The sequence below is a fragment of the Ammospiza caudacuta genome, chromosome 13, assembly GCF_027887145.1.
Source record: "Ammospiza caudacuta isolate bAmmCau1 chromosome 13, bAmmCau1.pri, whole genome shotgun sequence".
Taxonomy (NCBI): Eukaryota; Metazoa; Chordata; class Aves; order Passeriformes; family Passerellidae; genus Ammospiza; species Ammospiza caudacuta.
In genome coordinates this window covers 6,205,299-6,349,477 of record NC_080605.1, presented here as the reverse complement: position 1 = coordinate 6,349,477, position 144,179 = coordinate 6,205,299, and the positions used below count along the sequence as shown (strand labels likewise).

Sequence of the window (144,179 nt, the reverse complement as noted above, 5' to 3'; positions counted from 1 at the left end):
ATTTTTTGCCTTGCTAACAAAACCAGAAAGAACTAGCCAAAAATTATGTGATTGTTGTCCCTGTGGTGTCTGTGGCCATGACCAAGATCACCCATATTTGTCTTGCAGGGTAATTTAGAAGCAGAGCCCACCAGACTGTGGTTTAGAACAGAAGAATGGGTTTGCTATTCTGCTTGCCCTACTAATTTAAGGCCTTGAGAATGCCACTTACTGCCAGCTCGAAGGTCACCAGCAATATTGCTCACTTTGGCGTCAAATCAAAATTCCTAGTTATGTTAAGGTCTGTTGCAGGACAACATCATTACACTAGCTGCAAAACAAAATTGGGCATGTTTCCTACTGCTGTCAGCTGATGAGTCATGAAAACCTAATGGCCCTTCTTAAAAGTCCAACTGGCAAGCCAAATAAATGGAAAACTCTCACTGAATATGTATTTTCTTCTGTGGATAAAGTCCCTGTTTGGGCCCAAAATGGCACTGGAAGTAGAGGAAAGTCCAGCTTGAAAATAAACTGAACTATAATGAAGTGAAGAGAAAAATGAAGTTCTGGTTGGATCAATAGTTCAACAGCTTTTTGGCATTTTTCCCCACAGTTATTTCTTGCTGTTATTTTTGAATTTGTTTGACCCAAGGGGAACTCCTTCAGAATGAACCATCTGCACAATTATCTGACAGCGACTTCATGAGCACAGTGTAAAGAGATGGACATTAATACTCAGGCAGCAAAACCAAACAAACAGAAAAAACCTAATGAGAATCTTCTAAAACCACACATAAAAGTCATCCAGACCCAGAAGTCCTCTCACACTGAGAAAACCCTGAGAAGCCCCCACTTTTTATTTTTCTGTATTAAGTTTTAACTTCTATCGTAACATGCTACTAGTAGATTTGGGCTAACAGCTAATCATGTCTGGGTAAATACCTTCTTTTGAAAAAATAAATATTTATTTGAAGCTGTAGGCATTATGCAAGGTCTCTGCTAGTCCTTCAGCACTTCTACTGTACGTGATCACAGTAATTTTAAAATAACTGTTTTAACAAGACAGTTGAGGACCTGAGTAGCTGCTGTTTGGATAGGGGAAGGACGTGGCAAAAATATTAACTTTTTTCTTGTTTAGATATAGTTTCCACTAGTGGGAGGTAGATAAGACTAGCTGGTCTTTGAATACTTTATCCTGTAAATAATTATAAATGTAACTGTACATAAGGAGCAGAGCTTTTGATAGAACAATTCACTTAGATAGAAGTTATCCCTGTATATGATTTGTGGTGGGATTAAGGCCTAAACCTCATTTTTTACAGGGTTAACTTCTGCAGGAGTTCAGCTCCAGCCTGACAGTTGACTACACATTAGCAATTTCAGAGCAATAAACTCCATCACCAAATTTCTTTCCACATCCTGATAAGTGATCCTTACCAATGCAATTTAAAAATGAAATTTAAAATTGGTTTGAATTTGACATATGAGTCAGTATGTCCTTACCAAAAGATGTTGATCAAAGCCTCTCAATCAATGATTTCTTGCACAATTTCAGATTCCATGATTCTAGATGAGGTACTTTTGAAAATGAAGATAAGATTGCTTGTGAAAAGATGAAGTATGACTGAAGAAAATAAAAAGTAATCTTTGTTGCAACTTTTATTTGTGGTTCATTAAAGGAAAACCATTTTAACACTGAAAGTCCAGAAATAGAAAATTGTCCCTCCAGTAGTTACTAGAATCTTTCAGACAGCAAGTAGGGATTTTTTTTTTATTTTTACTGTTTCCAACTTGCAAAAAAAAAAGCCCAAACCTCCCAATTAACTTTATGCAAGATGTCGGAATTTGCATGAGAAAGATGCCCATCTAAAATTACACAGTAAGTTAATAAGGCTTTCAAACAAGAACAGAAAAATCCATGGGACTCCTACAGGGAAACCGGGCATTACACAGAAACGTCGTAATACTGCACTGGATGAGAATGGCACTTGAGTTCAAAACAACAATGATCAACAGCTCATAGCTCAGCTGACTGCAAACAAATACAACACACACTGTACTACAGCATTTGTTCACTGATGCACAGAAGAGATTTCCCAGCCTCGTCCCCTTCTCCTCTCGGCTCCTGCTGCCTGCCCAGCTCTGGCTGCTACTGGATGAAGGGCATGCGCTCCTTGTTCTCGTTGTCGCCCTCGTGGTCCTCCTCCTCCTCGCCAGCCTCGCTCGTCTCCGTGCTGTCGTTGGCCATCTGCACCGTGAAACATCAAAGACATCACTGCACCTTGCTCACCCCTTGGCTCCTCCTCATTTCACCTGGATTCACTGCACAAAGCGACTTTGGAAACTCAAGGAGAGAGGGCTGCCACAGGAGAATGAGCGTTCTGTCTGTGCACAGCCTCTGCACACTTCCAGCCAAGCCTGCAAGCTGCTCCCCCACGGCTCACAGCTCCATTTCCTAACAGAAGGCTGTCTGGAGGATAGCTGCACACGAGGACTCTGCTCTGTGCTCTTGTAGTAAACTGATAGTAAGGGCCTTGGGTAGGAAACACAGCTGTGTAGGAAGTTCACAGAATGTGGCACCTCTGGGTTACAACTCCTGTACCTGCTCTAATGGATGGCCCCATCTGAGACAGTGTGTAAACTCAGGGGGCAATTTCCTTTCTTTTGTACGTTAAAAACCAATGAAACTTTCCAGATCTAGATGCTGGCAGGATACACCCACGACAGAGTGCAGATCCCAGATCATACAGGAGTGGGAAGAAACTGCATTTTCATATTTTCATATTTTACTAAAGATGCCTGCACAGGCAGTAGGCAATTGCAGGAATCTGTAGCTCAGAACAGCATTTAAGGAGTACACAGTGTTTTTTCATGTGTAAATATTTATTACAAGCTGTGTAAAGGTGCAGGACCCTCCAGCACTTCACCCTGACAGTGTGACAGGTCTGTGGAGGCACAAGAGTCTGGTTCACTGGATGGGGGTAATGTTTAACAGCACACATTGGTGTGACTGGATTCTCTTATACACCCATGTTACATCTCTTAGGACACAAGAGGATTCTTGCATTAGCTTATAACTACTTCAAACCATAAGCAAGGGACCCATTTCCTTCTAAAGAGAAATGCAATGATGTTTCTTCCCTGACTGATTATATTATTATTATTATTATTAGTCCTCTCTTAGGACACAAAAAGATTCTTGTATTAGCTCATAACTACTTCAAAACCAAGTAAGCAAGGGACCCATTTACTTTTTAAAGAGAAATGCAATGATGTTCCTTCCCTGATTGATTATTAGCCTCTGTGGAAATAAAAATCTCAAACACAGCCTGATTTCAATGCAGAAAAACCATTGCTCTGAAGTTACCCATATTTTTGAGTTAACAGCCTTTGATGAAAGTGTATTGTTCCACATGTGAGGTCCTCAAAGCCTTCCTTTTCCTTGCAGGGAGTTTGTATGAGACTGGGGGGCAATTTTAGAGTGAGTAAGAGCTTAACTCTAGGTCTAGGTTCTTTCTTTTCTTTTGAAACAGGAGGTTTCTCAGGTCTGAAAGCAAACTTCACATATCAGTATTGATTTAAAGTCAGGTTTGCATTACCTTCTTTAGTGCTCTTTCCTCCACCATCAGTGAATGCTCAGGAGAGCCTGGCTTTCATTTAGCACTGCTCTCTGAAAGGTTTCTGGACCATCCTAAGTGCTCCAAATCTAGCGAATCAGAGCTCCATCACTACTATCTTCCTTCAGGATATTTCTGGACATATTTACATGTCATACTTCATGTATTACACAAATTAAATTCCTACCAAAAGTATACTCTAACTTTACTATGGGCATCAGATAACACTTTTATGTTTTCCCACTGCAGCAATATTGAATGTTTTTTTTCCTGTTCAACCCACCTATTAATAGAGGAATTTTTTAGTTTGAGAAAAGTCTGTTTTCCTCACAAGGGCAGAAAGAGACGTGGCAGTTTTACCCTAATCCAACACTTGCTGGCACGTTTTTGGAGAAGCAGAGAATGATTCTGTAGAGAGAAGTAACTGCTGGCACTTCAGCCAGTACATTTCACTGGGGTTAAATGCAGAATTTATGGTTACTGGTGGTATCTGGATGCTACAGGTTTAGAAGAAATCAGTGTCAAAGAAGCATGACAAGGGACATGTGTCCAGCAGTCACTGCCAGGCTGTACCATGCCTGGCTGTACACCATGTCTGTGCTTGGCACTCACCAGGGGAGTGGGTGCCTTCTCCACATCCAGAATGAGTTTTCCTATATTTCCTCGGTCATGGATTCTCTGCATGGCCTCCTTCACCTGAAAGAAAGATTACTGTTGATCACCTTCAGTCACACCCTGGGAGAACCCTGAGTCCCTCCCTTCCAAAACCAGTGAAACATTTAGGGTGTGCTCTGTGCACGGTCACTCAAAGAGCTGCTTAAGAAAAGACCAAGAGTGAGTTTGTAAGGCCTGGCTTTTGCATTGTTTTTGCCAAAATAGGATGTGAGTCCTGAGGACAGCCTCTGAATAGCAGAACACATCCGTAAGTTTAATGCAGAACCAAAGTGATGGATAGCTGAGGTGCAGGGAGAAACACAGGCTCGGGGAGGTAATTCTAAAGGGTTGTTCATTGCACTCCAGCTTTGCAGATTATTTATCAAGACATCCTACTTTCACTGAAAATATGAAACATTTTTCTAATTGACCTATGATGTTTTTCAATTTCTTACGGGTTACCACAGAGGAAATGCCCTGCCCAGGCTATGGCTGGGATTAATGCAATACTGTGGGTCTTGCTGCCTAGGAAAACATTTATTTCCTTTTCTTTTGTCACTTTTTTTCCTTATTTTTTAAATAAAAATGTTAAATAACTGTTGTCCTACCACATCACCAAACCCATCTGTTTAACAGCTGGCTGCAATTAGTGCCTGTGAGAAAGGCACAAGAACCTCTTCTTACAAGTGCACTGGAGAGAAGCTTGTTGTGATGTATGAACTTTCCCAACTCAGGAGAGCTCATTGTTGGTAAATTGAATTTGTGTGTGAGTGTGGTGCACTGAATGTTTAATGTGCAGCACACAGACCACTGCTGGGTCACAGGGTGCCCAGAGCAGCTGGGGCTGCCCCTGCATCCCTGGCAGTGCCCAAGGCCAGGCTGGACACTGGGGCTGGAGCAGCCTGGGACAGTGGAAGGTGTCCCTGCCATGGCAGGGGGTTGGAATGAGATGAGCTTTAAGGTCTCTTCCAATCTGTGGTGCTATAAATCACTAAAAATTGGAAGATGTCAAGAGTTTCCTCACTTTCACCATGGGAAACTTCAGGAACTGAAAATGTGCCCATAAAGGGTCTCCCATATCCTCATCATGCTGCTCTTTGCCAGAATAACAGGGTCAGTTGAGACAAAAATGAGTTTTATGTTAATAGGATTTAGCACCTGTGACACAGTTCTATTGAATATTTTAAGAATAATGGCATTTATGTTTGAAAGAAAATGCTGAGCTGGGACCTGATGGGTCTCACAGTACATTTAAAAGCCTGAATTGGGGTCCAGGCCCCCAGAATATTCCCTGAATGTCTAATACAGAAGGAGGTATGTGATTTTTAAAGATTATACAGCATTCAACTTCCAATTAAATTGAATGGATGTTGGGCACAGCACAAAATGTCTTTCCCATCTGTCTGCCTTACTTGGGAAGCTGACTGCAGTGAACTCAGAATTACCCCCTGAATTTTAGAGGCGTTCCCTCAATTATTAAATACCAGACTTAAGAAAAATTCTATTAGAACAAAAGAAAAATTGCACTGCAAAAGCAATGGCTTTCTAATTTAGGGCATTATTGTAAATTCACCTCAGAAAACACAAACACAATCTTATGCATCCCACTGGATAGCAGGCTGACCTCAAGGGTGGTCCAAAAAATCACAATACCTTTTATGAAGCTATCTTAGAGCATAAACAACACTCAACTATCCTGTCAGACTAGCTCTGCACTGTGGATAATATTCCTTTATCCAACCCTGATGCTGGAGAAGCAGCAGCCGTATAATTTTTATGTCTGTTATTACCCAAATCAAGCTTTTAGGAGGTTACAGCACAGAATAAACAACAGAATTGGAGAAATCAGCAAACACACTTGCCTGTCCACTGAAATTTATAACCAGAACATCATGTGGAAAGCAGGGCATGCAACATTTATTTTAATTTGTACCACATCGTATTTAGCAAGGCAAATTTGAGAAAATGTGCTTTCCCTGCTTTTTTCACAATATCAAATTGAAGCCCCTGGAGAAAGGTTCAGGAGTTGTTTCCAAGACACTTGTAAGGAACTTGCAAATGCAAACAGCAGGCAGAGGCACAGGGAACAATAAAACTTGTAACAATAATAGTGGCTATGGAATCCAGATGGAGCTATTAAAATATATAAAAACATTGAGAAGAATTTGAAAAGCTGATACAACATCTGCGCCTTTTAGCGCTATTTGCAACTTACCTAGCCAGGCAGTCCAGCTCTGTCCTAGTGCAATGCCATTCAGCACATGATGTCTGAGTTAGGAGACCATGAGCTATTTTAGAAATGAGTAATTTTATGTTTATGGCTGCTAGCAGTCCACTTGTTCAACCAAGACTGCATCTACTTGTTTCCCAAGGTGCCTATTAAAACCATTCCCTCTTCTCCTATAGGGGACAGAGAGGACTGAAAACCTTCTTTGCTGTGCAAGTATGGTTCAATTGTTCTGCACAGACTAAGGGGAAACTTTTAGGTTTTTTCTGTGCCTTTCACAGAGGGAGGAGCTTCTGTGAGTTTGTGCCTCAGTGTTTGCATATTCCTAATGAAGACAGTGCAGCCCTCTGTGCTTGGTTAAAACCAGACTCAGGCTTAATTGGTTTTACAGGGAGGCATGTAGAAATTCTGGAATTTTCTGGAGGTTCCCTGAAGTGGCTGAAGTTTAATTCAAAATAAACATCCCTTCCAGCAGAAAGAATCACAAGGGTTTCCCTCTTCTTACAGCATTCTGTAAGAAGAATCCCTGACTCTCTTTTCACCAATTATTCCACATTGGTTGCTATATTGTTTGCATTTGTCAGCTCAAGGCCAAGTAAATGGAATTTACTTTTGTTCATATGGATGAGTTAATTTAAATTATTCTTGTGCAGTATCATCCTCAGAGGGGTCTTGTATTAGAAACAGTGCAAAGAGGTGTTTACTGATATGAAGAGTTTCCACTGGAATAAAGGACAGAATTCCATTGTCCTGTGCTTGCTTTCAGGATGGCTCAGCCCTGAGAGGTCTGTGTCTGACCTAGTGCCAAAATACAGATTTTAGCCTAGAGAGCCCCCAGACTGACACAGTTTCTATCAAGCTCTGCAATGGAACCACAACTATTGCACATTAGTGGACCACTGGTCCTGGCAATGATACCCTGAATTAATATATATTGATATATGTATTGATACATCTCTCAAGAAAACCCATATTTCAATTTCTTTTCAGTTAATGATTTGCAAAGTTTTTATTTCATGGAAAGCAAAAGGGGATCCTCTACAGTAACAGTCATAAACTATCTCCCACTCCTGAACACAGCACCTGTGAATGCACTGGGAGCATGCCATGATTTTATTGCAGTTATTCTGTCTTTAGTGAGCTGACAGCAATTTTCCTTCTAAGTAAAATACAAGCTTGCATAGAAAAAAGAGAATAATAATTATGTCAGTTTCTTCCTTCTACATAGTAAAGTACTAATAATAGCAGATAGTGAAGCACTACCACAGCAAGTAAGAAACCAGCTTTCAGGAATCACAATATACCCACAAATGACTTAGAGAAGTTTAATGAAATCTCTGTCAGTGTTCCTGGCTAATTTGCAATAATTTCTCTTTGAGAAATATAGGTTACAAATCTCCAAATTAAGCATGTGTTACCTGTAACCACTCTGACCAGACAAAAAAAGGTTTTCCTATTGAAATTAAAAATAGCAGGCACTACACAATTTTTACTTAAACATTACCTGCAATGCTTAAACAATGAAAACCAAGGTCTATTTATAACAGAACTAATATAACATCTGGATATTTGCAGCCAGCTTCTGATTACTCTGCTTTTCCACAGCTTTTGATGTCAGGGTGTAAAACCAGTCCATTTAAAATCAACTAAAAGCCTCTTTTTTCCCCCTGAAATACATACTGTACATCTGCCTTAATTCTCCTTTTTTCCCCTATGTTCTCCTTGGATTTCTCTTGTTTGTTTTTAGTTTTCCCAGGTGGAATCAGTAACTGGGACAGATTTCTTGTCTGTTTTTTCATTTTAAGTCTTTCATTTCAGGTCTCCACCTCTGCTGCCCTGCTTCCTTTTCCTTTGGAAAGTTCCTGAATAGAGACACTTTCCTGAGTGCAAGTCTGATCCTCTATAAATAATACACGCCTGAAACAAGCAATTATGCTCCAACTTTGTATTGCTATAGTCAGGCCCCCACTTACTTACCCATTTTACTACCAAACTAATTTTGTTGTCTGCTTGCATTCAAAATCAAGAGCCAACAGTAATCTCTACTGACGTATTCATAAATTCTTGCTGACATTCAGTTGGCTCTGGAACTTCATTTTGCTGTTAGAACATAGCAAGAGCAGTCTACTGCTTTATAAATACAGGGAAATTTAAGTGGAAAATGTATTACTAATTATCTGCAGCACCATTTCTCAGTGTGAAAGAGAAATGCAGCCTACCTAAGAAATGGATGCTATTTTCAAGCCTTCGGATGTTATTTTAAACATAATGATCCATTTCTGTATTTGGCTCTTACAAGGAACCAGTCTCAGGAGTAAAATGCAAGAGACTGGGAATCTGGATCATGAAACCATTGGCTCTGCCAGCATAACACACTGGGGGCTCCAGGCCCACAAAAGTAATGTGGATTTTAGGAGGGAGAAACAATGAGGGCAACATGCCATGGAAAAGCTTCCTAGTGGAAATGTCACAACACAATGTTTTCATCATCCTACATGAAGCTGTTCAGCTCAGTAATTTTATTTATTTTTTTATATTAATTATATTAATTTTATTGATTTTTTTTAGTGAAGTTCTACATTAACTTCAGGAAAAAAAAAAAGCCCTTGAAAGACACTGGTGCAGGAGAAGAGTGGATTTTCTTTAGCTGCATGAGGCTGGAGGCAGTCTGTTGCACAAACTCCCATCTACAGATTACAATTCCATTTTTGCAGGCAGCTTCTTTACCTCTCACTGTCAGCTAAGGCAGGTTTATTGGCAGAGGGCTTTGCCCTTTCTTTTCTTGAGGCCCTCTGATGACAATGTTATTCCCTGAGGTATTGGAAAGGATTTCTACCCACAATAAAGGAATCTTTCACTCCCCTTTTGATAAATCAGGTCATGATATGAAAGGCTAAAGAATCTTATGGTAAGATTACAAATTTAATCCAAACCAGGAGTGATATTAATTCAATTATCTCAGTGTAATCTGTAAAACTCCCCAGTCATTCCAACACTGTATCATGAGCTGTCAGAAAGGTTATCAGCACCCAAAGGAAACATCCCTCAGTACCAGATGGGCACAGTGAAGCAGAGCATCAGCTCAGCTTATGATCTACAATTGCAATTTTCCCTCTCATTAGTTCCACACCTTTAGGTTCAAGATTACTGTTTATTTTTATATATCATCTCAAAGAATCACCTTTCATCCTCTGCTTACACACTGAAAACGTCCAAGCCTTCCAGCATGTCATGACCACTCCCTTGTAGCCATGAAATAATCCCCTCATAAATTTTAAGCTGTGCTGCACACATCAGCCTAAAGCCCTGCTTTTCCAGCTACACCCCCCCCCCCCTCTTTAATCCTCCAGCTGATTCTTCAGACCAAAAGCAAAAACAAAAGGAGCAACATTCACTCCCTGCATCTGGCCACCAACCCAAGTCCCTTCTGCCTACACCCCCTCCTGTGGGCACTTCTGCCCAGTATTATTTTTAAACATCCATTTTTGGGTGGTTTTTTTTTTTCACATAAGAGAGTGCCCAACACAGACATCTCCAAAGCTGGTGCTCCAGGGATTCTTTACAGCAGTTCCCCAATGTCAATGTCACTGCGTGCCCCAAACCCAGTGACACTGCTCTCCTGCTGGCTCACCCATTCAATCCTGGCTCTTGGGCAGTTTCTGAAGCCTGGCCTGTGTGTCATTGAGGGGTGTGTGTTGTGTCACAGAACCCCCACCTGCTCCTGCTGCAGCCTGCTCACCACAGCTGCAGCACCCAGAAATAGCAGCAGCGCCTTCTGACCTGCTGTCGTCATCCAGCACATTCATAATTGAGTAAAAGAGGTGGAACAAAGCATTTCACCTCAGCAAAATGACTTAATCTTCAGCCTGGCTGACTTCTGTTCTCCAGAGAATATGGGGAGGAAGGAGGGAGCACCCTTTAGCCTGCTTAACCATCAGAAACAGAACCATATCTCTTATCAAAATGCTTGTGTGGTCTTTGGTTTGGTGTTGTGCAAAACAGATCCAAAATCCACTTCACAGTCCCATTGTGAGGTTCATCAGAGGTCAGAATGGAATGCACAGCATGACAGCTACTTTTGGAGGAGAATTTTTAATATCCTGTGTATACAGACAGATTTCAGCCCTTGCTCTACTGCTGTAATTTCCCTGACATCACCAGGTCACACATGAATGAGGGAGAGCAGGTACTGGGAGGAGAAAAAGGAAACCTGGAGTGTTCCATAGCCTTCAATCACTCAAACAAATGTTCTGTAAATGAATATTATCATTCAAGCATGGCTTTTACACAGATCAGCACTCTCTGACCACTCCTCCCACTCTGAGCATGAACTTTCCATCAGGAGAACTCAGTGTTTGCCTTAGGGCAGCCCAGGGAGCTCCCTCCTGTAACCCCTGCCCTGCTCCTCTCTGTGCAGCTAAAACACAAAAGAAAGATTGAGCTGGTGTTTGAGTGCAGGCTCTGTCTGCAGGGCAGGGCTGTCTGCACGAGCATTGCTCACCAACAATTAATTCCTCTCTGAGACGCCTGCAACTGCATCATCCTGCAAAATCACATGGACAGGTCTCCATGGTGACAGTGCCATGAGCTGTGCAAACATCAGCTGGCTAGGCAAGGTTACTTTGGCAACCCAAGTGTCACAGGTAATGATCCAAATCTCCTTCACATTTATGAAAAAATAATCTGAATTAAAAACATGCCCATTTTTCATTCCAGGGCTGACTCTGTTCTGCTGCTGCTCATAACTGGCACTACTGCACTGAGCCCAGAGCTACCTCCATTAGAATTACAAACAATAATATCAAGAATAATTATTTAAGCATTATTTCTAGACAGTAATGAAGAAAAAAAAGAGGCATACTGAAGTTGATTCTAGCTGAGATCCCACATAAGCCAAGTTTTAATACTATAGCTTTCATTAGTGCTATAGAGCAGAATAATTTTTATCAGGCTCACTGCTGTGTTCTATTACAAAGCTATGCTGTCTTTAATATGCTTTGTGAGCTGCATTCTAATTGCAGATGCACTTCTCAGACCAGGAGAAGAGTTTCCTTTCATGTTTTTGGTATATATGGCTTTTAAAACTAACAGTGCAAAGAAAAACCCCATCATCTGACTTGTGGGTTTTGTCTGTCTGGTCTGTGGCAGGGAAGAGGCTGCAGGAACCAAGGGCAGCAGCTCCTGAACCTGCTGGCAGCTCTGAGGGAGCCTGTGGTGCTCCACTCCCTGCAGCCCCTGCCAGGCTGGCAGGGCAGGGGAGCTCTGGGCAGAGGGAAATGGAAATGGAAATGGAAATGGAAATGGAAATGGAAATGGAAATGGAAATGGAAATGGAAATGTCCCTGTGCAGCCGAGGGAAACGGAAATGGAAATGTCCCTGTGCAGCAGAGAGAAAGGGAAATGTCCCTGGGAAATGGAAATGTCCCTGTGTAGCAGAGGGAAAGGGAAATGTCCCTGTGCAGCCAGCCAGCCCTGCTGGGTGCCCGGGGCTCAGTGAGGGGACAGCCATGGTGTGTGATTAGTGCAGCACAGCACCTCAGCTCCCTGGGCAGCCAGGACACACACATGTCAGCAGCCCCTGGCTCCTCTGCTCACAACTCCCTTCTCCTCCCAAAACAGGCATCTGTCAAAATTTAACCCTGTTGTTTTCTCCTTGATAATCTTGAAATGTCTCTCTCATGTTTGTACAGTATGATGTTGTGTGGTAATATTTCAGTGGGAAACATGCTGGTTTTTTTCAAAGCCTTTTTGTTTTTATTTTTTTTAAGTGAGTTTGAAATACTTCCCTTTCTCGGGCTGTTTTCTGTACAAGCTTTTGTAAAAAAACAGTTTTCCTGTGTGATTAGTGACAGTTATCCTACCAGACACAGTAATTTGGACAAAGCCATCCTTTTCTGTGGGGGATTATTTCCCTTGAGAGCAATGGAGTAACCTGTATTCAGCACAGCACACTTCCCTGGGAATGATCTGTATTCCTGACAGGAATATTTCCCTTGCACTGTGTAGCAGACTAGCCAGCAGAAAAGTGCTTCTAGTGTTAAATTGCTTTATCTGCCATGACAAAATCCTTAAATTACCTGTTTGCGTGGGAGCTGGGTACATGGGAGGCTGGCAGTCCCACATCTGCAGCCAGCCTGGATTCTCCTGCCTCACCTACTCCATTAATTCTGAAGAGACCTCCCAGACTCTGCTCTCCTGGAGGCTGAGGGTATGCAGCAGCTTGCATGGCAGATGGAAAAGCAGCATAATATTTACAGGATTTTGAATAGGCTCTATTCCTGCCCGTGGTGAATGCAGCCAGCTCTGAAGATGCAGAAATTGAGCACTGAGCATATGTAAGAAGACACATCAAACTCGGGGTATGCAGGGCCCAATTTTCATAAACGCCTACATGGGCATGCAGAAAACATGGATACAACCAAAATGTAAAAATTCAGTATCACTAGCAATGATTTTGAGCTGATTAGAGTGTTTTTCCTACAGGAAAAACTTGGATCATGAAGTCTGTTTCCATGTCATGTCACATCATGTCGTGTCCTGTCCTGCTCAAAGCCATCTGAAAGCAGAAATGATTTTATCCAACACTTCTGTTCATGCTCTGCCACACTGAACTTTTGCACCAAAGGTTTTGCCTGCAAATGTGCAAACAGAAAACACTTTCTGTATCCCTTTCATCCCTCCAGTGCTGTTTGCAGCTGCCAACAGCAGCAATGGCCTCTATTCCCTTCTGCTGCCTGCCAGTGAGGAGAGACCTTTTCTCCAGAGTACCTTTCAGCCTGAGTGTTGCCATGGCAGCAAGACTAAAACCAGACCCAAGATGAAAAAAATGTCAGAGGAATAAAAACTGATGCTACAGGCAAACTGAGAGTCCTCCCTTGGCTGCTGAAGATACCTATTAAGTGATACATCTTCTGGATGGAGAGCTGCAGCTGCAGAGCTCTGCTGTTTGCACCCCTTCCCTACTCCTGCAAGCTCCTGCTGACGTCAATGAGCATTTGTTTTGTCTCAGTAAAATTCAAAGAAAAAGAGATTTAAAGCCTTGTAATTACAGAATAACTGAGCCAAATCTCACCAGCCTTTACTTACAGAGTCAACAGGGATAAAGCAGGAAAAAAAGGCAGAATCAACAACAAATTAAATATTTAGAAGTACTAAAGAGCAGTGCCTAGATTATCAGTTTGGTGTGAGCTTTTCTACATGATAAAAGGGGAGAAGAGCCTGAAATTTGATCCATCAACACAGGGAATTCCAGCAGGTTAGAACAGCTCAGGGGCATTCAGCACTGATAGCTGAAAACAAACTTATTTGCAGCAAAGTGCTATAGAATGGACATTTCTGTGGGACTGTGCATTATCTCAGAAACTGCATAGAGCCACAATGGACACTCAATTTGATTTACACTGGCACATCTTTTCTCAGCAACACTTATTATTAAGATAAGCTTGAAGAAAGTAATATTTTTCCTGCATTACTATAGAAAATGATACCTTATTCCTTTCAGAGTCAAAAGTTGTTTCTGTGGGGTAGAAATTTGGTGATGAAATCCCTGGAACGCACTTGAGCTTGAGAAAAGACACATCCTGTGAATCAGGATGCAGCTTTAGGGTCCTGCACTGGTATTTCTTTTAGAGCAGCAACAAAGCCAGAACTCCTACTCTATTGTTGTGAGCCACTGGCTCCCCAGGACTGGCTGAACCTTTGGAAGTGATGGTAGAAATTACAGAAGCATGGTCCCAACGCCAGGAAAATGGTTTTGAGCACATCAAAGCCACAAGCAGAGGAGCTCAGACTCATCCCCTGCATGGTACCTTTCTGGCATGAATGCATCTTGTATTAAACTGCAGCCAGGTGTGCACACAGGGATGGCCCAGACACCCCTGGAGCTTGGGGAATTCAGAGAGGCTGGTCTGCAGCTGCAGCTCTTATGGTGGGGAAGATTCCTTTAGCTGCAAATGAATTTTGGCAGTCACAGGGAAAAGAGACCCTCTGTACTCTGTCAGGGTGCAGCAGTGTGCTGCCTAAATTGGATTAATACATGATGCTCAGTGTGCTGTATTCCTGTACTCCATCACAATCTGCTATAACAAATTATGGCAGGAAATAAACTTTATTAAATTCATCACTATGCATTAAAAAAAAAAGACATCTTATGCCGTTTCTGACTATCAAGCTCCGTGCCATCAGGTTTTAAACTCACAACAATGTTGCCCTGTGATCTCTATGAAAATCATCTGGAGAAAAACTGCACCAGCTCACAAGATGATCTTATTTGCTTCAGCTCCAGTAGTTATGAGTGCCATTAAACTCTCCTGCTCCTCCTCCACCCCCAGACCATGCAGACCTGATCCTGAGCCCTCTGCTTTTTGTGGAGCTGTATTGCTTCTGAATTGCCATGCCTGGGCTGGGAAGGGCAGAGCTGCTGCCGTCCCCTGCACAGCCCTGCAGCAGCAGCCCTGCCTGGCTCCCTCCTGTGGGAATCCAGCAGAGCCCTCCCCACACAAGGGAAGGATCCTGCAGCCCTTCTGGAGCTGCACAGGAACACTGCTGTGTGCCAGCAAGGGTCAGGGGCCCTTCCCACCTGAACCCCTGTGTTCAGGCTATTACAACTCCCAACATTATTGGGGTCAAATAATGTAAGGGATGGCACAAAACTCCGAGTACCTCTTCCAGGTGCTGCTCTTTTATTGTCTCTCTCAAACCAGCAGTCCTTGTCCTCTCAGAAGCTGCACAGTGGTGTGAATGAAACCCTGAGGCTCTGAGCTCCCTGGGATGCAGATCTGTGCTGGTGTTCACTGGGGTTCTTGGATGAGGGAAAAGATGAGGATCTGACTCCATGTTTCAGAAGGCTGATTTGTTATTTTATGATATATATTACATTAAAACTATACTAAAAAATAGAAGAAAAGGTTCCATCAGAAGGCTAGCTAAGAATAGAAAGGAAAAGAGTGATAACAAAAGCTTCTGTCTTGGACAGAGAGTCCGAGCCAGCTGACTGTGATTGGCCATTAATTAGAAACAACCACATGAGACCAATCACAGATGCACCTGTTGCATTCCACAGCAGCAGATAACCATTGTTTGCATTTTGTTCCTGAGGTCTCTCAGCTTCTCAGGAGGAAAAATCCTAAGGAAAGGATTTTTCATGAAAGGATGTCTGTGACACAGATCTCCACATGCCCTTTGGGCTTGTGCCTGTAAGCATAAGATAATTTGTACTATCCATTCCTCGCTACTATGGTGTAAAAAACATATTTCTTTTTAGTTTTATGTTTTAAACCAAAAGCCCTTCCAAGCCCCTTCTGCAAAGGTACAACAAAACCAAAACTCCACAGGTAATTACTTTCTTGCTGCTTTCCAAGCTTTCATCAGCATCTGTTTACTCAAATCTCTGTCTATTCACAACAAAACAAAAATAAACAAAAGAGTTTATTTTATATAGAGGAGGTATTTCATTGTATGTACTTCACTAGAGAGGATTTTCTTTCTTTCAGGAAGATGCAAAACTACAGAAAACTTTCCACAAGCCATGTCCTTTTATATCTCCTATTATTTTACCAGCACTCCATGCTGATGGTTTGTATTAGTTCCACCTGACTTGTCTGTCAGGTTTATTCCAGTTCTGTGATTCACTAGAGCCACTATCCAATAACTGGATCTTCACACAAAACCCATTTCTACAGTCTATCAGAGGTTTTTCCATCTCTTACCAGCACCAACAATTTTTCTTGCATTTCTCATCAACACTTTTGAAGCCACACTTCAAGCACCACAACCTGCATGAGAGCAATTTCCCTTTTTCCTCCCTTTAACTTCCCTCACTTTCTTCCACATGACCTATGAAAACATGTCCTTGTCCTGCACCTTTCTCAAATGGCAGGTGAATATTTTGGAAGTCTGGCACAAAACCTGTGACCAGCATGGCTTTGGAATAGTCATGGAAGCCTCTTTAGCCTCTTCTTTGGAAGCCTCTATAACCTCGCATCTTACTTTCTAAATGATTCAAATGAGTCAAGTATTTTTCACCCACAGACCCTCTATTACATATTCCTCAGACTTGTCCTTAAGCTCTCTTTTGATCAACTTATTTCACAATATGGGATATTAAAATAATTAATAGAAAGATGACAAAATCCTATATGATTTATCCATGTATTCAAAAAAATTCTAAGTCTTCCTTTATTACTACTAAGGAGTAGAAATTGTGCTTTATTCCAGAATCACTACTCCAAAACCACAGGAACTAAACTTAGTGATTACAAAATACAGTAAACATTCAGTCTTCCACATGGTAATCAGTAAAAAGTCTTGACACTCTAATTTCTAAAGTCTGAGAAGCTTCATGTAAAAATCCACCTACTGGGATCAGATTAGCAGAACACATTAATGCTGTGACTTTGAAAACTATCTCTGTGTTATTTTGTAACAATGGATTATCTTCAGTAAAATCTATCCCTAATCAGTAAACTAATTATGTAAATCCCTGAAACTCATCAAGGTAAATACCAAAGGTCCCTAATGATACAAATAAGAAAATACTTCTCTTTTGATTTCCTTGTGTAATTTTTTTTTGTTACAGAAAGTAGTGCCATGAGGATTGCCAACCTAATTTTTTGTACCTTATCACAGTATTTTTCAATCATTGAAAAAGCTTGCCAAGTCAGATCTTACCATTGGGTGCCACTCTGTAACTTCATTAAAACTGAACAAAAACAAAACCCTCTGTTGTATTAAACTGTAATACAGTTGTTATGATAGAGAGAGTGATTCATGCTTATCCTCAGTTTGAGCTACATCACTTTACAGCAAGATTGAAATAATTCATCCAGGCAAGATGAAAGGTATTTGAATTTATCTTGTTTGCTGCTTGACAGTTTTAGAATATATACTGCAGTTCTATTTGCTTTATTACTTAATATTTCTCCTGGCACTGTTAAAAAATGTCTCATTTTAAGGCTGCATTAAAGACCTTAACTCCCCATTAGCATTGTACCAGTGTGACTGCAATAAAATTGATTTAGCTTACAGCAAGTGTGATGCTGGTGTGTGAGCACTGATTGAGCTCAGCATTCCCCTGAGCTCAGAGTGCAGGAATGGGCAGCACAGAGCTGAGCACAAGTGTGACAGAACATCCCTGCTACAGCCCAGGCAGCTTCTCCCCTAATTCTGTGCAATTTCCAGGTTTGTGCATGAGCTCCAGCAATGCAGGGAATGGGCAGAACCTCAGTAACACACTTTGTGCTTAACTGCAAACAGGTTTAACTGCAGGAACTCTGAGAACTATGCTTCCTTCAGTGTTGCAGGCATCTTTTATGAAAAATCCTTTCCTTAGGATTTTTCCTCCTGAGAAGCTGAGAGACCTCAGGAACAAAATGTAAACATTGATTATCTGCTGCTGTGGAATGCAACAGGTGCATCTGTGATTGGGCTCATGTGGTTGTTTCTAATTAATGGCCAATCACAGTCAGCTGGCTCAGACTCTCTGTCCAAGACACAAGCTTTTGTTATCATTCTTTTCTATTCTATTCTTAGCCAGCCTTCTGATGAAACCTTTTCTTCTATTCTTTTAGTATAGTTTTAATGTAATATATATCATAAAATAATAAATCAGCCTTCTGAAACATGGAGTCAGATCCTCATCTCTTCCCCAATCTGAAAATCCCTGTGAGCACCATCACACTTCAGATTGAAGGGAAAGATACAGGATTGTGTTACAGCTGCTAAAGAGCTCAAAGGTTATGCCCTTCTTGCTCAGGAAAGTGTAGGATCTTTAAGATATTTTAGCCAGGACATAATCAGAGCATATAAAAAACCCCCTTCAGGTTCTTCTCAAGGTGGATATTTAGTGGTGGTCAGGAATTCACTTTTACACAGTCGCTATTCTACTAAACTGAATTTACTTAAACAAAGATTTGGAGCTGCCTGTGATGTGTGCGGCTTCATTTCTCACAGGTATGGCCCAACATTTTCAGATGTGAGCACTGTAACACGTATTACACTGTAACATCACCTTCAAAGCCTGAGCTTTGATAGTCCAACTGTCATTTTCTGTACAATCAAAACTCTGGAAAATCAGAGCTCATTTGAAACTCTAAAATTGCATTGCTTCCTCTCAGTATTGTTTTCTCAAAGTCAGTGCTCATAACACACGGTTTTTTCCGTACAAAATACTTTTGAGTTCAATCATTCCCAACTGGTTAATGTATATTTAGGTGTCTTTTAGTATTGACAATGTATCTGCTTCACTGCCTCGGTGTAAATTTAAATCATTATCTGTAATCAGCAATAATATTATTACTAAGCTGCAATACCACATAGAACTCTCAATTATCACATTAAATTTAGATTATATTATGCTAAGAGATACCTTTATGCCCAAGAGTAATTTTGCTTTTAAAATTCATCTGTGTTTAAAATGAGTGAAAAGAATATATGAGCCATTATCATTAGGTGAGAACAATTATCTTGATTAACAATTGTTATGCACTAAAATGAAGTGTTATTTTGATAGTTTTGATTTTTGATGCCTTTTTTTGGATCTTGGCAAAGTTGTGTGAAGCAGAACATAAAACCTATATTTTCTTTGCAATAAAGGCAATCTAGTAACCTAATCAGACCTCTAATACCAAAGAAAAAATAAATTAAAATAACCCTGGAGAGTAATTTTGTGCTACTGCTCAAGAGATTTCCAAAATTTCTACCAGTCTGCCAAAGCTAGTCATTAATATGATCAGCTGCTGAGAGACAGAATTGGCTCTGCTGCTGGAACTAATAATTTACTTTTTCTTTGGCCACTGTTACACACATACACCCATAAGCTGATCCCAGGAAATGAGCTAGAATTCTCACCTAAGAAAGGCATTTCTAAAACCAAAAAGCCCCATTTAATTTAATTTACTGTACCAGAGTTCAGTATCTATTAACATCTGAACATCCTTCTACTGCAGCTAAAAGCTGATGTCAGTGTTCTCTCTTTATAGGCCAAGCACCCAAAATTCCTCAAAGCTGAAAGATGTGAGCTGGAATTTACAGCAGAAATGCTCCAGGCACAGCCTGTGCTGCTGTTTCTCACCACAGCAATGCAGCAGGGTATGAATTTTCCTTCTGCTCTGTTAACCTTTCTGCTCCCTGCCAGTCAACAGAAATGGCCTCAGTGATGATGCTGCCAGTGCAGAATCATTTAGACAAAATGGACGCATCAGATTTAAATATATATAGAGATATTTTCATTATTCTTATCTCCCACTTCCCTTTTGACTCTTTTCAGCAACTTCTTAAGTGGATTTCTGGGCATTCATTGATTAATGGAGTAAGAGACTCATAGATTACAGCCAGAAAAAACAAAAAAATAATTAATCTGATTGTTTTTTTGCAAATCAAAAGGCCAAAACCTGACCCAAAAGCATCAGCCTGAAAATGGAAATATTTCAAAGGCAGGAGGAATCCAACTTGTTTGTATTCTCTGTTGTGCCAGACATACAGATGACACTCTCAATTCTCTCAACATCACCGAGTAGACTTCATTATTTCTATTTTTTTTTTTTAATCCTTAGCATCTGTGAAAATAGGTCTTTCTTTAATCTGAATGCTGACTAAAAGGGGTTTCTCAGAGAATGTAAACAACCAGGAGGAATTGCTAACACAAACCTCAGATTTGTGGTTCATGCTATCCCTAGAGAAAAGCTGAATTTCTCACATTAGCACTCCCTGCCAGCCTAACTTCAGTGACCAAGAGCTTTCCTCCCAAACACCCAACTAATTAACAAAGGAGCCTGAGCAGAATTTTTTGACAGAGGGAAATCCAAGGTTCTGTTCACAGGCTCTGTGGCTGAAACTACACAGACATTATCAGAGCCCAGCACAAGAGTGAAAGCGCTTCTAAGTGTGGCTTTGAAAACTTTCTTTCCAATATTTTCCCTCTATTACCGGTTTTTTTTAGTGAGTCTCACTCACAGCATCCAGCAATTATTTCTGAGTGACAGCAAACACTCATTGTTCCAACCCTGCAGAATTCCTTGCCAATTAGTGCTACCACCAGCTCTGTGGAGCAGGAGACACAGTAAACTTTCTCTTAGAATTCATTTGAAACTATTTCTGCTGGTGGATGCAATAATATATTGGCATTTATTTCATCCACATGCAAGACTGGAAGAAGTCAGGCAGATATTTCCTTGCGTTATCAGGCAGAAATAAAAAGGAAAGGATTGAAGCACACTTGGATCAGGGATATAAAAGCAAGTAGCTTTTGTTCTCTGATACTTCAGGGAGAATGTAGAAATTGTTTTTGAATAGGGAAATGATCCCATGACACCCTTGAGGAGTGCTTACATTTCATGACACAGACAGCAAAAATGAAGTGTAAAACAACTGTGTTAAATCCAAATATACAAAATAAAGACAGAAGAAATGAACTCTATCTTCTGGGGCTATGCACAAATGTTGGTGTCACTGATGTCCACAGTAAAGCTTTCCCTAACCAGGTATCTATTTCCTTGCAGGGGAGCAGCATCACCAGTTCAGCTCCACACATAAGGAATGTCTGCCAATTTATTACTTAGAAGCCAGCTAATATGTTTCAGACCACTCCTGTAAAATACTGCTTCTTCACAGTAATTAATCAGCAGCTTGCTCAATATAACAGCTTTGTCCTTATTTTTCTAATAAATGGCAAAGCACCTCTCCCCATACAGCCTCCTGTTGCTAATTTAATTAACTGCAAGCATGTGACTAGTTTATCTTTAATAGTTGCACACTTTTTCTTCAGAGGAATCCATCAATGACTCCTATATTATTTCCCTGCCTATTTCCCCCTGCCCTTGCACTATCCATCAGGAACCAAATCTACTTTTTATTCCCCTTTCCTTGCAGCTGCAGGAGCTGTTGAGGCACACAAGGGCGAGCAGCAGTGACAGCCTGGCCTGCCCCAGAAACACAACCATGACTCACCAGTGCACTTTCAACCCGTGTCTCATGCCTTCCACCAAGTGTTTTCTGCCTCTCTGTGTCTCCAGAACTAATTAATTCTCAGCAGAGTGCTCACTAAGTAGATCAGGAAAGAGCTGTGGCTGCAGGCTGTATTTATGTAAATGCAGAGGTTCAGTCTCAGGCTGGTCAGCTTCTAACCTTTGCAACAGCAAATGTGAGCACAGGATCAATGCTCACCAGAAACGCTGCCAAAACACATTTCCCTGTTTGCCACTTCATTCCAGTGCAAGGAAATGCCATTTCCCTGGAAGGAAGGAGCTCACTGACCTCTGGTAGAACTCACACCTCTGTCCATCAGAGCCCCATTAAGGCACTGAGCAACACAAGGCTCCAGGAGATGCTGAGGCACAGCCCAGGGCTATGGCTGGGAGAGGCCAGAATTAGAGAATTCTCTGGCAATTAGAGATTTCCAGGCTGATCCATGATCTTTCCACTGCTGTGCTGCATGGCACCAGGCAGGCAATGACATCCACCATCTCTTTGGTTATTCATCTACTAAATGGGTACTGCAGCACAGATATGCTCAGTGTGCACAAAGGAACATTCTGAAGACTCTACGTTGTTGTTTAAATACAGGTATTTAACTGGCAGGCTAGAGAACACAAGCTAAATTTCAGAGGCTGTAAAGAAATGCTAGAAAGCATAGAGCAGAAATAAATTACTTGTCTAATTAAATTCCTTTCATGTAGCTTGAATTGCATACAGTGCTTATGAATAATATACAGCAATTGAAAAGAATTGACTTCTGCTTACATACTTAACAAGTCTGAGTTTCCTAAAACAGCTCATTTACCCAATCAGATTTTGTGGTAATCACAGTTAATGTCATGTATTTGAGGCCTTATTACAGAGCCACCATGCCTGTATCAAAGTCTTGTCTTGTTTCTATCCCTGGTTTTTAATGAAATCATAACCATTGCCATCAACAGTGGGGGAATCTAAAAAGACTGCTGGGTTATGCTATTGCTTCCTGATAGGGGTAGGAAGGGTAGAATGAATTATGAAGTAACATGAAGTCCTGTTAAACAGAATTAAAAGCATAAGAAAAGCAAATGAAATTTTATAGGCGCTTTGTAGGAACTTAATAATTCACCCAAGAGCAGCAAAGTTCCCATAGTCAGGTATACAGAATGTTTTAGAGGGGAAAAAAACCGCAATAACTAATTAATCTCCAGTACTTCCAAGATATGTTTCATTTATCTAAGCATACAGCAACAAAATAATTTGGCATTTTAATTAATATTTATTTCAGATAGACATCTTGGGAAAAAATCTTTGCCAAGCCTAAATAAGATCACGACCCAGTTTTCATTCCTTTAGAATTTGTGTTCATTGTATTTAAAGTTAGCAAGGTAAAATTTAGGTGGAATAGCTTTCCCCTTAGCCTGGAGAAGAGGAGGCTCCAGGGAGAGCTCAGAGCCTCTTCCAGTGCCTAAAGGGGCTCCAGGAGAGCTGGAGAGGGGCTGGGGACAAGGATGGAGGGGCAGGAGCCAGGGAATGGCTGCCAGTGCCAGAGGGCAGGGCTGGGTGGGATCTTGGCAATGAGGAATTGTTCCCTGTGAGGGTGGGCAGGCCCTGGCACAGGGTGCCCAGAGCAGCTGGGGCTGCCCCTGCATCCCTGGCAGTGCCCAAGGCCAGGCTGGACACTGGGGCTGGAGCAGCCTGGGACAGGGGAAGGTGTCCCTGCCATGGCTGGGGTGGGATGGGATGAGCTTTAAAGTCTTGTATCAACCCAAACCATTCCATGAGTCTGAGATTCCCCACATTTAAAAGATATGGTGTTACTTTGCAAGCGATTTGGCCTCTGTGTATAATTTGTGTATAATTTGTTTGTGAACACAGAGTCAAGCTGCCCTGAATTATTCAAGTTTTGTTCCTCGGTCTGCTTTCCCAACATCTCCATTTTCAAGCCTGTTACATCAGTAAGACAGAGCTCCATGCATTTTTGTGTGCTTTGGTATCTTGTACTAAGCTTGTGTTAGACCTGTGTGTATACAAGGAAACAATGGTGATGAACAGATAAAGCATTTAAATTTACTTTGAGCTACAAGTATTTATTTCATCCAGTCAGATGAAGAACAAAGAGAGATCCAAGGCAGCATCAGAGGCCAGGATATCTGCAGAGGTAACACCTGTCCATCAGGAAAGCTGGTCATGAACAACTGCAAAGAAGTTCTGTCAGAGAAATACTCAAAACAAGCAGAGTGTGCTCTGTGGTGCTGGAGGAGCAAGCACAGCACAGACACTGCCAAGCTCGTGTGAGGTTTCACAGAATGAGCTGCACTTCCCTCCTCTGACACCACAGGACTGCAAAGTAAATTGTTTTATGCTTATGAAAAAATTAATCTTTTCTGTATTTCAGAGTGGGTTATTACTTTGGTTATAAATTTACTTCCACTTTTATTCTGGTACTGTGTTGTTTTGCATACCCTGAAGAATAAACACTGTAGAAGTCCTTGACTTCAAAAAAGGCATAATTTGTTCTGCTGGAGAATGTTTTCATCAAGCAGGAAAGAAAAAAAAAACAACCACACATTATTATGACATTGTAACCATTAGAAAAAAAATTAGACCTGGGATGGTATTTAGTATTCCTAACAAGATACCAGCCCAATCTGGTATTATTAGATTGCTCTCTTTCTACATTAAAAGTAACTAATGGGTCAATTTTCTATAGGTCTCACTCCAGTGATACATGGCAGGCTTTTTGCCCTGAAGCCAAGATCACAGAAATGCATAAATAGCTTTTGATGAAATTAAAAGTCTCTCCTTTAGGGGGTTCACTGTTATTATTCTGCTATCATGGGTTTGGGATTTCCCATCCCCCTGCCTCTCAAATAATGATATTGCTGATATTTAACAGCCTGCACTGAGGTGGTAATTTACAGGAGAGGATGAGTTCAGTGGAAAAATGCAGGTTTACAGTACCTGAACCCTTGGAAGCCAGTGAGCAGTGCTAAGACTAGATATATTGTGGTTGCTTTGCCCTCCCCAAAACATGCCATAAATTCTGTATGGAAAATGTTCCTTCATCCAGGTCTTGTCCCTGGATTGGAATTCAATAAAGCTGAAATCTTAAAGCAGGGCTCCTCTTTTCCTTTGCCTGCTAACAACACTGAGAGCTAATGCAGAGAACAGAGTGTGAGAACTACCTATGACAAAATGTGCCTTTTACAGGAAATTTTTGTACCAGCAGGTATTCTATAATGTCACTGGAATGTGATCAGCTGCACTCCTTTAGCTTCAGGTTCTTAAACACAGCTTGGGTTTCCTCAGCAAACTACCACAGAAAAGCTTCAAGAGCAGGAAATCTCACTTAGATAATCACTATATTTACAGCCAGACCTACTGATACAGTAATTCCTTTAAAAGGCACATTTTCTCATATGTCGCTGTTCTCACATGTGTCTGTTCTCTGCATTATCTATCAGTGTTATTTGCACACAAAGGAAAAATAATACAAACCTCACAGGGAGATCTCTCATAATTATTCAGCCAAAAAAAAACCCCAGTGACGCAGTGCAGTGTTCATTACAAACTAAATTAAGGTGCAGGGCTCTTTCCAGTTAAAAATATTTTATGTACTGACCACAAGGCACAGTCACTTGAGCTCTCTGACAGTCATATCATGATCTGTAATATTTAGTGCTCAATTCCACTGATTTTGATCACAGGTGAGGGCCATGGTGTACTCCTGGGTCTGGGCCATGGCTTTGGCATGACTGCTCACTAAGTGAGGTGCTGCTAAAGGCATTATTGCATTATCACTACCAACCAGTGACACCTGGCGACATGCACACTTTGTACCAGGACATCATCATATCACCCTCTTAGTTTTTAAGAGTAAATAACAGCTCTATTGCACAGGTTTCAGTGTCTCACCACTCTTGCTGACCCTAAGGGACAGGAGCCCTTGGTGCCATCACTGCTCCATGGCAGGCACTGCTTCAAACCCTCTGAGACTGAGGAATGCAGTGACTCCTTTGGGACATGGCACAGACCTGTGGGCAGGATGTTCTTCCATACTCTCACTCCTCACCCACATGGATCAAAATGCCCAAGTCTGAAAACTTTCTGACTGCTGAGAGTCCCTTCTGAAACAAGCAGCTTCAGGTACAGGGAAAGGTGCCCCAGATATTTTGACGACTTTGACCATGACTGGCAGTTCCTGTGCAAGAATTTGTAGGGTTTGTTTTACACATGCTCAGTGCTAACTCTGACTGCTGTAAATCACCAAAGAAGGCACATATAACTTCTGTGTCAATCTACCTTGAACATAAATTTTCTTTTGCAACTCTAAAGAGATGAAAACCACAGTATTTTAATAGAAAAGTGCAACGTGCATGTTTTTACTCAACACATTAGATTTTTTTGAGAACTGCCAGTTTTCATCCTGCTTACTAATTGGCTACTGTGTAAAGCCAAATACTCCCAGACCCTCAGGAGAATGCTAATGCATAAATGCACAGTACAAATTAATCAGAATGAAGACGAGTGGTAAACAGGCACTAACCAAGAAACAACTAGAAAGATCAAAAAATATTCACTGAATACAAATTCTGTTTTAAACTCTATTTGTAATGAAATGCAATCCTACCAGACAATCAGCTTTTTACTACAGAGCAGCATTTTAAGCATGTGCTACTACAAATCATCTCATCTTTTAAACACTTGAATGCATAAACAAATAGTTGCAAAGCAGCAAGATATCTCACCAGCAGCTAATTTATTGTATGACTTCATCTCATGATGAGCAATTCCCAAGTTGTATTTCCATTTTAAAGTATCTGTGGATTTTGTTACTGTCACTTTTAGTTAAATCCTTCTTACTTTTCCACAATAAAGTGGTTCTAATTGCCTACTTGAGAGAAGACCTGGCTTTACTGGGATTTATGGATGTAAGTTTGAGATTAAAATTACCCTTCCCAAACAAACAGCAGCAGCTAACACAGCAATACAAATAGTTTTGCTCCACAGCAGCAGTCTAGAGTCTGGATCCAGAGCTCCCTTGTGTCAGCAGTAATCTGATGCACTGAGGAAAACTGAGCCACTTCTAAGTTCCTCTTTTCAGTCAGGTGGCAAATTTGTTCAAGCAGCCTGCACTGCAGAGGCAGGGCAGTGCTTACCCTAAAGCAAAGCCCACTGCAACCAGGAATCCTCCCCCAGACTTCCTGGCCTTTGGATGCAGCCCTAAAGCACAGAAACCCAACACCTGAAGGGTTTATATCCTAATGAGAATGATCTCATGGACACTCAGGCAAACCTTCACGCTTCAACAGGAACAACATCAAATTAAGTCCATCTAATAATTTCTGAGCTGTTCTAGCTATAAAATAATTTGACAATCAACTGGACATCATTAACGCAGGCTGCATAATAGGCAAATGGGAATCTAATAACTTTCTCTAAGTTCTGTATTATTGCCACTTGAAATTGCCATTACAATATTCTCTCATCAGTATATTCTTTAAAATTCAAACTGTGTGCTCCTGCAGAAATTACTAAGAAATAAATGCTGTTCAAGGAACCATACCAGGCTTTTAGAAGAATGAAGTATTTTTTTTACACTTCATGAAGACCGATGTAACCTGACACAAAGCCTGTCTCTGGCTGTTCTCACATGCACTGGAACATAAAGCCCTCAGCTTTGGGGTCATCATGCAAGGAAACCAGCCTTGAGCAGCAAAGGGGAACACCCCTGTGCATATAACTCATTGTCCTCTGCTCTGACATGTGGATGGAAACTGATAGAGGACTGAAAAGAGCAGCATTTGTACTGAGATATAGCTCTGGAACAAAACCAGGTGTCTGCCACGTTGGCTTTAGAGCCTGCATTAATTTGTGAATTGATATTTTCACAAAGGAATACGTGAAAACAAATGCAGATGCAGAGTGAATAAAGAGAACTGAAGGGATGTGCTGGGGAGATGCCTTTCATACAGAGATCAAACCTATTATGCATGTGATTATACATTCAGGTATTTAAAATAAAACATTTGGAAAAGTGTCCCATAGTTGAGGCTCCTTTGAGAATTTTCCTTACAATATTTTCATTTTGAATGATTCCAACTGGATTCAAGATAACCTCTAAGGTGGAATTGCTAGACAAGGGACACATGAACTCCCCCACAAGGCTCTGGAAAAGGCAATATTCCTCCACAGAAAATTAATCAGCCATTCATTTTCAAATGCCATGTAGGGAGTCCCCCTTTCTGCCACTCTCTAGTTAATGCACATACTCAGTGCTCTGATGGGTGAGGCAGTTTCCTTAGGAAACCTGGTAAAAGTTGGTCATATATTGGTTTAGTCTCTAATAAACCATACTGGGAGAGGGCACATAAAGTGGACATTTGGAGCTCATCAAGCTTACCCAACAAGAAGTGAAAACCAATCAAATGTCCACCTCTGAAAGGAGATGCTCAAGCTCTGGAATTAAAAATGAAAACCTACCAAAACAGAACAGAAATGCACCAACCTTTTTTCAGTCTATTTCTCTTTAGTCCTCAGCTATGACACATTCTCTGTGTATCATATTAATTGAGAGTCAGTCCTACGTTATTTTCATGACCACAAAAATATACCCCAACAATGATAATGCCCTGGATGAGTAATATTTCAGTAATACTTTGCAATCAAATAAACAACTCTTGCACTACCATATCCCTTAAGGTACAGTCAGACAGTTCCTCTGCCAGTTCCCAGACAGCTCATGGAAAGCCAGCAGGTGTGACAAATGAGCTGGAGTTTCAGACTGTGCTTTACAACAGATGTATTTACACATATCACAATCTACTGGTGGGGATGGAGCATGCTACTACCAAATGTTAGATGAAATGTTATCAAACAGAATTCTCCCAACAAATTCCCATCATGCTGACTATTGAGATCAGCCTGCCATGAGTAATTTTTCATGTTATGGCATGTCCTCAATCAAGTATTCTTTAAGCTATTGTTACTATTTTAATTATCCTTCTCTTACTCACCAGTACATGAAAAGTATACATTTTACATGAACAAAGAAATTGCAGAATGCCTGTCTAGAGACCTGTGCCCCTTACATTTTTAAGCTCCTTCATAAGCTTACTTAATAATTAAATTCAAAAAGACACATCAAAACCATAAATCTGCTCCTATTTCTGGTTCATGCTGCTCTGCAAAGGGCTCTCCCTTTCAGGCAGCAGCACAGGATTTGGTCTGGCCTGAGCAGCTGCTCTTTATCACAACAGCTGCCCTTCCTGGAGCAGGTGGGTGCCAAGGAGAGCCCTCAGTGTCCCCAGTGTCCCTGGGTGCTCTTGTGACACTGTGGCCCCAGGCAGACCTTTCAGAGGAAAAGAAGGGGCTCCTGGGGAAGCCGCCACCACAGGGGCTGGGCCCTTTGCAGCTCTGCCACATGAAGAGGCACCTTGGGATGCACTGGGGCACTTGCAGGGACAGCACAGGACACGCTGGGCTCAGAAAACAGCTCACAATCCTGGTAAAACACAGCCACAGTCTCAGTAAAACACAGCACTGCTCATGGACTGAGCCTGCTGGTGGTTACTCTTCCCTCACAGTAACACCTCCTACTGTGCTCCACCACAGACAGGATTTTGTTGCAGCACCCTCTGAGCAGGGAAATCCAACACTACAGACACAACCCCACTCAGCAGAGCCATCACAGACACAGCCCAAGTGATGTGCCAGGCTCAGTGCACCTCACACACACAGAAACCATGAGCATTAACCTGCTGCTGCTCTATAATTGTCTTGTTTCTTCATATGGTAATGTCTGTTCACACCTCCAAAAATACTTCTCTTCCTTCATCAGTATAACTATAAATGTTATAGTTTTGACAAGGGGTTTGGAACTGCCCAGGATGGCAGCAGCTTGCTTTCTTTGCATGTCCTTAAGGAGAGCTGAGAAATTAGAGGAATTTTTAAAATAACCATAAGAAATCCACAGTCCACAACTGCAACTTACACTTAGAGTTCTGATTTGTCTTTGACACATTTTCAGTAACTGCCAGAAAACCTGCAAACTTCCAAGGTTTGCTAGCACAACTGTGGCACTGAAACTAAAGCTTCTGTATTAAAATGCATTCTGAGGGAAAAAAATCTAACTTGTTTTCAATTCCACTGTTTGCGTTTCACTCTGCACTTGTTAGTCACGTGCTTCATGCACTTAGGAAAAAGAAGGTTTTCTAAGGCTGAAAAAACACATTTATTATTAGCATTTTCAATAAATATACACTTAGTAGAGAAATATCTGGATAACTTTGGATCTTGGATCTTACAAATAGCAGGGGCTCTAGAGGCAACTTAGGCACAAACTGAAAAGCAGAAGACATTAATAACTAGAAAACATGTTTAAATATGATTTTACCTCTAAAAGTGATTATTTTTCAGAAATTTCAAAATGAGGACTCCTACCTCTTCCAAAGCCCATAATGAATCAACCACAGGCTTGATCTTCTTACTATTATATAGATTTAGGAGTTTGTCCATCACACCCTTGACCAGGCCACCTCGATTCTGTTTGAAGAGTAGATTCAAGAGGGAAAACCCAGCAATGACTTTGTTCTCCTCATACAGCTTGATGGGATTTACTTTCTCAACCTGCCACCACTGGGAACCAATAAACAACAGCATGGTTAGAAAAACATTTTTCTAGAACTGTGCAGGGAAGATCACAAGCAAGCTGCCTGTGCAGATGTGATAAATGACTCACGAAGCAGCAGCCAGGAGGAGCAGCAAGGGTTTGATTCAAGGATGAGGAAAGGGAGGGTGCAGCTGACTGACAAGCAGGAGAAAAACACAAACTCGTGCAGGAGGAGCTCAGGGTGTGAGAGGGATGGGAACACATCTGGGTTTGTAGGAGGGTCTGGCAGCAAGGAGTTTGGATTTCCTTCCCCCTTCAGCTATCCCCAGACAGCCCCTGGAGTGCCCAGATGTTCATGGCCACTCCTGGCCCTGACTCTGCCCAGAACCAAGGGAACCAGGCACTGCCTATCAGCTTTACATCCATTAGTATGTTTATGACACTTGAGCATACCTCACAGTGTCTGATGAAAGGATTTTATTTCATTTAGCCCAAGAGCATCATTTACAGTAATAGATGCCATGTCCCTGCAAATTTCATTTGAATGGGTAAATTTTTAATTAGAATTTTCATACAATTTTTATGAGTTAATTTTGCAGCATAATTACATAAAGAAACTAGCTATAATTGTATACAAAATTTGTATGGCTTTTTTATTCCTTCAATTTATTAATATTTATTCTGTCAATAAATACCAATACTATCTGAAAAACACTTCAGCTGAAATTTATTTCATTGGGCCAACGTAGTCCACCCATTAAATGCATCTGGATATTCTTACATTACCAGTAAAAAGGCTGCATAGCAATGATTATCTTGTTTTTGGTCACAAGTGTGTGAGACATGACAGGGATCCTCCCACTACAACCATTAAGACAATGTAGGAGGCACATAACAGCTCCTTACTCTGGCTTCTCTTGTTTTCAGCTACACAGACTTTTGAGGCCAATTCCTCCTGGGAAGAGGGTGTTGTGGAAGCACTAAATGAGATTTTGGCAAAAAGATCATGGGACAGATGTTCAGAAAAGACTTTTGCCTATGTTTTTCCTGTATGAAGGAATTGCTTTCACTCCTGGTCAACTTGTTTCTTGCTGGCAGTTTATATGATTTATTTGTCCTGCTTTTGATCTCTAGGATTTCTGCAAAGATTTCTGCAAAGTTGTTGTAGAAAGCTGAAGAAAAAAAAAAATTTGAACTTTGAATTTGTTGACATCATCAACTAGGAAACAAATGCCACATCATCATCTCTTTGATGTCACTTGAACATGGAGAACTGAAAAATGCTTTTCTGTATGAAACAAACTTCTGAAAAGCTGGAATTGACTGGGCACAGGCCCATTTAAGAGGTACATCTCCCTTAATTCACGGCATGGTCCTAACAGTGTTTTCAGATACAAGGACCCTTCAGGGTACAGTTAATCATACCCATGGATGTGATATTTTGCCAGGAGTAAATAAAAAATGCAGTCTAAACTTTGCTGTGTAAGAGCTCTGTGTGTCACAGACAATTTCAATGGCAATGTGAAATGCACACAGATCCAGTTCTGGTCCAGCTGTGCTGCCAGGAGGAAACGTGGCACAAAAACACAACATCAGAAAGAACAACTCAGCAGAGATAAATGAAAATGACGAAGATGAAAATGCCACAGAAAAGACCAAAGTTAGAGGAAAGAGCATCATCACAGAGACACTTACTGATTTTGCAAAACTGAAGAAGCTTTTTGTCTCCCCAGTGACCATGTTAGATGAACCTGTAAAAGATGAGCACATTCACACACAAGTTATTATTACAAGCTGCAGCAGACCATTTAGTACATGTAAAATCATCTCTATGATTCATATTTAAGAAAAAAACAACATGCCCAGGTTTAAATGAGATTAGTAGAAATATTTTGAGAATAAAAAACAACAAAGAGGCCAAGGCAACAAAGCCCTCCAGGTTTACAGGAATTCTGAGCTGGCACTGACAATCTATCAAACTGGGGACAGGTTAGGTTCTGCTGGGCATCTTCCCATAAACACAGCACTGCTCATGGATTGTGAGCATAAACATAAACACAGCAATCCCTTCAGCTTCATCCCTTCCCAACAGCATTCTTCCTGAAATTGTCCTTCACGCTTCTCTCTCACAAAAACTGCACTGAATTTTCCTTGGCAGGAATGAGAGACCCAGCCTTTCTACCATCCCTCTCCTGTATCACCCAACGATGCTTAACCATCTGTACTGTAGGTTCACTTTCAATTTTGGATTTACTTTTCTAAATATTATTTTAAATTTTTTTTTTGTATTACCATTTATTTATCAATAATTTAGTCCATGGTCAGCTTCACTAAAACTCTTGACTGGAGTGATCAAACTGAGCAAGCACAGCATGTCAATCACCAGTTCTGGAACAAGGGGTATGGATGCTTTTAAGCTCTGCAAAACTTTAGTTTTGGAATGTGTACCTGCTTTTTTCCACTCACCATATAAAATGTAAGTCCCAAGTGGTTTGAGAAGACTGAGGCCTTTCCCAGTATTTTCTCCACAAAGACAGTCCAAAACAATATCTACTCCATCTGCTGAGATTCTAAAACAAGGAAAAATCTCTTACTTTGCAGTAAGGTACACAGGGCTGGTTGTTAACAAAATGCCAACATTTCCCAGGTACTTTAGAAAGGACTCTAAGGTTGAGGCTTTGCTGTGAAAACTTTACCCTCATCAAAATATATTTCAGATTCATTCAGTGGCACAGTGCAAGTTTTTCAGCTAGCCAACCCATGCCTCTTAGGCATTAAAGAGGGGGAAACCATCTTGTTCCCCATTTTTCAGGGATTTCAGTAAAATTATATTATCAAAAGGCAACAGATACAAAGTTCTTTTTTGACTGAACGAAATATCAGAGAATGCTTTTTTGTGAATAGAGAAAAAGGATATTTTCCTTATTCACATCTAATATTATTTTTCTGAATTTGTGAGAAAATAGATCTTATCCTAATTTCTTTTCATACAAAGTTACTCATAAAGTTATTTGCACAGTCTTCTTCTTCAGATATTTTATCAACTAGATATCAGCTAAGACTTAAATCAAGCATAAAGAGAAGTCACCAAGAGCTAGAAATCCAGCCCAATCAGGCCATTTGGTACTGTTTCAATAAACAGTTTGCATATTTATAACTTTCCAACAGCTTAGTCAATGCAGTGTCAATATGATGCTAAAGAAGAAAAAAAAATATATTGAATATCCCGATTTAGGCTTGTAATGCATCTTTCAGCTTCCTCACAAAACAAAGGTGAGACCCAGACATCCACTGGTTACAAACAGCAGCAAAACCAGGCAACTTCACTCCCTGGTACTGCTGCCACATTTGGGAGAATAAATTGCTTCTATTCAGGCCACTGGATGAGCCTCCACTGTAAAGAAATAAAAATTTTACAATGAAACAGCTTTCGGTGCCTTCCCTGGTTGAACTGACTCCTCATCCCCTATGAACATTTCCACATTCATAACATCCCTTAAGGATTTTTTGTTTGTTTTATTTTTTTCATTTGTTTGGAATCATTGGTGGTTGCTTTGGTTTTGTTCTGTTTTTTGAGTTTTCTCCCTGCTGAGTGCCCCAGTGGCCTGCAATAAAGCAGGTTCCTATCACTGTCCTTTCTCCATCCTCTTCTGCTACCAGACTTTTAAGAAGTGAACACTTGAAGCAGGACACAGCACACAGCTAATATCCATCAAACCAAGAGATTTGCCACTGCCAAGAGACAATTTGTCACAGCAGCATTCTCAGAATTACTGCTGTAGGTTTATTAAAAGTCTTCTCAATGCAAAGGGAAATGGAAGGATCTGAGTAACAAATCAGGGTGCTGGCACATTCTACAGGGTGCCACTTCTGCCTTGCAATCGGGACTTCTCACTGAGCTGATATTAAACACCTCTGTGCCAGGAAAGAAGCACAAACTAATATCACCTTGTTTAATCTAACCTTGTTACACCCATGGTTTTTATCTCTTGTACCCACCCTGATTCCTCCTGCAATACAGCCTGCAGTGCTAACAGCCCAGAGAGAAGTTCTGCCACCTCCACCAACACCAGTATCAACAGCTAGACAAAGTGAAAAACAAAGTGTTTGAAAGCACATAAACAGAAACACGCACCATGACTTCAAAAGGCAACAGGATGATTTTAATCTGAATGCAAACAAACAAAATCTAAGGCTCTGAAATTAAAGCAGACATCATGTGCTCTGATATCAATCCCTGGCAGAGGATAAAAACTCAGGCAGATAAAAGCACACCAGAGAACTCCAAAACCTGGATACCTTACAAATTCACTGAAAATATCTTATTTGGTGCATTACAGTGAGCAAGTACATATGCAAATGAAGGTAAAGGACATCGTTCTGTTAAGACCTTCAGTTTCTTTTAATTAATTTACTTTGCTCACAACAGATGTCCAAATAGGGACAGGGATTGAAAAATTTCATGTTGCTTCTCAAGACATAGGGAGATGCTTACTATCCTGTCCCTAGTGGACAGATGGAATAACTGGAAAAAACTACAGCTCCCAAACTCATAAATGTAGTCTCTTCCCATAAATATGATCAGCCTGGTGCCTTTCATAGTATTTTACCAGATAACCATACAGACCTGACTCAGGAAAAGACAAGATTACCTTTTTACTTCTTGGACATAGTCTGCGTTCCTGTCAAACAGGTGAGTTACTGAGTTTTTGATTGCCTCATGTTTGAAAGATGAAGCTGTTCCAAAAACAGTAACATTGGGAATGGTTGAACAGAGCTGAGCAACAGCTTGACCCTGCAAACACATTATTATGTTAGTTCACTGGCATGGAAATTGGTTGACGGATTTTGCAGCTGCCCATTCACTCCTGACACAGCAAAACCCGAGACCAAGCATGTGCAAGCACTTCCCAAACTCGTTTATTTCCACTGAAATGCAGTTCAGCCACAGGAAAGAAGACACCTAAATCACAAGGATATTCTGAAGACAAAGCAGTCCTAATACAGTAAGATCATGTCTCCTTATGGTCTCAGTGGGAGACAGCAAGTTGCTGTAACAAGTCCTGCATAATAAAGAAAATCTGCTTTACCTCTTATTGATAACAGCAATAATACTGGTTATTCAAAATGCAGGACTAGCCCCCAGTCACACTAAGAGATGTCTGCTTAGGCAGGGCCCCAGAAAAAACTGATCAACAGCAAAAGGGATAAAATAGCAAAAGGGATAAAACAGCCCAGAGCATGTACAGGAAAATCATTCTGCCTCCTGGTCTGGGCAGATACCCAGTGGGGTCCATGAGATGTAATGCCAGCCTTTAGGCAGCACTTGGGGCATTGAAGAATTTGTGCAATCAGATGTCTGTACTTTGAGTTTCCAGTTTTGGGCCCCAGAAGGCCTTTACTGAATTTTAACTTCTAATTTCATGAGGCTGAGAGAAGGGAAGCTTAACAGCTGAGCCATCTAGATTTCAAAAGCCATCCTAAAAGGTCATCTTACTATGACCCTAGGGTTTTTTTTCTACTCTTAAAACACCAACAAGAGGAAACCAGATGTTTGGTAGCCACACCCTAGCTCTTCTTGCAACCACATTATTCCACTGGAGCCAACACAGTCACATGGATATACCCAGAAGTTAAAAAAAATGGCACTGTCATTCTAAAAAAACCTTTGAGATGGAATTCAGCAGCAGACTCTTACTTACATCTACAGGCTAAAGATTGTCATTTGTAAACTGTATGCATGACTAGTAAAACCACCCAGGGACAAACACATTTCTGTTCCCTCCAACCAGAAACCCTGATTATTAGTTGTACATCCCAGTAATTAGCACTTGGGTTTTATTTAAAGCAGGATAATTAGCTAACCCTGCATACCCTGGAGGTCTTGGCATCCTCAATGCATTCTGCTGAATGTAACTCCAAGCTGAGCACCACCAGAGAGGGCAAGGCCATTATTTCTATGGTGGCACCCAGGAATTTCAGAGTGGTTTCCTGCTGGGGTACTCAGTGAATGCCTGCTCAGCAAGGCACAGCTTAGGGGATCCTTTAGACAGCAAACACACACAGAAAAGAGAGCAAGAGAAGGGATCATTCTCATTCCTGCTTTGCAGGTGAGGGATGGAACACTACAGCTGATTGAACAGCTTGTCCAGCAGCTCAGAGAGGCTCACAGGTAATGATGTTTACTCCTGGCATGGTAAATCCAACCCCAAATCAAAACCGACCTCATCTTTTAAAAATTATCCATCATTTCCCTGGGTTCCTCTCAAAAATCATAGAAAAATCCAGTCCTGTTGGGCCTCATCTTGAAAGATGCAATGTTTTCAAGGAGAAGAAAATGTTTCACTATTCTAATATTTCATTTCTCTATTACTTACCATCTCATTCGAAACCATTCCCAGATTTTAGCCTCCACAAATAATGAAATATAGAATTAAAAGAAAAAAAAATGGGGATTTTGTAGCTGTTCTTTTCTTAGTAATTTTCATAACCAATCCTCTTTTCTCCCTTTCTGTGTCTTGCAGAAACCCAACACCCACAGTGATTTAGATAAATCAGTAATTTATAATGCATGGTAGTTGAATGAAATTCTGACATTATTGATCTATTCTCTAATTAGTTTTCTGCATTTTCAATCTAACTTGGGCAGAGAAGGGCTAATGAATATATCCTGAATCAAAACCACTGAATGTTTAAAAGGTCAAACATTCAAGAAGAAATCATGTTGATTTTTATCCTGTAGAAGACGATTAACATTTAACAAACTGACAGTCAGATGAATAGGAAAATGCACAAAAACACTGGGATGTGAATACCCTCTTTTCATCCTGACTCAAACTCCATAGTACACCTCTCCCTCCCCACAAAGATAAGCTTATATAATATCCGAGATCAGCTGGGAATACCTTCCAGCTTTCTGTAGGTATTTGAAGCCTACAACTGACTCATATGACCAGTTCTTTTATAATTGGGTGAAGTGTCTTGAAGGAATTCCCCAAAACACTCTTCTGCAGTTTTCTGAAATCTTAATTTGAAGTTGACACTTACTTATTTCTGTGCAAAGTATTTTTAGTCTCTCTATCAGAAATCTAGGGAAAAAAGGTGAAATTGGACCGTTCACACTTTCCCCATCAAAACAGGACTGAACTCAACCTATGAACACAACAATCTCCCTAATTTCTGTGGAATTCAGCTAAGCTCCATAACAGCACTGTGGCTATGCAAGTCACTCTTAAGTCTCCTTTCTAATCCCTCAAATCATGCAGCTGCCTCTGGATTAGTCACCACTGTTCAGCAGGTTACACATTTTAATTACAAATACTGAGACCAGTGCTCAGAATAGCCATGATTTACAAGTGAAGCATCCACAAAGGGTTTTGCTGCTGAAGCCCTGTCCCCTCACTTGGATCCTGACCGCTGCCCTGTGGCAAACAGGGACAGGAGGCTTTTCTGTCTCCTCCCTGCCCAAGCAAAACCACACCAACTCTGCTATCAGCCTCTCTGGCTTTGGGAGCAAGAACCATGTGAGCAGAAATGGTGCATGAACTCCAAAACCTTCCAAGAGGATGCTAAATTACACAAGCACAGGTTGAAAAATATTCTTCACTTATCTAATTTTTTCATATACAATGCCAATTTCCACACAGAAGTACTGACCAGATTCTTGCTTTCTGATCCTAGGAAAACTAGTAAGTTTTAATGGCAAAAAATAACTATCAGTTGGACAATTAATGTTACCTTTAATGGAATTTAGCAGCCTTTGGGAACAGAAAATAAATCAGGTGATTCACTGAAGGGACAGACATGGTTACACAATATTCCCTTAAAGTGGAATTAATCACCTTTAATATACTCATATATTTTATATTCTACTTATCACAGAATCACGGAGTCATTCTGGATGGAAAAGCCCTCCAAGACCATCAAGTCCAGCCACCAACCCAGCACCATCACCATGTTTTATCACTAAGTCATCCTGAAGTGCCACATCCACACATTTTTTGAACACTTCCAGTGAGGCAGAACATCATGTGGTGAAACCTTAGAGAAATTAATGGCTTGGATTGAATAGCTGAGATTAAAGAAATTAATAGCTTGTGGAATGAAGGATGTCTGCTAATGCTGGATGTGCCTCTCCAGCTTCACAGTCTGCTTGATGGATTCCTTGTCAAGGTATCCTGTGGATTCATAAAACCAGTATGTTGAACCTAATCTACACATATTATTATTAGAGAAATTAATATAAATTTATAGCCTTACAGTAGTTTTAGATCCAGGAAAAAAAAAAAAATTCTTCACATTCCATTGCTTTAAAACCCAAGTCTAAGCCTGCAGGAGTGGAAACTTCTCATACCAAGATAATCACCTAAAAGAATGGCAAAGCAGTTTTCTAGGCAGTAACAATGAAACAGACTGTTTAGGGCATTTCAACAATTTCAAAGAAAAGAAGTCATCAATATTTAAAAGTCAATATAGAAAGCATGAACAGAATGAAACTTACTAATCTAATTACCTTGTTAACACAAACATAATGCTGGATGAAATATAAATAAGGTGTACAAGTGAGTGGCTTTCCAAAAGGGTCTGATCTAATGCCACCAGCCTGACTGCAGCTGCACACTGAATTACAGCAGGGATGGGGAAGAATCCTTCCAAGAAAGCATCTTTTTGCTGCCGTGTAAACCGAGGGCAGCCTGGGAGCAGGAGAGAATAAACCATGTAAAAGATACCACCCTGCAAAACTGCATCAGTAAAGAATTACCATTTCCGTTATGTATTTCTGCAGCCTAAAGGTGCTACGGCATTTTTAAAAAGAGCATTCAGACTTAATCTTGCACAAGAAACTTGTCTAGAACTGGATATGAGAAGAATCCAAGTTCCAAAATGCTTTCATTCCACCTAAGCATACCTGAAGGTGCTGTGAAATACTCAAACACAGAAAGAAAACTGCAAGGGGAATCATCTACTGATCTTGTGGCATCAGGAAAACTCTTCTCTGGTGTTAGGTGGAGTCTGATACACAACATTTCATCTCCTGAAGGTGTCATTTCCCAATTACAGCAAGGGAAATTGGAAACCAAACACTGGGTGAACATTGCAGAGTGGACAAACTAAAATGTGATTATTGGGCAAGCATAAGGCAGCATCTGCTACACTCAGCAGAGCACAGATGAGTTTTGGAGAGGAGGCAGGGGGAGAGTGACCCTGAGATAATGATCTCTCTCACCCTCAAAACATTTTCTGCAACAATTAGCAGGGTGTGTTTTTCTTACCCCTTTGCAAAATTGTGCAGCTGAGCTGCATCAAAACCTCAGGGCTGGATCTCCATGGGGCACAAATCCTCTGCAGCTCAGGGGAGCCACCCCAGCAAAACTCTGCCAAAACTCCACCTGCACAGGCAGAGCAGCCAGGGGAGAGCTGAGCACTGCCTGGGACCTGGGACAGGACACGTCCTCTGCAGTGCAGGGCTGAGAGAGGCAAACAGAAAGGCTCTCAAAGGCTGCAGCTTGCTCTGCTCGGGGAAATTGCTTTCTGGGCATGGCTGGCTGGGGTCTGTGTTTGATGAGCAGATTGTGCTCTGAGGCAGGGTCTGGAAATGGGCTGGGCCGTGGCACCAGGACTCTCTGGTGCTGCTGAGGGAGCACACCCATGGCCTCAAAGCCTTTTCCAGCAGCTCAGGCTCCACTGTCCTGCCTGGCTCCAGCAGCTGGGCACCTGGAGCAGCCCAGACAGGGTGACACAGTGTGTGAGCTGATTTATCCCTTCCTTGGATGCTGGAGATGAAACAAGAGGAAAGCTCTTCATCAAGTGCTGAACAGCTCTGAACTGCTAATCTGAAAGCAGCAAGTGCAGCCCTGGTAGCAGGTGAAGGTGTCAGCAAGGTGGGCTGGATTGATCCCTGGCCCAGTGGGCTGCCCTGGACCAGCACAGGAGAAGAGTCAATTCCAACTCCTCACATTCAGGGAGCTCTGACTCAAACACAGCAGTGACGTTTAACGTGCTCCTCCCTGCTAAGTGCAGACAGAGCAGCCTACCCATGCAATATTTAAAAGGATCAGGAATGCTGTGAGATCTCTTTTAACAGGATCTGGCTCTCCCACCATCTTATTGCTGCTCAGAGCCCAGGAAACACATCCACATCTGCCTGAAGGATGACCCAGGAAACACACATCTAACCTTACAAAAAAAAGTATGTGAGCAAACAAACCTGCCTGCAGCCTGAAAAATACAGGCCAAGGAGACAGTTCATGCTGAGCTGCTTGTAGCTGTAAACATATATATCCTACCAAAAAGATCTAAAAGAAGTGCCCCGAGAAGAAAGAGGACCCAATTTTAATTAATGGATAACATCATTAAATAAAAGATACATTAACTCTAAAAGAACTGGCCATGAATAAGGCCTGGAAAGTTTTCTCACTGGGTAAGACAGAGTGGAGAGAATCTGAACAGATAAACACTGAGGTGGTTTTTTCAGGAAGAAATTAGATCATTCTCTTGCAGGCCTTCCTATATGCTGTCTGTGATAGCAGGTGACTGGATTCACTAAGAAATGCCAGCTCTTTGTCAGATAAAATATCACCACTTCAGTGATTCAGCTGGGAACACATCCTCAAATATTTGCAATTTATGCAGGGGAGACACAATAAAAAAGAGGGCTCCTGCCAAGCAGTAACAAATCCTGCCAGGATGGCCTAAATCTGTTGCCAAGTCAGATTTACCCTTCAAATTCAAACATGAGAGCTGCATCTGTAACTTACTCTGCTTGCACTTCCTTTGCTGCTGAGCCTGACAGGAAAGGTCAGACAGCAGCTTCAGGAGAAGCAGCCAATGCTCCTGCATGGAAGGTGGATTATTTTTAGCATCTGCAAGATCAAACTGCTAAAGAATTGGCTAATAATTCTGCCTTGAGTCTGAGGAGTTAAGTGATGAGACTGGTGTTTACAAAATCTTGGTAAATAACGAAAGCTTTGTGCTCTAAATATTCAGAATAGGAAGTACATGAAGAACAAACAAACAAGCAAATGGACATAATGGCTCTCTCTCACAAATATAAAGCCCTGGAGGAATTAATTTTCCAGGTAGATGTCACAGAAATGGGAACTGGATTTATTGAAGCTCAAGGAGAAAAGCATCATGGTTTTTTTCATTTTCTTTTACTACAACAGTCCTGTATTTATACTAATTCAACAGTTTACATAAATAATTGTGAGCAAAACTTTATGATCTCATACAAGCCTGTGCTGTGACTTGCACTGAATGCACTGACATAGAGATCTGTCTTTATTTTAAAGAACTAATTGTCTCTTGGGGCAGAGCAGTCCCAGCAGGATGCACACTGGGATTTTTGGGGTAATTTCTTTAGTTGTCACTTTGCTTCACTTCAGAGAGAAGTGGGAGTGTATTTGTGAAGGGAGCTGCTCTTCCATTGTCTTACAGTCATTTCAAACATTAACTGCAGTGTTATTCAGTTAAGTCAGACCAATAGATGTCCTACAGAAAGTCATATGTTCTTGCAAAGTCATTATTTTAAGCATTAATGTGTATTTATGATGTTTAGTGTTAGCTGGCTTTCTCCATGATTTAGCAAGCAGTTCAGAAGGGCACTTGAACATTTCTGCAGCTTAAAGCATTTAAACTCTATTTGTAGGAGACAATTCTATTTTTTGTTAATTACTGAACTGCCCAGCTACTCAATTTAACACTTGAATCAGAAGTTCCAAGCGTCCTGCCAAGCAGAGGCCTGAAAGGGGAGCAAATGGGAACTTTGTTAGATCTGAGTCAGCAGCAGGACCTGAAAAGTGTTCATGTCTTGTCAGAGCCCAAGGGAATACTGGAATGCCACTGTGAGCCTGCCCTGTGCTCTCTGAGGAGGCTCCTGCAACATCCCCAGCCTCCTTCCCTGCCCAGGGTGGGAGCTGAGAGTCAATCTCTCTTCACTGCCCTGCCCCAAGGGGGAAACTAGAGCCAGGAGAGCCACAGCAGCCCCTTTCCTGAAAAATCTTCTGTGTTCAGCATTTTTCTCCTGAGAAACCTCAGAAAAGAAATGTCAACAATAATTATTTGATTGCTTTGGAATGTGGTCTGGAGGGAGGGTGCTCACCAACAGGTGCATCTCTGATTGGTTCCATGTGAATTGTGTTGATTTAATGATCAATCCCAGTCCAGCTGTGTCAGGACTCTGGACAGTCACAGGTTTTATTATTCATTCATTTCTAGCCTTCTGATGTATCCTCTCTCTTTTGTACAGTTTTAGTATATAATGTCTTATAATATAATAAATATGATATATGATATATGATATAGGATATAGGATATAGGATATAGGATATATCATATAGGATATATCATATAGGATATATGATATATCATATATGATATATGATATAGCATATATCATATCATAATAAATCAGCCTTCTGAGAACATGGAGTCAAATTCTCATCTCTCACCCCATCCTGGGGACCTCACAACACCACATGAGACCTTTCCCAAGGCAGGTTATCTTGGTATGTTTCCTTTCTCTCTCCCTAATCTTCTGCTGTCCCCTGGAACTTCTGGAATAAATAAACTGACTTATCTAAAGCATCCTGGCAGACATTAAAGCTACTAATCACACAGATGAGAAGACAATTGCTATAGTTACCTCACTACCAAAAGTATCTATCAACAAAAGAAGGCCACATAAATAAACTGAGATAATACACAAGAGTAAAGGTCCTAGAGAATTTTCCCTGTCTCCACTTATTGAAAAAGCTGCAGGATCCTCCTAAAGAGGACTGAGTGGCCAGAACAAAGAACCTCACAAACATTTTCGAAGCAACAAGTTCTTTTTCATAAACTGCCTGAAGCAGCTAAAATAATGATCTTGCATAATGAGAAATGAACAATTAGAAACCTCTAGTCCCACAGGGAGCCTATTGTCTCATTAAAGTGTTCTGGAATTTCTCTGACATTTAGAAACCAACTGGACAGATTTGCTTAAAGTGGGGAAGGGCATTCTATCTATTAAAGCAACAGCACAAAAATAACTCTTTTACAGCAGCTTCAGTGCCAGTTTTCTGTTCATTAACAAAGACCTTTGTGGGAATGATGTGCTCGATCTGAAGCTGTCAGATTTTTCAAAGGATTAACAGACAGATTATTAGAATAACACAGACCCCTCTGAAATCTTTATGTCTGCTTAGCAGAAAGAAAAAAAAATCCACACATCTTCAGAATGATATTTTACTTGGTAAACCTATCAAGCAATGGGAAAATTTCCAGTTCTTGCTCTCCATGCTCTTCCCTTAGAAGAAACAAGGGGCTGCCCTGGGACAGTGATCAGCACCCTGGCTTGCAGGCTGGCCAGCCCTGCCTTCCTCTTCCTCACAGTCCCCCTGGATCCTGCACAGCCCTGCATCCCTCACTGCCAGCCTGGCTGCTCTTCCTGCAGGTCTGCCCTTTCCCTTGGGAACTCTGCTTCAATTAACTGCTTAGCAAGTGATGGATCTGATGTCTCCTCGTTCTCCTGGCAGCCAAGCATGACCCATCCTTCCTCTAGCTTCTCCCAGAGAAGGTTTGCAACAGCCACAGCAGAGGACCAGCCAAAAGCTGCCCATGGAAGAGCTGGGATCAGAGAGGAAGCCAGCAGCTCTTTCCAGGAACACTACAGCAGAAGGGATGTGAGAACTGGCATTAACAGAGCATCACCAGCCCTTCAGGATAAGGAGGAGGAAATAACAGAGGTGAGTGAGATCAGAAAGAGAAACAAACACAGGAATCTGAAAAAGGAGGAGGGGTTCAACTTCTCTAGATACACAGGTACATGCAGGGATTGCTTTGGGGCTAATTCTGTATGCTCAGCCCACACAGGGTCTGTGCAGTGCCAGGTGGGCAAATGCCCTTAGAGCTACAGCTGAGACTTGATTGCTGTGGAATATTCCCCTGAATGCCTCATGTTGCTTTAGCAGCCCTGAATTCCACAGGAGGAGATTGAACCCAACAGAACAATAGCCAGCCCCAGCCTCTGTGCCGGGCTGTGCTTTGTAATACGATTATAAATTCCATTCATTTACACCAGCATCCAACAGGACAGACCCTTCACTGCCACTGGGATTATGGCTGCCTAAAAATACCTTGTACAGGGAACTCATGAATTTATTCCTTTGATTACAGCCCTCATTTATATGAGAACCTGAAAGAAGGGCTAAGGGCACAGAATTAAGGCTGGCGTGTTTGGGGCTGCCCACCAGCCCTCAGCAGAAAACAGAACATTATTTTAGCATAAATAAGGCATAACAAGAACACAGAAAAGGTACTCCAGTTTCAAAGGCTGCTGTCTGCTAATGGTGTCAGCTCATAAAATCTGTCTTAGGAAAAAGGATTGCATAATTTCAAATGTAAACAAACTCCCCAGTCAATATCACAATGTTTTGCACAAAACTTTAATGCCTTCAAAAGAAAGAGATTTTTCCTAAAAGATACTTCAAGGAACTGAGGGCACAAAATGCTGACTCTCTATTTCACTGTGTGGCCTGGTATTCCCACAAATTCATCCTTTGCCTGTGCCACACAATGCCTCCTCAGGAATGATCCAAGCTACAACATGCAGCAGCCACCACTGGCTGCAATTTCATATTTGTACCTTTTCCTCAGGGCTCACATGACAACTTTTCACTGCTTTCAATCCCTCTACAAGAAGGGGAAAAGAAAATCTTTCACAGTGAAAGCACCACACACACTCACACACTGTATGTGCAGGAGTGTTCCAAGAGGGACATTTACTATAAAGAGGATTATGGTTACATATAAATACCTTTTGCAGGGAGCTTATTCTTTTCACTACACCCTTCTTTAACATAGAAGCACAACATGTATAATTTCAGGAATGCAATATTTGAGACAATGCTTGATCCTTGATCTGCTGACAACCAATTAGGGGCTTTTCCATGAGATTTCTTTTCATAGAGTCTAGAGCCATAACATTTTTATTTCACCAAAAGCTCCTGCCAACCATTCCCATCAGCATTTTGATGGGAAGAAAGATGCAGTTCCTCCCAGTGCAATCCCTCACACAGAGGAACATCACATCCAACTGCAGGTTCCGGCTCATTTCAGGAATGAGGATCCATCAGACTTTCAGTTACTCAGGGACAGGAAAGGAAGAGAAGTTCCAACTTACCACCCCTCCTCCTGCTGAGTGAACCAGCACAGACATGCCTTCCCTCAGGTTAGCAACCTCAAAAAGCATCATGTAGGCAGTTACAAAGTTCATAGGAAATGCAGCAGCCTCAGAAAAAGTCATGTCATCTGGGATCTTGTAGACAAACTCTACTGGGGTGCACACGACTTCAGCCCAGGCGTTGTAGTTCACAAAAGCCATGACTCGGTCTCCAATCTGCAAACAAGGAAGAAAACAACGTTGAGGATCTGACTGCAGTTGAGACAGTAGAGAGCAAGCTGTGAGAGCTGCAAGTCTCCTGTTCAAGGTGTGGGACACTGCCTGACTGAGGAAAATGGTGGCCACACCTTTGGAAAAACAGCCATCAAGCTGTTCAGCTTTGGACTTTTACTGTTTTTAATGTCAACAAAAATAACCAAAAGAAGTTAAAGCCACCTCTTCCTTTTATTTTTTTTTTTTTGCTCCACTCTTCTGTGATAGAGCAGTCTTCTATCATCATTAATACAGATCACCTATTGCTAGCAGAGCTCCCAAATAACAAATGTAAAGAATGAAAACAGCATTCTTAGCAATAATTTTGCTAAAGAGAAAGAGATGAGGGGGAAAGGTTATAATTATATTGGTGAGAAGCATGGAATAAAGAAAATTATACCTAAGATAATTTTTGCTTTGTTTTCTCAGTCCTCACACTAATTTAGAGCTACTTCTCCTCTCTGTGGATTGAGAAGGGAAGGCCTTGTGCTGTGGTAGATGGAGCACATGAAAGGGTGGCAAAAGCTCTCATTCAGAAGATAACACCATCTGTACCCACTCTCTGTTTTTATCTTCTTATTAATTGATTCCACCAAGATATAGCCATGATTGTAATCTCCACAGCCATGTGTCAGAGCAGAGTTTAGTTCTACAACTTCAAATAAGCCACCTTAAACATCAAAAAATACACCTTTGGATTTTAAGGCACTGTTAAATCTACAAAGTGAATTTGACAAGATTTAAAGGAGCAGTGAAATATTATCTTTCAGTGCAACATTTCTCTGCTCAGTTTCTTCTGAAAATATATGGTAGTGAAAGCATAATTCACTATGGAGAAGAAAAGGCTTCCTGTAAATATTAGAGAGAGTTGGCTGCTCCTAGGAGCCCTTCAGAGGTCCAGGCACATCAGGCTCCATTGTTTGTATGTGCCTTCGTGGCAGCTGCAGGTTTCTAAAGCAGAGACACTGACTCTTCTCAGATGGACAAGAGTAACAAACATTAGCTGCCATCTGCTAATGGTCTCAGCTCATAAAATCTGAGGCACAACAGACTTGGACAGCAACACTCACCTGAAAGCAGAAATTGGGCTGCTGGGTCTACAAGGGACAGCCACAGTGAGCAAATGTGTGGCCAGTGCGTATTAAAATCTTCACAGGCACAACTCTTACAAACTCAATAATTCCTCACCACCAGCAACCCCATGGCATCTTTTACCTTGCCTTAGATCCTATGCCTCTCTAGAATACACCAACCAAAACATCCTTAACATGAAAGGAGCTCTGCCGTGGAGCCACAGGATGAGACAGGAAGAGCATCAACTCCAGGCCTTTGTGTTTTAACTAAAACTAAAGCAGCTGTCCCTCTAAAATAACTTTGCTCATCTGCCTAATACCCTCTCACACACTACCAATGCTCTCTAATGCCTCAGGAACTACAGGTATGGAGTAAAGCACAACACTTTTGCCTTCAGGCAAATGTTTACAGCACAAGCACATTTTGGTCTCCTGAGTCATCACTTTTGCTGTGGGATATTGCAGGTTTGCTCCAAGCTAAGGGGCTGCTGACAGTTCTGAAGGGTTGTCTCTTTTAGAGTGAGAATGCTGAAACAGAGCTGTCATTCCAATTTCAGTGAAATGCTTCCTCCTTTTGAAAAACATTCAAATTAACAATGCCTCGCTGGTAATCACTCTGTGGTTCCCTTTTGCTCTTAGAGAAGCATCTAAAATAGAAAGTCTGCTAGGATTCATTAGTGCAGATGTTAATATGCCCTATATCCTTGCCATAAATCACAAATGATTACCAAAAAGAATGCAGAGAAGCCCCTCTTGGTGATTCCCAAGGCACCTCTTGGTAACATTAAATACCACATTTTACCACAGACACTATCCAGAGCCTAGTCAGATTAGACCTCACTTCTTGAGAATCATCCCCAAAACTGGAGAGAGACCAAGCCTGATACAGCTGTTACCATCAGAAAGCAGAGAATGGAGAAGGAATAGGCATTGCACCTATTTTAGAAGGGCTTGAACTGGAAGAGATCTATGCAGGCAATGGAGGTCAGAAGATACAGGGCGCAGAAGATACAGCGTGTGCAGTCTTTGCCATTACTGTGGGCAGAGGTAACAATCTCTGTCAAGGAGACACCAAGCATCTGGTGAGCCCCTACTCTGTGCAAGAACTCCATAAAGAAATCAAGAGAAGGTTCTTCCATCATCCTCACAGCAAGTTCTCCTGCTGATGGACTCATACCCATGCACAGCTGTCACTGTGAGGGTGGGCCCTTTTCTAGAGCACCCAAACACAACCATGGCTATGAAGGCTGTGTGTAAAAAATGAAATTCTAGGGCTGGTTTCAGTGACAGGAGTACACCAGTGCACAAGGGTGCTCCAAAGTCGGAACAAAGGTGTCACCCTAAAGAGAGACACAGTTATATTCACTTATTCACTCAGGTGCAGTGTTATTCAAATAAGCACCATATGCTGCAGCCTTATGATGCCCTTTAAAATAGCAAGAACTGTTAAAATGAGAGTGCTGATGTGGAGCAGAGGCTTTCTAGAGAATATTCTCCTTTCAGAGGATATTCTTCGATATTGAGCACAGCTATGAAGTACAGATGCCAGACCACAGCTACTGGAGCAGAAAAGGTTTTCAAACGGCAAAATTATCATTCAGTTGTTGTTTGTAACAAAATACATTGAAAGATTGGAACTTGCTTCAAGGCAGAGATGGAGCAGGAAGGGAACTGAGACAAATCCCCTAAGAAGATTTCACCACTGACACCATAGTTGAAACTAAACTGGCCATTATTTTCATCCAACTGACAAATTTTAGCTGTTAGAGAAGAGAAAAATTTGTCTTTAGATAAAAATATTTATATCTTCTTAAGATCTAGATATAATAAGAATTCAGAAAACTTGATTACCTTTTGACATGACTGACTCTGCAAATAACTAAGATAGGATTGACATGTATTAACTCAGGATTTATTTCCAAAATTTTCAACCTACTTAGGTAATAAAATGCAAGTTTGCAGTGAATACAGATGTTTAGTATCAGTAACAGAATAGGAGGCAGGACAAAATGCTGCTTATATGCTATAAGAGATACCAGAGTCCATAACCACTTATGACAACTTTGCTATATACATCAAATATCTGTGATTTACCACAACCTCTCAGGTGAAATTTATATTTTTCCTGAGCAATCAGACTAAGTTCTATATCCAGAATGAGAATCCTAATTTAATCTGCACCTCATTAATGCACACAGTTGTAGGAAGCAATGCTTACTGTAAACAGGGCTCTGTTAACTCGAGATCAAAAGCTGCAACCAGAATCAGCAGCACCTGGGCTTTGAGTAAAAGAGCAGTGATGACAGGAAACATGGCCAAGAAAGGAAACCTATCAAGTTAACTTAATTTCTTTCATTTCATTAAAGGACATCACTCCTGCTTTCCAGTTCCTATTTAGCCATCAGGATGTGCACATGGCACAAGTGACTTTCAGGAAGGATTTGAAGGAGATGACAGTGGTGGATTCAGAAACTGATTCAAGAGGGCATTCTCACGCTTGGGAAGCAGCAAGGAAAAATTGACCTTTCAAATCTCAACAGGGTGGTGAAGGCTGCTGTCACTGGCAGAGCAGAAGGGATTAGAAACTGGTGATTATTTATATGAGACTTATAACTCTCACTTTGAAAATTAAAAAAAAAAAATATTACCTCAAATCCTTTCACGCTGTCTCCAAGAGCTTCTACAATTCCAGAACATTCAAAGCCAGGAACAAGCGGAGTCTTAGGAGGGTTGTCAATATTCCCCTGTCGCACCATCAAATCAATAAAGTTCAAACCACTGTAAAACACGGGAAAAAAATCAAATCAAGACTATTACCACAGATCAAAGTAGAGGAGGAAGCCTTGAGTGATGGCACAGCCAGGAAACTCCAGGGCAGCATTAAGAGCTGGGCTCTGCAGGGTCACTGGGAACCAGCAGACATTCCCACCCTTGGGATGCTCAGCCTTGGGCAGAGGGCTAGGACAGCACAGCAGCCCCAGACTGCTCAGCAGTCACCCAGGGCATGTCAGAATACACTGAAACACTGATTGCTACCAATGCACTACCAGCTGGCAAGGAAAGCCAGGTCAATTTAAGAAGAAAACCCCAAGCCTCACACATTATAGTTATTTTGGAGTAGGAGCTACATGGTCTAACTGTCCTAACCTTTGATGTGATCCCAGGAATGCATCTTGTGTTTGTCTCAGGCAGGATTCCAAACTCGGGCATGAACTTGCTAAGCACCAGATAGGCTTTTGTTTTAAAACTGTTCCTTCCTGGATCGTGCTTGTACATTTTTTCAAAAGCTATTAAGGTCTTTGAAGTCCTCAGGTTTGATGCTCAGAAAAAAATACAGGTCCTTCCCTGCAGTCTCAGCTTTGCAAAAATCCTAAAGCACTTTTGCATTGTCTTTTGTATGCAATTTTATTAAAGAAAAGTTTGTGGTTTTCTGGGCAGCCACAGGGAAAAAAAAAGAAAAAGAAAAAGAAAAAGAAAAAGAAAAAGAAAAAGAAAAAGAAAAAGAAAAAGAAAAAGAAAGCAAAAAGGCACCACTTATCTACTATGTGCATATATTGATTACTGGCCTTAATGCCATAGTTAAAACTTTAAAACTCCTAACTAGCTGAAATACACTTCAGCATTTATCCACTGCTCCAAAACACAGCCCTGTTTTTATGGTTAGCCAAGCACACAGCCAGTCCTGCTCACACATGTGACACCAGCAACTGCCTGGATACATCACATTACTGATGGGCACAAGGATTTATGAGATGCAGCCTTAGTCAGATACTAATCAAGACACAGACAGAACAGACCCAACAAATTACCAGGCAGAACAGACACCCAGCCCCAGCACAACAGCATGGATTCATGGGATGTAGGTCACTGGGGAGGGGGAAGGAGATCCCACCAAATGAAAGCATTCAGAATTGTGGTGGAGGGTTCAGAGCAACCTGAACCGACAACTTTCACCATACTCATACACAAAGCTTATAATATCAACCATATGGAAGGTTCAGAGGGGTTTTCTCACAGTTAAGTTGGCAAATTTGAAATTATTTTGGAGAGATCTCATCTTCTCCAGTGGGTAAGACCACTCCTACATCACCACTGTGATGTTGATATGAAAGAGAAATTCCAAATAGCAAACTGCCTGCAAGGCAGCCATTGTTTGTAGAAGAGGAACAAACAAACAGACAAAAATTCCAAACCAAACCACAAACTCAGAAACCCCACAGCACTGATGGTGGCAACCACTGTCTGAGTACATTAATTTCAGCAACGGTGCTTTAAATGCATCTTTCCACACTGCAAGCTTTTTACAAAAAGTTAACTTTTCCCTACATTCCTGCAAGAAAAGGCAGCTGGAGGCAGGGCTGTGGTGTGGCAATCTGGGCAGAACACACCCCGTGGTACCATAACAAGTAGGCAAGAAGGAGACAGGTGGATATGCAGAGGCCAGTGCTCTTTGCTCATGACACTGATCATAAATAGATTCCTTCTCATGAAGTAAATTGTCGGTTTTTGAAAAGGCACATGTTCAGTTCTGCATCTACTGACAGAACACTGGCAGTTCTGTTCTGTCCTAGCTCCATTTCTTTTTCATCTGGTTTTTTACCCAAAGAAGAACAAAGGACAGCAAAATTATATTGGGAGTTCATCTCTATTACAATGAACTGACAAGGCCTCACACTAGAACAGGTGTGATAAGGGAACAAAAAGCAAAACACAAGGTAAACAATAATCAAGACGTGTTCTTATTGTTTTAATTATTAGTTGAACCATGGAGTATTGACCAGGCTTTCTAATACTTTCTAGTCACTTTATAGAGAATTTCTTCTTCATTCACTTTCACCTCCTTTATTCTTACATGTTGTGGCATCCCTGCTTCTCTCATACATGCCTTTATTCCTATTCTTCTCCATGTTGAAGGAAGGACAGAAGTTTTATTTTACCAGAGAAATTTGAAGATCAGTAGATCTGAAAGCATGATTATGGTGTATTGGTCAACTCAGCTTTTTTTTTTTTTTTTCTTTCCTTAGAATGGGGCCTAATGACAGATGGCAAGTTTTGTAACTGCACCCAAGACACCCAGCTCTTTCACTGGGATTCAGTCAACAGCACACTCAGGAAAAGTTTGACTGCACACAACACAAGAAAATATGTCTCATGAAGAGTGGTAGGTTTAGGGATTAAGTACAATTTATTTCTTGTACCACTGCAAACCAGGATAGCCTGCTCTGGTGTACAGCCACAAAAAGTGACTCCTGAACTTTAGTAAGGGCATATGCAGAGGGAGAAGTGTAAAGGCAAAGCAATGCAGTGACAAACAGTACACAGCATGTTTTTAATCCTAAATCAAGAGCTGGATGCAAATGAAAATAGGGAAGGATATGAATTATCAAGATCAGTACATTGACATAGGGTCAATGTACTGATCTTGATAATTGTGACAGAGCAGGGATGTCTCTGTGACCTGCACAGACTGGATTAACTGTGCATTACTGGAGGCAGATTTTATCAAAAATGGAATTACTCTTGAATCTGAATCTGACTTTCTCAGTCTGCAATACTCTACCTTAACACCAGGTCCTTTTGAGGACCTTGAATATTATTCTCTATATTTGTGGTTTAGTTTTGCTGCATTTTTATTTCCCTTTTCTTAAGTATGGAAAGGAACAGTCAATTTGTTTCCCCTTGTTCCATCCCACATCCCTGAGGATACCCAATACCTTCCATTTCAAAATCCCAAATCATGCAGAATACTCTATGACATGGTTTGGAGAGATGCTGCTTTTGATCTTTCTTATTTCACTGTAAAAATCCACTAAAATTAATTACTGAAATTAATGAAAAGCCACAGAGCAAGCAAGAGGACCATCGAGTTTTGCATTCTTAAAATCCTTCCTCTTAACCACAGCCAGCAAACCACCCAATCTTAAAAATAAAAAAAAACAAACAACAAAACCAACCATGTCTATACATAAAGGAAAAGTTTAAAATTATCAGGTCTCATGCTTTTTATGCAGAAACCAGGACCATATGAACAGACTGTCTTTAGGAGCAACACTGATTCTCTTCCACTACTCGGTTACACTCAGGATTTCTTTTATCTGCTCCAGTTTTTTTCAAGTGCCTTTATCTCACAGTCAAGAAGTCAGAAGGGTCACTTCTGCCTCATTCCTCATAATGCACATGTACAGCAGTACAGGGAAGAAATAATTATAAGAGAAAAAAGAACAACAGAGCGAGGTAATCATGGTATACACCATTGCTTATTCACACAACCCATCTGAAATACGGCTTCCGTTCACTCCAGCTACTTGTCTCATCTTTTCATCACTCTGCATCCCAACATTCTGCTGCCTGCAAATTACAACACAAACAAACACAGGAGTTTCAACAGCTTCATCATTATCAATCAGAAATGATTTCAGGAAATATGCAGAAGCTGTGACTCAGCTTGGACATCGATGGCTGTTCCATTTCTTAGTCACTGAATGAGCCTAACACATGACTCATCTCAGCTGACACATTTTCAATTGGATCAACTGATATTCCAGACCTTCAAAAGAATTATTCATCTGGCTTATTGCTAATAGCAGCATATCCTCCATTTCTAGTACCATACTACGAAGTGCACACACACAACTTAAGGGGTCTAAACGTGTGATTCAATTGGGAATTCAGAGACCACACAGAACTTGTTCCACTGGTGTATATTATTTATCAAGCATGTGCACATCCTTCTTAAAATAAAGCTTATTTTCCTCCATCAATTTGTTGAGTCAAAAAATAATAATAATCATCTCTAGTGGTGGTCAACTACAAAACTGATTCAACAGAACACACGTTTTGTAAGAAGTATTGATGACTGGAACAACCCATCTTGCGTGTGCTCAGCACTGCCCACATCAACCTGTGCATGCTGCCCTGGGCAAAGCCAGCCCCTTTCTCACTCTGTCTCCCAAGTCCATCATCAAGAGGATCAGCAAATTGATTTTGCCTTGCCTGGAAGTGCAGTTTGGTGACCTGGTGACATTTCAGCCCTGTGGCCATTTCCAGTCAGGAATGACAAGCAGATGCTCTCCAGCCTGGAGGCAGCACGAAGGGAAGCTCCCAAAACACAGGGGGCATTGTGCAACCCAGCAGTGACCTGTGGAGCAGCTGAGCAGCTCTGCTGATGTCAAACAGCACAATTGCAACTCGCACAGCCCTACAGACACTGCAGCCCTGGAGAGCAGCTGTAGCTGTGGCTGCACAATTCCATTTTACAGCCAAGTGTTCTTGTGCAGGTAGCTTGCTATTTGTGACACATGCACAGCTACTGGTTTCATGAAAGTGGAATTCATACAGGTACTGGAAAATGCTGTAAATTCCTGACACATTTAGAGGAATATATCCATGTGCTAACAACATTTTTAGTTTTGCATGTTAACTTTTGTTAACCCAATAGCTGGGAAAAAAACACACAGGAAACAAGAACCATTAATTCTATTCACTTAGCACAGAATTTCTTGCATTTCCCATTGTGGCTAGTAGAGAGGAAAAAAAACCCAATATCAAATGTGAATGCAAAAAATCCCACCCATTATTTACTAGTACTCATGCACACTAATGGATATCACTATTTTGCATAGGCAACATGTTGGTAGGGGGAATACTCACAATGGTCACAAACTTTATGAGCCCCATTAAGAACAGAATGGAAAGTACAGCATCTGAACAGGTCAAGACACTCAGCTACCTTAACCTACCAGGATATTCCAAATCTGAAGCAGATCCACCGATACATGATTCAAAACAAGCTCACTCCCCCATAGCAGTAACATTTTTAACACAAGTTTCTTCTAAAGTAAACAACTTAGCCTTCACCTCGGAATTTATCTTCCAGAAGCACCATGTTTTCATACAGCAGAAAAGGATAACAGAAGATAAATCCTTGCCTAGGCAAAATTAATTCAGTCTTTGGTAAACATCAAGTTGTGTAGTAAGATCCTAATGTGGCTTCTGTCACTCAAAAAAATTAATCATATTTTCACGAAGGAACATGTGCACTAAGAACCAGCAATCTAGGAAGAAGAGTCTGCTCTGCTTGTCTGGAAAAAAAAAAAAAAAAAAAAGAAAGAAAAAAAAGCCATATAGGAAAGCACGTTTCAGGATGCTGCCAGACAGTAGCCACTTGTCACCTGGACTAATTTGCACTGGGAAATTATCTCGAGCTCTGGCCACGCTGCCACAGCAGCTCCGATGAAAAAGGATGCTGACTTAAGTAAGTGATTCCCAGGAGAAAAACAACAGCCAGTGTGTCAGAAGGGAAAGAGGTGCTGAGCAACACGCACAATCTGGCATCCACATTTCTCACAGAAGCCCAAACCCCGAATACACTTGGCCAGGCTTTCCCCCCTCCTTCTCCTAGCTGGTAGCGTGAAATACAATTTCCTTGCCTTCGCACCGCTGCCGAACGCACACGAACCCCGCTGCCCGCCCTGGACCGGGAACCCGGGCTCGGGTCTGAGCCGGGCAGGGACGGGCCGGGAGCGGGGCTGCCCCGCGGGGAAGCCACAGGTGAGGAGCGGGAGCCGGAGCTGGGGCTGCTCGTAGGGAGCGCTCCGAGTGCAGGGATGGATGCCCGGCCCCGGGGCACCGCGGGTCCCGCTCCGAGCGCAGGGATGGATGCCCGGCCCCGGGGCACCGCGGGTCCCGCACCCGCTCCGAGCGCAGGGATGGATGCCCGGCCCCGGGGCTCGGCGGGACTCGCACCCGCTCTGAGCGCAGGGATGGATGCCCGGCCCCGGGGCACCGCGGGTCCCGCTCCGAGCGCAGGGATGGATGCCCGGCCCCGCGGGTCCCGCACCCGCCCGCACCCCGGGGAAGGAGAGGGCGAGGGGCGATACTGGACCAGGCTTTGACGCGGATCTTCAGCTCGCCCTCCTGCGGCTCCGGCATGGCTTTCTTGGACACGCGGAGCTTGTTGAGCCCCCCGAAGGCGGACAGCACCACGGCTCGCATCTCCTTGGCGTCCCCGGCGCGCAAGCTGCCGCCCGCGCCGCCCTCGTTCGCCTCCCTGCCGCCCTCCTTGTCGATCATCTGCTCCGTCTCCTCGGCTCGCTGCGCTCCCTCCTTGGCCATGGCGGGGCTGCGGCGGCTCCCGCGGTGCCGCCTGCGAGGCCGGTGCCGCCGTGCGGAATGGCCGCGGAGCCGCCGGGGCCCGCCCGCCGCACTGCACCGGCTGCGCAGCGCCCTCCGCCCCCGCGGCGCCCGGCACGGGCAGCGCCCGCAGCGGCCCCCGGCAGCAACCACAGAACCGGGGCTGAGAGGACCTCTGAGATCACACAGTCCGCCCTTGTCACCCATCTCCACCTTGCCATCGTGGCGTTGAGAGCCACGTCCAGTCACTAAACACCTCCAGGGACGGGGACTCCACTACCTCCCCGGTCAGTCCATTCCAATGTCTAATCATCTTTCTGTGAAGAAATGATTCCCGATGACCAGCCTCAACTTCCCCTCATGCAGCTTTAGTAAGTCCTGTCACTTGTTACCTGGGAGAAGAGCCCGATCCCCACCTGGCTCCACCCTCCTTCCAGGTAGTTGAAGAGAGGGATAAGATCAGCCCTGAGTGAGTCTCTCCTTCTCCAGGCTGAACAGCCCCACTGTCACCTTAGGCCAGCACAGAGCCTGAAGCCCGCTGAGCTGAGCGTGAGGCCACGCTGTCTGATTGGACCAGCCACCCTCTGTGCCCCAGAGCTCATGGCATGGTGGATTAAATCCCCACTCGAGATGCCCAGGTCTTGATCCTCACTGGGGAGCCCAGTGTGCAGAGTCACACCTTCTCAGCTCTTCTCAGGCCCAGCTCAGTGAGCACTCTTGGTCAGCAGAACCATGCACGCAGGCAGCTGCCTCATGACTGACACACACCTTTGCAGCAAGAAACACAAGCTTGAGACTCTGCTGTAGAGCACTTTTAAGCCTTTATACAACAGATCAGTGATCAGTGCTGGTCTTTGCTGGTTCCTGTGGGAAGCTGTAGTGAGAGTCCTATGTATTGGATAAGTGGGTCCTAGCTATTCTAAATGAGTCACAGCTGTGAAGTCCTTAGTTGGGCAGCAGCTGTGGCTCCTAAAGATAGCTGGGATAAAAGGGGCGTGGGTCAAGAGCCCTGGAGGAGCCCCTGTGGAAGTCATGAGGAACTGTGCTACAGAGAAGAACTGCATGGTAGAAAAACAGCTAGAAGGTATGGACTTTAAGAATATAATAACAACAGTATGGGACTCTAGAAATATGGTAATAACAACAAGATAGCAACAACTGGTGACCCCGATGTGATGGAGAACATGCAGCCACAAGGGATGTTGAGAGAAGGTATGGACTCTTTAAGAGTGTAATAACAACAATACAACAACAAGAAGCTAAATCCTTTAATATGAGCACAGGGTGTCCTGCAAGGTACCCACCCACCACAGCCCCCCAGGACTGTCCTGGTTTGGGTCCCTGAAGAACTCAGACATCAGCCATTAGCTCTGTGTTAATGAGGGTCAGTGCCTGCAGCCTCCCCTGGGCAGCTGAGCATGGATTTTGGGGGTCACTAGCTGTGGTTCCATGGATGTTGATGGAGTGTCTGAGTGTTGAGTTCAGTATTGGATCCCTGTACCAATTTGTGTATGGCCCCATGGTTTGAGTAAATCAGCCTAAAACGATGCATGTATTTATGGAGTTCCAGAATTCATTGCAGCATCATGCTGTGTGTATAGCAAGTGGTACTGCAGACCTCCTTGTGGGCACAGTTCTTCCATCAAACCACCCCCACCTGCAGCAATTGAGTTCCTAAGAAGCTTCAGGACCTCTCTGTCATCTGTTGGGGATTATGATCACCCTCTCTTTAGGCTATGGAGTTGTAGTGGTCTGAGTTCATCAATACTCCTTGATTTCACAATGTGCATTTATTTCATCCTGGGTCACGTATTCAGTGGTCCAAGTGTTTGAAGGAAGCAAAAAATGTTGGAAAAATCTTAGCTATAACCCATAATGTACTGTTAATTTTCATTAACAGTAAAGTGAGACAGTGGAGGAATGAAGAGAATTTTTATATTCCTTTGCAATTTTGATTTTTTTTTTCTCTGTAGTCTGTGAAAACTTTTAGATCACATATTTTTAAAAGGCCATTTCTGAGAATGTCATCTAAGCCTGCCATATATGAAGCAATAAATAAATACATGTTAGGAGCAAAGGAGAAGTAGTACTAGCCTCAGGGAAGTTTCACTAGGTCCATTACCTCAAGAAGTTCAAGCAGATTTTATCAAAAGTGAAGTCTGGTGCCTCAAACACCATTTAAGTTGTCCTTAAGATATTGTTTTGACAAAGACTCAAAACTAGCTCATTAACACCATCAAGAATTTTATGTGTGACATATTAAAGCAATGCCATTCACTTCCTTCTAAGTATCAGTGTGTGGAGAGATCCAGCTGTTTTAAAGATCAGGAACCTTTTTTCCTCCCTTGCTCCCCTGGTAATACCATGAATATCCCTTCCCTGCTCCCTGCACTTGGCTAATTCAGTGCTGTAATGGGCAATACAAGGTTCTGTTGCTTTAGATCTGGCCATTTGAATGCATGAGCAGGCAGGCAGCAGCTGAATAAAGAATAACATGCACTTGTCTCCAAATGATTCACTCTGCTGGCATCTTGCTACCAAATGAATGGTGAAGCGGAGAGTGACTGGGGAAAGTAAAACAGATAACATATGGCAACTAAGTGACATGCAGAATGATGAAGAGACTTGGAGACAGCTCACTCACATCACTCCAGCAGTCTGCAACAGCCAAGGAGGTGAATTTGGGCCTTCAAACTGCATTTGTTTTGCAATGGTTTGTGAGTCTTCTAATTAAACCTCCCCATAATGATTTAAAGCTATCTCTATTACCCCTTGGTCTTGAACCAAAAGTAATTTATCCTAAATACCTTAACTGGGTACTGTTTGCAGGTCAAAATGTTGAAGGATGGCCGTTTCGTAGAAACATGATATATGGTAGGACCAGTCATTGCACAGGTCAGGTGTGGCAACCAAAGTAAGGTATAGCAGATATTTTTGCATAATCATGATTCCATTAGTTTGATTTAATTCCTGAGCACCTCTTTAAGAATATTTGATGATGCAGTACAGAAGCATACACTGATGTAAAAGCAGGATTTATTCTGACAATTGACTGTAAATTTAACTCCCCAAAAACAGTCTGCAGGATGGCCATTCATATCACTTAAGCCTTCAGTAAAAGCATTCCAGTGGTGGCTTTCCACTGACTTCAGCAGCTGGTAGATTGGACCTGCACAAGTGAAAACACAGAACTTGATTTGATGAATATAGACAAGCAGTGACAATATTAATGAACATGCTGTGAGAAGCTGAGCAGAAGGGAATTAAGAGTTCTTTCATCACCCTCTGTACCTGCTGGTCAAGCTGGGGATATCTCTTCTTTGAGAAAGTGATGTTTAAAAGGAAAGGAAGGGAAATGGAGTAGTGTACTTGTGGATAAATGCTGGCAGTCACAGTCAACATTTCCTCCCGATTCAGATATTTTACTTTCAGAACATAAAGTTCCTTTGTTCAGCAAAGGAACCTATATATGACTACATCAGATTGTTTTGAGGGTTCAGGCCTGAATTTCATGGTGTGGAGCAGCCATTCAGGATAAATCTGACTGCAGTATTGCCATACTTCTGACAGAAGTTAGAGGAAGAATTTGAAGCTGCTACTGGAAACACAGACCCAGTGGAAGGTTGATCAAAATCTGAAGTAGTGAGTTAAATGCAAGGTTTGATGCTGTGTGGAGAGGAAACCAAACCAAAGCAAACCAAACAATCCTTGGACCATTGTGCAAAAGAAATATTCCCCAATAGATACTCCTGATGTACTTGACAGCACTTTCTTTTAGGAGAACAATGAGGTTTGTGTTCAAGAAGGACTTGATGTCTTTGTATCAGTTTCCATTCTTAACAGGAACAAGAAGACCTGAATGAGGGCTAATCACTTTGCTCAAAGGAGAAGTAACCCATAATAGGCAAAAACAAATCCTCAGTTAGAATGCAATTTTTATTTCAGTAATTTTCTCTGGAACATAAATAATGTTTTGTCTTTAGAATAACATATTATAAACATTTTTGTTAGGCTGAATTATTTATTTTTCTAGTAGTTATAAATTAAATTAGAAAATCCTAGTGATGTATGTTCTGGCTGCCTCAATGCATTATCAAGGCAGTTTTGAATACATTGAGCTCCAAAACATTAGTTTTTTTACAGTCTATTGTCACTGGATTCTGTCTCTTGCTGAAAAGAAATCTGAAAGCAATTATGTTTTAAAAACATGTGCACAACACCTGTTTAAGCTGTTGTGATGCCCTATAGTCCACAACATCTCTTATCAATAGGAAAATTGATTCAGTGTCTTTTCCTACTTGTATCCCTGTGCAGAATGTATTAACAAAGATATTTCCAAAGAAATCTCCAAGAGTACAGGATGCTAGATTTATTTGTTTGGGCTTTTTAAAAATGAGAGACCTCCATTTCCCAAGGTTGATTTACATTAAGCTAATTGTATTATTTTATTTTATTTTAGCCAGGGGCTTTCTCTTGCTGGTGAAGCTCTATATGAATCATAGCAGCAATGAAGCAATTCTCTGATCACAGGCACTAAAAGGAACTGTACAGTTCCCTTCAGCAGATGCAGTTTAGAGCTCCTTGGCATCATCAGAAGTAATGAAAACATGTTGCATTTTAAACCAAGGAGGAAAAGAAATGAAAGCACTCACAGAGGATTTGGCAAAGCCAATGTATGATTTATCCTGTTGGCTGCTCAGTTATTGCAGCCCTTTGCTACTTTACCATTTGTCTTGTTCAGAGATTGTGCTCAGATAATTCAGTGATAAGTACAACAGAAATTAAATAAATCATAGCTGATCATGAAATAATACAACTTAAGAAAATTTAAATAGATTGTGAAGTATTTACATCATGGTGATGACAGTTATCACATAGAGACCAAAATAAGCCCTTTTAAGAAAACTTCATTTATATCCTTGTTCCTCAAGCCCTACTAACCATTTATTTGGCTGATGTAGGATAATGTAAAAATACTGTTCAATATCTTGTACTGTTTATACATCCCAACATTTCTCTTGTGTTTTATAAGAGCTCTGCATATTTTTTTATTTTGGAAAACAAACATTATTTTGGTAGTAATATTGAAGTTCTGTATTTTCTTTTGGTACTCAACTGAGGAAATGTAGGGAAAAAAGGTCAGAAAAATTTGCAGAGGTGGATAATAGATTACAAAGAGCAAAGTTACAGGAGATGAGTACATTACTACTGCCACTGCTTTAGAGCATCTCTCACAAAAAGCAGACTGGCTACACTGTCCCAACTCCATCATTTCAACTCTCCATGACTTGTTTCCTGCTTTGTAAAGCTGAGTTGAGCCATTTTTACCTAATATGAATAACGCTGGTAATACACACTAACAGTTTTTGTGTATTACTGCAACAGCACTAGGTACCTTTTAGAATTTTTTAGGGTATTGCAATGCCATCCCTGAATTTAAACAGGTTCAAGATATTATTTGTAGCTTATTCTTTTAGGTAATTTGTAGCAAAAGTAAAAAATGATTGCACATGGTCAGTTACTGGACTGTTGTGTGTGTGGGATGCACATGATGATTTAAGTACTGCTTCATCCTGTGTGACTCCAAGCTTTGAGAAAGAGTAATCCCACTTGGCATTTGGACTCCATTTGGTCTCAGTAATTATGGATCCAGAGTAACTTGTTAGAACCTTGTGAAGAAAACGTCTCTGAAGTTTATAGCAGAGCTGAAGTGTACAGAAGGATGAGAATTCAATGAATACTAAGAATAAGTTTGAAAAGCATATCCAGTTATCCTACTGGCTACGTCCAATTGTTATCCACTGTTGCAGTACAGTGCTCATGATCACCAGGAACAATGCGAATGTCATCTGCAGACTATTAACACATTTTATTTTTGATCAAAGTCGCTTTCTACAAATTACCAAGCTGGTTTGCCTTTTTGAGGCTCCTGTTTTTTGTGTTAAGTATTTACATGTATAATACAGGGGGTCCTGAATCTGCTCAAGGCACCCAAAATGAGCTTTTAGGTTTTCTAAGCTGAGGTCTGTTTTACCTGTTTCTGAAGCTGCAGTCCAAGAGCAGTGACTTAAGGTTGCTGCTCTGGGAGCAGGGATGCTCCTAGCTTGGATTTAAACCTGAAGTCATTGTACCAGTTTAAAGCTCTTGCAAGAGCTCTGACACTGCACAGAATTTCCATAGGCATTACAACACAAAGAACTCTTTCCCCCCACAAGCTCTTGATGCAGCTTTCTGTACCACCCTGGTTATGCCCTCTGTGATGGGCCTTTTGCAGAAATGAAAAGGATACTCTTTAGCATAACTGTGTTTTCTGTGGAGTGTTTTATCATGGTCTATTAATATTCTCTTTTCCTCAGTTCCATGGCTACTTACTGCTTTCTAACTCATTGATTTAATAAACCAGCTGAGCATGCTGCTGTGTTCTCTTCTACTCTCCCTGTGTTTTTTCTATTCTCCCTATGGAGGAAAAAGAAATACCCATAAAACCAAACAGAAACACCAGCTTATTAGGAGATTGGTTTCCTCTGAGCCCTCTTAAGATGCTAATGGAACTGTTCATTACATAGCTTCTAGGTTGCATCTCGCTTGGGCTGGTAGAAACAGGGATTTTCACTGAATAAATGCATTTGAGTTTGCAGGCAAGGTTCAGAACCTTTATTCTGTTTTATTGCAATGGAGTTATTTTTCTCTACAGTGGCTGGTGTGATGCCGTGTTTTGGATTTACAACCTCAACGGTGCTGATAACACACCAGTGTTTTTGTTATTGCTGAGCAGTGTTTACACAGTGCCAAGGCCTTTTCTGCTTCTCCCACCCGCCCAGCAGCGAGGAGGTGCACGGGGAGCTGGGAGGGGACACAGCTGGGGCAGCCCAGCAGAAGGAAGGTGAATCCTCTTCCACATGGCATCATGCTGAGCAAGCACTGCTGGGGGAAAGGAGGAAAGCGGACATTTGGAGTTATGGCTGAGGCCTCACTTTCCTGGAAGTGGCCAGACATCTGCCTAGGAAGCAGACAATAAATTCATTAGTTTCCTTTGCTTGCACATAAAGCTTTGCCTCACTTACTAATCTGTCTCTATCTGAACCCATGAGTTTTCTCAGTGTTGTCCTTCTAACTCTCTGCCCTACCCCACTGCAGAGGAGATGAGAAAGTGTGTGGAGTTTACCTGCCTGTCAGAGTTAAACCCACAGCAAAACCAAAACATCTGTCTTCTTTTTATACTGATTTAAATAAGTAAACTCATAAATTAGGAAATGGGCCTGAAAAATCCTAATGCTTTATTCACCTAGAGTAGTGGTTCCTTATTTTATAGTTAAGCATGCTAGTAAAGTCCTTTGGGTATGCTTATACTATTGATAATGGCACGGTATGAGGTATTTATAATAACACTAGGATAAGTGTTGCAGTTTTATGACTTTGTGAAGGCTGAGAGAATTAGGATTATTCAGTCTGGAGAAGAGAAGCTTCAGGGCTAACCAAGTGGATCTCTCCAGTACCTGGAGGAGCTCCAATGAAGATGGAGAGAGACTGTTTGCAAGAGCCTGGAGTGACAAGGGGAAATGGCTTCAAACTGACAGAGAGCAGATTTAGAATTAATATTAGGAATGAATCCTTTACTGTGAGTGTGAGGCCCTGGCACAGGTTGCCCAGAGAAGCTGTGGTTGCCCCACCCTGGAAGTTTCCAAGGTCAGGTTGGACAGGGCTTGGAGCACCCTGGGATAGTGGAAGATGTCTCTGCCCATGGCAGGGGGTTGGAACGAGGTAACCTTCAAAGCCCCTTCCAACCCAAACCATTCTATGATGCTGTGATTCTATGTACTTATTCCATCTGTAGCTGTAGTTCACTGTACTGGAAGATAATGGAAAAAAGGCATTGTGGTCTGAAATTGGACCATTTGCTGACAGCAGTGTGACTACACAAGAGGACTGACTGTGTCATTCTGTTTCTTCTCTCACCCCAGTGAGAGAAGCCCCAGTGTGGGCTCGCTGCCCACTGCACGGTGCCAATTCACACACCAAGGCAAGGTATTTCTATTTTCTGCAGTAGTTTGTGCAATGTAGGGAGCTGAGGGGTAAGCCACAAGAGGCTGGCTCTCTGACCATCACACTATTTTAGTAAACAAAGGTATCAGCATTCACTGGCTAAAAGCTACCTGGTTCTCTTATTAACTGGTATTCTGCCTTGGATTGGTTAAATGGCTCTTTGGCTTCCCATGCTAATTAGTCCCATGCTCAGTCTTTCTCTTTTCAGACACTGGGTTTCTTGGGTCAGTGGCTGTGAAGTGGTGGTTGCAATATTCCCCTGGCTGAATTGCCTTCTACGCAGTTGGAGATGATTTTAGCATGGTTGCTGAGTTGACTTTGTTAGTTTCCTCCTTATCTTGGGAGTTTTGCAAAGTGTCCTTGTGGCCTGCAAATTCTGCATTCTCTGTGCCTGCTATCAGAATCACATCCTTCTTCCCAAGCTTTGCTAACCCCCCCCAGCTCTGAGACTGAAGCCTGTCAAGCCCTAGACTTAACAAAGCAATACTACCAAAAAGTAATTTATGTTTCTAACACCTGGACGTAATTTAGGGACTTTGAAGAAGAATTAGAATAATTTCAGATGTGCTTTTCACCAATAATCAGCTAAATGTTAGATAAAGGTGATTTCTGGAGACAAAATTAATGTAAAAGCTGCATAGCAAACCTTTCATGCTGCAACCAAGAAAAATGATTCTTCAGTGCTCCAATCTTTTGAGAAATCAGATCTGGTCCAATAAACTCCAGGATTTGTCAGTTTGTTTGGAAATTCTGAGGAGAAAAGGTCAGGAGGTGAGAGCCCATAGAGCATTCTCACACTTCTTTCATTGTGGCAAACCCATCCTGTTGTACAGGGGCAGCATTCTTATTCTCCTCTTTTTAGAAATTGAGCAGATGGGTTAGAATATTGCTAAGTTGTGAACTATCATGAACAAGTGATCAGAGAAGGTATTTAAAGATGAATGGCAGAACTTGGCCACGTAAGACTCTGAAGTCCCAATTAAGGGGTGAAAATGAGGACTGCTTTCTGCCACAATGTCCTGGCACTGCCTGATTGTGATCTCTGTGTGTTTCAAGAGTTTCTGTCTTTTTGAGACACCAGTAGAGGGCTTTTAAGTCCTCATGAAATTATCGTCTTCTGTGGGAGTTTAGATCACACCTGCTATCTCCCTGTATGACATAACATTCTTGGGTAACCATGTAAACTATCATTTGCTTAATCTTTTTTATCCAGTGTAAGAAAACCTGCAAGAAAACTTGGGCACTTTGGATAAATCTTTTTTATTTCGGGGCAAATGGAAGGGCCACAACTACTTCCTGAGCATCCAGTTTGATTTCCCCTTACTCTGAGGTAATATAAAGTCTAGCTATATATAGAGTCTAGCTGGTCAATTTATCAGATGATTTAAATTAAAAGTTGGAAACCATTTTAGGCAAGAGTTTGGAACGCAGAAGGAGTGTCTATGTAAAATCACAGTTCAAGTGCTGGCACTTGCCTTAGTCCTTGAGGAAATAACTCAAAATGCAGTTTATATTTACAGCCAAAAATAAAAGTTAGGAAGAAGTAACATGGGATGTGAAGTAGGACAAAGGAAACAGAGGTTTCTAGGGGTATTGGTATTTTGCACTGCAAAAAGAGATTTTTTTCCCCACATAAGAAAAATGTATAGAAACCTTCTGGCTTCATATTTCAATCATGAATTAAGCAATGTCCTTTCATGGCAGGTAATGAGCCAGCACCTCTCTTTAAACATGGAGATGCTGACTAGTATCTGGAATCTCAGCTGAAGAAGGGGGATTATGTTACTGAATCAGATCCAAATACCAACACTATCTCGGTTGAGCTGCAGCATCAGAATTATTTTTGCTGAATGTCACCCAAGTTTCCCCAGAGACCTTGAAATCAGTGGGATTGTAAAGCATGTGTAGTCCAAAAAGGAATTTCTGCACTAAGAGGCTGGATCTCTAATCACCTTGAAGTCACTCCCATAGGAAGAAGATGGAAGAGGCTTATACTACTTTCAGATCTTTAATTCAAGCTTTTAATTTCTTCAGTTTAGAAAAGTTAAATTTACTGTTGGGTTAATCAAGTTAAAATAGAAGCTTAATTATAACCTAGAAAAAGCTGAACACTGCTCCAGAAAGTCAACGTTGCGGGTTATTTCTTTTATTTTAACAAGGTGGTGGTGGCAGGGGTGTTGAACCTTCTCAATTTTGAGAGAGAAGCGTGGGTAGGAACATGAAGAAAGGGAGACAAAGACAGTGCCCTACAAACACACCTAAAGAAAAGAATCTGGCATTGGCTCATGGAAAGAAAGCACATCAAAAAGAAATTTATGTGAAGCTGTTCAAAGAGGTTTGTGAGCTACTTTTGAAAGTGTGTGCCCTATCCAAATAAAACATTCCTTTAGGACAGGAAAGAAATCTTTTAAGTGTTCAGTGGGCTGAGGAACCACGAGCGAAAAGCATCAGGGACACAGAATACACATCTTCCAGTCATGCTCCAGCTTCAGGGCTATGGAGGCTGAGGCCTGCAGCAGACCTCAAAAGCTCTACAGAAACAACTGAACAGCACAACCATCAGACAGCTCCCTGGATGAGCAGGGAGACGTGAACCAGGGCACCTCAGCCCTCCTCAGATAAACACAGAACCAAGGCTTGGCGAGATTTAGAGGGAGCTGCCAAGAATTCTGTCAAAGATTCTCATGGACAGGTACAGTGATCACATCTCCTGGTGCTGGCAAGCAACATCAGACAGGGAATAAGTGAAGTTAAAAGGGAGGAGGTAACCTTAAATCATTAAAGCAAGAGAAAATTGAGGCCTTTAATTGGGAAACTGTGGCACAGACACATTGGTGTCAAAACCAGTGACAGCATATTATCCTGTCTGAGGAGCCAATTTACTTGTGACTTGTCTCAATCCTGGTTGTCAGAGGCATATGGGGAATGGGTTATACATGTGCCCTGTCCAGGAGGCACCAAGGAGGAAAGCCTTGTCTCTGGGGAGGCTTTTCCTGGCAGCCAGTTCATGTGTCACAGGGGACAGGCTGTCAGCAGGGGAGCCCCGAAGGCACTGTACCCCAGAGACACTCTGCAATCCATGGCTAAAGACCATTGGACTGGGCCAGTGGTCTCCTGTCAGCAGGCAGGCTTTGGGAGGAGACAGGGCCATAAAAATAACTGCAACGCAAGCCATGGGGTTTTTTCCAAACTTGCTTTTTGAGTCTGGGGGCCTTTTATGTCTTGTTTCTGCTTTGACTCTGGCCTGCTGAGGCCCTTGCTGGACCTTGCTCGCTCTCACATCTGTCCTGTCTCACTGCATCCCTGACCAATGCCCTGCCTGCTTTATCTCGGTGTCCCTGAGCCACCTGTGTCCCTGAGCCACCTGTGTCCAGCCCTCCCCATCCCCAAGCCAGGCCTCTGTCTCTCCCCCCACCAACTCCTTTCCCGTTTTTCTTCCTCTTGCTCTGTCTTTTCTAGCCATCCTTAGTAGAGTAAGTCTTTGCTTTTTTCATTACCAATAACTGTTTGTCTCAGCTGACTTAATTTCGTTCCTGGCTGTCTAATTCTCAAAGAGCTGCTCACAGTTTCCCTCAGTGTAAGGTGACACCCCTCATGCAACACTGCAGCGCAAGAGCAGGACCCTGCCAGGCTCTGGTTGTTGTGCTCAAACACCTCAGCCAGGAGCTGGGAACAGAGAGATTCCTCCATCAGGAAAAAGCCATTTTGAGAGGGTTAGTCCAGTTTAGTGGCAGTGTAACCTTATCCTGAACACGAGTGTGAGGAGCTCACACCGTGCCCTGTCTGCAGGGAAGACTCCTGCGAAGATTTCTGAGCTGGAAGAGCCTCTGCCTCTCTCTGCAGCAGACAATGCCATCGTGCGGCAGTTCCTGATTCCTCGGCTGACACATCCAGGCTAAAAACTGCTGCTTCTATCCCGGAGTTAATAAGCAAACCCCTCTGTCCTGCTGAAGTGTTTCCATAGCATGAGGACACCCCTTAGCAGGATGCAGGCCCCATACAGATCTTTCTCTGGATTTCCAACTGCAGTATTTAAAGGAAAAGCCATTTCTGGGAAAGGGTTAAACCAAGCTCCTGGGAAGCTCATGACCAGCAGTCCCAGTCAGAGGCTGAGGGGTTCCAGTGGCAGCAGCCTGAGGTGGGATGTGTGACCAACACTATGTACCACAGTAGACATGTCCTGGCCCCTCCTCAATCCTGCAGCAGTTTTCAGTTCTCCAGAGTACACATGACCACATCTCATGTAAAACTAAGATTAAATTCACTGTGGACAAGCAGCTGGAGCTGCCAAGAGGTGCAGAGAGGATTTGTCTTTCTGCAGAGAAACCCAAGTGCTGACTTCTCTGGCCCATGTAGTAAAGAGTCATCTTCCCTCATTCCCTCAGAGGGACACCAGTGGCTACTTCTTCTTAATATAATAAATAAGCACATGCACAAAGGGAAGGTCATGGTGTTCCAGTACCAACACTGAACCAACCAGAACGAATTCAAACAATCCAAACAACACCTTTCATTCTTTAACCTAACAACCTTTTGGCTTCAGCAAAATCTCACCTCATCTCTCACAATCCACCCTTTCCTTTTATTATCCTTTTATTGCTGAACCCCTTGATTTAATTACCCTGTCTGGTCAGCACTAACTGGCTCCTTTTGTGAAGCAGTTATAAATAAGATTAATCAGTCTTTTCTGAGGTCTGTGTTAAATTCAGTCTATTTAAAAGTTCCTGATTTGTCAGTTCTGGTTGCTGTCCATAGTCCTCCTCTATTGGAATAATGCTCCCAATATTACCAGTTAGATTGTGCCTGGGCCAGTCTGACCCTCGCTGCTGGGCCAAAGGCAGCAACTGTGGTGTATCACCCCAGAGATACCTTGGCTTGCTGGAGATTGCAGCTGGGCACTGAACAAGTCCAGGCTTGTTGGAACCCCGTTTACCTCAGAAAGAATAGCTTCAGGCGATGGTGAAGAGAAAAAGGAGATGGATTCTGCTGGAGGGTTTAATGTCCAGAGGTTTATTCCATGGTTACAGAGGTCTGAACGTGAGCAACTGCTCCAGCAGAATGTTGGCCGCATGGTCTGATCACCTTTTTAAGCTCAGGGGGAGGGGAGGTACAGGTGAGCCACCAACCAGGTGAGAGGGGCAGGGTCTCAGGGGAAGATGACACCCAGAAAGGCCAATGACCTCTGGGCATAGGGGCATCCTTTGAACTTGACCAACCACATGACCCCTTGCTGGAATGTTAAGCCTGATCGACAGGACTCACTCAGCATGGGGGCAAGGGCGAAGGGAGAGAGGTATAGGCACACCTGGGGAAGTGACCTGGAAGGCCAAAATGGGACATTACAGCACGCCACAACACTCCTCCAACTCAAGCAAAGCAGGATGTAGATACGCTTGTGTGCAGTGTCTGCCATCAGCAGTTCCATCCGTGCTTGCTGGGATGATGCAAACCTCAGATGGTGACTGTAGCACCAAAGGTTCCCTTCCTCAGTATCCATACCTGCTTCCTGAGCTCTGTGCACTAGAACAGCACACTGCAGGGAGGTAGAGGTGAAGCATAGAAGCCATGATACTCCATCCAGCAATTTGCAGAGGCTTAGAACATAATCTCCTATTCCTCTTTTGTCAAAGTCTGGTTTGCCTTATATTCCCACTGCTCAACGCCCAAGGGGTTGCAGCCCACAGAGGAGCAAAAGGCTCTCAGGTGGCAAATACAGAGGTCACTCCAGTCTTGCCCTTGACTGTTCACTATTAAATCATCTTTTGAAGATTAACTTTTAAGGGTCACTTCCTTGTACCACTGTCCAAGTTTGGGGAGGAGCTTCCACTGGCCCTTTGACTTGAGAGGCGTAAGAGCTTTTCTGCAGTCCTGGTAATTGTTTCAGTTGTTAAAAGTACCTGAAAGGGACCTTCCCATGCTGCTGTTAAGGCATCATCAGTCCAAATTTATTAGAACCCAATCTCCTGGTTTTACCTGGTGTATGTGAAAGTCTAGAGGTGATGTTTGGGGTAACAACTCTTTTCTTCTAAGATCCATGAGAGAGAGTACAATTGCCTGCAAATAATTTCTGAGAGCTGAGTCATTAGTTTCAGCCATTGGCAACCCCTCCTCCCTTCCCAGATAAGGTAACCCAAGTAACATTTCATTGGGAGAAACTCCTCTGCCCTTTCTTGGAGCAGTTCTGATCTCTAATAATGCTAATCTGCTTTCAACCATTAATTTGGTAATATGGTTCTTAAGGATAGCATTCATTCTCTGCACACATCCAGAGCCTTGAGGGTGCCACGGGGTATGAAATCTCCAATTTATGTCTAATTCAACACATATAGAGTGTAAAATTTCTCAAGTGTGTTCCCTTATCTGAATCTATTCTTTCACTATCCCATATCTGGGAATGGTTTGTTCTAATAGCATCTTAGCCACTTTGGAGGCAGTTGCAGTTGAGGTAGGAAAGGCTTCTACCCCGTGGGTGAGGTGATCAACTATTACAAGAAGGTATTTCCACCTCTGTATTCTGGGGAACTCAGTGTAATTTATTTGCATATTTTGAAAGGGTCTAAGGGCTAGGGCTCTTCCCTCACCAGGGTGTTTTCTCATCACTTTCTTATTTACCTTTTAACAAACACTGAGCATTGTTCAGTCTCTGTTTGATTCCTTTATAGACTCCCTCACAGCAATAAGTTCTTCTGAATTGATCACACAGTGCTTGAGCTCTCCAGCATATTCCTTGGTGTAGCTTAATTAAAATTTCTTCAGCTTTATTCATTAGCTGCCTCCCTTCCCTGCCCAGCTGTGACCAGAACTACAGCAAAGGGGAAGTGCCTGCAGCTGAGGGAAGGCTGTGGTTGGGTATCTGGTTCTGTTTGTTGTTGCTGCCAGTGTTGTTTTTGTTTGCCTTACATGCTAGTGAAGAACTGCTACTCCTTTTCCCATATCTTTGCCTGAAAGCCCCTTAATTTCAGTTACAATAATTTGGAGGGAAGGGGGTCACATTCTCCATTCCAGAGAGGTCCTGCAGACACCTGTCTTTCCAACCAAGACAAGCTGACAACTAACGGTTTATTGCCAGTTGTTTAATCAACAATTAAACAACAGTTAGTGAATTAACTTAGGTAACTAAAAGATAAGCTAGAGGTGTTCACTGGAAGGGTAGCTGCGGAGGTCTCTGGTGAAGGGTGGGAGACCACCAGCAGCAGAAGGCACGGTGCTGCTGGCTCCTGTGGAGGCTCCAGCTGACACAAACGCTCTCACTCAGGGGGCAGTTTCCAGTGCACCCTCTTCTTGGGCTTCGGGCTCTCCTCTGCCTGCCGTAACGCCGAGCGTTTGGGTTTACCAAACCTCATCTTCTTCTTGTCCCGGGCCCTGCCTCTCAAAATCAGCCGCACCTTCTTCTGACTTGGCCTCAGCTTAGGAATCCTAGGAAGAAGGGGACTGGTGTTAGCCAGAGGAACATTTCCAGCCACCTGCTTTTCTGCCTGCTTGCAAAGCACACAGTGTTGCATCCTCTCTCTGTGCAAGCAGTGAGCAGCACATTAAATAACTGCACTCACTGCACAGAGATGCAAGGGCAGGACAATGACCTGTTCAGTGCCTGGGAACCACCTACAGCACACAGGGTTCCATGTAGAGAAGCAGGCCTTGCTTGTCCCCAAAGGAACCAGAGCTAGGGACTGGCTGGTGCCCAGATCTCTCATTCCACATTTTGCAACCTTCCGGGAGCGTGATGTTTCATACGGTGTCTTTTCCCAGTGCCTCCCTTCCAAGGCCAGATGATCTGGCCTTCCACAGATCTTTCTGTGCTCCTGTGGGTGTTTCTGCTGCCTCTCTGGGGCTGCCTGACTCCATGCCCCCCTCCCCATCCCAGTCAGAGGGACTGAAGGGAGGGTGTTAGGGGGGATGAACCAAGCTGTGCTTGGTGCTGCCCAGCAATAGGACAAGAGGCAATGGCAGAACCTGAACAGGAAATTCCACCTGAACTTGAGGAAGAACTTCTTTCCTGTGTAGGTGACAGCTTGCCCAGAGAGAGTGTGGAGTGTCCCTCACTGGAATTATTCCAGAGCCCTCTGGACACAACCCTGTGCTCAGCGACGACCCCACCTGAGCAGGGAAGTGGGACCAGATGACCTACTGTGGTCCCTTCCACTCTGTCCCACCCTGTGATTCAGTGACACCCATGGGTAGCGTGAGTTGGTGGAGACGTTTCCCACCTGCACACCATGATGGTCTTAAACCTGCCCACAGCCTTCGGGGAGAAGCGCACGTGGAAGGTCTGCATCTGGCCAGGAGCGAGGGTGCCGCGGTAGGGGTCGATGGAGAACAGTGCTGCTGGTGTTTCATCGGTCAGATCTGGGAAGATTTCCATGGAGGAACTGCTATGCTGCAGAGAGACATGCTTTGTCTTTTTCTTCTTCTTGGAAGGGGCTGGCTGCTCGGGCTGCTGCTCCTCGGGCTGCTGCTGCTCAGGCTGCTGCTCGGGCTGCTGCTCCTCGGGCTGCTGCTGCTCAGGGAGGTGCTGTTCCTTGGAGCGGCTCTGCTTCTTGGAACTCTTCTTCTGCTTGGAATCCAGCTGCTCCTTCTCAGAAAGCTGCTGCTGCTTAGAAGGCTGCTGCTGCTTGGAATCCTGCTGCTGCTGCTTGGAACCCTGCTGCTGCTGCTTGGAACCTTGCTGCTGCTGCTGCTTGGAATCCTGCTGCTGCTTGGAACCCTGCTGGGGCTGCTTGGAACCTTGCTGCTGCTGCTGCTTGGAATCCTGCTGCTGCTGCTTGGAATCCTGCTGCTTGGAATCCTGCTGCTTGGAATCCTGCTGCTGCTGCTTGGAACCTTGCTGCTGCTGCTTGGAACCCTGCTGCTGCTGCTGCTGCTGCTTGGAATCCTGCTGCTGCTGCTGCTTGGAATCCTGCTGCTGCTTGGAATCCTGCTGCTGCTGCTGCTTGGAACCCTGCTGCTGCTTGGAATCCTGCTGCTGCTGCTGCTTGGAATCCTGCTGCTGCTGCTGCTTGGAATCCTGCTGCTTGGAATCCTGCTGCTGCTGCTTGGAATCCTGCTGCTGCTGCTGCTTGGAATCCTGCTGCTGCTGCTTGGAATCCTGCTGCTGCTGCTTGGAATCCTGCTTCTGCTTGGAATCCTGCTTCTGCTTGGAATCCTGCTTCTGCTTGGAATCCTGCTCCTCCCCAGGACCCAGCAATAGGTCGGGATCCAACCGCACCAGCTGGCACCACCACTGGGCAAAGTGCTCACTCGTGAGAGGCCACCGCAGCTGCCGCCGCCGCCGCCGCCGCCGCACTTTAGGAGGACGGGCCAGCCGCCGCCAGTAACGACGCAGCAGCTTTCTGCGATGCTTTATAATTTTAAAGGAGAGGAGCCGACCTGCAAGGGAGCAAGAGAACAGCTTTCAAAGACCTGTGTTCCCAGCAACTCCGCCTCCTGCTGCATGTAGGTGGAAGAGAGCTGGGATGCACTTGGAGCATCTCTGGCCAAGTCCTTTATTCTAGCAGGAAAGTGTCTAGGAGCAGGGTCTCTGCCTGCAGCACACATTCCTGTGCCAAAGCAGGAGAGTTGCTTTTAGACAGTGACTTTGCAGAGTGAGGAACTGCACACAGACAGTGGCTCCAGGGCAGGTCACTCGTTATACCACTGCTTTTCCCAGTCTCAGACTTCTCAAAGAGATGACCTGATGTCCCCCTTCCCAGTCCTGACCCAGCATGTGGCTCTCCCCAGAGCCTGGCTCAGCTCCTTTGCAGAGCAGAGGGGGCAGAGCAAGAAGAGAAAAGGCTGAAAGGCAGAGAGGGACAAGGAGAAAACTCTCCAGCTGCGGCTGGGAAGATGCTGATGAAAGTGGACGTGTGGACAAGGATGAAAAAGCAATTCATGTTTTGGGGTGAAATGCCCTTACGCATCAGAGTGACTGAGTATCCCTTCTTCACTGGTTTACTAGCTGTAGGTTCCTCCCAGTAGTATTCCAGAGGTACCTTCCCTGTGTTGTGAATTCTGAAACTGAAAAGCAAGAAGGAGGAAAAAAAAAAAGTCCAATAAATATAAAGCAAATAGTACAGTAACATTGTCTGAGGAACTCCTGGTATCACTTTCTGCTGAGGAGCACCTTCTTCCCCAGGCAACCCTGCTGCTCAGACTGCTGTCCTGGGTGGCCCTAAACAGTATTTCCAAGTCTGGATCTTTAAGAGGAAAGGGCCAACATGGTGCCCAGGACATGGAAGCTAAGGGGCTTCCTCTGGACTTTAGGTCTTGGTTTGACTGCAAACTTATTCCTGAGCAGATGAGGACAGGTGACATGCAGTGAGAGCAAACCCATGGCTGCTCTCAGCAGAAAGGTCTGGCAGTACTGAGGCTCTCCTGACACCATCTCCTGCTTGGCCTTGCAGAGTTCTGGCAAGCAGGCACTGGGCCAGCCCTGGGCAAAGGCAGCTCCTGCTCCCAGGAGGAGCTGTGCCTGGCCTCCAGCACTCACGTGGCTGTCCTTGTGTGGAAGGGCAAGGTGTCCTTGAACTGAACCACGATGGTGTTCGTCTTCAGCTGGGTGTAGGCCACAGAAGCACTGAGGCACACCTCGGCCTCCTGGGTGCTACCCTCCACCTCAGTGTGATCCGTTTCTGGGACTGGCTCGACCACCTGCAAACACAGGAGGGAGGAGTCACTGAGCAGAGCCCAGAAGGTCAGGCCTGGAAGGGAATCTTCTGGCCTCCAAGGTCAGCTTCATAGCGGGACCAGAAAGGACCATTCACTTTTACTTCCCTGGAAAGATGACAAAATTGGGACTGCTCTGCTACAGTAGTTGTTTCTACCCACTGATCCAAGCAGTCACTACCACAGCTGTTAATATCCCCACGGAGACTATAGCTGTGTTCCAGTCCCTGTACTTCAACCTTGTAGAGGGACTGACTCTTTCCCTGTCCCCTATAAATCCAGCAAGTCTCAAAATTTGGTTTAAGCAGCTCCTGCTGCTCCTGCTGGAGCTCTGTAGATGAAGAACCCCAAGACTGAAGAGTTCTAGAAAGCACCTTTTCCTTATCTTAGGAGAAAGTGCTTTCCAGATTTCTTGTGTGGAGCAACAGCCACACTGCTGGGAGCTGGGGATGGGCATTTTGGGATGTGAGAGATCTCACTAGGAAAGTCTCCAACTGCAGATGTTCTGATAGAAAAGAGGATGGTTTAGAAGCCTTAAAATGGTCCAGAAACTCAGAATGAACCTTCACCCAAGATGAGTTTGCGTGGCAATAATGAAAATAAAATCCGGAGTCTCTGGAGATGATCCTTCTCTGGACTCCTCCATACTGTCACACAGTGCCTGAGCTACTCCATGATGAGATATCCCACACAATACAGAGACTACAACCAAATTCTCTGGTATCCATGCAGACAAAACTTGGACTTCACCAGCATATGCAGGAGAAATGGATTTCTCTCTGCTTCAAAAGAAGAGCCAGAGTGCAGCAGACTTAACTCCTTGTTGGTGAAAAGGCACCAAATGAGATGAAGAGATTTCTAACACCATAAAATGGGATAAAATCATAAAACATTGTCCCCCATTCAACATGGGCTGCAACACTTGTGCTTGTGGCACAGACTGATGGTTTGTGTGGCTAAAGGGCTCTTGTCCAAAGGCTTCCCCTCTTGTGTGAGTGCATCCAGTCACTGTGCATCCACCTCTCCCCTGGACTGCACTGCTGGTGAACCTCACAGCTGTCCGATGTCAGAGGAACCAGGAGCTGCACAGCCAGCAGTGATGGTGTTATGGTGGTTCTTTTTGTAAAAGCTGGGTTGGCTTTTTTTGCCATTTTGCTTCTTACCTTCTGCATTTTATAGAATTTGTCTCCTGGGTCTTTCCTGGGGGTACTCTTCCATGTGACAATGCAGTTTCGGTCATCCCAGTCCGGAACCTTCCTTGGTGGCAGCTGAAACTCGATCTTGGTCACCTTACATTTCACAAGGTGCCTCCTGTAGGTGACTGGGACATTTGATTTGAAGGTCACTCTGATCTTCTTGGAACGGCGAGGACGGAGGTGTCCCACCTAGGGGGAATCAGGGAGTCAAGACCAAACTGAAGCACTGCCAAGGGCAGGACTGCCAGCAAAAGGAACTGATGTGGTGAGCAGCTGTGCCAGGAATCTGCACCTCAGAGCGGATTTATGCAAAGTTTGATAGACAAAAGTATGAACAGAAGGTGCCACCTGCCATAACATGAAGCCTTTGCTGCAAGGCTGGCAGCCTTGGCCCAGCCAAGCCAGGGACTGCATCTCCTACATGGCACTGGAACAGGCTATCAGTGGCATGTGAGGACTCCCTGCCCTGCCTGCTCCTGGGAGCACCAGGGCAGGGCCTGAGCAGTAGGGAAAGGCAGAGCAGTCCACGCTCACCTTGGGGGAGATGTGGAATGGGCCGTCTGCCTCCCACTCAAAGCGCAGGAACTGGTGCTGGGTGCGGTTCCTGATGGTGAAGGTCCTGCGGCAGCACTTCCCGACAGGACAGTGCCCAAAGTCCAGGTGATTCACTCTGATAGCTGTAAAGGAGGAGAGCAAGGGATCTCAGCATGCAGGGAGCTCCACACACCCCCTCACGTGCACAGACACCTGCACGTTCAGTGCTTCCTTGCTCCAAGCCTTCCTCCCTCTGGAGGGAGTTCCCCATCCCACACTTCCAGGGAAACACCCTGACACATCCTTAAGCCACCAACGTGCAGCACAGCACACACTGCTCTGCATGCATGGCTGCCACGCCCACAGGCCACCAAGTCCCGTGGGTGACAGCCCAGGCCTGGCTAGAGGGAGGACACACATGATCAGACATTGTCCTCCTCCTTGCTCCACCTTGGCAGCCTCTCCTCTCTTACCATCAATGATGTCTTTATTCAGGCTGCTCTTAGCATCCCTTTCCTCTGTGTCTTCCTTTAGTCCTCTGAAGTAGAATCTGTCTCTGTGGCCTTCACCCACCAGCTCTACTAGGATCTTGTTAGAGCAGGCGTCCGCCAACAACAGACGAATCTCCCCTTCCAGACGTTGAGCCAGGGTGGGTTTGAAAATGACATCAAACTCTGCTGATTCCCCGTGATGCAGAAGGAAGAAAGGCTTTGTGGGCTTGCTCCCTGCACAGCAATGGAAATCAGAGTAAAGTGATACAGCTGTACAGAGGAAATATTTCCATAGGAGATATGAGGAATAAGAGGTTGAAGCCAGCTGCCTTCTAAGCACAGGTTCTACCCCCAGTAGTTCCAGACCTTCTTCCTATGTTCACAAGACACCTTGTGCCTATGCCACCTCCAGACACATCACCACTTAAGCAGCTTAACCTCAGGCTGATGCCTAGCCCTCATTCCATCTGCTTCCAGCCAGCTCCAGCCATATGCAAAGCTGAGCCAAAGATCCTTTTGGCTTCTGCTGGCTGTGTGCTCAAGGGCTGTGTCTGTTCAGGTTGGTACCTTCCTACATGCAGCAAATACCTCAGAGGGTCCACTGTGGTAGTGACAGTCCCCCACAACTCAACGCCCCACGTCTAGAACAGAAGAACTTCCTACAACTTGCTAGGAGGAAACCCTGCAAAAAGGCCCCAAGAAAAGCTTGGGGGTCAGAGAGCCCATGGAACAAAACTGTGCCTAACATCTGGCTGCTGCTTGGAGAAGCCAAGAGCAGGCTGAGTTTTCCCTCTTTGCATGATCACATTTCATGGGTAATGAATTTACCATTTATGATGGAGTCCTCATCTTCAGTGCGGAATACCTCGAGTGTGGAGGCCCTGCCCTTCAAGAAGAACGCTCCGTACTCGTGCTCCAGGCATAACATAAACTGAGAAAAGAGAAACCAAAGCACAATGATGCTGGTGTGAGTACAGGGTGGCACAGGGACTGACACCACAGTGCTGCTGGTCCCACATGGCAGCCCAGCACCTCTCCCACTACAAACAGCACTTAGCACAAAAGTGAAATCAAACCAGACAAGAAAAAAGGGCGTTCAGAGGCATCTGGGTAGAACTGACACAGAACCAAACAGGACAGAAAGTAATGAGCAGAATGTAATTAAACCACATCTAAGTCTACTTCAAATGTAGCAAACTGGGATCAAATACAATGTAATGGAACTGGAAAATCACACATGTCCATGAGAACAAAAGGTGACCTGAGAGACGGGGGGAAAATACTCCACCACCTTTCTTGTGTTCAACTTAAAGAAGAAAGACTGGATGGAAAATTTCCAAGAATTCCCTTCTTGGAGAACAGATGTCAGTCACTTGCTTCAAAAGAATTTCTGACACCTCTTCCCAGGTCTGCCGTGTTTTCTGGGACCCTTCCCCTGTGCCACAAGCGCTCGTTCCCACACCAGACCATTCCTTGAGCAGGTCCTCCCCACCTTGAGAGGTAAGATGCCATCGTTCCGGACGACCAGGGGCAGCTTCTGGGATGTCCCCACGCGGCGCCTCTTGAAGCGCAGCACGGCCGTTCCCCTCTTGCTGCGCGCGCTGGGGCACACGACCGTCAGCTGCGCCTCGTGCGCCTTCCCACTGATGGTGAAGGTCACGGTTTGGGGTTTAATTTTCACAGGGCTGCAGGAGAGGCACAGAAACAATTTCAGCTGGCACTAACGCATTTCTCACTAGGCAGGCAAAGCAGCAAGGGCCACAGTGTTTTCCCTGCCTGGTGCTCCTGTACCCCACAACACAGCCCCCCACCAGCCTCTTCCCAATCCATTCAGGGCCATTCACAAGAGGAATCTGCTCCAAAGAGCCAGAGCCTTCCACAATAACAGTTAAAAATAATTTCATTTAATTGAATCATGCAGTACAGCAGGTAAATAATGAGGCACCAGATGAGATATGGCAAATCCCCTGGCTGCACTGAGATGAACTTATGCAACAAGCAAAAGCATAGCATGAAGGCAGTACAAAAGCAAGAAGGCAAAAACACATCATCATCACCATCAGTAAAGATCATTTCCACGAACAGTAAAAAAGCAATTGCTTATTAGCAATTAGACTTCTCTTGTTCCAATTCAGCCACTAAAGAGTTGAGGAAGAGCAGGCCAAAGCCCCAGTACACAGGTCCCAGAGCAGAGGAACCAGACTCCTCTTTCATACCAGCTCCAATCACTCACATAAAACAGCTTAATGAATGCCAGGGAATCACAGAGGATCACCTAATTTTACAGAAACAAAAGGAAACTGTGACTGCTGACTTGCTGGTACAGAAACTGCTTCATCCAAGCCTTTGTCCTTGGAACCCCCAGCTCAGCTGCAGCACATCTCAGTAACTTCCAGTTGGCTACCTAATATTTGCCTGTCTTCTTAGTTCCTCATACAGGCTAAACCATCAGCCTCATTTTTCTGCTCTAAGAGTTACTGCCTCCCAGACCATCTCAAGCCAAGTACTCTGCCTGAGGCTACTGAAAGCATTAGAGCTAACAAGAGGTCTGTGGCTTTCCAGGGGAGAGGCAGCTATCAGTGAGGCCTCCCGAATATTTCACAGGGTCAGTTACCCTTTTGGGATGACAAGGGAAGCCTTGAAGGTGCAGTTGTAGTTCTGATCATCTGGCGGGGTGAAGGTCACTGTAGCAACAGCATAGGATGAGCCAGGAATGGACATCTTGACTGGATCCAACTTGAAAACGTTGTTGATAGGGAATTGTTCCTTGGGGGAATCCAGAGAGCAGTGTTAGGAGAAAACACCTTTCAAGATGACACAGTTTTATGCATAAATGCATTACTGACAACAGCCCCAGACATTGTGTCTTCCTTCCTCCTTCCCCGGGCAGGCTCCCGTCCTCCCAGAGAATGCTGACCTTGTGCTAAAGCATTGTGTGTTTGGAGTGCAGGAAGCTTCCCCAGCCTATATGGGAGATGGGCACTGCATGGAAGATCCTGCAACTAACCCAGAACTGGCCTTCAAAGAGAAGGAAAAGCCAGGGAGCCTGAGGAAATGCTCTGTTTTGAGCCCTGGCATGTCAGCTCATAAGAGCCCCTCTCTGCATGTGCTTCCAGGAGAGGTTCAGAAGGATTCACTTCTCCCACTGAAGACCCAGAGGTGTGAGCCAAAACCTTGCCCGAGACACGCAGAATTCCACACAACTGTTCCCTGGCTCTGCTGCTCTCCCCTGCAGTTTGACCTGCACTGATTAATACTAGTCTGGGCCACAGGAAGCAATGCACCTGGAGAACAAAACAGGCTCTCACCCAGCCCTTAGAGGGCAACCACCACCTTGGCCTCCTGCTCTTACCTCTCCAGGCAGGGGTTTGATGGAGAGGACCACATCACACGGCAGGCTGCTTGCACTGTAGATACTGAAATGAGCTTCTGTCTCTTGGCCAACCAGAACCTTGTTGAAGATGAACCTGTTGTCATCTCTGACGAACAGGCCCGTGCCTTTCACCGACTGCATCTTGCGGTCGAGGTCGGTGCTGCTGCAGATGGGGTACTCCTCGAAGATTAACAGCACATCCTCAGCAAGTCCTGGGGACACACCAGAGGCATGAGCATGGAGAAGCCTCCCTGATGAGTTTATCTGGACCCTGCTGGCCTCTCAGAAGGCTTGATAAGCCCTTTCTGCCTGGGTGACTGCTAAACCCAGCCTTGGCTGGGGGAACTGGCTGTGAGGATGGAGCTCAGTCCACCTCAGTCTTAGAAAGCATTGCTTTCCTTTTATCCTTCCATGTATCCCTCTCAGCCTGGGAGGGATGAGTCCACTGGTGGACTTGAAGAGGGCTGGAACCTCTGAGGATTTTAAGCTGGGACACCAGGGCTAGCATGCCTCTCTATCCAAGCAGCAAGTTGAGGTGTAGCATTGTGTTTTTTAATTGTAATGCATTTCTAGCAGTCAGTTTTGTAATCTTTCTTAATTTGTACTGTCATAGCATATTTTATTCTTGATGGATTGTTCCTTTCTGCCCTGTGTTATTGGGTTTGCCCTGGCTGCCCATCTCTCCAAAGATCTGCCCCTCTGTTCCCTCTTCCTCCTCCTATTGAATGTCTATCCCTCCCCAAGCCTGCCTCTTTCTCTAGACACTTCCCTATCAATCTTGCATCCTTTGAAACCCCACTGATTTGTTTAAATTATTCTCCTCCCCTGCAGCCCCTTATTGGTTTAAACACTGTATTCCCCACCTTGTGTTCCAACCCAAATTTCTCCCTATTGGTCTAAGATTGTATCCTCTCCTGAGACCTCCTCCCCCTTATCATCTGATGTACGCATTTGAGTTTGCCCTTTCTGTCACTGAACCTCCGGGAGTCAACTTCTTTGGGAACCATACAGAGGGCCTCTCCCTGATCCTTGTCCCTACCCTGGCACAGTCTGCAGTCCACAGCAGCCGTAGAGCGGCCGTGCCCTGCAGCTGCAGCCCGGATTGGGCAGCTTTCTGGGGGCAGCCCACCCGTGCTGTCGGTGCCGGGAGCTGGTTGGAATAATCCGGCACTGTGGCACTGAGGTGCTGCTCAGCAGCAGGTGTGACCAAGGGCACTGTGGCCAGTAGGTACCTGGGAGGCAGGACTCGGCAATCAGGGTGAAGGGAACGCCCAGGGGATTCTCCTTGGGGTCTCTGCCCGGGATGTCAATGTAGAGCTGCTCCTCACATTTCCCCTCCTGCCCTGCGAAGCAGTCCACTGTGATCTTCTGCTGGCCCCACGGACCGATGGAGCCGGAGCAGGGGGACACCGTGAACATGCCAAGATTGAGGTGACTCTGCAGAAAAAGTTCCAGGAGAGGTTGATGGCTGATAGCTGTGCCTTGAGCACCCCACCAAAGAGTATGTCCTGCCTTGGCCTCCAGCTGGGCCCAAGCAGCCAGTCCCAGGGCAGGGAAGGATGACTTCATGGCCCAAAGGCAGCCCCAGGCTGGGAGCAACAAGCCAAGAAGAGCTACAAATCTGTCCCAGGGGGCAGAGAGAAAGGAATTTAAGTGTAAAGAATTAAGGTGGTAGCTGTGCTCCTTCAATCTCCAGAGGTAACAGAGGAGAGCAGAAATACCTCTGAGAAATGATGGGAGAGAGGTAGGGGACTGCAAAGAAGAAAAAGCAATGTCTGAGCTCTGTGGACTGGGAATTCAGTGGAGGATGTTTTTGCTTCTGAAGTGTTCACAGACCTATGCTGGCTTGCAGCTACCAAACACAGGACCTGCTCCTCTCTGTTGACCCCACAACTCCAGGTCAGAGCCAGACTACAGGACTGTCAGTGGGACTGAGCAGATACTGGTGTTGCAGTGAGCCCCAGCCTGGGCACAGCAGCATCTTGTCACATCCCCTGCAGCAGCACTGCTGGGCAGCAGGAGTCACCCACCTGTGTGAAGGAGCTCGATTTCCTTGCTATTGAGAGCCTAGCAGCCAATGGAGCAGATTCCCCTTCCTTTGAGCTGAGAGGAGAAAGCAGAGGTATCTGTCATCTGAGCTCCCCTGCCTTTCTCTGAGGCCAAAGCTGGCCTTCCTACTCACAGAGGAAAGCCTTGTGCTCCTGCTGGCTCCCAGAGAGCTGCCAGCAGCACCCATTGAGAGCACCTGCTGGACTGAGCAGTTCTATCACCAGCTTCATACTACACATGTGGATACTCAGGCCTTTTTTTGCTCCCTCTCCTCAAGCCAGGCATGCAAATGCACAACAGCCCAGGTCCCCTGGCTGCCTGCCACATCCCAGCCGTGGGGTGGTGCCTCCTCAGACAGGAAGGGTGGTCAGGGCTGCTCGTACCTTTTCCTTTCTGATGTAGATGCATCCTCGGGTGGTTGGCGGATGCAGAATTTGAAGTGGAGCATGCCTTTGTTCTCCAGCACCACAGTCTGGCTCTTCTTGGTGCCCTTGATCATGGCTCCAAAGTTGATGGGTGAGGCAGGCTCAATGCTGTACTTGCTGTACACGGCTTTGGCCGACACCTTCAGTGGGATGTCAGCCACAACCTGGCCTCCTCGACCTAATCTGGCATCTGTCACCTGTGTCCACAGGAAGGGCAGGTAAACAATGCAAAGAGGCCAGCCTCTACCCCAGTCCCCAGGCTCCCTCCCCAGCCTCCAGTTTACCCCTCCCTGTTTAAGCACCTCCTCCAGAGTCACATTCTCAGCTCCACTTAGGAAGCCTCCCAAAGGGTGTTGAAAGACTTTGTGCATGTAGGAGAGAGGATTCTCCAGTTAAAGGCCTCCTTCCATTTGACATCTATCCTGTTTACACTCCCAAAGCACCGTGTGATAACACAGCCTGGCCCAGGCAGCTCACCTGGCAGTACAGGATGGGTCTGTTCTTGAGGAGCATTTCACTGGTGGGGTGGAAGAGCATCTCAACATTCACAGCAGGCTGGGAGGCAATCAGCACGCCCGACTGAGGCGCAACAGTGAAGTGGGATGCGGCGTCTCGCATCCTGGGACCTGCACCCTTCAGCGTGAACCTGGGGAGAAAGGGAAGGAATGGAGATCTCTCAGTTAAAAGTACAGGTGCCACCAGCACAGCCAGGACTTTGCATAGGACCAGAAAAAAAAAAGGGAGAGTCCAGCTCTGCTCAGGGAATCTTGGATCTTGACAGAGAGTGCAGACAATCATGAGGTTACTGCAAGAAACCTTGACACCAACATTTTTCATTCCCTTCCTTACAGAGTCTCAGAAAGGGAAAGGAGGTGACCATCAAAGAAAGGCAATGAATCTCAGCATTCCAGTGGCTGAAATTTCCGGGGCTCTCCTTTGGGTTCCTGCTGAGCTGTGAAGAACTGCTGGTTTGTGGCTGGATTCTCTGGTAGAATAATGGAGATTAGAGTCCAGGTTTTGTATTTACCATGAGGTAGCCAGCACGGAAATGGTTCTAGCCATTGACAGAGCATGCAGGCCTGGGAACCCAAGGAAATGCTCACTACCAGGCAGCAGGACTCACCTGTACTCAATGTTGTATAACCCTTTGTTCTTTAGACATAGGATTTTCTTCACGTTATCCATGACATTAATGGTTCCAAATTCCAAGCTTCCTTCTGGACCTGCAGAAAACCCACAGAGTGAGGTCAAACATGGTATTTGTGAGCTGCTGCAGAATACAACAGGCCACAAGCTACATGGAGGTCTTGGTGCAAACCCCCTTCCAGCAAGTTTCTGTTCCTGAAAGTGTTTTCCAGCTGCCCTTTCTCTTCACACTTAAAATATCTGCAGGCTTAGTAGCTAAAGAGCTTGCCTTCCACTTCCTCACTCCCAAGCACAAACCCAATTACTTTATTTGCTGTGCCACGCCCGTGGGCATTGCCAACTGCCTGTTCATGTCACTGTTGTTTCAAAGCCCCAAAATCCAATCTGCACATGAAGCTGCACACTTCAAAGTTCAGAGGGGAGGGACTTAAGGCTGTCAGAGCCCTGACAATGCTTTATTTCATGCAGGTTGCAGGGTACATGTTTTATGTATCCATGCCATCCTTGTATTCCATCCCATCCCATCCCATCCCATCCCATCCCATCCCATCCCATCCCATCCCATCCCATCCCATCCCATCCCAGTGCTTTGGCTGCCCACCTCCCAAGGTAATACAGTGCACCTGGATTGCTTTGTTTGGGAGGCATCCACTGACCTTCAGGTATGAAGTCAATGGTCAGAGAAACATCATAGACCTCTGCAGAGATTTCGATGTTTTCAGTGTGGACAACCCCCAGGACATTTTCTATATCTGAAACCTGAGGCAGCAAGAAACAAACACTGTTCAGATTATTCTTTTGAATCAAAAGTCCTTGTCTCTGCTGGCTGCTTCCCCTATGTCCTCCCTGGCTTCACAAGCATTGGTGGACTCCCAAGCTTTGCTAACCTGTTCCTCTCAGGGACTGCCCCAGTGAGATTCTGCTGCAGTAAAAAACTCTATCAGCCCAACTCTGCACTCCTGCAGCAGGGAATGCTGCTGCTAAAGCCTCCTTGAGAGGCACAGGGGTGTAAGAAAACTACAAAAAGTGTGAGGTGTCTCAGAGCAGGTGGCATTGATAACCCTCTCCAATCACCTAGCACCCTGTCTGAAATGCAGCCCCTAAACCATGGGGAACAAAATCCCAGGGGGAGAGTTTGTTGCACTACGCAAGGGCTTCAGACAAAGCCCAGGAGGAACGTAGAGATCATGCTACAGTCTGTACAACCAGACAACAGCCTTCGGCCATTCACAGGGACAGGGTGGTTGTGCTACAGGCTCAGGATGCAGTGTCTGCTTATCTGGGGGGATGTGGATGCACTGCATGTTCTGACAAATGCTGTGCAGAGGCAGAAGTTGGGGTCACAGCACCCTCGTGTCTGGCAGGTGCAGCTCTTTGTGACTCTGTCCCTAGGAGCACATGGGCTGCTCACTGTGCCCTGCTCTGCCAGGCAGAGCACAGTTCCTCTCACCTCTAGTCGGAGGATCTTCTCAATTATGCCAATCTGCTCAGCCTTGAAATGCACTGTCACTTCCAACTCTGAGGAGGGATCAAGGATGCCATTATCTTGTGACAAGGAGAAGTTCTCAGCAAGGTAATCCAGCCCATTGAGCTGCCAGGCCATGGGCAGCAGGCTGTTGTTTTTCAGGACCAAGGTCCTGCTGTCAGTCCTGCAGAGACAGGAAGGGAAGGCACTTGGCATCAGCTGCTGGATGGTCACACCAGCCTCGCCACTGAATGCAACTTGGAGCAGCTCCATCCATGCCCCAGAAACCAGAGTCAAACGTTTTCTCTTTGTCACATGTCTTGGAGTGCTTGTGGGATCACTGACCTGTGCAGAAGCAGCTTGTCAAAAGAGAGCTCTGGAGGGCTGATCTCCAGCTTCACATGCACCCCATAGCAGCACAGGCTGAAGACCACTGGCTCCGGGTTCTTCTCGATGCTGCAGATGAGCTTGTCTTCCAGGAAGCCAAGGGAAGTGGGGTATGCCCAAATGGTCAGCTCCTGGACACGGCCCCACAGGAAGAAATTAAAAGAGCTCTGAGTGTAAGCAGGAGGAGCAGCCCCTGGGCACTTCTACAGTGCCTGCTCTACCTGCCCTTCTCCTACCTGCTTCTCCTTTGGTTTCAAGGTCATGCGGCGAGGGTTCACAACGAAGGTCCTTGTTTTCCGATCTCTCTCAAAAGAGAACTGGACCTCTATGACCATGGGGGAGATGTTGAGGATGGTTAGCTTCTCCGTGTTTCTGGGACCGTTCTGGGTCTTGTACCTGTCCACAAAAGGGGAAAAGGCTGCAGAGGAGACTGTTGCCTTTGCCACACACTGAGGAGAGCACCGTGTGCACCCGAGGAAGGGGTGCTGGGGGACCCTGCTCTAACAGACAAGTGAGGGAAATGGATCCCAGTCAGGGGCATGGGCGTGTGCTCATCCCTGCCTTACTCTGATGCCTTCCCCTGGACTTGGTGCCTCCAGCCCAGAAGCCTGATCATGCTCAGGCCACTTCAAGAGTTTTTAACACAACGTTAATTCAAGGGTGCCTAGAAAAATAACAGCACACCAGACACATGGGTTTTTCCCCCCTCTTTCTTGGGATGCCTTCCCTGCAGGGTATAAGGAAAGGCCTTTGGAAAAGGAGTTCAGCTAATCTCTTTCATAAAAGTCATGAAAGTGCTTTGGATTTCATGGGTTAGCTCAGAGTCTGAGAAAGAAACATAAAGTATCAATTCCTAAGAGAAATGCAAAAAGATAACAAACGACCTTTCTTTAAGGCGTGGAAATTACTTTGGAGGGAAAGGGTTAAAGAGACAAACAGAGATCCCAGACCATCCATCAACCTGGCCAAAGATTGTAGGTATTTCAGTTTCATTTCCTTGGGCTGTCAAAAGAGACCTAGCCCTCCAGAGCTCCCATGGAAATAAGAACTTAATGTTAAATTTTTTTTTAAGTGACAGTGAAAGTAGAAGTACACAATAGCTTCAATGACAGTGTGTTTAGGCAGATTTTATCCAGCAGTGAGCACGCAATGTCATTGCAGGAAAATGTAATTCCTGCTGTGTGTTCCCCTCGACACCTATTGGCAGGTCAACCATAAAATCTTATTAATAATTAGAGATTAATGAAAGGTTTACAAAACCATCTACAGAATAATTGCTAGATCAGGCTACCTGCAGAGCTCAAAGCACTTCAAAAACCACCATAAAGTTCATTTCCTATGGGTTGAAGCTGACATGTGGGGGGGGACACAGAAGTTGCCCCCCAAGTCACCTTTGGACTCGCAGCAGCACGTGGCTCTGGCCACCAAGACACCCACTGGGTAGGCAGAGCAGCTCCTCCAAGGCTCATTTGCCTCTTATCTGCTCAAGTTCACACATCTGTGGTCCTTCAAACCCACGTGTCTTCAAAACCATGTGTCTTTGGTCCTTCAAACCCAGGACTCTGTTGGGATTGTGCCACCAGGACAGCACGTCTCTCCAGGCATGTCCAGAAAAGTACAAGGCCCGGCAGGGAGCACATACCACTCTCTTGACTTCCCACACAGCAGCGGTCCAAAGTGGAATTGCTTTGTGCTCTCAACGTATTCCTTGAAGATGACTTCGTCTTCCTTCATGGTTTTCCTGCACTGTGGAAACACCACCCTGGGCAGAGAAAGCGGGGAAGGAGGAGCTATGAGATGCTCCAAGTAGGAAATGCAGTCAGAAAGCCATAACCCTTCCTGGTGGCTGAGGTACCATCTGCCTTTCCAGCTCCCAGCACAGGAAGAGGGGCTGGGCAGCCTCAGGCAGCACCATCTGCCCAGGCCAGAAGCCCCAAGGGGCAGCCTGGCTGTGAGTTCAGCGGCAGCTGTGCTGTGGGAGGCTGCCAGGGCCCAGCCTTACCGTGGGTTCTGGCTGATGCTGGGGTACAGGCCGGTGCCACAGCAGGGCAGCTCGTACTGGCGCTTTGACTGCACGAGCTCAAACCTCAGTGTCTGCTCAAACCTCCCTGGCTTTTTGGCGGAGAAGTTGACCTTCAGTTCCACCTCTCCGTGGGCAGGCACTATCCACCGGTACCGTTTCAGCCTGGCAATTTAAGAGGAGGCTTCAGACATTGCTGAGGAGCCAACAGAACAAGGAGGGTGCACTCGCCATCCCCCAGCACTGGCACGGGGTCACTGTGGAGCTGGGGACGATGGACCTTGTTTGGCAAGAGGACCAAGAAGCAGAGGCATCACCTCCTCCCGTGCAGCTCACCTGAGGAATTCTGTGGGGACTGAGGCACTTCCCACTGTACTTTTGGATCCTGTTGCAGAGGAATCCTGGGGACTTTCTGCTCTCTGTGTGGAGATATGCTTCTCCTTTGCAGAGCTGTCTCTGCTGGTTGCTTTACCTGTCTTTGGATGGTCCTTGGAAGAACTGCCCTTCACATCTGGGGCCTTGGGCTAAGGGGAGAGAGAAGAGGGAGACAGAAGTGAGCCCTAAGACATCTCCATCCTGGAAAGCAAAAGGGGGGTTTGTTCACCAATGGAAGAGAGAAAAAATAAGTAAGTCCACCTGCCCATGGACCTGGTCTCCCTTATTGGTGTTTGTTTTGCCTAGGACACCCCTGCTCACTCAGGACCCTCTCCTCAAAGGAAGTTCATGGTTTTAAGTGCTTTTTCCCCCTCTTGTCTTACAGAACTGCTCTGTCTCCAGCAGAACTGTCTCTTTTGTCCCATCCCTGACAGAAAGGAGACCTGCGGATATGGGACCCCATCACATCTTCACTGCCTCTCCACAATGCTCCCTTTCCATTCAACCTGTCCCGCCTGTCCCCGTCTAGCCTGGTCCCTGCCCTGGCACCTTCAGTGCCAGCACCACTGGAGCACCCACCAGATCCTCTTCTATAGCAGCACCTTCTGGTGCCACAATGCTGAAGGGCTCCACACGCTCTGCAGAGCCCAGCCTCTCCTCTGGGTACTCGACTATGGAGAGCACAGCAGCAGGGGGAAGGGGGGGGCCATCAGGATGCAGTCCCAGATGTTTCAGCAGCTAAAACAGAAGAGAAAATCCAGTTTATAGTTCTGCCACCTTCATCCTCACAACTCCTTCTTTGAAGGCACTGAGCTTTTGGCAATGGGGTTTTTAATTTACATGAAATACGAGTGCTTTGTTATGCCCAGCGGGGTGAGCAGGCTCCAGAGCAGACACAAGAGCTACAAGCAGGACTGGGAGAGTGACTCAGCTGAAGAAAACAATGGCCATGTCCTGGGAGGGTTTATGATTTCCGGGATGGGAAACTCTGAACAGATGGGATACTTATACACAGAGTACTCCCACTTCCTGCCCATCTGAGGGATGGTGACAACCTCCCCATCCGCACAGATGATAGTCTTTGTGGAATACCATCAGGGACCTGGACGTGGCTCTGTGCCATTATCACCTGGGGGAACACAATGCTCCAGGGCCCAAGACCACAGCAAGCTCAAGATCTGAGCTTTGCAGGGTTTTACCTGGTCTTCCCTTGGCAGCTTCCCATCCCTCAGGATCTGCCCAATCATGGCCTTTGGATCTGAGACCTCAATGTCCAGGCACGGCACCCCAATGTGCTCGTCTCCGACTGCTCCTTCGGCAGCTTCGCTTCGCGTCCCCAGCTGAGATGACTGAAGACTTCTTTGGTCTCCACTTTTTTGTTCAGGCTTCTTCTCCACCTTCTCCTGAGGCTTATTGGTCTTCTGACCTTTGTTTTCAGCTGGAGACTTTCCCTTTGGGATCACAGATAACTGCACGGTACCCTGAACCCTGTCCCAGCAGGAGAAAACCTGTGCAACATTCTGCTGCGATGAATCATAAATCTGAAACCTCAGGATCAAGTTCTCCATCTCAGCTGGATCCTCTGGGATTTCAGTTCTACCCTTCTTTGGGGCTTTAGTTTCTTCCTGCTTTGGAACTTTGTGTTCCCCCTTCTTCGGGGCTTTAGGTTCCTCCTTTCCTGGGATTATGATTTTGCACAACTTTGGGGCTTTGTATTTCCACTTCTCTGGGATTTTGGTTCTCTTAATCTCTAGGATTTTGGTTTCCTTCTTCTCTGGGGGTTTGGTTTCCTTCTTTTCTGGGATTTTGGTTTCCATCTTCTCTGGGGCTTTACTTTCCGTCTTTTCTGAGATTTTGGCTTCCTTCTTTGGGGCTTTGGTTTTCTTCTTTTCTGGGATTTTGGTTTTCTTCTTTTCTGGGATTTTGGTTTCCTTCTCCGGGATTTTGGTTTCCTCCTTTTCTGGGGCTTTGGTTTCCTCCTTCTTTTCTGGGGCTTTGATTTCCTTCTTCTCTGAGGGTTTGGTTTCCTTCTCTGGGATTTTGGTTTCCTCCTTCTTTTCTGGGGCTTTGGTTTCCTCCTTCTTTTCTGGGGCTTTGATTTCCTTCTTCTCTGAGGGTTTGGTTTCCTTCTCTGGGATTTTGGTTTCCTTCTCTGGAGGCATAGTTTTTTTCTCTGGTGATTTGGTTTCTCCCTTCTCTGGGGGTTTGGTTTTCCCCTTATCTGGTTTTGGAGGTTGCTTCCCCACAGAGCCACCCTTCTTGTCCTTCTTCCGCCTCTCTTCCTCCTTCCGTCTTTCTTCCTCCTTCCGCCTCTCTTCCTCCTCTAAGGCTTTTGCCTCCTCCTCACGCTTTTGAGCCAGCCGCTTCAGCTCCCTTCAGCAAACAAAACAGAAAACATCGCTGAGAGTCACCACCAGAAACTTGAGGTCACCAGTCCTGGCTGCCCTGCACTTCATTCCTTGACCCTGAGGCCAGGCGAGACCATTTCTGTAAATTTTCCTCAACCCACAGAGGCTGGGAACATCCCAAGTGAGGGCATTGGTGGAAGGGGACTTCCAGGACCAGCCAAACCTGAACCATGCCATCATAAGGTCTTGGCTGTGCAAGCTCCCTCTTAAGGCACAGCCAGACCCCTCCAGCCCCTGCCAAAGGCTGATCCACCAGCTCTCTGTGCTGATGCCTGAAAACACCCTTTGTCTCTTAATTTCCCAGTTTAAAGCAGAGCACAGATGGCTAACATCTGCTTATCTCTCCTACAATTCTTACTCAGCTCATTCAGCACCCCTCAGGGTACAGCCTGCTCCTTAATGACAATAATCCTATCAGTCAGAAAGCAAAGGCTGCAGGAACTCCTCTCCTGCAAGACAGGCTCTTGTCAGCCTGATTTCCTGCTGGAACCCAGCTGTGACCAAGCAAACCAGTGCTGTCTGCCATGAAAACCATCTGAAGCAGCCTCATCTGTCTCCTCTCCATGAAACCAAATTCAGACCGGGCTGAAGGAAGTCCTGATGCACAGCCTTGCTTTAACCAGCCTCCACTCCCACCTCCACACTTTGCCTATGTGTCCTGAGCTGGGCTGCCTTGCTGGAGCAGAGCTTCTCCTGGGCTTGCCCACTGCTGCAGCTGAAGGGGAGCCTAAAGGACATGAGCTTTCATGGGTGCTGTCCCACCATAAGGAGAACCCTGGCAGATCAGCATTGCAAGGACTGGCAATGCTGTGGCAGGACCAGGACCCAAAGCAAGGTTTGCTCTGTGCCCCACACCTGCCCATACCACAATCCCACTGTTTTGGTGAAGGGACATGATGAAGAAGGTGCAACTCAACACCATGGACCTAAAGACACCTCTAGAGGCAGTGCCAAGGCAAGCCCAGAGCCCAGCTCCCTGCAGGCAGCATCTAAGGCAGGAGGCTCACCACTCAAATAGAGAAGATCTTCTGTCTCAACAGAAGAAGGTCCTTCCTCTCTTGGGAGCCAGGGAGCTCAGAGTGGCCATCCCTGTGCTGCTTCTGGCCTTTGCTCTGCAGCACCTCTGAGCTCAGAGTCCTTGGAGCAGGGAAGCCCTCCAGGGACGATAACCCATGGAAGAGCTGTAACCCATGGAAGGCTTACTCACTTTTTCCTCCGTATGCGCTTCCTTTCCAGGATTATTTTATCGACTTCTGCTTTCTTCTCCTTAGGGAGAGCATAATACTCATCCTCATCTATTTGCAAGATATGTTCTGCTTTCCTCTGCAGAGCTTTTTCCCATTGCAGATCTTTAGCACAAACCAGAGGAGAAACCATGAGTGACTGCAAGCAGAGCTGGGTGCTCTGGGGCAACTGCAAGGATTCACAGCTTTTCCTGACGCAGCCTATCATCCCAGGAGATATTGGGGAGCTCATATCCCTGCTCCAGAATTCAATCTCCCAAGCTATGGCCGGGAAGTGAGGTCCTGTGCTTTGCCTGGCTTAAGTGCACCAAGGCTGAGGACAGTTGTTTGTCACTCAGCTACAGCAGCTGGCACTTGTGCCCAAGCTTTAATGTTAGAGATTAAGGTGAGTCTTAAAACCTCAGATCTCCTGCAACTCTGAGATGAGTGCTGGTTACACTGAGGCAGAAGGCAGAAAGATTAATAAAAACATTTCTTACAAGCTCTGCTGCAAAGCCAGATACACAGAGATAAGGGTGAGGGCTTGAGAGAAAAGATTTGAGAGGGATGGAGATATCTCACCTTCCTTCTCTGTTTCAGTTTCCTTCCTTTTTCTTTCAGCTTCCTCCCTGGCTTTCCAAGAATCATAATCCTCATGCAGGTTCACCATGAAGATATGACAACGATTCTTGACAGCTTTGAGTACACAGAGTAGGGAAGATTCCAGGCTGCTTGCAAAGAGGCTCTCCAAGCCATCAAAGATCACTCCCTTGGAGCAGTCTTTACGCTGTGAATAAAGGGAAGAGTAAGTCAGCCATTGCACGCAGGGGCCTCACAGCTGGACAGTGATCCCAGATGTCCCAGGGCACCAGCTATCCTTGTTCCAAGTGCAGTAGCTAAGAGCAGCTGGGACCTGTCCTTAGGCTCTGCCAACTAAGGGCAGCTGCAGCTTCCCCCAGGGTTCCCTGCACACAGTCCAGGATCCTCGAGCAGCATGTACAGAGCTGCTCCTCCTCCTCCTCTCTGAGTCGTACCTCAGTGCCTTCTCTCCGGAGCAGGAATGTCTCCTTTTCCCCCACCCCACACACCTGCAGCCTCTCACTGAGGATGTCCACCAGCAGCTCCTCGGGCAGCACACAGCTCAAGCAGTTCAGCTCTTCCCCACGACTGCTGACGATGTTCAGCTGCTGGGGCGCAGGAGCAGTGGAAACTGTGAACTGCAATGGGAACCATTGTAAGGAAAAGAAACCACAGTGGAAAGCCCTGAACAACTCCCAGTGCTGGGCTTGGAGCTGCGGTTCCTCACTAATGGAGACTAGAACAACCCTGCAGTGCAGGCTGGGGGCTCCAGGGGACGGTTCTGGAGGGCCCATCCCTTGGCCAGCAGAGACCCAACCTTGCAAGCCCCAGTGCAGCCTCCCAGCACTTTGCTCACTGCCTGCAGCCACACTAGCCAGGACTGCACTTTGCCAGCAAACCACTGAGAGCCAGTGGAGCTGTCTGCCAGAGCACATTCCCAGCCCAAGTCATGGCACATAGACCCACATAGAGCCTCCAATGCAAGCGGCCCCTGCCCATCTCAAAGACAATGCAAAGGTCCCAGGCATCAACCAGGGCAGATCATGTTTACCTTGATGTCAGGTTTACCAAGTCTGCTGGCTGACTCCTTCTTTTGTGATGGAGGGGTCTTTTCTTTGACATTCTTGTTGATTTTTTCCCCAGAGGCTCGTTTATTCTTGGTCTGAGATTTTTTATCTGTACAGGGAACAGATGGTTCAGGGGGGCTTTGTAAAGCAAGCAGGCACCTTTGACTGCAATGGGCACAGCCTTGGGAAGGAACATGGCTCTTTTCCCCAGTCTGCTGGGCACTGGCAGCACTGTTTCCCAGAAGCAGCTCCTTCCCTGCTTCTCTTACCAGCATGGTAAAGCACACCATCCCATACTTGATTTTAAAGCCAGCACTATGTCCCTCCTAACAACTGTGCATGCAGGTGATGCTGCTAACACAGCAGTTCCCCTGCAGATCAAACCAGAGATTTGTCCTCCAGGGGCATTGTTTCCATACACTGCACCCATCCTGCATTCCCATGTGGAGACCTGCAGCCCTGCCACACTTGCATCACCCATCTCCACTGAAGCTAAATCCTCCTTGTGGGAAAAGCCCAGCTGGGACCCAGACTCTTCTTCCTTCCACCAGCTCCCAACCCAGCCAGGTTCAAAACTGAGCACTGCAAAACTTCCCCCTGCACCGAGCCAGGTCTGGCCTCACCCTGCAGGGCTCAGGGCACCAACTACCCAGGAAGTTTCATAAGTCTCCAGTCTCACATGGAGAACAGCTCAACGAGCTGTGTAACCTGACAGTGGCCACAGGTAACTCTCTGGAGAAAAGAGCTCATCTGGAGCATGTCTCTCATTGGAAATTCCTCTGGGAGGCTGTCCTTCCCTTCCTCTCATTTGCGAGGTTACATGCATAGTCAGTCCTCTTGTGCTCAATGAGCCACTTCAGAAGGCTTTTTCCTTGTTCAGGTGGGCAGCAGTTCTGCCTGCTGCCCATAAGAAGAAGGCTCAATTCAGCTTTGAGGAAATATAAAATAGTTGGGAAAGAGACAGGCATGCTTTACCAGCCCTAGATGAGCTCTTTTCTCCAGAGATTTACCTACACCCACTGCCAGGTTACACAGCTCGTTGGGCTGTTCTCCATGTGAGACTGGAGACTTTTATGAAACTTCCTGGGCAGTTGGTACCCCTAGAAACACGAACATGTGCCAAGAAAGGCAGCAAAGGGGGCTTGTCATGGTTTGACCCGGAAACAGGATTTCTGGGATGCTGTAGATAGGGCCAATGAGTGCTCAGATTTGAATATTGCCATCTGGCCCAACCACTGGGCATTGTATCCACCTCTGAGAACACAGGGTAAAAGCAGGGCTCTCCCCCTGGCAGTTTCTCTTTGGGTTTCTGGCGGGAAGGAGTTGGGTCTCTGCCCCGGCCCAGTTGCTGGCTGGGCGGGGGGAGGGGAAAAGCCATGCGGCCCGGCCCGGGAGGTAGGCCTGGCCCCCCCAAGGGTGGAAGGAAGAAGTAAAGAAATGCCGGGAAGCAATGTGCAGCCTGTCCCCCCCTTGGAGACAGACAGAGAGAGAGAGTGCAGCCTGTGTTTGTGGCTGTTACCTTGAAATTAAATAAACATGTGCTGGAGCAGGCAGCCCGGCTGAGGAGATAGGGGCGGGGTGCAGCCAGGAGTCCAGCCGCTTGGAGGAGTTTTTAGCCCTTCTTGGACAATGAAAACCTTACAGAACATTAACCCTTCCTAGACGAGTGATGAAGGTCTGGACCAGAGAGAAAGAGAGTGAGAGATGTTGGAAGAATGGAGAAGAGGGAGTGGCATTTTATGCTGGACTCTTTTGTGTAGCCATGGACAGAGATGTCCATGTCTCCGTGTGATACAGAGACTGAGTCCAGGGGGAGAAATGTCCCAGAGCCAAAGAAGATTCAGTGTGGGTACCCCTCGGCCCCAGGGGGTATATAAAATATGGGGGGGACAGATGTCCCAAAGGTGAGATACTGTGCTTTCCTGGAACTGGACAAAGCATCCTTAAAAAGACAACCCTGGAAGCAGCCCTGATCCCTGTTCGGTGGTGAGAGCACCGGAACAAGGACAGAAAAGGCCACCACGACACATGGAAGGACTCCCTCTCCTCTTGAGGAACTGAAAGTTGAGCATTCTAAAGGGTGGTGCTGGACCCAGAACTGGTGATTTTGGAAGATGTATTGTATTGGGAATTTAGGGGGGAGGAGGAGGAGAGTGTTTTTGTGAGGTTTTCATTTTCCTTGTGTTTTCTTTTTCTTTTGTGTGTAGTTTAGGAATTGTTTTTGTAGTTTAGTTAATAAACTTTTCTATTTTTCAAGTGAGAGCCTGCTTTGTTTATTCCTGGTCAAAATCTCACAGCAGACACCAGAGTAAGTGTATTTTCATGGGGGCATTTGGCCTTATGCCAGTGTCAAACCTTCACAGGGCTATAAAAGAACCTTTTTCTGAGCCCTTAAAATTGATTCCATTTTTTTTGGCAAGCCAGTGATGCACTTCACCCATGTTCCCTAAGAGAAACCCAAGGACTGAAAAACTGCTGCTCTGAGTAAGCAGAAGTGGACAGTGGTGGTGGGTTTCTCAAGCACTGGCCCTGGGTCCTTACCAGCATTTCTCCTTACCAGCATCACCTTCGTCTTTGCCATCCAGCTCCAGGGCAGCCTGGGTGCAGAGCTCCCGGGCACGGAGCCCCGCTGGGCTCCCGTCCTTGGCCATGGCCTCTTTCACCACGGTGTCGATGGACACGTAAGCAGCATCGTAATACTGACACAGGCCTGCTGCTATCTCTGTCTTTCCTGAGAGAGAGAGGAGGACTGCTTGGTGACACTGGCACAGGAGGCATTGCAGGGACAGGCCCTGGAAAACCTCCAACAAATTTCAAAGTTAAAATGACAGTGGGAAAGCAAGTGTCCCTCCAGGGGAGGCCATGAGGGAGGCAGCTGCAGCGTGGATACAAACTCTGAATGCTAGAGCCAAGTGGATCATCTCCACCTCCCGTTCAGCTGAGGACTTGCCTTAAGCACCGTGGCCCACCAGGATGTGTTCCCCCTGCTCGTCCCTCTCCCTGCAGCCCTGGGCTGCAGCTCACGTACCTGCCCGGGGCGGCCCATGGATGATGACAACCATCCCTCCTTGGTGGGGCTGCGCCTCGCAGCTCTCTGAGTCCGGGTCAATGCCCAGGTGGCGCAGGACAGCCCGAGAGACAGGATTCCCAGCCTCTTTCATCATGGACTCAAGACAGAACGGGACAGCTCTGTGACGTGCTGCAGTGCAAAACCAGGGGGAAAAGTCAGCCTCCTGCCTACCTTTGATCCTCACCATCCTCCCCATGCCCTCAGATCCCAGGAAAGGAGACTCGGTGAAAGCAAGATGAGATTGTTCTTTTGCTGCTAGGAAGGTGCAAATATAAAAGAGCCAGTGATATTAGACCTGGTCCTATTGGCTGAGGAACTCATCCAGCCCTAGTCTTTGTGGCTAAGGGACACAAGGAAATATCCTGATTATTTCCCCAGTCTACGGGAGGCAGATAGGAGCTTGCTTTGGCTGCACTCAGGACTGGAAGAGGATGCCACAGCCCTTCAGCCAAGAGTTCCTCCACCAAGCTGGGGAACAGGCAGCTGCTAAAAGCACGGGCTTTCCCTGGAGAGCAAGGTGACAGAGAGTTCAGGGTGTATGGGCTGGAGTCCCTGCTGTGACCACAGGCAAAACAGACACCACCAAACCCTCACTGTTTTTCTGACCTGCTGCTGCCTTGCCCATGGCCTTGGCCTCAGCCCTGGCCTTGAGCTCTGCCTCTTGAGCCTTTGGCCTCCTCTGTGCTTCATGGTCCTGCAGCACGTCTGGAGGCAGTGTCTCACCCACGGCACGTGGAGGCAGAAAAAAGCTCTTTTGGTACTCAGACCCCACTGCCATCCGCAGGATCTGTGTGTGGAGGGAAGAGAAGCCATACACAAGATTCCTTTTCTTGCCTTTCATCACACAGACTCAACAAACCCATTTTCTGTCTCCTTCCTTCCTCCCAACAACACAAACTATTTAGTTTAGGTCCCCCCACAGCATGTCAGCAGAGCTGGCTTTGCCCTGGGGATTGCCTCCATCTCCCTGGCACAAGCCTGGGAATGCTGGAGTGCTGTGAAGCTTGGGCAGCGTGTACATGGGGCCCAGACTTCTCACCTTCTCCTCCTCAAGGTACTGCTCATCAAAATCCAGGGAATAAAACTCAATGGGGAAGTTGCATGGGTTCTTCACCACCACTGTGGCCTCCACCCCATCGCTGTCCACCAGCATCCATCCCATCTTTAGTGCTGGGGGCCTGAACTCCAACCGTGGCTCAAGACCTTGTCCTGAGAGGTTCAGTTTTAAGTGATTGCTTCTGCCATGAATGTTAAGCTCCAGCTCATTCTTGTAAGACCTCTGAAAAGAGGAAAGTGCAGAAAACTCATCCATGAAGTCTCAGATGACAGGACCCCAAATACAGCAATGCTTGGTGTTATCAGTCCCTCCAAGATGAATAGAAACCAGATATTTACTTATGCTAGGGACTAGAGCATCTGTAGTAGTCTGGGTCTGAGTAACTGGGATGAATGCTGGTGTGCACTGTAACTGGGTATCAGATGGATGTACAATGGCCTGTCAGACATTTTCACCTAGTCATGCAGGAGTGCAGTGCTCATGGGAAAGGCCCTCAGGGTTTCAGTGTCCAGACACAGTCCTGGCACTGCTGCATCAGGCAAACACCAGCTCCAGGAGAGAGGCAAATGAGCTCTTGCTGGCCAGAAATAAGGGTCATCTTCTCTGCTTAGTGTTTGGCTCTGGTCCAAGACAGACACAAGATGGTTACATTTCTTGAGCAATTAAAAGATCCCTGGGAGTGTGTGTGGGCACAGAAGCACTTGTGTCCATGCTGGTACACACTGCCACTTTCCAAGACCCAGCAGCCACAGGCAAACCACTTTTGGGAATGCTTTGTCCTTTGAGCTGAATCCCCAGCTGCACAGGAATGTGCAGGCAGGCCAGAGCCCCAGGGACTGCTGGCAGCACCCCACTACAGGTGACTGTCCTGCCGTGCCCAGGAAGGTGGGTGGTGGCTGTTTGGTCTGTCAGTCCTGCAGCAGGATGAGCCATTCCAGGATTATCCTCTGTGAGTGGGCAGCTGCTCTGCACTGAGTGTCACAGCTGCAAATACAGCCAGGCAAGGGGCAGGCTGAGGGGAGTTGGGCACATCCCCCCCATGTGCCAAGAGGCAGCCTCAGAGCCCTGGTGCTCTCTGTGCAAGCTCCCTGTGAGCATTTCAAAGCACATCTCACGGGAGTGCTCTGTGGGGTGAACTGAGCCACGCTGAGTACGGGGTTTGCAGAAGGCTCCCTGTGAAGGCAGAGCTCCTACCACACTCTCTGCACCAGGCCCTCATTTCCAGATAGCCCTGACAGGCCTCCTGGGCTGACACCCGCCAATCTCACCTCCTCCTCAGGTGTAAACTGGATATGCAAGTTCTGCCACTTTCCTGGATCAAGGGTTCCTTTGGAGGGCGTCACGTCAAAGGGACAGGGCTCGTGCTGATTGTTCTGGGCACAGAAATCAATAATGTGAGGTCTCCTCATGTTCTGAGACACTGACACAGTGCTGAGAGCACCCACAGCCAAACCAAGTGTGGCCCCAAAGCCCAGAGCTGGAGGGAAGCCCTGTAGACAGGGCAGGCAGATAGGGAACTACTGTCCTCAGAGGAGGAGGAGGAATGGGTGAAGATGGCAGCAAAGCAAAGCATCAGCTAAAGGAACAGGTTGAGGCAAACCAGCCTTGATCTAGACCCTCAGAAGTTTCCACAAACACACTGTAGACCCAAGTGCTCAAGCAGCCACAGAGCAGAAAGGGCAAGAGTCACAAAGAAAACCCAACCAAGCAAGGTCTGTGTTCAAGGTCGCCTGTGCTTTACCCTCAGAGCAGGCTCCTTGGAAGCAATGAACCATTTGCAGGGTACTCGGAACCAGTTGAAGAGTCGGATGGTCTCAACCTGGCAGTCCCCAACAAGGATGTCAGAGAACTGCAGTCTGTTCTTGGAGAGGGTGAGTGACAGTTCCAACACAGTGGCACGGATGCGGATGCTGTACATAGGGCCTTCTGTTACCTGGAGAAGGACAGAGAATTCAGCAGAGCGTGCAGGTGACATCTGCTGCTGTGCCCAGCCTGCTGCCTGCCCCAAGAGCTGTGGTACCTCTATGGGCAGCACCACTTCCACGTCACCATATGGCTTGTGGGCACTTTCAAAGCGCACGTCGAAGTCCACGCTGTTGTTGGGGGGCAGACAAATCATCTGGTCCAGGCCCACGCTGAAACCTTGAACAGATGAACACAAAGCAGCTGAGATACACACAAAACACAAAATGTGTCCAAGCATTTAGGCCTTACAGGTGTCCTGGCTGAGAGGTGTGGCAAAAGCCCCACGCTGTGCTGTGACCTGGACAAAATCTTAAGAGTGCACCTGAACACCCTTCAGACACAGTGAGCCGCTGTGTGATGGAAGGGCAGCCTTGCCTCAAGGCCTCTTTTGGAAACCTCTTTTGATCCACCAGAGGATCTCACAGGCTGCTTCCTCAGTAAAGGCTGAATACAGGTGCTGTGAACCTGTGTGAACTCCAAACAAAGCACTTCCAAAATACAGCAGACCCCACTGGTTGGCAAAAGAAGCCCACAGAGTGTCCAAAGAAACTTGCTGCTTGTGGGAGCCAAGGGTGGAAGATGCTGAGAGGTGACCAGGGTGATGGTCACCATTGGCCCCTGCACTGAAGCGTTAGGGCAGTCACAGGCAGGCCAGGTCCCTGGGCATGGCTGGCCAGGAGAGTTCTGCCTCTACAGCTCCCAGCAGGGGCACTGAGAAGAAAAAGCTCAGAAACCTCCCCAGGTTCAGGGGCTTAAGCTAATCTGAGACACCTACTTCAAGGGCACAGGAAGTGTCTCCAGCACTGCTTACCTGTGTCCTGCAGGACAGATACATCGACCTGGAAGGACACGTGGATCTGCCCAGGGTTGGTGATCTTCAGAGAGTGTGACTCAGTGTAACCCTTAAGGACAGGGCCCATGTCCAGGACATACTCGAGCAGCTCAACTCTGCAAGGAATAAGGACAGTCCTTAAACCACAGCCTGGCTACACATCCAAGTGGATGGAGGATACAAATAAAGTGGCTATTTCTCTATTCACTGCTGTCAAAACTCAGCTCAAGCCCATGAAACCCATGGCCTGACCACCTGGCAATAACTTTGGGAAGTCAGGAGAAGTGCAGGTCCTAGGTTTGATCAGCTACTAATGGTACCTGAAAATAAAAATTAGTTTAAAATGGACACTGGCCACAGCTCATCTGCCATGAAAAGCCAGTCTAGGTGAGTCCACTGGGCCTCCACTGCTCGCAGTGGAACTGCCTAGCCTGGTGTACAGCCTGAGCCTGAAATTGCTTTGGAGTCTAGGAATAAGGTTTGCCTGCACAGGAAATCTTCATTGCTCTGCAACCTGACCACATGAGCTGCTCTGCAGAGCATCTCCTTCCTGAATTGAAGCTCCCGTGCTTGTGCTGCATCATGATGGTGCAAAGGGACAGGCCAAGTCACCTAGATAAGCCCTGTCACCCCACCAGGATCCAAACCATCTGATGTTGGGTTTTAAAGGGTTTGCTGACACGTGCAGTTCCCTTCTCCTTTTGTTCAGTGTCACAGCTGCACAGCTGTTAGTTGGAAGCAAGACCTCAGCTGGGAGTTGTCTCTTTCAGAGCTAAGCAGCAGGGACAGAATCTATGCTGCCTGGAAGGGCTAGAAGGTCTGCACTGGGTCCCCCAGCTCTAGGGACTGAACCCCACACCTGTGGGGAGCTGAGCAGTGCAAAGCTCAGCGTGGTGCTGGGGAAGGGAGGACACTCCGCTGCTCACATGCAGCGTGTCACAGCCACCAGGACCAGACCCCTTCTGGAGTCCAGGCTGTTCCCAGCTCTGCAGACACAGGGAGCTCTCAGGAGAAGCGGACATGGCTGGGTGTTCCCACCCAGGGGCACCTGGAGATGGGGATGGGAGTCCCTACTCACTTGACAAGACTCTGGCACAGCTCCTTGTCAGGGAACCTGCTCTTCAGGGGATGGGATGGAAGAATTTGCTGCAGTTCTACAAAAGGTTTCTCTATCAGCATCCTCATCATTTTTATCTGCAGCTGAGTGTCTGACTGAAGAAAGGGAAGACAGTGGCTGGTTAGCAAAGGTCCCTCCCAAAGCCCAGCTTGCACCTGAGAAAGGATCCCAGCCCACTCTTGTTGGGAGGGGGTGTGGGGTCCTCCTGTCGGGCTGCTCAGTGCCTGTGACACCTCCTGCTCTCTTAGCCAGGACCTCATCTCCAGGGAAGTAACTCCAGCATCTTTGCCTGCCCAGACACTGTCAGCAAAGCTGATCTGGCCAGGCAGACAGACAAGCCAGGAACCTTCCAGAGCTCCAGATACTTGCCTGTCCCCAGCCTGTACCAAGGCAGCTTGGACAGAATCTGTCTTGAAAGGGAACTGGCACCAAGCTGGTGCCTCGTGGAGATGAGCACCTCCAGCACAGCCCCAGGGCACAACCAGGCAGCTGCTGTCAAGGTCTGTAAATCTGGCAGGGCTAGGGTTGGGAACAATGAACTCCCCAGCAATGACCTGCATCTCCTTCAAAGCACCATCAACTCCATCCCTGGAGCATGGCCTTCAGCATCTCGCCCTGGGCCAGCCAGGAAGCTGCTGCAGCCCCAGAAGAGACCATGACCAGCGTGGCAGCCCTAGGGGCAATGCTGAGGTGACACAAGGTTGTCAGTGGGCAGGGAGGTCCCAAGTGTCATCAGGGCACCAGGAAGCTGCTGTGGGCTGCAAGGGGCTCAGGTGACATGGAGAGGGTGGCCTGTGCCAAACAGGGCTGCAGCTGTTCTTACTACAGTGCCAGAGGCAATCACGCTGGGCTGCAGGTCCCGAGTCTTCAAGGTCTCAGTCTTTGGGCTCTGGGGCTTCTTCAGAACAACTGATTTATAGCTGGGATCAAATATTTGCCGGCGTTTTATGAGCCGTTTCAGTGTCTTCTCATATTTTTCATTTCCTGAAGGAAGAAAGCATCCACAAAAAGAAGGGTGAGCAAAGTGCCAGTCCCATTTAAGCTGGGAAGTCCCCTCCTCCCAACACTGGTTTCTTCCAGAAAGAAATCCCTCAAGACATCCATGGAAAGTGGATGCTGCTGCTCCTCTCTGAATCTCATCCCCTGCAATGTCACACAAACCCAACCCTGCCAGAAGCCCTGCCAGCCTCTCTTACAGCTTTCCCAAGCCTTTCACTCTAGCCATCGTCCTTCAGGACCCTGCCAGATGGGCTGGCAGGCTCTGCAGGTTGGTTCCTGGGACAAAGCCCACATGGGATGCTCTGCTCAAGACTCATGAAGCAACCAGGGGGCTTGACTTGATCTGGGAGTCCTGCAACCCTCCAGGCTCGGTGGCATTGGCATGAGCTGCCCTATGGGCACACAGTAGGGAACAAAACCAGAGGGGCCCTTCCTGGGGGCAGACAGGCAGTGCCCACCTCTGATGTTCCAGGGCAGGTCCAGACTGATCATGGGAAAGGATGCTTCTCCTTTCAGGCAGATATTTTCTGGTTCCAGGTCACCCACTTTAAGCTGGTAAGTCCTGCTGAAGGCTCCTGGTAATCCTGGCATGTAAGAGAATTTCAGCACTTGCTTCTTGCCAGGTGCAAGGGAACCCTGCAGGGATGGGAGAAGAGAGAGGGAATGTATCAGAGTGTTTGATGGGGGGTGGCTCAGGGGACAGGTTCTCATCTAGAAGAAACCATCAGACCACATCACCTTCATGATAAATATATTACAGTATTAGCTTTCACAATTGTTAGAGTAAATAAGATGAGTTTTATAATGATGACTTTTGTAAAAGAAGTTTTGCTAAAGTTTACAGCTCTTTTAATGAGAATGTTATGTTGTGTTAGCAATGTTGGTGACGAGTTGTTGCAATATTAACATTTAACCAATGAAGGAATGGAAACCTGTTGAATGTGTTGAAAAGTTACAAATGACCAGGACTAGGACAACTGCACACGCTCCATCTGCTGAGCAGGACCCGACACAGCGCCTCAGGGCTCTAGCAGCGACACTCTGTCCCTGTCCTCTGTTGCTCTCTCCATTTCTCATTTTCTCTCTTTTCTGTCCCCCCTCTGGTCGGGACCATGCCCTTTCTTTATCAACAAACAGTTTTCAGATACAACACTTGCTGCATTTGATAGATTTCTCAGATGTTATTTTCATCTGAGAAATCTATCAAAAAGAATTCTCCTCTGCTCCCCTTACAGCAGGACAGGACAGTGACCCACACACCTGTGCCTCCCGCCCGTGTCGCCTCTGACAGCAGAGCCACCCACCAGCCAAGGCCGTGGGGGAGTCTGTCAGGAGAGCACTTGTTTGACCTTCTCTGGCCCCAGCAGAAATTGCTTACAGCCCTGTCTCTCTCATGGCTGGGTTTGGGCTTTTCCCCTCTGACTTTGTTCCCCCTTCCCCACCTCCCCCCTTTCTTTTTTCCTTTCACACTCTCCTGGGCCACCTGACACAGGGCTGGGCTCAGTCACTTGTGCTACTTACAGTGGTGGGGTTGACCAGAAACACACCAGGCAGATGCTTATCTGCAGGGCTAGGGTTTAGCACCCAGTTGAGTTCAATCTTGCCACCATTCACCAGGGTGACATTGCTGTGATGAATTTCATTAAACATCTGAAGAGAAGGCACAGGAGAGGGAAGTTACAGACCTGGGCCTGCTGCTGAGAATCTCCTTTCTCCCTCCTGGGTTTGAAAGCAGACACATCATGGGAGCAGGGACCAGGGAGGTGATAGGGGCACTTGGGAACCGGGGAACCCCCAGGCACAGGGCACCTGCACAGCACCAGAGAGCTCTGGCAGCACACAGAGCTGTGGTAACAACCACGTGAGGGCCAGGAATGAATGAACCAGGGGACACAGGCCCTCCTCTGCCCTCTGAGGGGTCACCAACAGCCAGGAGAAACAGAGACAGCACTGAGGCATTCCAGAAGAAAAGACACCTGCATGCAAGTATTGGCAAGCAACATGGATGCAACAAGGGAGTCACCCAGGGCAACACAGACAGAGCCAGCAGCTGGGAATATCTGTGGGCTTTTGACTGGAAAAGAGTGAAGTGGGGATTATTCTGGGACAGTCTCTCCAACTGTAGTGACTGGAAGCTTCTTTCCTTGATCATTGTGTGGATTAAGCAAGAGCTTTAGACAAGAGCATCTCCTTGGAGGTCAGGCTTTAGGAGTGGACCAGCAGAGGGATGTCTCAGGGACACACCCCTCAGAGCATCCCCACTGGGCCCCTGCCTGCCCCAGGAGGCAGTGTTAGGTACCCTGAAAAAGAGGCATTCCCAGCATTGTGGAGAGGGTTGGAGATGGCCATTTTAAAGCAGCTTGGATGCCAGATGTGTCCCTCAAAGGTTGGACTTCCAAGCCCCAGAGCCAACAAAGGGGCTGGGAAGGGCAGGGAGCCCTGGAACAAGGTGGGCAGGAACCTGCTGGCCGTGGTGCCAAGGCAAGGAGCTGTGCCAGGGATGTGTGTGGTACCTGTAAGCCACAGTTGATCTCCTGGGGCCTCACGAGGTAGCTGAAATGTGAGATCTCCCCAGTCACCAGCACCTCGTAGGTGGGACCTCCCTCCACGTGGCACAGCGCCGTGACATCGGAGATGGTGTTGAGGTGGCCGCAGAAGGTGAAGGAGACCTGCTGGCTCTCTCCTGGCTGCAGCACACCTGACACTGGCAGGATACTGAAAGCCTGCATGGAAGACAGGAGAGACTGAGCTGTTGAGCATGGCAATGGATGCAGAAGAGCATCTTGGAGCAAAGTGCAGCTGTACCTGGAGGGCCTATTCCCCAAACACTGCCAGAATCACCCTCATCTCATCCTGCATCCATGCCACTGACCAGTGGAGGGACCATGGGGAAAATCTTCTCCCATACTCACAGATCAATGCCTTAATTAGTACATTACAGGAAAGTGAACTGGGATGTCTCCTGGCAGTAGAAATTCTCTCTGATGCACAACTTGCCTTTAAGAAGCATTTCTTACTGCTTTTAGAAAAGGAGGAGACTCAGAGTGAGAGCTCTTGGAGCTGAGCAAAGGACTCCAGCCCAGCTCATCTGACTCCTGCGGCTCTTCCCCTCTCTCTGATTTAAATGCTGCTTTCTCAACATGCTACAGCAAAAGCTCCTGCAAAAATTTCCTATGGGCCACCTGAGGAGTTCCAGGGAGAGCAGTGCCCTCCACAGGTGCTGCAAAGTGTCCTTGGGCAGCCCTACAACGTGTCCTGCACAGCCTCTCCAACTACCAGCTGCTCCAGCAGCACTTTGTGATGGGCCTGCAGGGATGGGAGGCCCCTCTGTGGCCAATGCTGAGGGCCACCAGTGGCACTGGGAGCTGCAGCCCTGCTTGCCACACTGACAGTGTGCAAGTGAGACAGATTCCCTCTTACCTCCTGCGCTTCGAGGGAAGTCTGCGGTGTGTCCACGGAGCAACTGACTCCCTCAAACCCCACTTGGAGGCGAGGGTATTCAGGAATTTGTTCTGCTTGCACCTGAAAAACAAGCCATTTTCTATGCTAGGAGGAAGAGATAGCCACTTTGCAAAGTCTCCCTTTGTAAGACAGCTTCAGGGCCAGCAGTGCAATAGCAGCTCTGGGTGAAAGCAGAGCCCTGCAAACAGGAGTCTGGCTGCCTTGGGAAGAGGCTCCATGGAGATCAGGATCATCCCAGCTGGCTCTGGGAAGGAAGCTGGAGGCCTTACCATGACGAGGCAGATAAAAGCCTCATCTTACATTGTGAAGGCAAAACATCCCACACTCAACACAGGTCTGTAGGATCTGAGTGAGCTTCTCCAAGGAAAACTCTCCTATTTCTCCCTCCCACAGAGCCCATGTCCAGCCACTGGTCCTGCTGCCCAGCCCACTGTCAGGGCACAGGACAGCAGGGCAGCAAAAAGGGAGGTCAGCACGAGCAGGACTTGGTGGTGGCAGGCTGGGGAGGTAACACAAGCAGTAGATGTACAAGAAAATCTACCTTGTCTCTTAAAGATTGGTTAAAATCCTGCATTGTGCTCAGCATTCTGGCTGTCTCCACACATCTCATCCTGAAGTGTCTCCATCGAGTTACCGGGTGAACCAAATAGGTTGCCTTCCCCTTTGGTGGTTGGGGTTTGAATTTAGGTGGGTAAAGCTCATCTCTGGAAAATAATATAACTATGAACAGGGATCTGCAGGGGAGGGAGGAACAGCTGCACGAGCAGCTCACGGTCAGGATGCAGCCCCTGGGTGGCTGCTGGAATGTTGAACTGAGAATGGTTTGATCCAGCCCTTCCCAATCCAGGCTGGAGCAGGTCTGTTCTAAAGGCAGCCCAGGGATGACACTGAGGTGCTGCAGCAGCTGCAACTGCTTCCATTGAGGAACTGCAGAGGACAGGGATTAACATCCTTTGGGGATGCAAAAAGCACAGTGGGAGAGGAAAAGACAGAGAAGGCAAACAAAAAGGTGAGATCTGAGGCACTGAGGGGCAGAGCCAGCCACTGATGAGCCAGCACAGCCCCTCCAGTGCCCAATGCCAGAAACTCTGCAGTTCCACCAGGGATTTATCAGGAATGTTTCCCTGACACTGGTAGGGGGTTGGTTGACATTTTCCAACCCTCCCAGGTGACTCAGGTCATATTCCCCACTTTTAATTGAAGCAGGTGCTCAGGGTAACTCTGCATGTGTTTCTAATGCCACGTGAGGGACACAGTCAAACCGTGCCTGCCTGTCACCCTGCTGAGCTGCAAGTGCTCCCCACAGTCAAACACCACCTGGATGCTCCATTCCCAGACAAGGGCCTGTAATGACCTGCTCCCCAAAGAATCACTGTCTTCAGCTTTGTAGCTTGTTATCTAAGGCTGGGTTTAATTTCTGGCTCTCTCATCATAACCCCCAAGAGATCCTAATCATGTACTCCACTGTCTTTAGTTTTAATGAATGGTTTGAGGCAACTTCCCAGGACCATGGCGCCCAGACAATGACATTTTTCACTCTAAAACAGAAACTCTCTGGAAGGCAGGGATAGGAAATGATGTGATGAACAAGCCCTGCTGTCAAGCAATTCAGAACACATAAGGGACATGTTGCAGGGTGGAAAAGTCAAAATGAGTAATAAGTGTCACAAAAAATGGAAGTGAAGACTCCAAGGTGTCCACTGAAAGCCGACCCCTGGGAAAGAAATCGTCCTGGCATTAAAGGAGTTGTCTCAGCAAAGAAGGAAAGGGAAGGTAACAGGATGCTCAGCATCAGCCCTGGTGCTAAGTGGCTCTTTCTCTGGTCTTGGGACCTTCTGGGCATCCTCCAGCACAATGCAAGGGAGGAAGGCAAGGAGCAGAGAGCAGCTCCTGCAGAGAGGACCCATCCCAAAGCAGAGGGGCCAGAAAGGCCTCCAGCAGCACTGTGGAAGCTGGGACTAGGAGCCCTTCATCAAGGTGGACATGGCCTCAGGCCACAGAGGCCTGAGAAAGCAGCTTTCACCCCAGCTTTCCTTCCCAGGGGAAACCACTCTGGGGGCTATGCAGCATCAAACTGGTGGAAAACCTATTCCCTGAGCATCCAGCCTGAGCACAGCTGCTCAGTGTCATTTGTCAGACCCCAGGCAAACAGCTTTGTTCTTTGCCAAGTACAAACAGGACACCAGCAAGAAGAGCTTCAAGAAGAGAGCAAAGGTGCACATACCTAAACCTGGTCACCTCGCTGTCGGACTGGAATGACCAGTGGTACTGGACGGGCAGTGGGCTGCAGTTGGTTATCTCCAGGAAACGCACTTCTTCAGTGCCAACCCTGATGCAGCCAAACTCCAGGGAGCTGGGCTGCATCTGGAGATTTGGGAAGTGCACTTCTCCCTGAAGGCTGATACGCTCCACAAAAGGATGGCCCCTGACCATGTCTATCTTCAGAACCTTCTCTTCTTTCCAGCTCTTAAAATCCAGTTCATAAGCTGGATCAAACATGATGTAGAGATGGCAGGTCTCCTCTACATCCACTCTCACAGGCTGCAAGGAGATGAGCAGTAATTAATCACCCGTGGGATGATGTCCCAAGGTCTGACAGCAGCAAACAGTAAATGCTCAAAGTGAGCCCAGCATGGGCTCCTCAGTTCATGGTTCATCTCTGTTGTGGGGTGACAGCCTTTATCCCAGTATCGTGTGTTGTGTCTGGCAGCTGTGCCTTTTCTCTCTTCTCCCCCCCCGGCCGTCTTGCCGTGGCGGGGAGGGGAGGGAGGAGTGAGTGTGACCGGGCACCTTGGCTTTTGGCTGCTTGGCTTGGCTTGCCACTGCTTGCTTGCTCCTGCCTTGGCCCCTAGCTGATAGCTGCTTTTTTGCTGCTTTCTGCTTTCTTCGCTGTTTTTTTCTTTTCTTTCATTCCTTCTTCCTTACCCTCCTCTGAAGATACTGGACTGGCTCTGGACCTGACCTGAGACGTCCAGGACCCCTGGAGTCTGCGAGAGAAGCTCAGCGCCCTCCACAACACTGCCTGGTTTCTTTTCTTTTCTTGTGTTGGGGAGTGTCAATAAATAGGTTTTGTTTTCCGCTTTGCTCCTCCGACAAATTCCTTCCCGAACCCGGTATTGGGGGAGGGGTGGTTGGAGGTTTGCTTTTTTGGGGGCTCCCTTTTGGAGATTTCCCCTAATTTGTCCTAAACCAGGACAATCTCTCTACAGCAGGGGTCTGACTGCAGGCACCACAGTCCAGTCCAGGATCCCTCAGGCTCCCGTTGCTGTGCTCAGCCCCATTCCAAAGGGGTGGCTGCTGGAGAGCTGGCATGCTTTCCAGGAGACACCTCTACTGCATGCCTTGCCCAGACCCAGCTGCCTGCTCCCTCCTCCCTGTGCCTTAAAGCCAGGATGGATCTTCTCAATTCAGATGAGATTTTGATTCTTTCAGCAGCTTTGCTGATGCAGCTCAGGCCAGCCCACTGCTGATGATACAGAATAGACTTCTAGACTCAAGGAGCTCCCAACAGAAAGGTACCACCACATCCCTCCTCTCCAGACCCCACTGGAGGAGTCCAGGGCTGCTCACCTGGCCATCTGGGAGGGGCTGCTGCTCCTCATCACAGACCTGGAACGGCTGCTCCAAGTCCAGCATGAGGTCCAGTGGCAGCAGGCAGGTGTTTTTCAAAGACAAAGGCTGGTACTGCAGCCTCAGGACATCACTGGGTTTCTATAGAAACAGGAGACAGGGAAAAACAGCATCAACTAGACACAGACCTCCTTCTGCTTCTGCTGCAGCTCACATTTTTCAGCCGCAGGAGTGCATTCATTTCTATCTGCAATTTCTATTTGTTTCTACCCTTCCAGGAGGTTTTTCCTGACAGCAGATGCTTTTCATGTTTAGAAACCACAGCACCCTCTGGAGGACAGAGAAACACTCCCAAGTACACATGAGGGAATAGGCCCCTGAGCGGAGGTGGCTGCTTGAACAAGATCTAAAGCAGAAAGTGAATCCAGGCCATTGGTCTCCAGTTTTGTCTCTCTATTGGGCAGAACAGCACTAGAGGATCTTCACTCACTGACAGTCATTTCTCACAACCTTCCTGGCTCTAGCAGCCTCCAAAAGCACTTTGTCTGCACCACGTGTCCTGCAGCCCCTGCTACAGGCACAAGGTGTCTGTGGTCACAAAGCTCTGAGCAGCCTGGGCTCTTCCTTCCTGTCTGTGCATTGTGCTGGGCTTCCTGCATGGTTTAGAGAAACCAGAGACTTTGCAAACGACTTCTGTACGTACTGGTACCAAACAGGTGCTGTGCCATAGAATGCAATGAATCAGTTTGTGTGCGTGGCATCGAGCAGAACCCAGGCAGAATCAGGGAGAGCTGAAAAGCTTCTAAATTACATCTGAACTGCCTGTTCCAGGGATTCTGTACTTCACTGGAAACCTGGGAACCAGAGGAAAGGCCTGAAACTCCAGAAACCAAATCATTAACCGTCTTCTCTTTTTCACACAACTGGCAGGAGGCAGAAAGATGATGCTGGAGTTGGGATCCAGAGGCTAAAGGGCACCTGCTCTGTGCCTCAGTGTTATCATCACTGCAGTTGCAGGATGCCTGGGGATCCTTTGAAGCAGAGGAGGCTTAGGGAAATGCACAGAGCTGTACCATACAGCTGTACCATCAAGCATCCATGCCAACAGCAGAGAAGGCAAAGAGACACAGGAGATGTTGGGTTTTTCCTTGTCAGCCTGAGGAATTCACAGGAATCTCCAGATTTCCCAGCTTCCCTACAGCATCAGTGTACAGACATCACCGTGCCTTGGAGGGTCCTCAAAAGCCTCCCTTTACAGTGAGCACAGAAACTGGCATTTCTCTGGAAGTGGCCACCATCTCCTTGGCACTGCAGCTGGAACTGCACTTTTACTTTGGGGAAGTCAAACACCAGTCTCATCTCTAAAAGCATCTTCACTCACTATACAAAGTGCCTCAGCAAGGGTAAAGAGGGGCTTCAACACAAGCACACACCCCCCTCAGCCATGCTGTTAAATGCCAGCATGCAATCCAGACTTACCTTCTCCACATAGAAAGAGAATTCTCTGGCTGATACTTCTATAGAGGGATGAATAAACTCACAGGTGATGATTGTTTCTATTATCCTCTCCATCTTGGGGTCTGTGCCAATGATAGTATCACAGTACACATAATCCTGCACCTCCTGCAAGCAAGAGTCACTTGTCACCAGTGGGTAGTGGCAGGGCTCCCTGCAAATGCCCTGCATTGGCTCTGCACCCACCACGGGCCCTATTCCTGCCACAGTTACAGTCACTGCCCCCTTTTCTTCCTGTGCTCAAATTGTCTGTGACACTGCACCCCAATAACCACAAAAGGTACTTGTGAGAAACCCCCTTCCTTGACATGGCTTTTGTTTCACTCTGTGCTCACCCCAGATAAACCACTTGGCACTTGTTTAATTCACTTTCTTTTTGGGCTCCTAGTCTAAGTAGAACTTATTTCTCTGCCCTTCTTTGCTGTGTCTCAGCATGCAACACTGCTTGCCCCAAAAGAGCAATATTTCCTTCCACCCCTGCTTTGGGATCAGCACTGGGTTTTGGTAGCTGTGGAATCACAATAAAGTCTCAGCTGGTCTGATGGTGGCCAGCAAGGAAAGCAACTGGTGCTGCCACAGAAACGTGTAGCCTTAAATCAGTTTTGTGAAGGCCCCTGCTCATGTCCCCACGCAAATGTCAAGGGACGGTTGCAGCTCTGGACCGCGGCCTGAGACCTTTTGACCCGGCTAGTAGAGAGGGCGGCCAACAGCCCCACTGCAGCGGGGGGTGTCAGTCCCGGTGGCAGGGCCCCAGGGCTGACAGCTTCAGGCACCCCTCGGCGGTGGAGGCCTCGGGCTGTGCCTGCGGGACGAGGTCTCGGGGGAGAGCTGCGAAGCAGGACGAAGCGAATGAGAGCCGGACACTTCCTGGGGTCCAAACAGCTTTAATGCGCAGGGGCAACCAGCAGGGAGTGACAAAGAAAAGTGACAGAGCATGAGGTTATAAAGGGAGGTGGGAACCAAGGGAGGGGTTTACAGAAGTTGAAGGGAGAACCAATGGATACATTGTATAGGAGGGGCCCCGGGACCACAGCCAATCACGTCTCCCACTAAGGGGAACATTCTGGGAAAACTGGGCAGGGTGGGGAGTGCTTGACTGGGCCCAGGGAGGAGAGAAAACTATACATATTTGGAAATTGAGGGAGGGGAAATTATATAACTTAGGGAAAACCGTAGCAACCATATAATAGACAGAAACTGAGGCGGGGAAAACTGGGAGGGCAGAACCATCATAACAAAGTAGGGGAGAAACAGAACATACCAACAAAACACACTACAACAGACGGTGGAACAAGCCCAGAGGAGGGGATCTCACCTGTGGGATGCGGGAGAAGCCTCGCAGCACCATGTCCTCAGACTGGCCTCGCGCCAGGCCCATCGCTGGTGACTTCACCCCAAATGCAGGCTTGGCACGTTTGGGCTTCTGGGAATCATCCTCGGGGCTACTGAGGGCTGAGACACTCTGGGCCTCCTCCTCAGGTGGGCTGTAGCATTCTGCACTCCAGAAGAGCTGATGGTAACGGCGGCCCTTGTTTGTTACTTTGAAGTGACGAATACAGGGCACCAGGCTGGAATAGAAGGCAGGATGGAAAAAAGTATGGGAGTAGCTATTTTCCTGGTCATCAGATTGCTCCCAGCGAGCAACCTGAGGTGTTAATTGCTTGGAGACTGTCTTCATCTCCAGCTCTTAATGTGGACCAGAAGTAGTGTGTGATAAGCTGCCCTTTTGATGTCATTATTGCAACGAGAAATATGTTTATAACGGTAATGTAACATTTCCAGGTGAGGATAACAGGACATGGGGTTTTCCCCCAAAATGTTTGTTCTGGGGTGATTCATACTGTTGCTGTATTTTGTGTTAATCTGTGCCCAAAACTGAAACTGAATCTTTGAGATGCTGCCCTTGGGGACCTTGTGTGTGGGGGCAGGATTGCAGACATTCCTAAAAGCTGCCTCAGAGGCAGTTTCTGGATGATCCCAGCAAGCTGGCAAAAATCATCTGCCTGCTCCAGGAGAGGAAACCAGGGGAGCAGAGCCTCTCTCATTCATATCAGCCTTGGCTCTGCACTGGGAGCCATTTGCAGAAACTTCATTTTGCAATTAGAAACTGTTTGGAAGTGAACTTTGCAAACTCTGCTGGCAGCTCTGCCTCTGGAACTGCTCTGTGAGCTCCTGCCTTCCTGGTGGGGGTTGTCACCCTCCTGTCTCTCTGTTCCCAGGGCCCCTGCTTGGCTGGGAGGTGCCACTGGGAAAGGGCAAGGGCAAGAGAAAGGATCTTCCTTCCCTTGGTCCCTCAGCCACATGGAGGGACTGCCTCATCTGGGCACCATTTCAGGAACCTTTTGTTCTGGGGCAGCCTGTGAGATCATTACTTGATCAAGCCAGGACATCAATGTATTGGAACTAAAGACAATTTGTGGCAATTTAGCAACTGGTTTCCCTTTCAGTGGCTTTTGAGGGTGTCTAACAACTCTCAACTGCCCATCACATGTTTGTAAAGGAATCTCTGCCTTTAGGGAAGCAGTCAGGGCTTTGAACACTGAAGAAGATCTTGCTGGAAGGACTACAGAAAAACTGCTCCTTGTTGAGACAGGAGGAGAGGTGGGAGTGGAGAGATCTCCTACCTGAATTGGTATCCCAAGTTGAGCTCTGGGGCGAATGGTTCATCTATGACAATTGTGGTGCCAATACCGAAAGCCTGGAGAAAGACGGTGCTCCAAAGGCTGTCCCTAATGAACAGCTGGACAGAGTCCTCAAAGCCCACAGTGTCATCCAGGGTTGCTGTGACAGTCATAGGAACCTCACCCCTAGCAGGGATCACTCCTTCACTGGGTTCAACAACAAAGCAGTAGGACTTGGAAAGCTGTAAGACAAACATAATATGCATTTAGGATGGAAACCATACACCCTGGTGTCTTGTGGGATATAAGAAAAAGAAAGACTAAAGAGGGGAGGATACAAATCCTGAAGGCTTAATCTCCCTGAAGTTAAGCTACAGTACTGGGCAACAGCAGAGCTCATACAACCTGTATTTTCCCCTCCTTTTAGGGACTCACCCAATTAACCCCGTTTTGCCCAACCCAAGGGATGCTTATCCTCAGGAGAGTGTTCCTTCCCCAGTCTTTCTCTGCAGTGTGGGCCAAGGAAAGCTGCTTTCTCTCTCCTGGCCTCTCACAAAGGCTCAAGGCCAGAGGAAGTCAGGACTGCTCAAATCCCACTGCAGAAACCACATGGCTGGAGGACACTGCTGAGAGCCTGAAGAATATATCTCTGCAAAACCAGGTAAGCAAAACCCCAACACCAAACGATTCTTTCCCAAGGAGCCATCAGTGCTTCTCAACACCCCCTGAAGGACTGAAGCCCTCACTCCCCATCAATCATCAGCTGTAGAGAGGTGCCCCAGGGCCCTCTGCTTTGGAAAAGTCACCTCTAAATGCTTATAGCAGAGCAGGAAAGCAGGAAGCAGAAAGAAAACTGGACAACATGTGCTCTGTGGGCATGGCCCACTCTTCCCAAGAACTCTTGTCATCTGCTTTCTCATGGACTTCATGGACTGAGCAAGGGAGCTGGAAGGTACCCAAAGGAGGGGGAAAGGCCTTGCACCAGCACAGCTGTACAGACACAGCTCTGCAGGTCTGGCCCTGGCAGGAGCATGTGAAACCCAACCTTTACACACCATGAGCACCCAGCCAAGGTGCACTGCTCCCTGCAGAGGCTGAAAGCAGAACTCCATTGTGGAGTCAGAGAAAGCTGCCCTGGAAAAAAACCCTCGCTTCAGAATGACATTTATCTCCCAAACAGCTGGGAAAGCAGCAAGAGGAAAATTCACACCCCTCCTCCTTGGCCCAGGAGGCTGTGGCTGGACTCTCCCACATGGCCTGATGCTTTATCCACAGACCAAACAAGTCCATAGCATCAGGTTTTATCCAGCTCCACAAGTTCAACACACCCAGCGTGAAGAAGAACAAGCCTCAAGCCCCTCACAGATCTCCCCCTCCAGCAGACATCCCAGCCAGCCCCAGGCCCAGCCTACAAGCCCTTCCTGGCTGCACCGGCCCTGCTCCCCCTGCCAGGGGAGCAGCCCCAGCTCCTTCTGCCCTCTGCAGCCCCCACACATTAAACAGCCTTTCTCTGCAGCTGCTCCCCAAAGATGCTCTTCAATAGCACAGAGATCACAGGCTGGGGGTGCACAACCCCCACACTTGTCTTTGTGTGGACAGCCCAGATGGCTTGACCCCCAGCAGGTGTGAAAATTGCCTCCCCACCAGCAGTCTGAGGACACACCTCACACCCTGCTCTCTACTATTAACAGCAGTTTGGCACAAAGCAAATGCAGATGGGACAGGGAAACCACAGTGAAACCCATGCTCTGGGGAGCAAAGGACCACAGGTTTCTCTTGATCTCGGAGCTCCAAAATGTGACACACACAGCTAAAGACAAAAGATAAAATTAAGGGAGAACTTGTCAACCCAGATTAATTTCTGCTCCAACATCTCTGCACCTGACTTCACTGAGGGGTGCCCCAGCTAAAACCACTCCAGAGCAGGTTCCTCTTGCCTCGCTCAGAAGGAATATTGTACTATCTTGCCTCCTCTCACACAGGGCAATATGGAAATCTTGCATTTAAAAACCAAGTCATGGCTGCTACTGGCCAGTCCATTTCCCTGGAAAACAGCCCCACAGATACTTACAATGTCTGCCCTGAAGGCTACAGGGACGAGACATTCACTGAAGAGGGTAAAGCTTTGTGAAGCGGGTTGTAGAGCTGGGATCCTGCCAAACTCTAACAGAGTTGGACTTGGGTAGATTTCATCCAGCCATCCAGTGCTCCGTAATTCTACTCCCTGTTCCAGGAAGCAGGCAAGAAAGATTAAAAAACCACCCAAAACAAACCACAACAGGGAAACCTAAAAAAGCTTAAACAGCTCAACCCTGCTCAAGTTATTGCTTTAGGGACAGCTACCATACTCCAGCTGAAATGCTGGGCTTTTGGGGAAAAGAAAAAGAAAAATACAGGTTCACCTCCAAATTTAAAAGGATTAAGGTAAGAGAACCTTTCAAACTACAAATTATTGGCCCAAAGGTAAAAGCTTTGCAAGAAATCTCTAGTTAAGACCAGGCTGACAGTTAAACAAGTGGTTATTCTGGTGGGGAGAAACCCTCCTCTTTAAGGTAAGCAGCCTGATAGTTGAAAGCAACTGTTTTGTCAAACTTCAGGCTCCCTGGCACAGCCTGCATTGCCTGTCCTTCCTGTTCACTGATTTACATGCAGTGCCACAATGGCCCAGGTTCAGATGTTTGGTGCCATCCAGGGAATTTGGCATCATCATTTCATTATGTTTTAATACCAGTTTAAATCCTTGCAACCACTCTTCAAATGCCAGCTTTCCTTTCTTTTACAGAAAGCTCAAGATTCCCAGAAGTCTTCTGACATCTTTTGTGCTCAGAGAGATGGACAAGACATTTTAAAACAGATGTTTCCAAAGTTAACAGCATTTTAAAGATTAATTAACTAAAACTACCCTCAATTCCAGCTTAGATGAACTACCTTCTGTGTCAGACATTGACATCACCACCTATGAGGCACGGGCTGTTTGTGCCACCCATCCCTCCTGTCCTTCTCCACAGCAGCCTGTGGCTGTTTTCCCTGGCAGAATCCCTGTCCCCTGTGCACCATTCCAGGAGCAGTTGCACACAGGCTCACATCTCCCCTCGCACTCACCCGTGGGTGTCTCGCATCCCCGAACACGCCGACGAGAATGTTGGTGCGATGCTCGCCCACTGTCTGCACTTCGATTGTAACTGGGATCTCTGCAGTGCTGTAAGGCTGGACAATCCCACAGGGCTTGGGGCTGCTGTAGAGCACAGGAGAATCCTCCTTGCGTTTCTGGAAGGGACAGAATGAAATGCAACTTCAGAGGGACCTCTGAAGAAACTTTAGACTCCTTAACATCCACCGCAACAGCAACATACACACATGTTTAAAACTCCTCAGGACAAAGGTAAAAGGCACAAACAAGCTGCAAGAATTGTAGGCTTAGCACTCCCAGGGGATCCTGCAAGGAGGCTGCCAGCACAGCCACTGGTGTCTGTGGATGCAGCAGCTTTTCACAACCCTCTAAGATCTCCCATGAGAAAACACCCTGTAGACTAAGAACATAAACTGTTTCCTTAAACTGCATCCTAAAGTTTGCATTCAGGTAGGATCCTGTTCTCAGCAGATTGTTAAGACTGAATAGAAACCAGCAAGGTCTTATCCAAACCCTTTTTTCCCCTAATAATCTCCCCAATAACATTTGACAGGAGCAGGTGGATGTGATGCCAAACCTGGGGAATAAGCCCGTAGCAGCCAGGAAGGCTGGTGGAATTCGTAACAAAGAGCTTCCTCTCATATGGCACCTTCAGGAGGCACTCACGGTACGGCAGGATTATGGGGAACACATTCAGCTCAGGAACGACACATCTGGGCAAAGAGATGACCCCAAGGGAATCAGAGATACTGAGAGAATGGAGAACATTTACCCCCAAAGATTGTGAAATGGAGCAGAACACATTGGTCACTGTCAAATGGGCCTTTAACAGCCCTACAGTGATAAATTGCCTTCTACCTCTTCCCATCCAACATGTCTTGTCAAGGAGGGGCAAACCCTGAGAGGCAGCACCCAGAGGCTGCCAAGTGCCCCAGGCAGAGCACTTTGCCCCACAGCTGCCTCAGCCCCTCCTTTACCCAAGAAGGCTTGCAAGGACTCCTGGAACAGTCCCGGTGATCCATGAGCTCTGGGGGAGCCTTCCCAACAAGGACCACTGCTCACTAAGGCTCAAGGAACACACAACTCTAGTGTCTCAGTAAAAATGACTCTCTTCTCTCCAATGGTGCTGTTGCCCTGCCTGAGAACTCAGCTGTTGGCCCCAGCCTTGGAGGGCACGAGACACCAGCTGCCCCACAGAGGGGCTGATCACCCACCCCCTCCCAGGCCCTGCAGCTCCCTTGCTCCTTCACTCCACAGCTCCGGGCACTGACTGGCCCCAGCTCCATTTGCTTGACAAAATGGCAGCCCAGGCACTGACTGCCTCTGCCTGGGAGAGGGAACAGCACCAGGGAACTGCATCCCTCTTGGCATTAAACTGACGCCCACAGCAGCACAGCAGGGTGAAATTCTGCGGCAGCAAGAATGACTTTTGGTTTAAATCTGAGAACACTAAAGCTCAAAATGGGAAGCACAGGGAAGGAGAAAAACTGGAGCTGACCTGCCACATCAAGGGCTGCTTTCCCCTCGTAAGACCCTGCCCTTAGCACTTTAACTGGGAGCCACTTTCCCCTGTCACATGCCCTCATGAACAGAACCAGACCCTGACTCTCAGCAGGCTGCCTGGTTTGTCCCAAACCAATGCACGGTGGCTACAACCAGCACAACTCCATCTCTTGCAGGAAGAAGGAGAGAGGGCCCTCGGGAAATTTGTTCCACCTCAAGCACCAACACCCAGGCCAATAAATGATATCATTCCTGGTCCCTTTAGAAAAGGGCCCAGGACCATGCTGGGCTGTGAGCAGAGGTGCTTTTCACCACAGGCTGCTGTCCAAGCACTGCTGTTCTCATGTCCAGCTGGCACAACATGAGGGCATTAACCAGCACTTCTCCTTGGGAGCTGCAGCCAGCAAAGCCTGTGCAAGGCAGTGCCTGGGGGAAGGGGAAGGTACCTGGCTATGATGAACACCGTTGCCACTTCCTTAGCAATACCCTGCAGGTCCACCAGCAATCTCCGTTTGAATCTCGTCACGGTGTTGGAACAGAGGGTCACCTGGTGGAAAAAAGAAAAGTAAATTCTTCCTTACAAAAGCTCATTACTCACATGTGATATCCTCCAGTTCTTGAGGGAGGATTTGGTCTTAATTCTTCTGCTGGTCCATGTGTAGAGCAGAGTCTTAGAGTAGCAAAAGCCTTCTGGCAATACCAGATTTGTCAAACACACCTTGCTATCACAGCATAGGTCAGCTTCATTAAAACATTAGACTAAAGCTCTACACACCACTGTATTCAAATTAAGGGGCCAATTTCTCATCTGACCACAATGACATAAATGCAGAGGAAATCTGACTTGAACACAGTGAGTTCAGCTTTACAGAAGGAGGCTGAGGGCAAAGAGTGGCCCAGCAGGTGCTGGGCAGTTCAGGGCTGCAAAGTGTTTTGTCTCCACTGGAGATCCCTGCAGTGAACACAAATCATTCTGCTCCCCAGGAGAGGAGAAATGAGACCAAGAAGAAAAGCTAACTGCTTTATGACATCTCCCTAACAGATACCTTCTGCCCTCATCCTTGCTCTGCCCACTTGCAATCAAAGAAATTGCTCTCAAAAACACAAGAATGGCTTCAGGACTTGACTATATGGTATTGATCTCAGTGTATGATTTTGGAAACAAAACAGTGCTCCTGAGGAACATCCTGGGTAACCCAGCTAGCAGAGGCCTCCCAGCAGTGCAGATCTCTCACTCCCAGGATGCTCAAAGCTGGCACCAGAGCTAAAGCCCTCCCACACTCCAGTGAAGCTTCAGCCCTGGTGCTGAAGCGTCTGTGGCTGGATTCTTCCCATACCTTAATATGCTGGTGTCCCTGGGGGACGATGGTCCCTTGGCTGGGATTCATTGTGAACTCCCTTGGCTCCATACAGAATTTAATTCCCTTGTCCCAGGATGGGTCACCTTCTTTGCGTATTTGATCAAAGCTGCTCACAGCTGGCTGCATGCCATCCTCCGACATGCGGAGCTTGAACATCACGGGCACCACAGAGTTGTTAGTGAGGCAAATGCTCTTGGTGCAGGGAAAGCCTAGGAAAGGACACAAATATCCATTTAGGCACTCATCATGGCATGACTCCTGGTGGGAATATCCTGGCAGGATGAAAGTGTGATTGGAGTTGAGCTCTTTATTATCTGAACTACAGCTCACCAAGAAGCTGCATGAGGAATTAATTGTCACTTAGTTCCCTTTGACACTGACTGCAGACTGCAGCCTTGAAAATACCCACTCCTAACCCTGCTGAACACTGCAAGCTTCTCTCTTTGTGATGGGGAGGAGCTCCCTCACCTGCCCCAAACCAGCACCAGTTCTCTCAGTGATGAGTGTGCACCCAGACCGAGCATTTACTCTGAGAATTCAAGCTGTAAAATTCCCTGGTAAGTCTGCCAACACTCTCACCATTTTCAAGATACATAAACAGTGAGTTGTCATTGAGAAGAAGCTACAGCAAAAGAAAGTGAGGATAGAATCAGGAACTAGAACGTGATGCACTTAATGCAGTTTCTCTCTGCAGGACCCTTAAAGCATCTCTTGGTTTGGGCCAAACAGACTGAGCACGTGACAGCTCAGAGCCCACTCAAGTGGGGGCAAACCCCAGCCTTGCTTTGAGATTAGCAATTAGGAACCAGGTCCCACATCACCCAGAAACAGGGACATCACAGCCGTGCTGCTCACTGTGATTGTGCCTGCAAGGGGATCCCCACTTTAGCTCTGAGATTTGCAGAGATACAGCCACTCATGGTGGGGATGTCCTGCAGAGCCTGGAGAGCAGCCACAGCCTGATCTGCAGTGCACATCTGGCCGGGCTGGCCAGCTCTGTGGGGAGGAGAATTCTCCCCAGGCCTGCTCACCAAGAGTCACTGGAACACAGATGGGGAGAAAAAACAAATGCAGGTGCAGCCCAGAGCTTCTCTGTGCCCATCAACAGTGATCTCTGCCAGCTCCAGCAGGGACTCCAGCAGGGAGGCAAGAGAGGCACAAAAAGGACAAACCCAGATGTCAAAACCTCAAATGAGACTGAGGTCAGCACATGCAGACAACAGCTGAAAAGAAGCAAAGATACAACAGCTGCCTTCAACTGAAGAGACCTTAGGAATGAAATTGGATTCAGCAGGATGAATCTCCTGTTTCAGAACCATGTTTCTATCTGTTGCCTTTCTTGTTTCATTTCTTCAAAAGGCAACTTGACAAGCGCCTCGGTTGTGATGCAGGCTGGGGAAGAAGGAGCTCAGGAAAGGCAATGAGTTTCCTTCAAAAGATCATGAATTTCATTGTTCTGGGTTTAGGCTTGGTAGTGAATGTTGCCCTTGGTCTGGGAAGGGGGATAGGGGTTTTGGGGGGTTTTGGCCCTGGGCTGGGCTTTTCGTTCGGGTTTTTTTGGGAGTTGAGGCTGTGCAGTCGGAGCTGAGGTTGGGCAGGGAGCGGAGCTTCCCTTCCTCCCGCTCGGGGATCGAAGCTCGGCCGGTGCTGCTGCGGGAGGTTTGTGCTTGGCCCCGGGACTGCCCTGGCTGCAGCTCAGCGCGGGCATCGACCCTGCCTGCCCCGCTGCTGCTGCTGCTGCTTGGCACTGCCCACATCCCCCTGCCCTTTGGGAGTTTGCAAAAGGAGCATTTCCATCCTTCCCTCCCTCCTTCTTTCCCTGCCCTGCCAGAGTCCACAGCTCCTCTTGCTGTGATCAGCAAAGGGGGAAAACGGGACTTGGCGGCTGGGAAACGTCTGTTCTTGCCTTCTTGTCTGTGATATAGTCTAGGAAAGAACTGTTATTCCTTTTCCCATAGTATTGCCTGGGAGCCCTGTAATTTCAAGGGTATAATAATTTGGAGGGAGGGGCGTCATCTTTCCATTTAAGAAGATTCCCACCTTTCTTGGCAGACATCTGTCTTTTAAAGCAGGACAGAGACACCAGAAAATACTGACTTTCTATTCTGTGGTTCTATTTGATCTCACAATGGCAAAATGCCCCCTGAGGCAGCAGCAGCCCTGCAGTTCACAGCCTGAAGAGGCTGCTGTGGCAGATCATGAATGAGGGGTGCTTTTCTGTTGGAAGGCACAGATCCCTGACACTGTGTCCCAGCCCAGGGAACACTCACCAAAGGAGACGTCCCCGAAGTCGAGGTCAGGGACGTCGAAGTATAAATCCGGTCCAGTGACGCTGCCCCTGGATGGCGAGGACAGAGCAGGCAATGGCTCGGTTAAAGGCATTGCAAAGGTCTGGCTGTCGTGGCTTGGGGACACAAAACCTGGGCTCAGGGCACCCTGGGTTCCCAAGCAACACAGCCCCGTGTGCTCAGCACAGGGCCCTGGGCACAGGAGGCAGCTCAAGCCAAGTGGCAGCAGCCAACAGCCCCTGATGGGCAGGCAGGAGAGGCCCCAGGATGCCAGTGGTCCCATGAAGGACCCTGAACACACACCCCAACATGGCTCTGTGCCTCAGTTTCCCCAGCTGCAATGGGATGGACATCAAGGTGTCCCCACAAACTTCTGTAAGCAGCCTTTCCAGCCACAGGTTCCCTGCTTTGCTACTTCTTAGCTGGAACTGCTGTTCCCATAGAGAAGCTTTCTCAGGAGAGTTTGACCCACACAATCATTACAGACAGAGTTCTGAGACATGAATGCAGGGGAGCCCCAAACATCCTCTGAAAAGAGCAGCAACAGTTCTACCCAGGGCACAGATGAATCCTAGAGGAAAGGACCAGCTTGTCAGCAGTGCACAGCTGGCACAGCCAAGAGCAATAGCTGCAACAACCAAACAAGGCTGTCCTGAATCTAGCACACCACCTCACCTGTCCTTGAACTCAGCAGACACACTCCAAAAACCACCAACACCCTCTGAAATCAGCACTTGAAGCTGCACAACATTCACCAGTTGATTTCATGTATTGATGCCAATCAGTGCCCACTCTGCCTTTTGGTTCAAAATCAAGGAGCAGTGAACTGTGCCTTGTGTTGTACTCACAGGACTGCCCCTGGCTCTGCCCTGCACATCTCAACAAGAGACACCTGCCCTTGCTCAAGGAGAAAGCTGCTTATGCAGAAACATCCCATGACCAGTTTGGGGGAGGGACAGAGGAAAATCAATTATTTGATGGTGAAAGGTTCCCTCTTGATTTCCAAACTAAAGAAGCAGCACTTTTCCTCCAAAAACAAAGCCAGCATCATTGTTTGTCCACTATGGGCAGACGTACTCACCACTTTTCTCTTGCTAAGTAGTAACTTCCTTGTTCCTTTTTGTCCATCTCCCTTATCTTATTACTATAATCAAGTGCAGATTGTTTTCATTTCTTGACTGCCTTGAGCCAGTGCCTCCCAAGAGCAGCAGCCCAGCTCCAAAGCTGCAGAGCAGCCAGCATCAGCTCTCCTGCTTCCACTCCATTATCCCAGCAGCACATGGCTCAGGCTGGCAGGGACAAGCCCTCATGCTGCTGTGGTGCTGAGCACTGAGCTCTGCCTCCCCTGTGATCAGCCCTTCTCCCTTTGGCTGGGCCAGGATTGTCTCTTGCCATGGCACCAGCCCACGGGATGGTGCCCCAGTCCTTGGCACAGTTCCTGCTGCACAGTTCCTGACTCCCACATCAGCCCTTTGCTGGCTGTGCAAAGGAGGCACCAGAGCCCTCTGTGCACAGGAGCTGGGAGCACAGCTTGTCCCCACAGCATGGCTGGGAGAGGGGAGCTGAGGCTGCTGCTGCCCATCTGGCAGGGATTATTCACAGGAGTTTTTACAAACCCTGCTGCTGCTGCAGAATGACCCAGGCTGGCCCATGTCCAAAACCCTGGGGGCCTTGCTGGGTGTTCAGGTGGGACATCCCAGAGCAGCTGCTGCCCAAAGCTGATCCATCCCACTGCCTGCCATGGCCCAAGGCAGAGGGAGATCCCCGCAGGGAGGAGTCATTGCAGCTCCTGGGTACCACACAGGGCAGCAGGCAGCCTCACACTAAGGCAATGCCAGGATCACAGCAGAGATTCACACCTCAGGCAACACCTTTTTTCTCTGCTCCACCCCAGAATGAGGTAGATGGGGGATGTCCCAGAGACAGCTACAGATGTGCCCACCCAGCTCCCAGGGTCCTTACTTGATGGTCAGGATCACAGGTGTAGGAGATTCAGTGACACTGAATTGAAATTCTTCCTCAAACCACCCCAACACGTTGGTATGGAAGGAGACCCGAACAGTCTGGGTCCCACCTGCTGGAATGATGCCCCGCTCGGGCTTAATCTTGAAATGGAAGTCCACCTCTGTGGTTGAAGGGATATAGGTGAAGGGAGCATCAAGAGCTCCTTGGTTAATCAGTTCCACCTGCAGAAGCAAGAAAGCAAAATGGAAATACATGTGGAATCTTCCCTTCTTGTGAGTTATTGTCTAATGATGCAATGAACACCCAGAAAAGGCAGAAGATGCTTTGTGGTGTTGAATGGCAGAAGTCAAAATATACAACAGGACAAGTTCTGCCTTTGGGTTTTCATGCAGAGCAGTGGCAACTCCACAGAACTGCAGTCACCCTGGGCTTACCCCATGGACACAGAGCAGTGCCCCTCTGCTCAGCAGCACCAAGCTCATTGAGAGCTGGCCCTGAGAGCCCTGAGTGGGGTCATTGCAGCTGCATAGTGAATCAGCCCAGAGCTGCTGCTGCCCCAGTGAGCACAGCTGCAACAGCACCATCTACTCATTCACCTTTTCCCAGACCATGAAAACAATACATTGAGAATGAGGCATCAGCATCAAAATGTACAGACAGCACCATCTTTTGGTGAGAAAACTCAGCGTGTCTTTCCCTTCCCCAGCCACACTTTTCAAAGTGTCTGGCATGACATAGGGCCTCCTTTTCTACCTCTTTCAATTGCTCTCATGATTTTTTTGCAAACTTGACACTACTGGGGGCGAGGAAAATAGATAGAAAAATTCTTTGCTTTATTCCCAGGAACACTTTTCTCCTTCTAGAGCCAGAGATGCACCAAGGCTGAAGTGTGGTGAGGGACTGGTCAGCAAGGGAAAGAACTCCCAAGCTCTTTGCAAGGGCCTGCACTGAGCCAGGAGGCTGGATGGCTTTCCTGTGACTTCCAGGAATAGGCAGGGACACTTGACTGGAAGCTGTTTGCAGTGGGCTGAAGCCCAAGGCAGCCAGTTTGTTGCAGCTGCTTCTGCAGAGCCCAGTCCAAAGGGGCCTTGTGTCTGGCACAAAAGCCTCTGAACATGCAGCTTTTTGAGGCAGTGTTGGTTTCATGTGCCAAGGAGTTGTTTTGCAGGAAGTCTCCCAGCTGATCCCTAAGGAAGGCTGCCCAAAAGCAGGGACTGGGGCTTCAGGAACAACAGACACACCTTTGTGACCCCTCAGATTTGAGCAGTACAACAAATATTTCCTGCTCACAACTGCCCAGGTTGGCAGGAATTCCACAGCTGCACCAGGCTTGCTGCTGCCTCAGGAGCCATCAGGATCCATCCCAAGCCCCGCTGCTCACCTCATGGGCATAGCAGGTGTGGATAAAAATCTTGCCAAGGTTCAGCGTAGGAGAGCTGAGTTCAACCAAGGGTCCTTGGCCTTCCCCTCTGAGGAGCAGGGGCATCCTGCTCTCACGGCCTGGGGAGAGATGTCCATTTCAGTACAATCATTCCCTCTGTTCCACTGGATTTTCCAGGCTGCCTCAGTGCTTGTCTCTGACTCTGAGCTGGATGCAGTCATGCTTCGAGCTACCTGGTCCAGGGGGAGGTGTCCCTGCCCATGGCAGGGGCCTTGGGACTAGATGACCTTTAAGGTCCACTCCACCCTTAAAATACTGTGATTGTGTGGTTTCCTTCCCGTGCACCTAGAGGAGCTTTGAAATCCCTTCAGTAAAGGCACAAAGCTCATGAAGAGTTTGGCAATTACCAAACTACCTGGCCCAGGAGCACAGGCCTTTGTTGCCCCAGTGCTCCCCTTCTGCCACTCAGCACTGTGTTCTGTTTCCACAGAGTGAGAGCTGCAAGGTGACAACTCCCACACAGGGAGAGAAGCAGGGGCTGGCCAAGGGTGCTCCTTCTACAAACAGCCTGGGCTCAGTGGGGCTCAGCCACCTCTGCTCTGCTGCTGTCTGGGCATGGGAGGTGATCCAGGCTCAGGGAGCCCATTTCTAACTCAGCTCCTACCACCTGATGATGGATCCATGGCAAATGGACCCATCCTGGAGGCCAGGGGCCTGCAGGGGCTGAGTGCTTGTTCACTAAAGCTGTTCTGCTCTGGAGTTCTCTGGCCTTTGAGGAAATGCTGGCAAAGCCATGGCACGAAACCTCTCCCTGCACTGCCTGGGCTGTTCTGGGATCAGTCAGGCAGACACAGCATTCTGAGCCCTGGCCTTGTACAGGAGACTCCATGGAAGCTGCAGGGCCAGTGGGGATGTGCCAGCACTGCCCTGCTGACCAGGGACTCTTCCCAGCAGTTCCATGGGAGCCCAGTGGGCTCAGGCTGGCACCATGGCTTCACTGAGAGGGAGAGAAGCAGGGCAAAGGAGCTGCACCTGAGATGCTGCAGTAAGCCACACTTCCATACTCCAGTGCTTCCATGGGTTCGAAGGTCACCTTGATTTTTGCCGAACAATGGGGCCCAATTTTTCCCTCCTACAACAAAAAGAGACAGCAAAACATTGCTCTTCAAACTTCACATTTCTTGTTTCCAACCACAGGTCTGTAAGCCTTGATTGAGAGCATCAGTGATGAGTGAACAACACAAGGAGCCAAGGAAAGCCTCCAAACCCAGCTCAACACAGCGCTGGAAGCTCTCAATGCTCAGCTGATCAGCTCCCACTCTCCACAATATTCCTGCTGCTCTGACACAAGCTCTTGGTCCCATCATGCTGCTGTCAGCTCCATGGGATGTAACTTCCACTGTGCACTGGTGGCTCTTGGCCTTAGATGGGCTAGGAGTAACCAAGAAGAGAACATGATCCCCTTCCTTGAAATACAGATATTAGTTAAGCTGTTTTGAAAGAAAGCAGAGGTTGGGATTATTCTGGGCTTCACTCCAAGATGAGAAGGGATTTTGCTCTGTGCAGGCACCAGGCATTCATCATCTCTCCCAATGCCAGTACTCAGAATCAGGGCTCTGGTTGATGGGAGCACGTTGCAGTTTGCTTGCATCACCAGAAAAGGAAAAGGTTTTCTGTCCCTGTGTGCAGGAGAACTCCAAAGGCCCATTTCAGCCTTCCACCCTTGTGTCCAGGCTCACAGATGACACTGAAAGGGACACTCAGAAACAGTGCAAGGCATGGTTACAGGAGGGGATTGGCATTTCTGTCATTAACCTTGGGCTGAATTTGGCCTCCTTTTGCCAGGGAACCTTTGCAAGCTTCAGGTCAGTGTGTGAGCTGGCAGTGCTCCAACAGCCTCTGCTGAGCCCCACGTGTGGGGGGAGCCCCTGCCTACAGGAACTGCTCCCTGGGACACTGCAAGGACACGTAGGCAGGGCCTTGAGCTCCAGCCTGGCAGCAGAGCTGGGCTTTGTCAGGCTCCCAGCCCTGCCTCGAGCCTGCAGGGCACAAATGCTTTGAGCAGGGAGCTCTGCAGCCGCTCCAGAAACTCCATGTGCTCCCTGCCAGCACATGGGGCCAGCTGAGGATCTGCCCAGTGACTGCAGCCGGGGAAAGGGTGCTTGGGAGCAGGAAGAGGAAGAGGAGGAGGAAGAAAATGAGGTTCTCAGCTGTCACTTACCATTGGCTCAATGAAAAAAAAGTCATTGGAGAAGAGCAGGGGGTCTTTTTGCGCCTGTGCCTTGATCTCCTGGACCCTGCTTCTCAGGAGGGTAGTGTGATCTTCACAAAAGCCCACCTCCTTCTCTACTTCTTTCTCCTCCATGAAGTTTTCCAGCCAGTCCTCATCTGATGGGTGCAGGAAAAGACTCTGCCTGCAGCCACAGGGAGAGACAAGGCCAGCAGATGGTTTCATGAGCCACATATTTGCAGAGAGAAGTGGGAGTGCAGGAGAGCAAAGCACTTGGGGAGGAGCAGCAGCTCCCCAGCAAAGGCTGAGCCCAAGCCACGAGGGTCCCACATGGATCAGAGGATAACTTGCTGTTCAATGGCACAGCAGGGAGTTTCAGCCCACACTTGCAAGCTCAGGAGAGGTTTCCAAAGCCAGCATCCCTCCAGAGAAATCTCCTGGCTCAAAGCCTCTGCCAAAACTGAGGCAGAATCCACCGACCACCTCAGCTGGCTTTTCCTCCCACTGAGCTGCTTGGGGGATGCAGATAAAGGTCACAGAGCACCCACTGCAGCACTTCCCTGGGAACGGGAGATGAAGCTGGGTTGCAGCTACGTGTTACCAGCATCACTCTTTGTTTCTTCCATTTTGAACCTGCCCTGTTCCCTACTCTGCCTTTCCCAAGAGCATCCCAGAGCACTTCCCAAGGAAATTGATGAATTCAGGCACTGCATCCCTTCAGTGACATTGCAGGTTTTATATGCATGAAAACAGAGTCTCTGAGAGGGGAAGGGACTTTGTTTTGCAGGAGGGAGACAGCAAACTCCTGGAGTTTCATGATCCAAAGCTTTTTGGGTCCCATCCCAGTGCATGGTAGCAAATATCCTGAGAGGGAAAGGATCCTACACTATCTTCTCTTCTAAAAACGTCCTCTCTGCTCTGAGATCTCAAAAGCTTCTCTGACAGCAGGACAGTGGCATTGGAGCTAAAACCATCCTGAAGACTGGAAGTAAGAAGAACAAAATGTCCTGGTGACAGTCTAGGACACAAACGAGCATGAAAACAGATGTAATTGGACAAAAATCCACAAAACCAAAACCAGGTGTAAGTTTACTCTGGGAAAACTTAGTTGCTTCTGAGGGAAAAATGGATCACGTGGAGTTCAGGCTGAGGCAGGCAAGTGGGAAAAAATGGAAATAAATAGTCCAGGGAGGTAGCTGGAGAAGGTAAAGGGTTTTTCTCTATACACACAGAGCTTATATGGAAGTCAAATACTGTGAAGTAGAGAGAGAACAGAGGAAAATCAAGAATCCCAGGGCACTAAATGACCATCTCACCAGCCATTCAAGTGGGCAAGGTTCGATCTCCTGGTCCTTTGTAGGTGATGCAAAATGGCTCTGGGGAGTGTGAGCGACCTGGCCCACAGTAAACAGGGGCTTGCCACGGCAATTTGGGCATGGCAGTTTGCACAGTTTTTCAGTTTTTGCATGGCAGTTGGCACAATCAGGCTGAGCAAAAAGGGTGCAGCCAGCCATGCTCCTTGTGTCTTTTGGCTGGTTGTGAGGTGCTTGCCTTTTTTTTTTCATTTCTTCTTTCTGCCTTTTTTTTTTTTTTTCCAGCAATGTTTTACAAATGATGAAAAGCCATTGCTGCTGCTGCTGCCAGCAAGAGTGTACTAACTCAAACACCCAGGAAGGATGCAGCTGTCCAGGCCCCTGGCTGCAGGGAGGGTCTGAACCTGGGTTAATATCAGAGGTTAGTGCAAAAGACATCTGTGTGTGGTGTCAGCAGGTGAATGATCTGCTCTGTCCGGTGGCAGAGCTGAAGGAAGAAATGAAAAGCTGAGGAGAATTTGGGAGAGCAAAACAGAAATAAACTGGTGGAGCTACACTCTTCTAACCCTCAGAAAAACTCAGCAGGAGTCAGAGAAGCCCTGCCTCTCCTGTGATGAGGCAAAAGGAGGAGACCTAAAAGACAGTGGGGAATAGAAATTAATCTCTCCTGAGGAGGTAATAAAATTCCTTCCTGACCCCCACCACCTACCCAGGTGTCCTCACAGAATAGGTATGAGGCCCTGGATCCAGAAGGTCTGGCAGATGACACTAAAGAAAAAAATTCTGTCTGGAGAGTCTCTCAGTTGCACTTTGTCTGTCAGCAGATCACAGCCTCGAGTATTAGGAAGAAAAGAAAAAAAAAGAAGGGTAGTGGTAGTAGGTGACTCCCTTCTAAGGGGAACTGATGGCCCTGGGTGTATTCTGGATCCAGCCAGTCTGCTGGCTCCCTGAGGTTCAGGTAGTGGATATGCCCAGGAGATTCCCTAATAACTAAATGAACTTCATCTGCTCACCACTGTCTGGGGTACAATGACTGTGAAATAATAGAGTCCTCAATATTTGGTGAAACAAGGACAGGCACCAACAAAACTTCCACTCTGGACTTCTGGAGGGCAGATTCAGCCTGTTCAAGAGACTGATTTGGAGAGTACCTTGGGAAACAGATCTTAAAACAAAGGAAGCATGGACATACTTCAAGAAAGAAGTCTTGAAGGCACAGGAACAGACTGTCCCTGTGTGCTGAATGACACACTGACAGGGCAAGCTGAGGGTGAAGACAACCAGCCTGGATGAGAAAGGAGCTTTTGAAGGAACTAAAGGAAAAAAAGAGGGTGTATCACCTTTGGAAAGAGGAGCTGGCAACTCAGGAAATATTTAGGAATGTTGCCAGGTCATGTAGGAAGAAGATTAGAGAGACAAGAGCCCAATTAGAACCTGAGGAAATAAGTCATTGCAATCAACCTTTCCTTCCCAAAATGCCATTTCTGGTTGGAGTATAAATGGAACTGGAATGCTGAGTGCTGAGCTCCTGAAGCCCAGGGACACACACCCTAGTGCCAGGGATGGTTTACTTGGCCCAAACCATTCAAAAGCACCAACACCCCCTTGAGGCCACACGTTAGTTTCAGTCTTGGGCCATATATATATATCTCACTGAAATGTATCTTTCAAACCAACCTCCTCTTCTCTTCGTTGTCATCTTCGTCAGAAAGAAGAGCCTTCCACTGGAAGTGTGCTGTGATGTTACTCCTGTTTTTGATGACCACGGTTGTCTGATATGACTTGGTGATGAAAATCTTGCCAGCATCCACGGAATTTGTGCTCAACACAATATCGAGTTCTACAGCATCTCCATGGAGCTTTATCTGGATACTTTCTTCACCTGGAACAAAGCAAAGGGGAGTCTTTTCTCAGCTCACTGGCTGATGGAAGCACAAGGAACAGAACAAACCACAGGGCACAGAAGAAGGTGTCCCAGTTTTTATCTGAATGAGCAGTTCTTTGGATCAGTCCATTTGTCACATCCTGATAGCTCTGTGTGTAGAGTGTGAGGATGTCCTGGGCAGCTCCTTAAAGCCCTTATTTCTGAGTGTATTTGTAGAGATTTTTGGCCCCAAGGTGACAATATGGACAGTGAGATTGGTCAGTGTGCTCTGGTGACCCACCCAGATCACTGGGATTTCTGCATCCAAGTCCTTCAGGTGACAGGGCTGAGGAGCCCTGTTCAGTCCTGCCTTGCCCAGGGTCTCCCCGGGTGTGGGATCTCAGCACCTCAGGATGGAGGTGCAGAGAGGCCGAGACCACCCTTGGGGGGCTCGGGAGTCCTGGAATGCTGCCAGAAGTGTCTGGTGGCAGGGCTTTGATCCTACACAGGAGACGAGACCTGTATGAGGACTGGGAAGGTTTCACTGGGTGAATGGTGAAGGGATAAATTAATTAGAGTGTAAAACACAGGGTTTAGGATTTTGGTACAGGAGGGTCTAAAGAAGTAAGATGGAGGAATTGGGGTGTGTCCTGTTCTTCTTCTTCTTCTTCTTGGCCTCCATCTTCTGTGGTGGTGGTGGAACTTTGGGATTGGTTGTTACTAGAAGTGCACCGGTTAATAAGGGTAGAAGGTATTGGGGAGAAATGATAAATATTGTACACGTAACTTAGGGTATAAAGATAGGTGACCGCCCCGGGGGCTCGCAGTGTGCTCATGGCTGACTTGCTGTGCAGACCTCTGTCGGGCTGAAAGAAAATCTTTTAGATAAACAATTAATAAACACCAAGACCGAGACAAGATCAGAAGTCCCTCCTCGTCCTTTGAAGCGCCGGGCTCTTCAAGGCCATCCCTGGGCCTTTCCAGGCCACCTAAAGAGCACAGAAAACCTTACAAGTGGCGTCCCTGAGCTATCTCCGGTCGTAAATCAGCCGGGAGAAAAATGAAATCTACACCCGGGCATCCCACGAGACTCCTGTCTCTCCTGATCCCTTGGATCCCTTCTGGCTGACCAGCAAATATGCCTGGAGGCAGGTGGGCAGCAAAAGGAGGCCCAGAGGAACAAGTGAAGTGACAGCCCACAGCAGGAGGGGACACAGGTCAGGAAACACAACCAGCCTGGCTCTGCAATATGACAAACCACTCTAAAATGAACACCATGAAAATCATCATCATCTCCCTGTCCAAACCCACAGCCACATCAGTCTTGAAATATTTTACATTGTTCTGATCTCAAAAACCAAGCTGAACCATTGCACATCAAATAAAAAAGGGACAAAGGAAAGAATAATAAGTACAGAGCAGCTTCTACACTAAGAGTGAAATGGGATTCCTCAGTCTAGAAATCAAATGAGAGATAGATGTGAGAGGTTTGTAACAACATGAACAGCCTGGGAAATGGGCACAGGGAAAAATTTGTCTTGTCACCAAACAGAAACTTGAGGGCCTGAAAGTGTTACTAGACAGAAACTACATATATGTGTAAGGGCCCCATAGAAAAAGGATGTGTGACAAGCCAGTGGAGAAGCAGCATATGGGAGAGAGGTGTGCAAGAAATCCACTGCATTGGAGAGAGTCTGATGGAGACCTCACATACAGCACTGCCCAGGAATAAAATAAAACTTCACCAGGCATAGCCACATGGTAGTGGAGCATCAGGGATCCTCCTTCCTCCACTCAGCAACTCCCAGCAAAACAGGAGTCAAAAATCTTTGCCCGTTAGAGGGAATCCACTTTCTCAAGCCCCTGAACACCAAGGAGTTTTCAGTTTTCTTTGGGGTAAAGCTGAACAGGGGAGGCACCTCTAGAGGGAATGCAGGGGGAGGGACAACAGGGAGCCATGGTGGAGAACTGTCCTGTGCCCATGCAGGGCCCAGCACTCACCTGGGTTGCAGCACACTGCCAGGGACCCAAAATGGTCCCCGTTGGTCAGCGCGTGAAATCTCACTGTCACCCGCATGGTGTCACCGGCACCCAGAATTCCTGAGGTCGGCACCACGGAGAAAGGTCTGCAAGACAAAGAGAGGGGTCAGGGCTGGGGGGACACCTGGCCATGAGATTCCTTCTGCACTGCAGCTCCCTTGGGCAAGCAGGGAGCAAACCAAGCACAGGCAGCAGAAGGCAGAACAGACAGGGTCAGAAACAGCCACTGAGCCACTGCTGAGGAGATCCAGCCCTCACAAGATCCTGGGGGTAAAATGGCCTCATCTCCCCCATACTCTGCATCCAGCTCTCTGCAATGAGGCTCAAGGGTCCCACTGCCAGCAATCCCATCAGAGAATGGTTTATGAAAAGCACAGAGAGGGTTCAGAGCTATCTGCATGCACAACTTGACACTGACTGCCTCAGGAATTTCTCTTTTCCTGCTGCCTACAAACCTCCTCTCAGGAGATGCAAATGTTAGGGCACTACCTGTCCTGGGATATTACAGCCTAGGAATCAGACAGGGAGAAGGAACTTTTCCTTCAAGACCAAGGAATAGTTACAGTTGAATTTGCAGTGTTGTTCTTTGGTTTATTTTGCCTTGAAAACATCCTGATCTAGCCTAAAATGGGCACATTTTATCAGCATTTCAATGAAAGCTCTCCAAGAAAAGGAGCAGTCAAAGCTCTGAAAGAGTGCAAATGCAGATTAGAGCAATAGAGTGACATGGAAAGCCAAAAGGAGGATGACATTTACAGTCTAAAGGATCCCATCCCAGCTAAATGCAGCACCATGAGCAGGAGCACATCAGGGAAGCAGAACAGGAAGTTTCTGTGAGTTTACCAGCAATGCAGTCTGGGGCTGTGGCTTGTCATGCAGGCTGGTAATGTTTGCTTGGCCCAGCAGAGAAACTCTGTTCAACGTGTTGGAAATGTTAATGCAAATGTGTTGGTGCACTTTGGATTTAACAGGAGCAATCAGGATTCGTCACCAGGTAAAGAGCTCTTGCCTGACAAGCACAAGACTCCATGCTTTGATGCTCAGGGACAGCTCAGGGGAAATGTGCTCCTGCCCAGCAGCTGCTGGGCTTTGTGCTCTTCTACAGCCCCGCTGAGGAAACAAAAGTTCCTGGCCTTGGTGCTTTGCTGGCCTTGGTGCTTTGCTGGTGGTCAATCTGTCACTTAAAAGTGTGTTCTGGGCAGTTTGGTGATGAATGCATCACACACAAAAATAAAGAGAACATCTGGCAAGCTGAGCTTTTTTCATGTCACTTGCTTCAGGTTCAGCTCATGAAGAACCTCTTGCTGCAATGATGGGCTGAGCTGTTCCCATTCCCACTGGTGAGAACATCACTGGCTGATGGAGAAGCCTTGGGCCAGCAATGTTCATGTGCTGGACGTGAGACTTTGGAGGGAGGGGAGGAAAGACAAGGCCCCAGCAGCCCCAGAGCCAGATTGGTGCACGTGCTCCTGCATCTGCCCTGGGGCTGATGCCAGCACTGCTGCAGGTCCCTGCTGGGGCTCGGGGGATCAGTGCCTGCTGGGGGCAAGGCACAGGATTTTCTTCTTATTCTTTTGCCAGAAATTCCACCAGAACAGAGAAGCTGTCAGTTAAGGGAATCCATGGCCACACTTCAGCACTACATTCCATTCCATTCCCACTGCTGCCCCATGTTACATATTCCTGCCCTCTGATGGCAGGATGGGAATAACACTCGTGGGGGTGACTTCATGGCTTGCCTGCTCACTTCCAGCCAGGGCTGCAGCTCTGATGCTCTGGTTCCTTTTGCTGCTCTTTCCCAACTCTGCCATCACCCAAAGGTGACAGATATCCTTTGCACAAGGACAGATGAGCTGCCTCACCTCTCGGTGCTCAGCTGGTAATGAGCTGTCCGGTTACCGACATTGCGAACCAGCAGAATCTTCTGGGTCGTGTGCTTGACCGGACACTCTGAGAACTCCACCTGGGCAGGGAAGTCCAGGATGGCTCGGGCAAAAATGGCCCGAATTGGCACAACTATCTTCTCCTTGGCAGTGACGCAGGTGAGCTCATGGGAATAATTCTGCAGGAAAAGAAACTGGCTCAGCACAGGGCATTTTGTGCCATCCCCATGACAGAAGAAAAACCATTTCCTGTAACTCATCCATGGCATCAATTTACCTATTCCACCCCAAAATGAACACTGAGTTCTACTACTAAGTCACGTTTTAAAGGCACCAGTGCACTTTGCAAAACCTATCCCAGTGGCATTAAGCTCTTGTGTCACTTGGGTCATACGGAGAACTGCCCTAGGCCACCATAATTTTCATTGACAAATTTTAATGATGTTAAGTAATTCCTAAGTTCCTTCTAAGGAACATGGAGCTAGGGAACACAGGACATTCCTCTTCAAGTTTCTATATTCCCACTGTCTGAGAATAGGACAAAGTGTTAAACTGACTCTAAGCAGCAAAAAGAAGATGAGAAAACTCCTGCACTCAAAGAGATCCTGCACCTCTGGCCTGGTGCAGAAACATCAGTTGGCTCAGAACTCCCCTCTAACTTTGCCTCTCCAGCCAGGTCAGGAGAAGAACAGTGCTAAGAGGTTGCAGGATGCTGTTGGAAAGAGCCTCTCTTTGTTTGCCTGCAAGGCTTCCTCCCTTCCATGCCATGTCCTAAACCCTTCTGTATGAACAAGCCTCCAGATGCCAGCACTGAGATCAGACTTGCCAGGGCCTCAGCACTGCTGTTCAAACCTCCATGCAGAAGCACCTTTGGCACGGAATGGGTGCCAGCTGACAGAGCAAGCACAGTGCCAGGCATGAAGACAGAGTCACTGCCACGGGCTCTGGGCCCACAGCTCTGCCTGCAGGTGTTGTACCTGCCCTACACCAGCTCCTTCAGGCAGGTGTCCAAGTGCCCTGCAGCTCAGCAACCTGCTGCTGACCAAGGGCACCCAGAGCCCAGTGTGCCTGTGCCAGGCTGGGCTCACGGGCACAGCACCTCCTCTGCCCTGGCCCTGCAGCTGTGCCAGGCTCACTTGTGCTCTGAGACAGCACAGCTGCAAGGCTGGAGAACAGAGGGGTGAAAAAGCACCATCTTTGCTCCAGCCCAGGGCGAGGCAGGGAGGCTGTTGGCAGTCAGGAAGGAGGAAAGCTCTCTGACCTCTTTGTCCTTCAAGTGTTTTCCATAATAATGAAACCCCTTCCACTGGACCTAGAGATGGCCGAACATCTGTCAACACCTCTCTGTCATTTTCATCCTGTTTTCTGTGCATCTTCCCTTGGCAATGCTCAGGGATGTGCAGGGAGGGGAAGCAGAGCCTGTCAGGCCTGGCTGCAGTGCCTGCCAGCAGTGCCAAGGTGTGACTGGCTGCAAGCTGCCTGCCTAGGCCTGGAGCCCAGCTCACAGCATGCAATGGGCTGGAGCCAGAGTGCAGGGAAAACAATGGCTGTGGAGATCATTGTGTGCTTTGGCCCCTCCAGCCTCACCTTGTTCTCGTCGGGGGTGAAGCGGATGCGCACAGGGGCAGAGGCGCCCGGTGGCACGATGTGGTACACATCACTGGGGCATGCCAGCTGGAAATAAGGGCTGCTCTCCATGGAGACCTTCACCATCCGAGCAATCTGCAGCAAAGACAGGAAATGATGACTTTGCCACTTGTGGAAACAGGACTAGAGGAGCCCTGTCTGTGCCCTGGTGACATCCCTCCTTGGCCCCTTTCCCAAAGCACTTTCAGCTGTGCAGGCACAGGCACATCATTCACAAGGGTGAGCCTGAATCCCTCCTGTCTGCCTCCAGCATTGTGGCCTGGGGCAGTTGGGCAGTGCCTGGTGGGAAGGAAGGGCCGAGCAGGTCAGCACCAGCAGGATGGAGACAGAGCACCTGAACCAAGTCATCTGTATATTCCACAAGGCCAGAAAACCTGCTGGCTTCTGCCTGCACACAGCCATGTAGTCGTGTTCCAGGGGGGAATGTGCTACCTGAAAGCAAAACATCAAATTGTCCTGGCGGAAGGAAAAAATTCCCTTCTAGCAGATCTGGTTTGGGTAGGGACATTCTGGGGATAGAGTCATGCAGGCAGAGCAGCAAGAGAGGAGACCAAACCATTGTGGCCTTCCTGGGAATAAAAGTAAATCTGAAAAGCAAAAGAAGGAACACAACAAGACAATCCCTAAAACAAGGAGATGGCAAAGAGAATTTAAATGAGCAGTAAAGCAGCAAGAAAGAATCATAAAGCCATGAGAGCAATCAGCTTGCCAAAAGTGATGGAAACACACACAGGCTGTGCCTATTGACTGTGGGCTTCAAAGGCATTTTCTGCCTGGAGAAACATGACCAGCACTGACTGACAGTGTGGGTCCAGTATGAAAAGCCAATCTTGGCTCTTCAGGGCTTCCTGCTGCCTGTGCAGGCAAGCTGGGCTGCTGGGCATTCCTGCCTGCAGCCAGCAGGCCAGGTTCTGCCCTCTGGGATTCACAGACACAGCAAATATGCATTTTCTAGCACACAGGTATCATCAACACCTGAACACCAAAATGCTCTCAAAAAGTCTAAACCAGATGATTTTTGTCTTTTCCCACCAGCCCACTCTTGGCACAAGGCTCATTTGAGAAATGTTTCCCTGACTGAAATCCCAATGGTCTTCATTTTCCCCTTTACACTGGAACACAACTGGAGACATTTTTCAACTTTTTCCCTCTCAACTCTCTTGGGAAACTGCAAAACAATCACAACTGAAGGTGGAAACCTCCAGGAGCGTTGGATGTGCTGTGGTTCTCCAAAGGGAAAGCAGAGCACCGTGTTGCTTTTGGAAAAGCTGAGCAGAGCTGAATGAAACTTAGCAGGAGCCTGAAGTGGCACCTAAAGGCTCCCACTGCCTCTGCTCCATCCGTCTGATTGCAGGGCTCTTTCAGAACACGTTTCCTGCAGTGCCAGTGCCATTAATGAGAAGGGATTCCAGCATAAAGTGGAGAAGACTCAGCCCCTGAGCTGACTGTGAGCTGCACAAAGGGAGCCAAACAGTCTGAGAGAGGCAGAGATTCCTACCAGGAGCCAAGATTAACCAAGGAGATACAGGATGTGGTATAGACTCAAGGCAAAGCTCAAGAGCAGGTAGGAACTGTAGAGGCCTCAACATTCCTATCAATCCAGCTTTCAAGGGCAGGAAACTCTTTTGGGATAGATACCATCACTGCATGGCCAAAATCAGGGGACAGCTCCCAGCACAGGAAAATTTCCACAATCTTGCAGAGCAAAGGTGCTGAGACATTTTCTTCTGGATGTGCTGCAGCAGATAACTTGCTTTGCTGCACACTCGGGGAAGGACAGCACTCTCCTCTTCCAGCACAGTGTTAAAGCTCCAGGTGCCAGCACTTACCTTGTCCTGATTAATGAGAGACAGCACCATTTCAGAGACCCCATGAGCAACGAAGTTGTGAAATACCAGCTCTCGTGGGGAAACCGCCAACACATTCCGTTTTGGGGGAGGTGGCTGCAGAGGAGAGAGAGAGCAGGGAGAGGTTCAGCTGCTGGGAGGAAGGTTCATGAAGGATCCCTTACACTGATCCCCAGTGAAGCACAGACTCTTGGGGAGCATGTCTGCCCTGCCCACACTGGGCAAACAGTGGCTCGCCCACCTCTGCTCTGAGCTGATCAAGAACTGCTTGATCTGCTTAGGGCAGGCTCAAGCTAAGTTGCTCTTTTTATTTCTCCAGCTTTCCTTCTCCAGAATGCCAGGCAGTACTTTCCTTAAGCACAGCCCTGTGCCCACTGGAGCACTGACTGAGCACTCATGGAGTAATTACATCAGATTCAATTTTGGGGTATCCTTTACTCTGAGACAAGGAAACTGAGGCCCACACAACTGCAAATACCTGTTCTGATCTAGAACTTAGGAATCAGTAAGAACAGTACTAGAGGAGGTGTGAGAGATGAGGTGATATTTGACTGAAGCCAAAAGGTTTTTAAGTGAAAGAATGGAATTTGTTGGTTCTATGTGTTGTTTGTAGTTTGGATTTGTTCAGGTCAGTTTGTTGGGTGTTTCTGTGAGCTGGGACAGGGATGGGGTTGACAACCTTACCTGACCAAAAAGGAAGGAGGATAAGAGGGAAGGGGAGGTGAGTCCCCTGTACATCTGGCAGCCTGAAAAATCTAACACCTCACCAGGGTCCAACACATTGTTCCAACCCAAAGCAGTAATGAAAATTGTTTTGCTAAATTTGAAGTAATTCCTTCAGATCCTTGCCCTTCAAAGGCCAACGCTGCCACTGTGGAGAGAATCCTGTGACCCCCAAGCATTTGATGGTGACCACACCAAACAAAGCAAGAGGTGGCTCCTTCAGCAGAATGGCCAATGGCAATTTTGTGTCTTTGTGTCCCCAGCCTTCCCCCCATGGTTTTAGCAATGGCAGCTACACTCCAGCACAGCCCAGCAGCTTCAGCAGAGGTCAGTTGTGTTGGCTTAGTGCAGATCAGGACTCCCAGTCCACCACTGCCAGCAGTTTGCAATGACAACAGGACCTGGACACTGAGGTATTTTGCTGGAGGCGAGCCTGTCACAAGTACACACCCTCTTCAAACTTCATGTGAAACCCTCTTCAAACTTAATGTTAAAGGAAAAGAGCAGGAAAAGGCTACCTTTGGAATAGCATCATCCTTTTCCAGAAGTTTGATAAGACCAGGCAGATAACGCCAGGTAATGCCGAAGTCCTTCCTCATCTTGATTATCTGATCCCTCTCGTAATTCGAGCGATGCGGCTGAAAGGCAAAAAAAAAAAAAAAACAAAAAAAAAAAAACAAAAAAAAAAACAAAAAACCAAAAAAAAACAAAAAAAAAACCAAAAACCCCCCCAAAAAAAACCCCCAACAAAAACCAGCAAGAACGTCAGAGATGTGCTTGTTCAGAAAGGCTTTCCTTGAACAAGTGGCACTGATGAATAATTTGTGATTACAGCCACTAGCACCGTTCTGGAAGCCCTGGAAGTTTCCTGCTGAAATACTTAGCACCAATAAATTAATAATACAGAGTGCAATACACATACTCCAGCCACATGGCTGTGTCCCATGAGTCTCTCTGTGATTTGATGGGACATGGTTGGGGATTTCTGCTCTTTGGGCATTTGTTTCCTCTTACTTTTCCCTGGATTGAGGCAGTGGCCTTTTCAGAGAGTGGGGAGGAGCTCTCAGAACTGCCCAAACTCCATCCCTGCACAACACTCAAAACTCACAGCCAGGAGATAGCACTGCTGGCTGAATCCAAGGGAAGCAAGCAAGAAAAGCTGTACCAAGAGTGAGGTGCACAGGAATGTGTCCAAGTTTTAGCTCTCTCTATCAATTAGCATTGGTTTTCTCTGTGTGGGCTGACAGAGCCCTGGACAGAAGAAAACAGAGGGATCTCCTTGGCAGAGCCTCAGCAGTGGGGCATCTTCAGCCAAGTGAGCTGCAGACAGCAAGGGACCTTTGTGGCCCTGGCTCCATCCAGTGCTGCCTGCAGGGCTGCATCTGTGCCCACCCAGGAGCTGGGAGGGAACAGCTGCCTTGGGAGCTCTTCCAGCTGGGACCAGCCGTGGCTCTCAAGGCTTTGGGCAGAGTTTGAGCTTTCCCCCTCACGTGCCCGGGTGCCCAAGGGCAGGATGGTCAGAGCAGCACAGGTGAGTGCCCAGCCTGACAGAAGGAATGGCTGTGGCAAAGGGGAAGGAAAGAAGCCCATGCTGAGGGCTTCAGCTGTACATTGGTTTCCCTTGGCTCTGCTGGCACAGCCAGGCAAGGCGCTGGGCTGTCCCTGACACTTCCCACAGTGTTCCCTACTGCACCAGGACAGCCCCAGCAACAGGAGCACGGCACAAAGGGCTGGGGAGGGGCTCTGCAGCTTCAGAGCACTGCTGGCCAACAGGGGCAGGGAGAGCAGGGAGAGCAGGGCAGTTTCCAGCCTTAACACAGCCCCAGTGCCTACTCACAATATCGGGGTTCATTTTGTCCCTGAATATAAAAGGAGGCTTTGGTATCCTTCCCCGGAATCCATACGCCATTTTGAAAGGATGATGTCACAGATTATCGATGATGCCTCAACAGAACTGGAAGGAACAAGGGAACTCTGAAAATCCAGAACCCAATTCATGACAGACTCAAGGGATGTACTGGTGCTAAAGGTTTTATATGATTTGAAAGCAGCTAAATGCTCATTAGGCAGAAGTAGCTAGTGTTGTTAGGCCTCAAGTTGGACTTTATTGCAACTATATGGGTACCTTGGCAGTTTAAAGATTGATTGTACTGAAACCTGGAGCTAAAATGCTGAACATTAATAATGCTTAGAACAAAACTGTAGCTTAAATGTTATTTAAAAACAGCTTGAATGGACTTTCTCTTCTTTAGGCTAAATGACCTCTGCTCTCTCAGCTGCTCCTCACAGGACTTGTGAGAGACTAGAATGTTATGGCTAATGCCTTAAATATTGCTATAAAGGACTTTTTGCCCATTGTGACAAAATTGAATAAAGACGCTGAGACCCCCCAAATGCACCCTTCCCTGAAAATGCCTCCTGACTGGAACTTGGCACTGGGAGTTAAGCTGCCTAAGGGAACTTGAGACAAAATAAAGCTGACACTATTGTCCTGTTAGCTCAGGTCTGGGGAGAAGTGAACAAGGCTGAGGGAGAAAAATATATCCCCACTAAAGTCAAATCCAGCAGCTGTCCTGAAAATCAGCTCTCTCTGCCTTCAGGCTGGGGAAGTCATAGCCACAGACTCGTCTGCTGAGGCCAGGTTGGCACACAAACTTCCCATCCACAGAGGGGGAAGGAGGAAATTTTGGGGGTGAGGCACAACCTCTGGTAAGGGGCAGAGGACACCCATCCTCCCTCAGACAAACTGGCTCAGCTGTAAAACCCCCCAGCCCCAGAAGGCCACATCCAGGGGACATTCCCATGAGGGGCAGCTGAGGGGGTGTCATAACCCAGCAAAGACCTCCAAAGTGCCCCCAGAGCCATTCCTGAGGCCTTGCACCAGATGACTGCATGGCATGCAGAGAAACACAGCAGATCTGAAAATCCACAACCCAATTCATGGCAGACTCAAAGGACATACTGGTGCTAAAGATTTTATATTATTTGAGAGTAGTAAGAGACAGAGCCAAACTTGCCCCATCCCAGGGAGGTACCTGGGCAGTCCCACCTTGCCCAAATCTGCATTAATCCATTGGAGTCTCACATTTTGTGAGACCTCACCACAGAGAAGACCAGAAGAGGACTGAATGGGATGGGATGGGATCCATGGAATGGTGATATTTTCTACTAAATCTGTCTCTGTCACTCTTTATTCCCTCCTTCTCAGCCCCCTCCCTCCCCCCTCCTTTTTCTATTTCTTTCTCCCTCTCTCTTCCTCACATTTACTGTTCCATAAAGTCCAAACTATTGACTTTGGCACATGGTCCCGTTTTGCACCTTATTTCAGGGGCATCTACTTAATAATTTTAATATCCAGATTCATAACAACCCACTGAAACTTGAACAGAACTCATTGACCTATAAGTAGTTTAAATACATACTATAGGAAAAAATGTATAGACTAGCATATTTAGGAAATGTTGCATTTCTTCGGTGAGAAAAAAGCACCATCAGCAGACCATGTATTGTTCATCCCCTCAGCTGTACATGCCACCGCACTGAAGACTGGCATTATCCCATCCTGTATTTCCCTTTGGCATTCTCTTTCAGAGCACAGATGTGACAAAACCAGAAAGTACAACTTGAGTCAGTCTTTACCTTAAAAAAAAACTAAAGACCAATGCTTTGGCAGTTCAGGACTCCCTCACAGAAACCAATGTTCTGCGAATTTAGGAGTCCCTCACAAAGACGAATGTTTTGTAAATTTCGGAGTCGCTCACAGAGACCAATTCTCCACGAAATCATAGTACTCGTAGAGACCAATCTCTGCGAACAGTTCGCGTGGCGAAAAGCCAAGTGCGAATGAGCATCGGGGCGGCTGCGGGCGCTGAGGCCGCGGCGCCGTCACAGACGCTGAGGGCCCGGGCGCGGTTACCGGGCAACCGCGGCGCCGAGCCTGGGGCCGGGCCGGGCCGCGCTGCTGGGCGCAGGACATTGGCACTTTGGCTGCTGACTTGACTTTAGTGCTTTCTGAAGAGTCTTTCTGTATTTATGAAAGTTTAAAATGTGGTGATAAAGGCACCTTTGGCAGGTCTATACCCTGCTCTTTGTATAGCACTAGGATGCTATCCTGGCTGGAGCCCCAGCAGGGCCTGAGGGAGCTGGGAAGGGGCTGAGCCTGGAGCAAAGGAGGCTCAGGGGGCCCTTGTGGCTCTGCACAACTCCCTGCCAGGAGGGGACAGCCGGGGGGCCGGGCTGTGCTCCCAGGAACAGGGACAGGAGCAGAGGGAACGGCCTCAGGCTGGGCTCAGGGTGGGCACCAGCAGGAATTTGCCCATGGAAAGGCTGCTCAGGCCTTGGCAGGGGCTGCCCAGGGAGCTTTGCAGTGCCCATCCCTGCAGGTGTCCCGGGAAGGGCTGGAGGTGGCACTCAGGGCTCTGGGCTGGGGACAAGGTGGGCACTGGGCACAGCTGGGACTCCATGGGCTGGGAGGGATTTTCCAATGTCATTGGCTCTCTGACATGAGGTACATTTTACATAGGGAACAGACAAAACGACAATTTTATGTATTATATACTAAATGTGCAGAATAGTCACTGTATTAGCACTGTTCCATAGGAGCATGGATTGCTCTTTCACCCCATATAGATCTGAAACAATTGCAGAGCAGCTTGGAAATCTACTTGGGTATTTTTAAAGCACAGGAAATAAAAAAAAACAAGCTGGAGTATAAAGAACACAATTTGACAGGTTTGGTGGAGAAAATATGCTTCAGTGCCCTAAAGCAAAGCTCCCTGACAGGGGCCTAGCTTTTCCTTGATGGAGAGGGTTATGCTGTGCTATGAGGTTGGGATGAGGTTGGGAATGGTGTTCCAAGGAAACAAGTGCATATTTACTTACCAGAGTAACCTTGGTGGCACTAAAGCTTTGGGGACAGTAGAGACCTCAGCAAAGGTTTTTGTAGGAACATTGTGTGTGTTCACCTTCCTGCAGATAATGCAGAGGGAATTTAAGAAATATATTGTGCAAAAGAACAACAGCACAGATTATTAAAATAATGCTGGTAAGATGAAATTTAGTTACATGCCAGCAAACCCAGAACAAGGACAACTACCATGCAAAAGAACTTTTAGCCGTTTCCCGTGAAATATTTTACACTCAGCATGTATTGCCAGGTCTCTGCAAGTCAGTAAAGCCCCTTCTTGACAGACCTGACTCTTTGACTGGATTTGTTTTATAAGATAAAATTTTATGTTGCTCACCTCATCATAAACAGGAGGGATGAAGCACACAGGTATACAACAAATCGTGGTGAGTGGAATCACAGGACTTACCACTCCAAATAGCCTTGTGATATGAGTAAAAAAAAAGGTTCCAAAGCATGTAAAAGAAAACTAAAAACAAGTTGATGTTGAAAGCTGTGATTGCAGAGCTGGGTTGTGTTTCTGTGTATGGAGAATTAAAGGCAGCACAGAGGAAGTGAGAGAGGAGGTGCTGCACTGTCCCCTGGGACTGAAGGAGACCCTGGAGCTTTAAGGAGGCACCAGAGCTCTGATAGCAGGTGATAAACTGTAAAGTGGAATATTAACTTGCCAGGATTTGAATAGAATCAGACTGAGTGAATCATTTCAGTAATGAGCGAGAGCCAGCGGTTGGCGTTTGAGCCAAGCCCTATGAGTTCCAATAAAACATCCAGCTAAATTTGATCTCTCCACTTAAAAGAAAGGGAATAGGGGAGG

At 46.7% G+C, this 144,179-nt stretch overlaps 1 protein-coding gene and 1 pseudogene across 1 annotated transcript in view; both read right to left on the bottom strand.

Moving 5' to 3' along the window:
• VAT1L (vesicle amine transport 1 like) overlaps nt 1-55,641 on the bottom strand; it is a 56,254-nt gene extending 613 nt beyond the window's left edge. The window contains exons 1-9 of the mRNA XM_058813483.1: nt 55,407-55,641; nt 49,171-49,300; nt 45,198-45,413; nt 34,690-34,832; nt 32,504-32,607; nt 31,733-31,788; nt 29,869-30,063; nt 4,209-4,292; nt 1-2,227 (exon numbers count right to left, since the gene is read on the bottom strand). The exon at nt 1-2,227 is cut by the window's left edge and continues 613 nt beyond it. Of these exons, the coding sequence (XP_058669466.1) occupies nt 2,129-2,227; nt 4,209-4,292; nt 29,869-30,063; nt 31,733-31,788; nt 32,504-32,607; nt 34,690-34,832; nt 45,198-45,413; nt 49,171-49,300; nt 55,407-55,636 (1,257 nt within the window). The 5' untranslated portion in view covers nt 55,637-55,641 and the 3' untranslated portion in view covers nt 1-2,128. The remainder of the gene's footprint in view (nt 2,228-4,208; nt 4,293-29,868; nt 30,064-31,732; nt 31,789-32,503; nt 32,608-34,689; nt 34,833-45,197; nt 45,414-49,170; nt 49,301-55,406) is intronic.
• Nucleotides 55,642-70,944: 15,303 nt separating this feature from the next.
• On the bottom strand, nt 70,945-140,368 carry LOC131563696 (hydrocephalus-inducing protein homolog; annotated as a pseudogene).
• Between the last annotated feature and the right edge of the window lie 3,811 nt (nt 140,369-144,179).